Source organism: Nerophis lumbriciformis, linkage group LG09, assembly GCF_033978685.3.
Source record: "Nerophis lumbriciformis linkage group LG09, RoL_Nlum_v2.1, whole genome shotgun sequence".
NCBI lineage: Eukaryota > Metazoa > Chordata > Actinopteri > Syngnathiformes > Syngnathidae > Nerophis > Nerophis lumbriciformis.
The window spans coordinates 39,878,782-40,022,960 of record NC_084556.2 but is presented as its reverse complement, the minus strand read 5'-3'; the positions used below and the strand labels follow the sequence as shown (position 1 = coordinate 40,022,960).

Below are 144,179 nucleotides of genomic sequence, written 5' to 3'. Positions count from 1 at the left end.
CAAGACAATGCCAAGCCACATGTTACATCAACGTGGCTTCATAGTAAAAGAGTGCGGGTACTAGACTGGCCTGCCTGTAGTCCAGACCTGTCTCCCATTGAAAATGTGTGGCGCATTATGAAGCCTAAAATACCACAACGGAGACCCCCGGACTGTTGAACAACTTAAGCTGTACATCAAGCAAGAATGGGGAATAATTCCACCTGAGAAGCTTAAAAAATGTGTCTCCTCAGTTCCCAAACGTTTACTGAATGTTGTTAAAAGGAAAGGCCATGTAACACAGTGGTGAACATGCCCTTTCCCAACTACTTTGGCACGTGTTGCAGCCATGAAATTCTAAGTTAATTATGATTTGCAAAAAAAAAATAAAGTTTATGAGTCTGAACATCAAATATATTGTCTTTGTAGTGCATTCAATTGAATATGGGTTGAAAAGGATTTGCAAATCATTGTATTCCGTTTATATTTACATCTAACACAATTTCCCAACTCATATGGAAACAGGGTTTGTAGCTGTGTTTCTTGAACAGAGTTCGTAAATAGAAAACTTTACAATCTCTATAAGAAACAATGAATAATGGGTTCCAGCTTTGACAAAAGTCCATATTCTAATAAAAATGTGTACACTATGAGCACAATATAAAGTGCTATACAGTACTATATATTCCACAAACATAACAAGGGGGTAATGGATCAACTTTTTGCATAATAACTGATAAACACTTACAAGATGTGGCTTAAAAGCCCTCTAAAACAACTTTGAAACCCTCCAACGTTTTATATACACACTGCAAGTATAAATATAATGTAGCAACAGACACGTTCATAACAATATGTAATATGTACAATATTTACCGTATTTTAATCATTTTAAGCAATACCTAAACTTCTTTCCTCTGCGCATTTATTATCGTTTCGGCATTTCCGACTTCCGGCAGCAAACGTGTATGTGTTCTAACCATGTCAGACTTGATAACAGATGACAAAGACAACTATTTTTGGACAAAAGAAAATCCACAACCTTTTCTTTTTGAACCTGAATATACGGAGGATGAACCGTTGCTTCTAGAAGCGAGCACAAAGAAAAGATTGAAACGTTGGAGCAGACGGGAGCCAAGAGAGTGAGGTCGCTGTGATTTGGTCTCGCTACAAATGTGAAACTTGGAGCAAAGCTATGCCAAAATAAATGGTGTGCTTACTCAAATCAACTGGAAACGTCTCCGGCCAGCTGGACCAAACGGACAACTGTTCATCGTGTTGGTCAATATATTGATCATGATCCATGTAGCACATAACCATACAAACTACAGTACATACACTGTCAAGCTAGCTGAAATGTGAGCTACTCAGTGGCCTAGTGGTTAGAGTGTCCGCCCTGAGATCGGTAGGTTGTGAGTTCAAATCCCGGCCGAGTCATACCAAAGACTATAAAAATGGGACCCATTACCTCCCTGCTTGGCACTCAGCATCAAGGGTTGGAATTGGGGGTTAAATCACCAAAATGATTCCCGGGCGCGGCCGCCGCTGCTGCCCACTGCTCCCCACTGCTCCCCTCACCTCCCAGGGGGTGATCAAGGGTGATGGGTCAAATGCAGAGAATAATCTCGCCACACCTAGTGTGTGTGTGACAATCATTGGTACTTTAACTTTTTAACTTTAATACTTTACAGATACTGTTATATGATTGTTCATGTTTTTTTAGCCAGTACAGATGTGTTTCCTATTGCATTGTGCTGTGCATTACAAACTCAAAAGCCTTATCTCTTGCCGTAGCTAGCTTATGATGTGTTACAACGCTAGCAAAACAGTTCCTCAGTGTTCGCTCTTACACAAATTAATAATAATAATAATATTATATTTTATTTGTAAAAAAGCACTTTACATTGAGTAAACAACCTCACTCAACACTGTATTAAAAATAAAATTAAAATTAAAAGATAATAAAAATAAATGAAAATAAAAACTAGAACAGCCTAATAGCTAGAACTAGTATGCAAATATCTAAAAAAATGGCTTTTTTTAAAAAGAAGGGTTTTTAAGCCTTTTTTAAAAGCATCCACAGTCTGTGGTGCCCTCAGGTGGTCAGGGAGAGTGTTCCACAGACTGGGAGCAGCGACTTAATGTTGTTACAGCTTGGTAATGATACAGGTTACGGAACGTAAATGAAGTATTGTTGGCGTATTTTAGATGCATATTCAAATTGATTCAGAGGCGAAATTGATTTCTCTCATTTGCTGCATTGCTAGCCACCTAGAACAAGCTGATTATTACAAATTAGAATGCAAAAAAAAACAAAAAACACCTTTTGTCTTCTTGTCTCTCATGAGGATTGTAAGTGATAGGCAAAATTCCAAAAAAACAAGTGCAGTTCCCCTTTAAAAGCCAGGGGGCCACAATGATTAGGAATAAAAAATGTAAACATTTCTTTACCTTGTCTGTTAATTCTTGGCATACAGCGGAGAAGAAGAGTGAGAGGCAGTATCAATGCTGTGGATACTTCCTGAATGTTTCAAACCACCATCGCTTGTCCATTGCTTTCTTTGACTCATAATGAGCAAGCACAACTAGAAAACATATCTGTAAAAATGCTAAAAAAAACTATTTAACTATATAATAATTGTCCATTGCTTTCTTTGACTCATAATGAGCAAGCACAACTAGAAAACATATCTGTAAAAATGCTAAAAAAAACTATTTAACTATATAATAAGCACATAAAAGTAGCACAGGAGCAAATCACAGCAGTGCTGTGCTTACTGAATGAGCACCGGGGATCGATCAGTTTGTCTACGATGGATGTGCTGCCAGGCACAAAATGGCTACGCTGCAAGGCAAGCAATGAGACGAGATTCGAACAACAAAGCAGATTTTTATTTGGCCTGTGGTTCAGAAATTTAAACGTTTGTACAATGAGAGGTTCGAAAATGGAGGTTCATTTGTTCTAGAAAAATAATGTTCAGTTTTGTTCAGATAATTAGGTTTTTGTTGGAACTTTAGAACAGAGTACAAACGAAAATGGAGGTACCACTGGAATAGGGGAGGGGTGTCACAATTCATTTTTAACTATTCTATATATTTATTTGGCTCACCAAGAAGCCCCCTCGAAAACGAGAATGCATCTCGAGGGGCAAAGAACAATACAACACATTTCATATACTTTACATCCTCGTCGTAACTTTTCAGAAGAGGGGAACGTAATAATTAAGTTAAAGTACCAATGATTGTCACACACACACTAGGTGTGGCGAAATTATTCTCTGCATTTGGCCCATCACCCTTGAGCACCCCCTGGGAGTTAAGGGGAGTAGTGAGCAGCAGCGGTGGCCGCGCCCGGGAATAATTTTTGGTGATTTAACCCCCAATTCCAACCCTTGATGCTGAGTGGGAGGTAATGGATCCCATTATTATAGTCTTTGGTATGACTCGGCCAGGGTTTGAACTCATGACCTCCCGATCTCATGGCAGACACTCTAACCACTAGCCACTGAGTCCATGACTGACTATACACCTTAGGGCCGGCCCCATTATTACTGAAGGCTAATCCTAAATAATGGCTTGTGGTCATTTGTGTCCTCCTTCAATGTTTTATTTTTATTTTTTCTATTCAACCTCTGCCCTTAAAGGCCTACTGAAACCCACTACTACCGACCACGCAGTCTGATAGTTTATACATCAATGATGAAATCTTAACATTGCAACACATGCCAATACGGTCGGGTTAGCTTACTAAAGTGCAATTTTAAATTTTGCGCGAAATATCCTAATGAAAACGTCTCGGTATGATTGCGCGTGACGTCACGGATTGTAGAGGACATTTTGGGACAGCATGGTGGCCAGCTATTAAGTCGTCTGTTTTCATCGCAAAATTCCACAGTGTTCTGAACATCTGTGTTGGTAAATCTTTTGCAATTTGTTCAATGAACAATGGAGACAGCAAAGAAGAAAGCTGTAGGTGGGAAGCGGTGTATTGCGGCCGACTTAAGCAACACAAACACGGCCGGTGTTTCATTGTTTACATTCCCGAAAGATGACAGTCAAGCTTTACCATTGGCCTGTGGAGAACTGGGACAACAGAGACTCTTACCAGGAGGACTTTGAGTTGGATGCGCAGACACGGTACTGTGAGTACGCATGCAGCTGCGGCTTCCAAACATTTGATCGCTTGCCCGTACGTGCGTGCCGCTATGTGCATGTCACGTACGTAACTTTGGGGAAATATATGTGCTGTATGAACTTTGGGGAGGTGAACGGTACTTTGGGCTGTGGGATTGAGTGTGTTGTGCAAGTGTTTGAGTTGTATTGGCGGGTTATATGGACGGGAGGGGGGAGGTGTTTGTTATGCGGGATTAATTTGTGGCATATTAAATATAAGCCTGGTTGTGTTGTGGCTAATAGAGTGTATATATGTCTTGTGTTTATTTACTGTTTTAGTCATTCCCAGCTGAATATCAGGTCCCACCCGCCTCTCACAGCATCTTCCCTATCTGAATCGCTCCCACTGCCCTCTAGTCCTTCACTCTCACTTTCCTCATCCACAAATCTTTCATCCTCGCTCAAATTAATGGGGAAATCGTCGCTTTCTCGGTCCGAATCGCTCTCGCTGCTGGTGGCCATGATTGTAAACAATGTGCAGATGTGAGGAGCTCCACAACCTGTGACGTCACGCTACTCGTCTGCTACTTCCGGTACAGGCAAGGCTTTTTTATCAGCGACCAAAAGTTGCGAACTTTATCGTCGATGTTCTCTACTAAATCCTTTCAGCAAAAATATGGCAATATCGCAAAATGATCAAGTATGACACGTAGAATGGACCTGCTATCCCCGTTTAAATAAGAAAATCGCATTTCAGTAGGCCTTTAAGCACTTGGGTCACGTGTTACCCTCAACATTCCACTCTCAATAAAACAAAATGACCAAAACGTTTTCTCTACCAGGCATTGATTTTCCCTCCAAGAAATCATTTGCAACAAACCTGACCTTCAAGGGATCCATATTTATAGAAAACACGCTTCTTCTTCCTGGTTGATGCAATTAAATCCCTGCTGTGGTGTGTCAGCACCATGCTGCCCTCTAGTGTTCAGTATTGGCACTGGCTTACTCCTCCCTGCACCCAAACAGGTCAATAAAACAAGCTTCATCTTGTTTCATTTACTGGCGCAAACCTTTCAACAATAACATATATAAAACAGTGAAAAAAAAGAAAAAAGAATTACATTCAAATGAACAGAGAAGTGAAGAGGAAACAAGACGCAGCAAGTCCACCTGGTGACGACTGTCAGGGACAAGCAAGACTGTTTATTATACTAGACTCTGCATATTTGTTTGTAACTATCTGTATAGTACATGCATATCCTCTGGGGTGTGCACAATCATGCATGATGTCATTGTGCGTGTGTGTGTGTGTGTGTGTGTGTGTGTGTGTGTGTGTGTGTGTGTGTGTGTGTGTGTGTGTGTGTGTGTGTGTGTGTGTGTGTGTGTGTGTGTGTGTGTGTGTGTGTGTGTGTTTGTAGAACATCAGCAGGAAGCAAGGGTCACTCATTCCCATATATCACGCAACTTGGACACCGCTTTGCTTCTTGGCATCATTTCTTTCATATCTGCTCGTTTTCTTTTTCATCCGGGTGACTGCCAAAGGTGCCGAGGAGGCAGAATTATAGGTGTCTCAGAAAAAGATGCATCACTGACGCACTCCACTGACACGGAGGACTGAGCTCACTTCTCAGGTGACTCACGGAGTCCACATGTAACAGATGAACCCTTCTGAGCGTGGCATTGTAATCTAAACTGCCAAAAAACATGGAAATAAAAGGTTATCAATTGATTAAGATTTGATATGGAGCACTTTGACCCCCATAGGCTGGTTATGTCAGTGTTTTTCAACCACTGTGCCGCGGCACACTATTGTGCCGTGAGATACAGTCTGGTGTGCCGTGGGAGATTATCTAATTTCACCTATTTGGGTTAAAAATATTTTTTGCAAACCAGTAATTATAATCTGCAAATTATGTGGTGTTGTTGAGTGTCGGTGCTGTCTAGAGATCGGCAGAGTAACCGTGTAATACTCTTCCATATCAGTAGCCGATAGCTAATTGCTTTGTAAATGTCGGAAACAGCGGGAGGCAGCGTGCAGGTAAAAAGGTGTCTATTGCTTAAACCAAAAATAAACAAAAAGTTAGTGCCCATTGGCATTGAAAAAGACATTGAAGCTTAGGGAAGGCTATGCAGAACAAAACTAAAACTTAACTGGCTACAAAGTAAACTAAAACAGAATGCTGGACGACAGCAAAGACTTACTGTGGAGCAAAGATGGCGTCCACAATGTACATCCGAACATGACATGACAATCAACAAAGTCCCCACAAAGAAGGATTAAAAACAACTGAAATATTCTTGATTGCTAAAACAAAGTAGCTGTGGGAAATATCGCTCAAAGGAAGACATGAAACTGCTCCAGGAAAATACCCCCAAAAAAGAAAAAGCCACCAAAATAGGAGGGCAAGACAAGAAGTAAAACACTACACACAGGAAAACAGCAAAAAACTCAAAATAAGTCACGGCGTGATGTGACATCTCGTGACAGTACACCTACTTTCAGACAAGAGCTATAATAATGCATGGTTGGTTATGGTTTGAAGTCATATCCAACTTTTTACTGTCAACTGAGTTCCGTTTATTAACGATTTCTGCTGGTGGTGTGCCTCCGGATTTTTTCAACACAAAAAATGTCCATTGGTTCAAAAAAGGTTGAAAAACATTGGGTTATGTGTCCATGAAACAATTAGTCCTATCCTTTTTTAAAACACTCTTAATCTAATCACCTCTCCTGGACTAGCCCCCAATCTGATAGCTGCCGCTGTCTCGTGTAGACAAATAACATGCAACAATTACAAAAGTAGTAAAAAACGAAGGGTAGTGGTGACTATGTAAAATAAAGATTATTCTATTACCGTATTTTCCGGACCATAGGGCGCACCGGATCATAAGGGGCACTGCCGATGAATGGTCTATTTTTTATCTTTTTTCATATAAAAATCGCACTGGATTATAGAGCGCATTAAAGGAGTCTTATTATTATTTTTTTTTTCTAAATTGAAAACACTTCCTTGTGGTCTACATAACATGTAATGGTGGTTCTTTGGTCAAAATGTTGCATAGATGATGCTTTACAGATCAACCCCGGCGGTGCTGCCCGACTGCCCTGCGGGAGTCCCCCTCCTGTGTTTTACTCCACCCTTATCTTTTTTATTAATTGTATTTATTTATTTTTATTTATTTTATATATATATATATATATATATATATATATATATATATATATATATATATATATATATATATATATATATATATTTTTTTTTTTTAAATGATCTATATATATGTGTGTATATGGGTCCGCGTGTATGTGTGTGTGTGTGTACGTTTGTGTATATGTATGGTGAAATCTGTGTGTATGTATGTAGGTACACATGTATGTGTCGCTGCCCCGGTGTGCATTGCTGATCGCGGCGCCGGGTCTGCTGAGGTGCCGTGGCATGCCGGCTGTGGGCACGGGGCTGGGCCCTTATGGCTTTTTGCCGGATGGGATGGGTGGTGGGCGGGGGGCCTGGACGTGCGGGAAGGGCTGCGGGGTTTGGTGGCGTTGGGCACTGTTGGCGACCAGGCCTCTTGTTTATTTTTATTTTTATTTTACTTTATTTAAAGGGTTTATTTTTATTTATTTATTTATTTTGTGTATGTACTGTATGTTTATGTGTATATGTGTGCATATGTATATGTGTGTGGGTGTATTAATATGTATATATGTGTGTGTGTGTGTGTGTGTGTGTGTGTGTGTGTGTGTGTGTGTGTGTGTGTGTGTGTGTGTGTGTGTGTGTGTGTGTGTGTGTACGTGTATATGTATATGCATGTGGCGGTGGTGTGTTTGTGCGGGTTTGGGTTGGGGTGGTGGCGTCTTTTGATGGGGGGGGTGTTGGTGTCTCTTGTTTGCGTGTTGGCATTTTGGCTGACTGGCTTTGATTTGATTGGGTGGTACTGGCTGTCTGGGGGTATTGTGGCTGCTGTTTCTGCTGCCGTTTGTTTGTGGTGTGGGCGCCCGTGGCTGCTGGGTCTGGTGCAGGGGTGTGGCTGATGTTGTGACTGGTGGCAGCGCGCGCACGTGGTGGTTGTCGGGGCTGACGAACTGTGTATATGTATGTATATGTGTGTGTATGTGTATGTATGTATGTACAGGTAAGAGCCAGTAAATTAGAATATTTTGAAAAACTTGATTTATTTCAGTAATTGCATTCAAAAGGTGTAACTTGTACATTATATTTATTCATTGCACACAGACTGATGCATTCAAATGTTTATTTCATTTAATTTTGATGATTTGAAGTGGCAACAAATGAAAATCCAAAATTCCGTGTGTCACAAAATTAGAATATTGTGTAAGGGTTAAATTTTGAAGACACCTGGTGCCACAAACTAATCAGCTGATTAACTCAAAACACCTGCATAGGGCTTTAAATGGTCTCTCAGTCCAGTTCTGAAGCCTACACAAACATGGGGAAGACTTCAGATTTGACAGCTGTCCAAAAGGCAACCATCGACACATTGCACAAGGAGGGAAAGACACAAAAGGTTATTGCTGAAGAGGCTGGCTGTTCTCAGAGCTCTCTGTCCAAACACATTAATGGAGAGGCAAAGGGAAGGAAAAACTGTGGTCAGAAAAAGTGTACAAGCGATAGGGATCACCGCGCCCTGGTCAAGATTGTGAAAAAAAAACCATTCAAAAATGTGGGGGAGATTCAGGAGTGGAGTCAGTGCTTCAAGATCCACCACCAAGAGACGCTTGAAAGACATGGGTTTCAACTGCCGCATACCTCGTGTCAAGCCACTGTTGACCAAGAAACAGCGCGAAAAGCGTCTCACCTGGGCTAAGGAAAAAAAGAGCTGGACTGCTGCTGAGTGGTCCAAAGTCATGTTTTCTGACGAAAGCAAATTTTGCATTTCCTTTGGAAATCGAGGTCCCAGAGTCTGGAGGAAGACAGGAGAGGCACAGGATCCACGTTGCCTGAAGTCTAGTGTAAAGTTTCCACCATCAGTGATGGTTTGGGGTGCCATGTCATCTGCTGGTGTCGGTCCACTCTGTTTCCTGAGATCCAGGGTCAACGCAGCCGTCTACCAGCAAGTTTTAGAGCACTTCATGCTTCCTGCTGCTGACCTGCTCTATGGAGATGGAGATTTCAAGTTCCAACAGGACTTGGCGCCTGCACACAGCGCAAAATCTACCCGTGCCTGGTTTACGGACCATGGTATTTCTGTTCTAAATTGGCCCGCCAACTCCCCTGACCTTAGCCCCATAGAAAATCTGTGGGGTATTGTGAAAAGGAAGATGCAGAATGCCAGACCCAAAAACGCAGAAGAGTTGAAGGCCACTATCAGAGCAACCTGGGCTCTCATAACACCTGAGCAGTGCCAGAAACTCATCGACTCCATGCCACGCCGCATTAACGCAGTAATTGAGGCAAAAGGAGCTCCAACCAAGTATTGAGTATTGTACATGCTCATATTTTTCATTTTCATACTTTTCAGTTGGCCAACATTTCTAAAAATCCCTTTTTTGTATTAGCCTTACACAATATTCAAATTTTGTGACACACGGAATTTTGGATTTTCATTTGTTGCCACTTCAAATCATCAAAATTAAATGAAATAAACATTTGAATGCATCAGTCTGTGTGCAATGAATAAATATAATGTACAAGTTACACCTTTTGAATGCAATTACTGAAATAAATCAAGTTTTTCAAAATATTCTAATTTACTGGCTTTTACCTGTATATATATATATATGTGTATGTGTACATATGTCTATGTATGTGTATGTATATGTATATATGTGTATGTGTGTGTATGTGTACATGTATATGTGTGTGTATGTGTACATGTATATGTGTATGTGTATGTATATGTACTGTATATATATGTATGTATCTCCTGATGATTGAGGGAACCCCTCATGAAACAGGCCTGTAGAGATGAAGTAGTCTTGTGATTTTTTTCCCACACATACATATTGCGCTCTACTACGGTATCGAGCACTATTTTTTGGATAACCTTATTAAGACATATATGTATGTATGTATGTATATTTCTGGGGGTACGCTCTGGGCCTGCCTGTCAGGCGGGGGTCGACGCCTCAGGCTACTGCATCCGGTGTGTCTGGAGCTCCTGGGTCCCACCGTCCATCCCTTCCGGGTGCCCGTCTTGGTTGGGGCCTGCTGGGTCTAGTCCCTGCGTCTATTGTGGTAGCTTGGTGCTGCAAGGTATTCCGAGGTGCTGCGAGTCGGCCAGTTGCTGGGGTAGTGACCTTGTCTGTCAGCATGTCTGTGATCTTCTTTTAATTCTTTTTTTTATTTTTTATTTATTTATTTATTTTTTAATATATTTTATAAATATTATTTTTTAATGTTCCCCTCCCTCAGGGGGGAAACTCGGCGGGGCGGTTGCTGGTTGTTCCATCTCCATCGTTGGGGTCCCTGCGGGTGGGGTGGGTGATTCCCGTGGCCCCGTGCCGGGTGGTCCTGCGGCGGCCGATTTGGGTGGGGTGGCCGGGGGCTGGCCTCGCCACACTCTCCGGGGGTGGAGGGTGGGCTCGTGGGGGTCCGGTTGCGGGGAGTCTCTGGGTCCCTCGGGCGAGGCGTCTCGTCTTTCTGCCACTGTGGGGTGTGGTCTCTCGCTGGCTTGGGGTCTGGCTGTCCCCTGCTTTTCTCGTGGCCTGTCCTCTGCCGGGTGCGTCTGTCTGCGGCCTGCTGCTGGCCCTTGTGGGCGGTGCGGTGGGCCGGGCTCTGGGGTTCCTGTCGCTGGCCGGCTTGGCTGCGTGGGGGCGGTGGTCCCTGGTTCCCTGGGCACTACACCTACTGTTTGTGGGTTGGGCTCTCGGGGGGCTGGGGCCGTGCTCTGGCTCCCACGCACTCTGGGAGGCGAATATATTCTACATACAAATTCACATATGCTCACATACATACATACATACATACATAGGTACCTACGCTCCCACATACATACACAAATACAGTACATATTTACATACTTAAAGTTCGTACATCCACACGCACATTCAATATACAAACATACACATACACATACTGTACATATACACTCACTGTACAAACACATATACACATACTGTACATATACATTCACTGTACAAACACATACTGTATACACATTCTGTACATATACAAGTACATATGCATACGTACACTCATGCACATAATCACGTTTCATCAAACATATATTAACGTTGTTGCCTTAGGGTAAACTGGGTATAACACATGGCACACGGACAAAGCTTAACCTATTGTTACTATAACAATCTACAAGGTTAATGTAGGTTGCTTCTCTTTCTCCCCCTCCATTTTTCTGCATTTTTTCGTATCTCAAGTTATCATTACGTATATGTATTGTTGCATTTGAACAACTGTATTGTTGATAATAAAGGTAAAGAATTGGTATTGTTCATTATCAATAGCGCTATTTCTATTGGTATTTGTATTGCTCCATCTGTAGTGTAATAATGCTCATTGTCATTTTTGTATTTTTTATTTTTGCTAACTGCTTATTTGCTATCACTTTTACCATCATATTTGTACATGTCGTATTTGCTGATGTTGCTCTATTTTTGTTGTTGTGTTTGCTGTTGTTGTTTTTGTCTCTCTGTCTAATCCCCCTCTTGTCCCCACAATTTCCCCCTCTGTCTTCTTTTTTTTCTCTTTCTATCCCCTCCTGCTCCGGCCCGCTGCACCAAATGATAATATAAATACATTTAATAAAGTCAAATACAAATAAGGCAACAAGAGAAGTATCCCACACTTCTCTTTTGTAAAGTAAATCTGAACAGTCGACATGGGCATCTACATCAACTATATGATTTGCCTAAGAAGCTGGACAGGACAAAAAAAACAAAAAAATACCAGATCATCTTCAAGCCGCTTTCTGACAGTCGCTTCTGGATGCGCCGTTTTGTGGGCGGTCTTATTTACGTGGCTCACCTTCGACAGCGTCTTCTCCCCATCATCTTTGTTGTAGCGGTGTAGCGTGCAAGGACGGGAGTGGAAGAAGTGTCAAAATATGGAGCTAACTGTTTTAATGACATTCAGACTTTACTTAAATCAATAACGGAGCAGCATCACCTCTTCCGGAAACAACAACACCGGAAATGTGTCCTGTGAAAAAACGTCCGACCAGAGCTCTCTAATAACTAAAGTTCCTTGGGTGAATAATGTAAACTCACTATACCGGTATGTTTTATCACTTTCATGGGAGTTTACTGACAGATATAAGTCAGAACTTTACACTACTTTATATTAGAAATGGCAACAGCGGATGCTGAATGTCACATAACAAGAAGATTCAGTATTTATGCAGATCCCAAATACAGATCAGCAGGTACCAGAAGGTAAGGAAAGTTGCTTTTGCATAATATTGCAAAGCAAAACGCCAGATAATGTCTTACCTTATACACACACCATAATAATACTCATATGTTGAAGCAAAGTACAATCCATCAAGCGGTGCGGATTCATAGCTTACCAAAGTCGTAATAAAACATTTTGATAGACTTTTGAGTGCCGTGTGTAATGTTCTATATTTTCAATGGAAAACATAAAATGTTGGTGTTGCCATCATAGTGCAGTCTACACGTATCTCTTATGTTTAACTGCCATGTACTGGTCACAGTTATCATTACACCATGTACCAAATAAAATGGCAACCAAAACCAGAACTATTACGTACATTAGGCGCACCGGGTTATCAGGCGCACTGTTGAGTTTTGAGGAAAAAAAAAAGATTTTAAGTCTGCCGTATAGTCCGGAAAATACAGTAACTGACAAAGGTGTGTGTGTGGAACTGTCCATTTGTCTTTCTGACACGTGCTAAATCACATGGCGCGTGCTAAACAATTATATTTTGCATATTAATGAAGACAGAGAGGCAAAATGGATTGCACTTCTGATCACTCAGATACAATCCACTTCGCACATGTTTAGTTGATCAGCTTTTGCGTGTGCTATCAAGTTTGCACGTGTTTTTGTACCCGCAAACCTTGAGTAAATCAGGTGCAAAATGTTCAAAGGTAGTGAGCTAATGTTAACAAAAGTGGGTCCAGCTGGAGGACAGGAGTGTATCCTTAAACTTTAGGTCAATCCGTCCTCGGGAGTACATCGATCCACTCGTCTTGTCCACTGCAATCTGTCTGGGCCTGAGTCTTTGCCTGTTTCCATCAACTGTTTCTGTCTTTCAAGCGATTAACTCTTATTCTTCTCCATTTGAGTGATCTTCCTTCCTCCAGGAGTTGGGCTTGGCCCCTTAGTTCCAGTGAAAAGGAACTTTGAATGCTCCAGGATGCCAAAACATTTTGGACAATTCCATGCTCCCAACCTTGTGGGAACAGTTTGAAGCGGGCCCCTTCCTTTTCCAACATGACAGAGTCTGGTGTGGATGAACTTGACTGGCCTGCACAGAGTCCTGACCTGAACCCGATAGAACACCTTTGGGATGAATTAGAACGGAGACTGAGAGCCAGGCCTTCTCCACCAACATCAGTGTGTGACCTCACCAATGTGCTTTTGGAAGAATGGTGGAAAATTCTTATTATAAACACACTCCGCAACCTTGTGGACAGCCTTCCCAGGAGAGTTGAAGCTGTAATAGCTGCAAAGGGTGCACCGACATCATATTGAACCCTATGGGTTAGGAATGGGATGGCACTTCAAGTTCATATGTGAGTCAAGGCAGGTGGCCGAATACTTTTAGCAATATAGTGTATGTCCTTGTGTTGCCATTTTAAAGACCTGTATTTCCTTTTTTCTTTAGTCCTGCTTAATAGTTGTTTTTAGGTTGTTCATTGAGCTTTACATTTGTTGCTGTATGTAAGAATGTCACCACTGAAGTGGCAGCTCTGTGATCTTTTATGTCCTCCTTTGTGTTCTTCAACGTTTTACTCTTGTATTCCTGCGTTTAAACCCCTTTGGGACCGTGCAACGAGGTGTGGCACTTTCGTGACTTTAGTGCTACTTTTAATACTTTTTGGTGGACTTTGTGAACAAAAGTCTATCCTAATGTCCTAAATATGCAGTTGTGTTGGAATTTCCTGTATGGAGGCTACTGTTTCATCCTGCATCCTGGCAATCTTTTTGAACTCTTCAACTCCTGGTGAAGTATGTAAACGGACAAATACGTGTGCTCAAGATGGAAGCAGAGTGTTGTCATAATTCACTGCAGATGAAGAACATCACGTCTGTCTTGATCTGTTTCTGCTTATCCTGTGTTTTGTTCTCCATGAGGGATGAGGGCTCTAATGCAGGGGATCCTGAGTAACCTTCGACATCCATTCCTTGGCACTATGGTCGCTCAGAGTAGTAACCGTAGCAACAGGCTGCAGGACAGAACGGTTTAGGAGATATTTTGTTTCTCCAGCCATAAGACTGTACAACAGATCTGTCTGAACTATACATGTGCACTTTATTACTGTTGTCGGTATTTTTGAGTAATAAGTATGTATTATTGTTGTTGGTATAAATGGATGTGTTATGCTACTGAACACCTGAATTTCCCCTGTGGGGGTTTAATGAAGTATTTGTATATCTGTCTATCTATCCATGTGTTCCTTTGTGTCCTAAGTTGTTGCTGTATTTGTTTATTTGAAGGACAATGTGAGGTTACATTAAAAAGATGGCTGCACTATATTCAGCACCATGCTAACTTCCATCTGTAGTCCTTTTATGGCACATTTAGCATTCACAATTAAAATTAAACAAGATTAAAAATACAAAACAAAATTGAAATTACATAATGAAAACCAATTTATAGAGAAAGTGCAAGTTACAAATCAGTGTGCTGTCAAGTATCAGTATTTTAGCAGCATCATTTAAAGTGCAGAAGTATATAAAGTGCAACAATAGTAGCCATCAGATGGTACCCACAAGGGTATCGTCCAACAACTAGAATTAAAGGCCTACTGAAATGCGATTTTCTTATTTAAACGGGGATAGCAGGTCCATTCTATGTGTCATACTTGATCATTTCGCGATATTGCCATATTTTTGCTGAAAGGATTTAGTAGAGAACATCGACGATAAAGTTCTCAACTTTTGGTCGCTGATAAAAAAGCCTTGCCTGTACCAGAAGTAGCAGACGATATGTGCGTGACGTCACAGGTTGTGGAGCTCCTCACATCTGCACATTGTTTACAATCATGGCCACCAGCAGCGAGAGCGATTCGGACTGAGAAAGTGATGATTTCCCCATTAATTTGAGCGAGGATGAAAGATTTGTGGATGAGGAAAGTGAGAGTGAAGGACTAGAGGGCAGTGGGAGCGATTCAGATAGGGAAGATGCTGTGAGAGGCGGGTGGGACCTGCTATTCAGCTGGGAATGACTAAAACAGTAAATAAACACAAGACATATATATACTCTATTAGCCACAACACAACCAGGCTTATATTAAATATGCCACAAATTAATCCAGCATAACAAACACCTCCCCCCTCCCGTCCATATAACCCGCCAATACAACTCAAACACCTGCACAACACACTCAATCCCACAGCCCAAAGTACTGTTCACCTCCCCAAAGTTCATACAGCACATATATTTCCCCAAAGTCCCCAAAGTTACGTACGTGACATGCACATAGCGGCACGCACGTACGGGCAAGCGATCAAATGTTTGGAACCTGCAGCTGCATGCGTACTCACGGTACCGCGTCTGTGTATCCAACTCAAAGTCCTCCTGGTAAGAGTCTCTGTTGTCCCAGTTCTCCACAGGCCAATGGTAAAGCTTGACTGTCATCTTTCGGGAATGTAAACAATGAAACACCGGCTGTGTTATCCGGCAAAACAGTCAGGGGGTGCATTCTACGGCGGGGGTGCGTTATCCGGCACAACACCTGCCGCAATACACGGCTTCTCACCTACAGCTTTCTTCTTTGCTGTCTCCATTGTTCATTGAACAAATTGCAAAAGATTCACCAACACAGATGTCCAGAATACTGTGGAATTTTGCGATGAAAACAGACGACTTAATAGCTGTCCCAAAATGTCCTCCACAATCCGTGACGTCACGCGCTGACGTCATCATACCGAGACGTTTGCAGCAGGATATTTCACGGGAATTTTAAAATTGCACTTTAGTAAGCTAACCCGGCCGTATTGGCATGTGTTGCAATGTTAAGATTTCATCATTGATATATAAACTATCAGACTGCGTGGTCGGTAGTAGTGGGTTTCAGTAGGCCTTTAAGGTTTTAGAATGGCCTTCCCAAAGTCCTGACTTAAACGTGTGGACAATGCTGAAGAAACAAGTCCATGTCAGAAAACCAACAAATTTAATTGAACTGCACCAATTTTGTCAAGAGGAGTGTTCAAAAATTCAACCAGAAGCTTGCCAGAAACTTGTGGATGGCTACCAAAAGCGCCTTATTGCAGTGAAACTTGCCAAGGGACATGTAACCAAATTTTAAACATGCTGTATGTATACTTTTGACCCAGCATATTTGGTCACATTTTCAGTAAACCCAAAATAAATTCATAAAAGAACCAAACTTCATGAATGTATTTTGTGACCAACAAGTATGTGCTCCAATCACTCTATCACAAAAAAATAAGAGTTGTAGAAATTATTGGAAACTCAAGACAGCCATGACATTATGTTCTTTACAAGTCTATGTAAACTTTTGATCGCGACTGTAAGAAATAATTTAAACTCTCAGAAGTGTTTCTTTGATGATAGTATTGTATATTTGTGTAAAGCTAATATTTACATGTTTTGTTATACATTTCAGTATGATTGAGTCACATAGCTTATACATTTGTCATTGTGTGTATTTCAGTTTTGCAAGTAAAGTGCAAGACAAGAGTAAAGATAAAAGCAAGAGCAACAACAATAAAGAGCCTAAAGGGATTCATCTGCTTTGGAACTTTATTGGAACGTATTAGATTGTTATTTGTCTGCCAAGCTGTATAACCACAAAACATATAGTGAGAGCAGAACAATACATATACATTAAATACATTTTTTAAAAATGCAAAGTGCGATGTGGCGAGGGACGACTGTAGTTCAACACGTGTTATCAGATGTGGAGCTGAAAATAGACATGCGAGTTGTTTTTGAGAGTTGCAACGAGCAAATGGCATAAACAAACCTAATGGAAAGTGAGCAGACATCAACTTGCAATGCGACAAATGAGGACTGCCAAGAAAGGAGGAGAAAGAGGAGGAGAAAGAGACATGTTGTCACTGCCACACTCGTCTCGCGTTGGTGAGTCAAAGTTGTCCCGTGACTCATGTCTGCTAAACCACGGGCGATGTTCACACCGCACGTATTCTCTTCTTTCCGACTCCCCATTCATCTCTTTGTCCAAAATTCCCTTTTTCCTTCCTGCCTGTTAATTGTTGTTGTCCTCAACCAGCACGCCTGCCGTACTTCTCCTCAGGCCAAGTCTTTCAAGCACCGTCTTCAGGGCCCTCCTTGCGACCTCCAGGATGTGTTAAAAAAAAAAAACTCCCACACCCATTTTGTACCTGCGGGCCAGTGCAGCTCCGACAGGGGATTTCACCGCACTGATGACGGCCTTCCTTCCTGAACCCACATAAATCTGTCGATGAACTCCATCCTTTATATTAAAAGCTGCTTTTCAGCAAGCTCCGAAAGCAAGCTGTTGTTGACTAGCATGAGCCAGTCGGGTTCCGGTTCTAATGATAAGGATAATAATTTCATCGACCAATAAAACAGTCCCTGCAGAATTTCTCTTTTTGTGTGTGTGATAGTTGCAGCCTAAAATGGCTGAATTAGCAGCAGATTTTCCAGAAAGTTGCAATGTCTTGAGTTTTTTTTCAATAACATTGATTTGGCTTGTGATTTTATGAATTTGTTATCAATGTTTAAAGTTTTCCTTGTAATCCTAACCTCAAAAAGAACAGAATATCAACAAAAAACTTTAGCTAATGTATTGATGTTTTTCCTGTTTTATACTACACATCAGTGACGTGCAGTCACTAGAGGCAGGTGAGGCGGGGCCTCACCTGCCATCATGGAAAGAAAAAAAATGTAAAAAGAAAAAAATATATATTAAATTGTTAAATGTATCCAGTGATTATACTATAAAGTTATTTTCCATTTAACTTCACCAGTTTTAGATTATTTTTATTCAAAATCGCTGAATTTTCACATTTGCCGTTCAAATACTGAGAAGAGACGGTGCGGTGAACAGCAGCTAGTCGAGGCACGTCACTCAGTGCCTCAACATGGACGGACTCGGCTAACTGCTGGCCTGCTGTGCAGTGAGACCGTATTGCTATATGAATTATATTATACATTTCCATAGTTTAGTTAGCTGAGGTATATAATGTACAGTGTATTTTGTCAACAACTGTATGTGTGTAACGTATTTCTTGTGCTGAGCGATCATAAAACGGCTGCAAAAGACGCACTGCCTGAGGCTCGCTTCCTGCAAATTAGTGTACCGTATTTTCCAAACTTTTTTCTTCAAAACTCGACAGTGCGCCTTATAACCCGGTGCGCGTAATGTACGGAATAATTCTGGTTTTGCTAACCGACCTCGAAGCAATTTTATTTGGTAGATGATATAATGATAAGTGTGACCAGTAGATGGCAGTCAAACATAAGAGATACGTGATAAGAGGTATGATGGCAATATGACTCAACATTGTATAGGTTCCATTGAAAATATAAAAACATTAGCACTCAAAAATCTATCAAAATGTTTTAGTACGACTTTGGTAACCGCTTGATGTGTTTCAATATACGAGTATTATTATGGTGCGTGTATAAGGTAAGACATATTATCTGGCGTTTTGTTTGGCAATATTATGCAAAAGCAACTTTTCTTACCTTCTGGTACTTGCTGATCTGCATTTGGGATCTGCATAAATCCTGAAAAATTGCGCGTGTCCGCCTTTGTAGACCGTGCCGACACCATAGTCGATAAGCTTCTTCTTTTTCTCTATCTTCTTGTTATGTGACATTCATCCTCCGCTGTTGTCATTTCTAATATAAAGTAGTGTAAAGTTCTTACTTATATCTGTCAGTAAACTCACCATGAAAGCGCTAAAACATACCGGTGTAGTGAGTTTACATTATTCACCCAAGAAATATTAGTTATTAGAGAGTTCCGGTCGGACGGTTTTTCAGTTGTTGTTTCTTGATGAGGAGATGCTGCTCTGTTATTGATTTAAGTCAAGTCTGAATGTCATTAAAACAGTTAGCTCCATTTTTTGACACTTCTTCCACTCCCGTCCTTGCACGCTACACCACTACAACAAAGATGGCGGGGAGAAGACGCTGCCGAAGGTGAGCACGTAAATAAAACCACCCACAAAACGGCGCATCCGGAAGCGACTGTCAGAAAGTGGCACGAAGATGATCTGTAAAACATCATCTATGCAACATTTTGACCAAAGAACCACCATTACATGTTATGTAGACCACAAGGAAGTGTTTTACATTTAGAAAAAAATAATAATAATTTGACCTATATACGCCTTATATATGAAAAAAGATCGAAAATAGACCATTCATCGGCAGTGCGCCTTATAATCCGGTGCGCCCTATAGTCCGGAAAATACGCTACTATTTTAATTAATTATAACTAAACATATTAGAAAATAACTATAATTACAGAAAGAAACCCCGCCAAATGCTTCCTTTTTGTCATCCACAAGTTGCAGATATTCTCAGTGTATGTTTTACACTTAATTTGTTTGTCCATCCTAAACATTCATTTATGGTCCAACACATTTGACCCCGCATGTCAAGAGCAATAAGTGAACTGTTCAGAGCACATTTTTGGGGGAAAATGAGAGACAGTGAGAGATCATCACACTTCAACAACTCTAACATGAATATGCTGCCTCTTTGCTCGGTCAGACGTGCAAAATAAAATGTTTTCCTAATTGCCTTACCCTAGATAAATAAATGTTAAATAACTATATAAATACATGTAAACTAGAGGATGTCAGTGTGTTGCTACATGTTTGTATCCTACATTACCCAGAAGGCTAAGCATTGTAGACAGGAACAGGAAATAGGTCTGAGCTCTGTTCTTTAAGTGGCTTCAGTCGTGCGTAAAGAGAGAAGGGCCAACTAAACAACAGGCGCCATCTTTGCTACCAAGGACATGCGCGGCTGTGCCCGGATGCATGCCATTGCTGTTGTTTTGATGTTAGTTTTTCTGGCAAAATAAACCAAAATATGTATGAATATAGCTCTAATTATAGTCCAGCTCATAAACTTACAATAAAACATGCTTTTATTCCGTGAAAGTATAATTTTTCCGCCTTATTTGATGTCCTTGAGCAAGACACTTCACCCTTGCTCCTGATGGCTGCTGGTTAGCGCCTTGCATGGCAGCTCCCGCCATCAGTGTGTGAATGTGTGTGTGAATAGGTGAATGTGGAAATAGAGTCAAAGCGCTTTGAGTACCTTGAAGGTAGAAAAGCGCTATACAAGTATAACCCATTTACCATTTACATACCGGTTTAATAAACGTTTAAAAATACATTTAACAACCAAAAAAAAAAAGTATTACCCTCATTTCGCCAAAAATTGTATTAGCTTTGGACCAACAAAACCTGTGACTTTGGTGTAAAGTATGTCAACTGTGGTGGCTGTCTCTAATGTATTTGTAATCACTTTTTGTATTATTCTGACTATCTTTCTTTTTTGTAACATGCAAAGTGAATAAGTGTACTTTTGTAGTTATTTGCCAATGTTTCTACACAATAACTCAGATATGGTAACACTGGCGAGCAGTAGAGAATATGGAGTGATTTTTGGTCCAGAACATATTTTGCTTTATTCATTATTGACGTATTTACTGCGACTTTATGTTGCATATTCTGATAAGATTTTAAGTTCACTTTCTCACCAATAATATACCCCAAAATGTGGTTTATTTCACTCGTTCAATGTCCGTCTTTTTGTATTTGTGTTTGACTTTCTCTTCTGCTGCTACCAAAGAGCGTTGTTTTAGTTTCACTAAGATTCAAAGAGTCTGTTTTTGTCAAACCATCTCTTCAATTTGTTTATTTCTTCTGGTATTATTTGTATTAGCTCCTGTGTGTTCTCTCCTGGACAAAATGCAGACGTTGCGTCATGTGTTTACCTGGCACAAGACGCTGTAATCGGTGGCTCTCTCGGTGTTATTCGAGAACCTTCTCTTCCCATACTTGTCTCCTTTCCGGGTTGTGGGGAAAGCCATGTACAAGTTTTCCACAACTCTGGCGGGTGGAGCAGCCCCGTGCTGCACAACATGGCATATTTACACGGCAAAAACCAACAAGGAAGCGCTGCAAACACATAGCATCAGCTCAAAGTTGGTTGATTGATTGATTGATTGAAACTTTTATTAGTAGATTGCACAGTGAAGTACATATTCCGTACAATTGACCACTAAATGGTAACACCCGAATAAGTTTTTCAACTTGTTTAAGACGGGGTCCACTTAAATTGATTCATGATACAGATATATACTATTTTCATAATACAGTCATCACACAGTATATAAATTTAATTATTTACATTATTTACAATCCAGGGTGTGGGATATGGAGGGGGGGGGGGGGGGCTAAGTTTGGTTGGTATCAACACTTCAGTCATCAACAATTGCATCATCAGAGAAAGTGACATTGAAACAGTGTAGGTCTGACTTGGTAGGATATGTACAGCAAGTATTGGACACAGAGAGAGAGATCAGAAATTATAAGAAAAAGTGACTACATTTGATTGTTTACATTTGATTATTTACAATCCGAAGAGGCATTATGTGAAAGGGAGGGTGTTAGTTTAGGGTTGAAGTTGCCTGGAGGTGTTCTTTTAGTGCAGTTTTGAAGGAGAATAGAGATGCCCTTTCTTTTACACCTGTTGGGAGCGCATTCCATATTGATGTGGCATAGAAAGAGAATGAGTTAAGACCTTTGTTAGATCGGAATCTGGGTTTAACGTAGTTAGTGGAGCTCCCCCTGGTGTTGTGGTTATGGCGGTCATTAAGGAAGTACCGGTAGTTTGACATGCACTTCGGTATCAGGGAGGTGTAGCGGATTTTATAGACTAGGCTCAGTGCAAGTTGTTTTACTCTGTCCTCCACCCTGAGCCAGCCCACTTTGGAGAAGTGGGTAGGAGTGAGGTGTGATCTGGGGTGGAGGTCTAGAAGTAATCTGACTAGCTTGTTCTGGGATGTTTGGAGTTTAGATTTGAGGGTTTTGGAGGTGCTAGGGTACCAGGAGGTGCATGCGTAATCGAAAAAGGGTTGAACGAGAGTTCCCGCCAGAATCTTCATGGTGCTTTTGCTGACCAGAGAGGAGATTCTATAGAGAAATCTCGTTCGTTGGTTGACCTTTTTGATTACCTTGGTTGCCATTTTATCACAGGAAAGATTAGCCTCTAGAATGGAACCTAGGTAGGTAACAGTCATGGCGCTCTGTAGTCGTGTGAGTGCCTTTTGACCAATCATTGAGGAGATCACCTGAAACCAAGTTGGTCATATTCTCTTTATACACAACTCTGAGTGGCAGTTAGTGAGCTTATTTACTGAGCAATGTCAAATGAGGTTTGTACATAGTTTTTTTTCCACAAAATATCAATACACAGGTAATGATATTGATATTTTTTAATGATATTCTGGTAAGAAATGTTATTTCTCATCAAACCACACTGATCCCAAGACATGCCTTCCCCAAAATGGTAAGGTAGCTCATCTCCAAAAGCTTATTTATTTACATTAAGCATCATTATAAAGCAATTTAACAATTCTAACGCTTTAATAAGGTTATAACTGTTACAACACACCCTGGTGGACTAGTGGTTAGGATTCGGCGCTCTCAGGTTCGATTCCCGGTCAGGGAACTAATTTTTCCTCTCTGGGGGGAGAGGGGGTAATAGGATGTCAGCAATAACAATACTGAAATAAACTGCAACGAAAAACAGTGCAATACATTTTCATAACATGGTCACTACTGCCTAGTTTCTCTTGTTATATTCTTATTTTTACTGTTATACTTTTATTCTTATTGTTGCTTTTTATTTTTATTCTTATTGTTATATTTTCTATTTTATTTCTATTTATACCCCCATTATTTACTTTTTAAATTTGATCTCAATTATGTACACTGCTGCTGGAATTTTAATTTTCCTGAGGGAACTCTGCTGAAGGAATCAATAAAGTACTATCTATCTAACCCATTTTATTTAATTTTCCTGAGGGAACTCTGCTGAAGGAATCAATAAAGTACTATCTATCTAACCCAACTGTTCTTACTATATTCTTATCAATCATTTCTTACAAAACAAGCTACAACCATTTTTGGGTGGTTTTCATATGCTCTGCTTGCCCCAAAATGGCAGTTTATCTGTAAACTAGCTCCTTTCCAAAGGCCATTAAAGTTCATTTTACAGTAATTTGATAACTTAATAGGGTGTCAAGTATTACAATTCAACTGTTTGTACTATATTTCTTCAGTAAATTCATATAAAACAATCTAAGAAAATATCACAATCAGGTTTTTAGCCTTAAAGTTCCTATGGAAATAGCAAAAAATGACGTGACACTTAACAATTGCCACTGTATTCAATGAATGTATGCTCTTTGTTCAACTCGGTACATTTGTGCTACACAAAAAAGTGTTAAGTTGTGGTAATTTTAACACTCCCTGATCTACCCCTTGTTAATTGTTATATTATTGTTCTCTTACTCACAGGTAAGCTATTATTCTTATAAAAAATATTGATAGCACATGACGTCGCAGAAGTTATGCTGTAATAAATTGATGGAACGTGTGTGTGGACCAATCTGCTTCCATCCACACTTCTTAATCTTTACTCTGCATTTACTTAATCTGCTGTTTAAAGATAGCTTAGCAGTTATCTTAGCCCGCTCCTGGCTTGCTCTCCTTGTATAACATTCATAGTCTTGTCCTCCAGTGATAATGGTACTTGACAATAATACTCAAGATACTTAGCAATACAGTTTATTTGCAGTAATAGAAGTGGTTGTTATTAACTTAGGGGAGCAATTGTCACTGTGTACAGAGACACAATTAGCTGCTACATGCTTGTCAGCCGTGGGGCTAAAATAAATACTTTGTCAACCCATACTTGCCAACTTTGAGACCTCCGATTTCGGGGGGTGGGGGGGCGTGGTTAAGTATATTTACAGCTAGAATTCACCAAGTCAAGTATTTCATATATATATATATATATATATATATATATATATATATATATGCAAAATACGATAAGGGTATCGCAACTGGCTCACCTTTACAGGTACTCGCCGCTGCACCATCTGTGAGTCTGTGGCCTCGCTCTCTTCATCTCTCCTTCCATCAAGGCACCGGCGGGACTCTGCATGGCAGGGACGTCCTCCTCCCTGAGCCAAGACTAAGCTTGACCGCATACCTCAACTAGACATGAGTTGGTTGGCATCAGCAGGTTCTCAAATGGGCACCCCCCGTCATCAACGTTTCGTCGAATTAAGCCCATGACGCTTCGGAGGGGCTCGACGGCAGATCCAGCGTCCTGGATCTACCCCTGCCGAATGCCACCCAACTCTATGTCCCTAGTCCTTCAGTAGGTCGGCTCTGCCACCGCACCTTTCTTTGTATCCAAATCCAGCGTGATGCTTCCTCTGCCCTTTTAGTGGTGTTGGCTACCAGCCGCTTCCTAGCCAGCCCCTCGATCCCTAGCAGTCCGAGGGCTCTCCAGAGCGACCGCCCCGCAAAACCTCTACAGCCGACCTCCACCGGTAGGTTCCAGGCTTTCCATCCATTTTGCTGGCTCTCGAGGATGAGGGTTTGGTACTTCCTGAGCTTACGTTCGTACGCCTCCTCCATCCTCTCTTCCCAAGGTACTGTCAGCTCGATAAGCACCACCTGTTTGGTTCCTCTAGACCACAGAACAATATCAGGTCTCAGGGTAGTGTGGGCTATCTCCTCTGGGAATTTGAGCTGCTTCTTCAGGTCGGCCCGCATCTCCCAGTCGTTTGCCGTGGCCAGGACTCCTTTGTTCCTCCCTCCTGCTGCTGCGCTTTCACCTGCCCTGAGGAAGTGGATGAAGCAAGGCCCATTAGAGAGGTGCCTTGTCTTCTTCCTGGCCTGCTCAACACCCTCTGCCAGCTGAGCAAGGATCTGGTCATGACGCCACCGGAACTTGCCATCTGCTAAACTTGAGTGACAAGAGGAGAGGACATGCTCCAGGTTAGCTATCTTTCCGCAGAGTGTGCAGCTGGGGCTCTCTACCATTCCCCAAGTATGGAGGTTTGATGGGGTGGGCAGGACATCATATGTAGAACACAGCAGGAACTTGATCCGGTGGCCTTCCATGCTCTAGATGTCCTGCCAGGTTAGAGATCTGTCTTTTACACTCTCCCATCTAGTCCAGCTGCCTTGTTTTTTCATGGCTACTGCCTTGACATACCGGCTTTCCTCCTCAGCCTTTCGGACCTCCCTCTGCACCAAGCCTCGCCGCTCCTTTGGGTCAGCTTTGTTCCATCTTGTTCTGGATCAGCAACCCAGACCAAGTCTTCCCTGGGCTACTGATCCCACAATGTCCGCGTGATTCAGTCGATCCTCCGCTTCCCTCAGTGCTTTGCTGGCTGACCACTTTCTGCCTGACCTGACGACAATACCTGCCTGCCGTACTCGCTCGTCTTTGCTGTCTCGTAGCATCATGGCCTGGCGTGTTTTTGTCACCTTGTACTCCTCCACCACTGATGTTATTGGCAGCTGTAGCTTGCTTCCTGTGCTGTACAGTCCAATGGAACAGAAGCTTCTTGGGACACCCAGCCATCTCCTCAAGTAGGTGTTGAACTTCCTCTCCAGACTCTCAACTGTGGATACAGGTACCTCATAAACCAGGAGTGGCCAGAGCCACTCCTGGTTTATTCTTATATATATATATATATATATATATATATATATATATATATATATATATATATATATATATATATAAGAAATACTTGACTTTCAGTGAAATCTAGCTATATATATATATATATATATATATATATATATATATATATATATATATATATATATATATATATATATATATATATAAATAAGATAAATACTTGAATTTCAGTGTTCATTTATTTACACATATACACACACATAACACTCATCTACTCATTGTTGAGTTAAGGGTTGAATTGTCCATCCTTGTTCTATTCTCTGTCACTGTTTTTCTAACCATGCCGAACACCCTCTCTGACGATGCATTCTGCTTCGTCTCCTTGTTGTGTGCACAGTTGTGCACTGAACTCTCTAAAAGCCGTAGCTGTTATTGTCACATATGCATGTACAGTAGATGGCAGTATTGTCCTGTTTAAGAGTGTCACAGCATTGCTGTTTACGGCAGACAAACTGCTTTACGGTAGACGAAAACGTGACTGCTGTTGTTGTGTGTTGTTGCCGCGCTGGGAGGACGTTAATGAAACTGCCTAACAATAAACCCACATAAGAAACCAAGAACTTGCCCTCGATCATTCTACAGTTATTACGTGATTGGGCAGGCACGCTGTTTATATTGTGGAAAAGTGGACGTGAAAACAGGCTGTCCTCACTCAGGTGCGCATGGAGCTGGAGGGGGCGTGGCCTCCAGCTCCGCCTGAATTTCGGGAGATTTTCGGGAGAACTTTGTCGCGGGAGGTTTTCGGGAGATGCGCTGAATTTCGGGAGTCTCCCGGAAAATCCGGGAGAGTTGGCAAGTATGTGTCAACCACAGGGAATTGTGGTTTTTGATCCGAATTAACAGGTGTTAATCGGCAATCTACTATTTCACAACATTTGTGGCCGATTGATTGGCACATCACTAGCGAACATGCATAACAGGGTTTATTTTTCCCCAAACATTTTTAACCAAAGAAATGGACATGGATGTTGTTTTTCAGGAGGTTACAGTGTAACACATAAAATACATTTGTGATGTTTTTAATTTTTGTATTTATTCATGTAAAATAATACTAATTTATGCCAAAATATCTGCTTTTACCTATTTGTCACATTGTTAAAAATATAAATATTGTGTTGATATTCTTACACTGTCGAAAGCACTCAACATAAATACACTGAAAAATGTACAGTTAGTTCATGTAATCTGTATCAGTACCGATCATGGATGATCGGTATTGGAATCCACTCCATAAAACCCTGATCGGAGGATTCCTAATGTTCACAAATGTCCACTGCAAAGGATGCTGACTCTCATCATTTTACTTCCAATGGTAAGGTGAAATAATCAATTATTTGCATTTAAAAATAACAGATTGACTTTTTAAGTTGTGACTATGTTTTCATTATTCCATGTGCAGATAAATATTTGACTTTCTGCCGCTCACAAACACAAGAGTGGACTCGTGAGGACCCCTGTTATATGCCATGCGTGGATGGTTTGAGGCTACCAACCTGAGACAGTAATGTAACACACACACACACACACACACACTCACACACTTCAATGCTCGTACACATGTAGGCGCCACTTTAGTGATGGAAGGAAGTCATGAAACGCAAATAGCCGTATAGTTTTTGAATATTTAATTTGGAAGTTAAGAAAATGACGACAAACATACAAACAGTCACAACTTGTATGACAAAAGAGGAAATAAATACATTAGAGAAATGTGTGCATTACGTAACAGTGTAGCACATACAGTCAGTACTTATGCAGCACTCAGTGATAAAAAATAACAGCTTTTGCACAGTAACCAGTAAATGACAATGCAACCATTTTGTGTGAATGATCTAAAATACAGCGGAACATTCTTTAAGAGCATTCAGCAGCTCATCATTGCACTCTTATTCAAATTGGCTGACAATTTATGCCAACTATGATCTGGATTGTAATACTGATCCATCGCCAGAAACCAAAATTGTCCCTGAGATAATTCCACAGATCAACGACATTCATAGTTGGGTTTCTGAGCCCAAAGAGAGGTTGTGTTCCTGCTCCTGCATGTAGTTCACCTGCCAGGGAAGTCCCAAAGCTGCAGATGGCTCCACAAAAGTGTCGATGTAACCCTGAGTGCAGGAGCCCCATAATCCAGGCTGGTACCCCAACCCGTCACCCACCTGAGAGAACCGCAGGGGGCTTGGTGGATGTTCGCGAGAGCTGCCGCAATGGCCTCGTGAAGCATAAAGCTGTCCTTCTGTGGGATAACAGGGGTAGTGTGGTGACGGGGGGCACGAGGAGACACTGGTATCTACGTAGACGTGAGGCTCCGTGGGGCACCTGTACACGTGAGGCCCCTGCTGCGGTTGCTGGGAGATGGACGCGTGCCAGGGAGCATAATTTTGATGCTCCAGACGAGGGATGGTCACCCTAGTCTGCTCCAGTCGTGAGGCTGCCATTGGTGCCATCCCCGCCGATGACCTGTTACATTCCCGATGGGTGCAAGGTTTGCTGGCTGGGTTAGTGCTCAGGAACACAGAGAGAGCTGAGATCCGATTGATGGCCCTCTGCAGCGTGGCGATCTTTGAGAGCCGTTTGCCGCTAAGGTCATGGTTCAAGGCGACCCGAAGAGCATTGAAGGCTTGGTTATAGTCCATAATGCGTTTCCTCTCACGGACATTGGCTGCCATACGTCGAGCTTTGGAGCGAACCGGCCGATTGCGCTTCTTGGTCAGGTCCTCCTCCGGGTCGCTCGGGCTGCCAGTAGAGCTCTCGCTGTCCTGGAACGACACCTTGGGACTTCCCTCGCTCTCACCTTGGCCTAGAGCACCGAGCTCCAGCTCTTCCTCCGAAAACTCGGATTCTGCAACGCTGCTGCAGCTCATTGTGTCAAAGACGCGGATAGTCCAGGGAGGTCAGAAATAGAACCCTGCAGCTCTGTGGGGCTGTCGGTGTTTGCTGCTTTGCCGACAGCCCAGCTTTTCTCATCCCTGCTCCTCCGGCGATTGCTTGTACCTGAGGACAGGTTGGCCCGCTTTTTAAAACTCCTGAAGTCACATGGTACAGTCACCTGTAATGAATGGTGCACTCTCTCCCTCTCCAGGTTTATGAGTGCCCTCCAGCCAAATGGCACTGTCACCTCCTCCTCCCCCTCTGACTCTCTCTCACATCCCTACAAGTTGCAACACTTTATGTCGGCACACAAAACAAAACATGCATCATATTTGGGAAATGTAAATCCAAGTTTCAGGAATGGGTGCTCTTAAAAGTCCTTACAGCAATTACAAGTGGCTTATTTGAGAATTAGCACTGGCCATCTCTTCATCCGTTTTGTGTACTAAAATTGATGATACAAATCTTACAAAAAGCATCCGTCAATCAATATGCCTTCTCTGGTGTTGTCTTCATGTTCATTAATCCTTTTCATCCTGTAATTTGATTAAATCGCATGACATGTGCCGGACTCCCTGTCACAGGCCCTTCACCCGCATCACCTTTGTGACCTGGCACAGGCATATTCGGACTTCTTTTGTTCTGTCATTGTTTCACAATCCTTCATCCAGACATGAAATTGTCATCTTCGTTAATCACAGCTGTACTCTTTGGGCACATTTTGGGGAACGTTTGGTGCCACCACGACCTTCAGGAATTTGTCCGTTTTTTCGGGGTGAGATGGCCTTTCTGGGGGAGCTCCAAGACCATGGACTTCTAGATTTACCAATCGTTTGACCCCAATACCTTTTGAGTCTATTTGGCTGTAAAAGTGCTCTAGAAAGTCTGAGTCCCATTGTAAAAGTGCTTCCAAAAAACCTTGCGGGAAATGATGCCCCAGTGTTTTTTGGAAAGAAGGGCACAATACGAGTTCTTTGGGGAAAAGTGGAGGGTTGACAGGTATGAGTGTCTCTATGTGGCTTAAGCATTCATTCTTCAATATGAGTGACATATCACAAATGGTCTTCATGACAAATTGCACGGTTGTCTTTTGAACACTTTTCCTATTTTCTCAGGTCTGAGAATCTTCTTATCTACCCTAGGTTAGATTTGTTTTGCAATTAAGGGTCTCAGGAGTGGCGATTCTCCACTCTATCTTTCTCTCTGTCTCTCTCAGCTCAGGTTTAAGGGCCATGTAATTTAGAGTAGCTTCCCTGGAAACCATCCTCATAAATCAAGCTTGGGCAGCACCTCAGGACAAGAGCAGAGCAAAGCCTCCACTTCAAAGCGAGAGGAAAAAAACAAGGCCAAATACTTTACAATTAGAACCTGCAATTGCTGCTGGCTGAGGCTATCTGTCTTCCTGGATGTGTTGCTCGTGAACGTGGTTCCATTTTTAAACATTCAGGCTGGTGATAGACTGTAGGGCTTAGCATTGTTTGATGACGACTTGTTTTGGTGAATGAAATTGAAATTGAACCAAATACCTGCAAAAAACACCTTTAGTCTAAGAAGGGATGGGCATTTAAACCAATAAACATGACACATCTGTAATTTTAAAATGTTACCAAATTCTTAAACTGTGGCAGAACAGATATTCAAAAAACGGTAAGCTCCAGAAACTACGGTTAGGCATCGAGCATTGATAGGAACTTGGTGTTAAATTCTGATTTCCCCGAAATATTCCACATTTTTTAAGTTGATTCCTATTTTCAATGCTCAGTTTGCCGACCGAAGTAAAACGCTATCACAGAGGCGGCTGAGCAGCTAACTATCTGTGGAGCCACTCCCCTAAGTTAATAATCGTCTCTTGCATCAATTGAACTATACATTTCCTACTCAGTGGCCTAGTGGTTAGAGTGTCCGCCCTGAGATCAGTAGGTTGTGAGTTCAAACCCCGACCGAGTCATAACAAAGACTATAAAAATGGGACCCATTACCTCCCTGCTTGGCACTCAGCATCAAGGGTTGAAATTGGGGGTTAAATCACCAAAAATGATTTCTGGGCGCGGCACCACTGCTGTCCACTTCTCCCCTCACCTCCCAGAGGGTGATCAAGGGGATGGGTCAAATGCAGAGGACACATTTCACCACACCTGGTGTGTGTGTGTGACAATCATTGGTACTTTAACTTTAACTTTAAGACTTCAAAAATTCTTTATTGTCAATTTTTCCATTAATGCAAGACGTCTTACACGCATTATTAGTTATTGCGTACTATTGACTTTTTTTTGCTAAAAGAGAATAAGGAACTAGTCTAAAAATGGTGCTGCTATTTTAGATTGCCATGCAGCTGTTATGATCCGCTGCCCGGATCATATTTTTTGTTTACGTTTTCAAGATACTTGTGTTTTTGGTTAGTTTTGGACTCCTTGAGTACCTGTTTTGTACACCTGAGTTTGTTGCCATGGCTGCTTATTATTTTCACCTGCCGCGTTTGTTCCCGACACGCACCTGTTTGTCATCACTGACATTATTATTTAAGCCTGTCCTCCCTGTCATTCGTTCTTGCTTCGTAGTTTGTTTTCATGCAACAGTTGACGACTTTTGTTCTGGCTCTGTACCTGTTAGCTTCCACGCTAAACTCCTTTTTTACCTTCTAGCTCCCATGCTAGCTCTTTTAGTTTTTGCCTTATGTGCTATGAGCACCCTTTTCTTTGTTTCAGTATAATTTATTCCGGTAAATAAATCATTTCTTTTACCTTCACGCTGTGTCCGAAGTCCGTTGCATCCTGGGAGAACGAAACCCCGCATCACCATGTGCCCCGGTCGTCACAGCAGCACCATGAATGAATTGTGGAAAATTAAAGTTAATACATGTGATTGGTATTGGCCGATTTCAAATTGGGATCGGAATTGGCGGCCCAAAAACCAATCCCCTCCGGATGATTCTTTATTTATTTTTGGTCCCCCCAAACTGACACAGGTGGCTAGCAGCTGACTGTGTATGCTAATAATCATCACCTACAATGCGGTAAATAAACTACATTTCTTACAACTACAATTATCACTGGAGGACGAGGCTTAACATGTTACTCACTGAGCTTTGTCCCAATTTTCCTCCTTCCAACCAAAGTCAGCAAACGCCTGATTGTCTTATGTCTCTTAAGATGATCTTTTAAGATTGTTTTGTAATCTGAGGTGTGATAAGAGCTCATTTGTCTCGATAACTGGCTCCAATTTTTTAAAATAGGTAAGCACAAAATGTATTAATTTGTTGGAACTGTGTAGCAGAATTTCCAAGGTCGCGGTTCTGTAAGGAACAAACTGCAAAATATAAAGCCTCTGTGTAAATAACTAATGATGTATTCAAATGAAAAATAAAAACTGCAAAATGTTGTATTTATCCAGTATGTAAAAATAACTTAGATGAAAATAAATGAATAAATAAATAAATTATTTAATCATTCTTTTTTATGAACGTACAAGGATGCAGACAAGTGCAGTACTAAGCTGAGTTAGCAAACAAATATGATGATTTAATACCAACAAAAATATAAGCACATGCCTTGGTAAGCAACAAAAGGTGGAGCTCAAAGCTTGGAGTGTGAACATGCAAAAATATAAAATAAAAAGTGTAGCAAAATGTTTAAAAGACTGCAAACAGGGAAGAAAAGTGGCAACAAAAAGTCAAAGTTTTTATTTATATAGTGCTTAATCACAAGTGTCTCAAAGGGCTGCACAAGCCACAACATCCTCGGCTCAGATCCCACATCTGAGCGTGTGCAAGGCTAAACAAAGTAACAACAAAGAAGCAAAACAATTTACAAACCAAAACTTGAATGCCAGCACAGGCGAGGAGCAAGAAGCCAGGAATTAAACAAATCCAGGCATGTACACCAACATTTTAGGGGGCAGGTGCCATTAAAAAAGGGTGCCCATAGTTCGGGATGGGTGCCGGATTCAGTACTTTTTTTAGGCACACAACTGAACTGACACTCCCACACACTATTCACATAAAAAAATAAATGGTGTTTACTAAACTTTGTGCAAGTGTGTTTGGAGCGCTGGGTTTAAAGATACAATGGTGTGCCAGTCATCAGTGGTTTCTTTTTTTTTTTTTTTTTTTTCTTTTTTTTTTTTAGTTTAGACCAGTGGTCCCCAACCTTTTTGTAACTGCGGACTGGTCAACGCTTGAAAATTTGTCCCACGGATCGGGTGGGTGGGTGTTGGGTTTTTTTTTGTCATAAACAAATACAATCATGTGTGCTTACGGACTGTATCCCTGCAGACTGTATTGATATATATTGATATATAATGTAGGAACCAGAATATTAACAACAGAAAGAAACAAACCTTTTGTGCGAATGGGTGTGAATGAGGAGGGAGGTTTTTTGGGTTGGTGCACTAATTGTAAGTGTATCTTGTGTTTTTTATGTTGATTTAATAAAAAAATAAAATAAATAAATAAATAAAAAATAAATATTTTTTTATTTGTATTTTTTATTTCTTGTGTGGCCCGGTACCAATCGATCCGGTACCAGGCCACGGCCCGGTGGTTGGGGACCACTGGTTTAGACAAAATAAGCATGACAGTCCGTGAATGTGTTTTATGTGGACAGATATTTTTTTAACTATATTTGTGCTATTGCACTTTTTTAACACTGGTGTGGAGGAAATTTTGCATTTTTTTGTGTATTATTTTGTCACGGTTTGGTGAGCGTTGCTTGCAGCGTGACCGCAAAGATGCAGAGAATGGCAGGTCGAAATGCTGATTGATCCAGCATCAAGAGGCAGGTGACACTGGACTATAATCCCTCTTTATTAGCAATCAGGGACAGGTGTGTCCACTGATCGCCAATCAAGAGCCAGTGAGGGAAATAGTGCAAAGAGGCAGGAATAAAGTCACAGCGTGACAACATACAAAACAGGAAGTAGAAACTAGAAATAAGAGCGCTGGATAGGAACTAAAACACCAAACACAGGAAAACACAAACATGACCAAACTGACAACAGCAAGCCTGACATCTTCTTTTTTTTAATATATATTTGCGTTTTTGTTTGTCCTTGCTTGAGGTGTTCTATTTTACGACAGTCTGAGAGGACGCTATTTTCCAGTTTGCGCTGAAGTGTTTCTCATATTCGTATTCTCCCATCTACGCTAACCCTGTGTAAGTTGCCATGATACCTTTTTTTTCTTGGCTGCGTGGCAATTAAGCAACATGAAGTTTCATCAAAACTTGTGAATATCTTTTAAATCCATAAATCCAGCTAAATCCAGGCAATGCTTGTCACATGAACATGTGTCGCCACGGTAATGTACAGTGCACCCAGAAAGTATTCACAGGGCTTCACTTATTCCAAATGTTGTTATGTTACAGCCTTATTCCAAAATTCTATAATGACAATGTAAAAAGCTTTTTTCAAATTTTTTGTAACCCTTATGTGATGTTCATATTGTTGTTACTCAGCCAGCGTTTATGGGTCTGATGGACCCATTGCATTTTGTGGCTTTTAATGCCTCACAATCGAACACTTGTATGTTAAAATACTGAACAGATGTTTATTGAGTAACAACAATATGAACGTTGCACGGAAAATTTATTTGCCAGTTTCTGCATCCCACAGGGATTCTTCTTTTTTGTTTTTGCACCTGTGGTTCCCACACAAGGTTGCAACATTGTTTGTCAACACTGTCTGCTCTCATTTTCTCGCACATTTGACCCTCTGATGTTCTGTGTACCAACAGTCTGTCCTCCTCCTGTGTGTGTGTGTGCGTGTGTGTGTGCGTGTGCGTGTGCGTGTGCGTGTGTGTGTGTGTGTGTGTGTGTGTGTGTGTGTGTGTGTGTGTGTGGTACACTGAACATCAATTTCCACACAGTGTTGACAAACATTGTTTGTCAACACTGTCTGCTCTCATTTTCTTGCACATTTGACCATCTGATGTTCTGTGTACCAACAGTCTGTCCTCCTCCTTTGTGTGTGTGTGTGTGTGTGTGTGTGTGTGTGTGTGTGTGTGTGTGTGTGTGTGTGTGTGTGTGTGTGTGTGTGTGTGTGTGTGTGTGTGTGTGTGTGTGTGTGTGTGTGTGTGTGTGTGTGTGTGTGCGTGTGTGTGTGTGTGTGGTACACTGAACATCAATTTCCACAAAGTACTTAATAATGACTAGTTAAGAGCCAATATGTTACTAATTTGCATGTTAATAAGCAACTAATTAATGGTGAATATGTTCCCCATACTAAAGTGTTACCATGTTTTTTTACTGGTGCACAAAATGAACCGTGCATGAACATCACCTTGTTCAAACAACAAAACCAGCACAGTGCCTGAACTCACAACAAATTACACACCTGCAAACCAGTCAGCTGTTGCCGTATCCGTAATACGCCGATAGGGAAAAGTTTTTATTTACACGATGAGTCGGGTGTGTCTTGACCTCCACTGAACCCCTGAGGCCGACTCACCGAACCCCTAGGGTTCGACCGAACCCAGGTTAAGAACCACTGATCTAAGACATCCAACACAAATTTAGGAACACATTTTCAGGTGAGTTGAGTTCATTAAAAGTTTGACTGCACATAACCATTACTATCTGTTCCCAAACAACACACAAGTCTTTTTTTTTTGTCAAGAAATAGATAGATGCTGTTTTTTTTTTTACTCAAGGCAGAGAAAATTATTACCATTATAGGGGTGGGCCAAAGAAAAGGCAAACCAATTAAATACCTACAGTAGGGTGCGGGGGAAACCTAGAGGTAGATGACAGATAGTTAATAGTAATGGACCCTTATTGGTCCATTTGTACACTCTCAGTTACATTAACATTAATATTACACATGTGGGCCTATAGATATAAATGCCGTTCAATGTAGCTTTGATGTGGCAAGTTACTTTTGCTGTGTGGCTTGTAGTGTAGCTTGCTACAATTCTCTGGGGATAGCTTCATCTATAGCCGAGCTACATTTAATCGAGAGTAACTTGTAGCAAGCTTACTACATTTTCCAAGTAGCTTGCCCATCACTGAATTAGGACCCATGATTCTTCCATGTGTCGTGAGTAGTGAGAAGAAGGAAACAGAGGGTGAGGTACTGTGCTATGGGATATAGCCGCTGAGATGGCTGTGGACGCTGTCTTAACATAGTGATTGTTGAACGACCATCTTCTCATCATCTGGGCAATAGCTACAATATATTTTTTACACACGCAAAAATATCGAAATCCAGACGGTTTTTAACTTCAGCCTGGATGTCGGTATACAGGGGAAAATTCAGTGAGTGTTCCGCAGAATCGGGAAGAGTTGCATGAGTCACAGGGGCAAGCGTTTCCCATCATGCCTTGTTGCCTTTACAATAATCACTTTTGACTGTGTTATCATGCATCTTTAATGTTTTATTTTGTGTTGGTTTTAGTTTGGTACAATCAAATTATTGCTACTGTCTGTGGTAATCTGACTGATTAGTGCAATGCATCCTGTTAATACCACTGTGGCTTCCAGAGGCAATTGTTATACAAAAAGGACCCGATTTACTAAAGCTTTGCGTGTAGAACCCGTTCAGTGACCTTGTGGTTAGAGTGACTGGAAGGTCGTGAGTTCAAACCCCAGTCGAGTCATACCAAAGACGATAAAAATGGGACCCATTGCCTCCCTGCTTGGCACTCAGCATCAAGGGTTGGAACTGGGGGTTGAATCACCAAAATGATTCCCGAGCGCGGCCACCGCTGCTGCTCACTGCTCCCCTCACCTCCCAGATGGGTGAACATAGGGATGGGTCAAATGCAATAGGATCATTTCACCACACCTAGTGTGTGTGTGACTATTGTTGGGACTTGAACTTTTAACTTTAACTTACTAAAACTCGTGCAAACTTGCGCAGAGGATTGTGTCTCTTAAGTGAGCAAAATAAAGAAACACAATCCATTTAGCATGTTTTTCTTAATGAATATGCAGACTATATGCAGATCATCACAACAGCCACAATACTGAGAGGTTGGGGGGGTGGGGTTGCGTGGGCGGGGGTTGGGGGGTGGGTTGAGGTGCAGGCAGCATACATACCCCTTCGAGCTTTTCTGGATGAAATTAAATTATTTTTTCCAATCATTTTGGAACTTGCAAGCGTATTTCTTCTTCTTACTCGTCGTCGCCATGTCTCATCTTCGTTCTTCCGCTTCGTCTCCTTCTTGTTGTGTGGGCAGTTGTGCACTGAGCTCCAAAAGCCGTAGATGTTATTGTAGCGTCCCGGAAGAGTTACTGCTGCAAGGGATTCTGGGTATTTGTTCTGTTGTGTTTATGTTGTGTTACGGTGCGGATGTTCTCCCGAAATGTGTTTGGCATTCTTGTTTGGTGTGGGTTCACAGTGTGGCGCATATTAGTAACAGTGTTAAAGTTGTTAATACAGCCACCGTCAGTGTGACATGTATGGCTGTTGACCAAGTATGCCTTGCGTTATCATTAAACCAGTTAAAAGATCATACAACGTGTCAGCATTTCTTGACATCTTCAAGCAAAGACCATTGTTAAACCCGTCCAACGCTACATTATTTGGTGACTGGGCCGGTACGCTGTTTATATGGAGGAAAAGCGGACGCCTGGACAGCATGCGGCTGTTAAGGGGTGAAGGTTTCAGGTGAGAGAGGACGTTAAAGGCAGTGCCTTTAAGGCACGCCCCCAATATTGTTGTACGGGTGGAAATCGGGAGAATGGTTGCCCCGGGAGATTTTCGGGAGGGGCACTGAAATTCGGGAGTCTCCCGGGAAAATCGGGAGGGTTGGCAAGTATGAGTATGGCAAGTTCTTATGGTATGTGTAAATGACAAAAGGCAGATCCGCCCCTCCAGTTAATGCCTTCATTCCTGAATGTTCAGGACGACGACCAGAAGCTCTCCTTTGCTAATGTCGTAATTCCGTTCTGCAGGGGTCAAGCGACGTGAGAAGAAAGTGCAGAGGTGCAGCCTCTGGTCCATGGAAGAGCGCTGGGAAAGGACGGCCTCCACACCCGTGTTAGAGGCATGCACCTCAACAAAAAATTGTGGAGAACGGTCAGGATAACCAAGTACAGGGACTGAGGTAAATCATTTATTGAGAGTCAAAAAGCAGAACTTGCCTCAGATGTCCAGACAAACAGGACTTTATTGGATGTCAGCTTAGTCAGCGGTTCCAAGACTCGACTAAAATGACGAATAAAACGAGGGTAGAAATTGCCGAATCCCAGGAACCTTTGAAAGTGCTTCCTTGATATGGGAGTAGGCCAGTTGACCACCGCTTTGATCTTTGCTGGATCAGGTCTAAGTTGACTCTTCAAAATGAATCCCAAAAAAGGGTTGGATGCCGAATGAAACCAACACTTCTCGGCTTTAAAAAAAACAACTAAAAACGATACTTTAGTAACCATTAAAGGACTAATTGGACCTCCTGGACATGTTCGAACACTGATGATCAGGTCAATGCATAAGTCAGTGCAAAGATGAGTGAGGAGATTCCGAATGATGGTGAAATTCAATTAAAAAAACAAAAAAATAATGGTTCATTAGATAGCACTGTTTTTGAGCAAAATACATCATGTGCTTTCAGGTAAGACGTTTTTTTTAAATGTTGTATGGCATTCTGACGATAACATTTGTGTCAATATAATGGGGTATTTTCTAAAGATAATATAAATTATTTACAGAAGTTATTTTTTTGATTAATCGCAATAATTTAAAATGCAAAAAGAAACATTTTTGACAGAGTTAGTTTTATGTTCCCCTATGATCCATTGAGGTTGAAGTCATGTCCACACCTTTTGATTAACCCCCGCATACCTCTTCAAAGTAAAAGAGTTTGAAATGTCCGACTAATGCCCCTCAGTTCCGAGGAGAGCGCAGCCTTTACCGCATGCTGTGGATTTATGGCTTTACAAACAGTTAAGATTTATTGCAGTGTTGTAAAGACGGTGCAGACGACAGACTTTGACTCTCCGTCCGTTCATTCTTGACAGCTGACAAGACACCAGTAATTATCAGCCGCCGCGAATAAATCACAGCATTTTATCACGCGGCTCCTTCTTGCCCTTGATGGAATAAGCATTTTCAAGCTTGTCCAACATCCACTGAAGCTAGGATTTGTAAATCTCCTGCTCAAGCCCCCATAATGACCGGTTGTTAGCTGCTTCTTATTAGAGGTCTGTGTGCCAAAGCGGGACAGATATTTGCAAAGAGGTAGTTAGGGCTAATAAGCGAGTAAAGTCCGGGTTCACTAACCTTGGCTTTGTGCTGGTATGTTAATGCATGTTTTTTGCTTCTGCAAGGAATTTCTACGCCTCAAATAAAATCCAATGGTCCCAAAGGTGTTTGTGGTTATCTCAGCTTCGTAACCAACTGATCAATTTATATTGTTCCAATTGATGTCAGTTGTTTCATTTGCCTTACGCCAATCATAGGGTTAGGCAGGAACGTGCACACATAGGGCCCTATGGGTGCTTGAGCCCCTGCCCTTTTTTGTCTCGTCTTAAAAAGTGCCCTCTGCCTGTGTGTGTGTGTGTTTTTTTGGGGTTTTTTTTTCTTTGAACGACATTAATACATTCCTGTCAGGGATGTAAAAAAAAACAAAAAACAAAAAAAACAGCGGTACAAAAACTCCACGTTTTCTTGTAATACCGGGTTTTTTGAGCCTGCCGCTTCCGCCAGAGAGAGAGAGGGCGAGTGAGTGAGTAAGTGAGAGGAGAGAGAGAGAGAGAGCCAACTGCGCCCCCGTGGAGACGTGACAGTGGAGCAACTTGAACCTGTGAGTTATGGTCTAGTCGCCGTCCACTTATTCAGCATCTAATATGGGTAATATTTCATAAAAAAACTGTATTTTTCTATTATTCAATGTGTCAGCTTCTGTTTTTGCCGGACGTCGGAGCGCGGCGCATCAATTGAGCACGGCACATCAATCCGCACAGAGCAGAGCGGATCGTGCGGGACAGGAAGTAGTGTACAAAATACAAAATAAAACACCGGGTTAATTTTCAAAATAAAATGCACGGTGTTTACGGCGGATCACGTTTCTCTCACAGTAGAGGTTTAAATATAAAGTTTATTGTGACTTTGCTATTACTGTGGGGGTTAACAAAATAATAATAATAATGATAATAATAACAATAATAATAACTATTATTATTATTAATAGTAATAATAATTTCAGCATTCTGGGGATATAAGATGTAGGTTATCTGTTAGGAATATTACCATCTGTATTTAAACTTGATTCATGTTGATTATGCCTGCAGCACAATGCCAAAAAAAAAAAGGATACAGAAGAGGAAGGAGAAGGAGCGCCAGGAAGCAGCTAAGGGTAGCAGACCTCTTAATGCATGGCTAAAACCAAGTACTGGCACCAGAATTCAAGAAAGACCACAGACCTCAGAAAGTGTCACACCTGAGATGTTGCACTGTTCAATGTTCAATATTAAAGTGCTTATCTTTAACAATAAATAGCCTAATAATAAACCAGTGTTATGTTGTTTTTCATGTCTTCCAAGCCTATGATCATGTGAATTAACTCTTTATGACAATAATTTGTTGACACAAAAGAAATGTCAATCACTTTTACCTACAAAGGACACACAGCTAAGTAGTTAGCTTCCTATTAGCAAATTTAATTTTACATTAATTTCCATATTGTGTAAAGGACCAAAAAAAAATGTCCTGCCCTTTTCTGACTTTGAGCCCCTGCCCCTCTATAATCATGTGCACGTCCCTGGGGTTAGGGTTAGGGTTAGGGTTAGGGTTAGGGTTTCCTCAGTCATTTCCATTTGTAGGAGTTTAATTGCAGCTGGATGCACCTGTACATAAACTTTACAAACATATTACTATGCACCTGTACATAAAGTTTACCAACATGGTGTTATGCAGGGCCGGCCCGTGGCATAGGCCGTATAGGCAAATGCTAAGGGCGCCGTCCATCAGGGGGCGCCACGCCAGTGCCACAAATGTTGGAGAAAAAAAAAAAAAAAAGTTGGTACTATTATTTCTAAATACAAAAAATAATCCCACGTTAATTAAAATGCAAATTAAAGCCTATTTAATAGAAATATTATTTGTTACAACATTACATTACAATGGATGTCGAGTGGGTCTGACATAATATTGTGAGAGTCCAGTCCATAGTGGATCCAACATAATAGTAAGAGTCCAGTCCATAGTGGGGCCAGCAGGACACCATCCCGAGCGGAGACGGGTCAGCAGCGCAGAGATGTTCCCAGCCGATGCACAGGCGAGCGGTCCACCCCGGGTCCCGACTCTGGACAGCCAGCACTTCATCCATGGCCACCGGACCTGTGCCCCCCCCCCCCCCCCCCCCTCAAGGAAAAGGGGAGCAGAGGAGAAAAGAAAAGAAACGGCAGATCAACTGGTCTAACAGGGGGGCTATTTAAAGGCTAGAGTATACAAATGAGTTTTAAGATGGGACTTAAATGCTTCTACTGAGGTGGCATCTCTAATTGTTACCGGGAGGGCATTCCATAGTACTGGAGCCCGAATAGAAAACGCTCCATAGCCCGCAGACTTTTTTTGGGCTCTGGGAATCACTAATAAGCCGGAGTTCTTTGAACGCAGATTTCTTGCCGGGACATATGGTACAATGCAATCGACAAGATAGGACGGAGCTAGACCGTGTAGTATTTTATACGTAAGTAGTAAAACCTTAAAGTCACATCTTAAGTGCACAGGAAGCCAGTGCAGGTGAGCCAGTATAGGCGTAATATGATCAAACTTTCTTGTTCTTGTCAAAAGTCTAGCAGCCGCATTTTGTACCAACTGTAATTTTTTAATGCTAGACATAGGGAGACCCGAAAATAATACGTTACAGTAGTCGAGACGAGACGTAACGAACGCATGAATAATGATCTCAGCGTCGCTAGTGGATAAAATAGAACGAATTTTAGCGATATTACGGAGATGAAAGAAGGCCGTTTTAGTAACACTCTTAATGTGTGATTCAAACGAGAGAGTTGGGTCGAAGATAATACCCAGATTCTTTACTGATTCACCTTGTGTAATTGTTTGGTTGTCAAATGTTAAGGTGGTATTATTAAATAAATGTCGGTGTTTAGCAGGACCGATAATCAGCATTTCCGTTTTCTTGGCGTTGAGTTGCAAGAAGTTAGCGGACATCCATTGTTTAATTTCATTAAGACACGCCTCCAGCTGACTACAATCCGGCGTGTTGGTCAGCTTTAGGGGCATGTAGAGTTGGGTGTCATCAGCATAACAGTGAAAGCTAACACCGTATTTGCGTATGATGTCGCCTAGCGGCAGCATGTAAATACTTAAGAGTGCAGGGCCAAGAACCGAACCCTGAGGAACTCCGCACGTTACCTTAACATAGTCCGAGGTCACATTATTATGGGAGACGCATTGCATCCTGTCAGTAAGATAAGAGTTAAACCACGACAAAGCTAAGTCTGACATACCAATACGTGTTTTGATACGCTCTAATAAAATATTATGATCGACGGTATCGAAAGCAGCGCTAAGATCAAGAAGCAGCAACATAGATGACGCATCAGAATCCATCGTTAGCAGTAGATCATTAGTCATTTTTGCGAGGGCTGTCTCCGTAGAGTGATTTGCCCTGAAACCGGATTGAAAAGGTTCACAGAGATTGTTAGACACTAAGTGTTCATTTAGCTGCTGTGCGACAATTTTTTCGAGGATTTTCGAAATAAAGGGAAGGTGGGACACCGGTCGGTAGTTTACCATGAGGTCAGGATCAAGGTTAGGTCTTTTGAGCAGAGGATGAATAACCGCTTTCTTGAATGCTAGGGGAACAGTGCCAGAGGAAAGTGATAAGTTTATAATATTTAGCACTGATGGACCTAATAATACAAAAAGCTCCTTGATAAGTTTCCCAGGAAGTGGGTCAAGTAAACATGTTGTTTGTTTTATCCCACTTACACGCTGTAATAGTTCCTCTAATGTTATTTCATCAAAAAGAGAGAGACTATTTTGTATTGCAGTATCCGTCGTAGATACAGTTGTATCTGTGTTCATAGAACCCAGTTGTAGCTGGGATGCGTTATCTTTAATCTCCTTTCTAATGAGTTCAATTTTCTTAGCGATGCTACTGTACTAAACAAAAATTTAGGGTCGTTTTTGTTGAGGCGGATGAGATTTGAGTAATATTTAGCTTTAGCTAAGGTAAGCATGCGTTTATACGATATTAAACTATCACTCCATGCTTGATGGAAAACCTCAAGCTTGGTCGCGCGCCATTTGCGTTCCAACTTTCTACATGATAATTTATGAGCTCTGGTTTCCTCTGTAAACCATGGGGTGCGCCTTTTAGGGGCCCTTTTTTGTTTTAGCGGTGCTATACTATCAATGGTTTTGCGCAGGGCATTGTCAAAGTTGTTAGTGAGGTTATCAATAGAGCCGACATAATTTGGGAATGGTGCCATTACCGAAGGCAGTAGGTCAGCAAGAGTCATCGTTGTAGCGGCATTAATGTTGCGGCTGCTATAGCAGTTATTATTATTATTATTAGTTTGTTGACAATGAGTCAGAACTTCGAATTTTATAAGGTAATGATCGGACATTACTTTAGTATACGGGAGTACCATAACTTTGGAGGTGGTGACACCCCTGACCAGCACTAGATCTATCGTATTGCCGTTGCGATGCGTAGGTTCATTTATTATTTGTGTAAGACCACAGCTATCAATTATAGTCTGGAGCGCCACGCACTGAGGGTCCGATGGGTTATTCATATGGATATTAAAGTCCCCCATTATGATTATATTGTCTCCGTGCGTCACTAGATCAGCAACGAACTCTGAGAATTCATTAATAAAGTCCGAGTAGGGCCCTGGGGGGCGGTAGATAACAGCCATATCGAGAGGCAGCGGTGCGACAGACCTCATAGTAAGCACCTCAAACGATTTGTATTTATTATTTAGGTTAGGGGTAAGGTTAAAGTTTTCATTGTATATTAGTGCGACCCCCCACCCCTTTTAAGGGGACGGGCAATATGCGCATTCGTATAGTTAGGAGGAGATGCCTCATTTAGCGCAAAAAATTCGTCTGGTTTGAGCCAGGTTTCGCTAAGACCAATGACGTTAAGATTGTTGTCTCTAATGACCTCATTAACTAATAACGTTTTGGGAGACAATGATCTTATGTTTAAAAAGCCCATATTATAAGTATTGGGCTGTTTTGACGAGTTTTTGTTTAAATTATCCGTAGTAGCAATATTAATAATGTTGCGTTTATTATACGTAGTGCACTTTAAATAGTTTCGACCATATCTAGGAATTGATACGACGGGAATTTTCAGATTGTTTGCTTGATGCTGCGATCGACTGAACGCATCATGATTTGCCACCTCAGTAGAATGCATATCTACCCTTGACACATTCACAACAGAAAACACATTATGTGAGTTGTGTGTTATTCTAAGAAAATTGCTATGCGTACAGGAATTATCCAGCCTGGTGCTGGCTAGTTCTAGCTTAACTGACTCCTCACCCGTACTAGCAGGCTCTGTAATTGCCTGTGACCGGGCTTGCTCTAGTGTAGTTAGTCAAATGTGACTTAAACAGTAGTCTATATTCTTAGACAGGATGATGGCGCCTTCCTGGTTAGGGTGAAGGCCGTCCCTCATCAGCAAGCCTGGTTTGCCCCAGAAAGAGGGCCAATTATCAATAAACGTTAGTCCCTGTTGTCTACAGAAGCTAGCCAGCCACTTGTTAAGCGAGACTAATCTGCTATATCTCTCATCATTGCCTCTCGCAGGCAGGGGGCCAGAGACAATTACTCGATGCCTGGACATCTTTCTAGCGAGATCACAAGTCCTGGCTATGTTTCTCTTTGTAATCTCTGACTGTCTCATTCTAGTGTCATTGGAGCCAACGTGTACAACTATATTCGCATAACTAGTGGTGCGATTAGCCTGTCGTACGTGTTTACTAGGCCTGTTGCGAGTTAGCTCCCTAAGATTAGCCTCAATGTCAGGTGCTCGGGCCCCCGGGATGCACTTAATTGTGGCTGGTTTGCTAAGCTTTATGTTTCGGGTGATGGAGTCCCCTATGACTAAGGTGTGGTGCCCGGTAGACTGGGGTGTAGGACTAGCTAAAGAGCTAAATCTATTATGCGTCTCAACCGGTACACCGTAGCTTGTAGGCCGCTTAGGACTACTACAGGCTGGGCTAGTTAGCTCGCTACAGCTAACGCTAGCAGATGTGTCCGCAGCATCTAAAGTTACGAGATTACTCTGCTCTAACTGGCGGACACGGCCCTCTAGCAGAGCCAGCCTCTCCGTGAGTAAGGTGCAAGACGCGCAGGAAGCCATACTCACGGTGTTTTCTGTCACCGAGTGAAGTTCCTGCTGTCTTCCGAGAAGTCCTGGTCACGGTGTGCAGGAGTAGACTCCTTCTGACCGGCGCCCGGCGACGCCTTTCTCCGCGCTAGCTTCGTTAGCTTAGCAGCTAGCTGCTAGCTAGCTGCGGGAGGGGTGGTGAGACAGAGATCGGGTGATTTGCAAGTTAAATAGTACTACTAAATATGTTGAGAAAGTAATAAAGAAAGCTGCAGAACAATTTAAAAGCACACAAATAGAACGATACTTAGCTTTTTCGAAACAGCGAGCAGTCAGCGAGCAGTCAGCGAGCAGTCACGCACGGTGATTAGCTAATGTTTGCCCTGCAGGTAATAGTCACTTTTCCACCCCTTTATATATTAGGTATAGTTGTAAGCAGAGGTGGGTAGAGTAGCCAGAAATTGTAATCAAGTAAGAGTACTGTTACTTTAGAGATTTATTACTCAAGTAAAAGTAAGGAGTAGTCACCCAAATATTTACTTGAGTAAAAGTAAAAAGTATGTTGTGAAAAAACTACTCAAGTACTGAGTAACTGATGAGTAACATACACACACACACATACATATATATATATATATATATATATATATATATATATATATATATATATATATATATATATATATATATATATATATATATATATATATATACATACATATACATTAATGTATACAGTATATAATTTATATGTATTTATTTTGCTGTTTTTGTTTACATGTTAAAGATGTTTTAATGAATATACATGCATGTTTAACATATAGATTCCTTTCTTTCATGCAGACTAGAATATAAGTTGGTGTATTACCTGATTCTGATGACTTGCGTTGATTGTAATCAGACAGTAGTGATGATAACGTCCACGTTTTCAAATGGAGGAGAAGAAAAGTTCCTCCTTTCTGTCTAATACCACATGAAAGTGGTTGGTTTTTGGCACCTTATTTGTCCAGCTTCCATATTCGTTTTTATACACTTTACAAGAAATATATTGGCGTCAAACTCCGTAGCTTGCTAGCTTGTTTGCGCTGGCTTTCGGAGACCCTTGTTTTGAAAGCGCAGGCGCGATGGAGCGGCACTTTTATTGTGAAGACAGGAACGTCCTCATGTGCGGTCAGTCTTGAGGCTTTGACGGGATGTACGGTTGAAATAAAAAAAGTATATTTTTTCCTTCACACTTTTTATTGATTGATTGGAACTTTTATGATACACAGTACAGTACATATTCCGTACAATTGACCACTAAATGGTAACACCCCAATAAGTTTTTCAACTTGTTTAAGTCAGGTCATGTGACCACCTGGCTCTGTTTGATTGGTCCAACGTCACCAGTGACTGCATCTGATTGGTGGAACGAAGTGAAACGTCACCAGTAAGGCAGGCACTTTGAAGGTCTGTCTGACAGACCAAAACAAACAAAGCGTGCATTAACAGATCGATAAAAATTAGTAGCGAGTAGCGAGCTGAATGTAGATAAAAGTAGCGGAGTAAAAGTAGCGTTCCTTCTCTATAAATATACTTAAGTAAAAGTAAAAGTATGTTGCATTAAAACTACTCTTAGAAGTACAATTTATTCCAAAAGTTACTCAAGTAAATGTAACGGAGTAAATGTAGCGCGTTACTACCCACCTCTGGTTGTAAGTAAAAAAAAAAGGTCAAAGACAAAGCTATTCGGTTTCTTGTGAGTATATACACTTCACTGCCGATGTGGGGGGGCGCCACCTAAAATCTTGCTTAGGGCGCCAGATTGGTTAGGGCCGGGCCTGGTGTTATGCACCTGTACTGTACTTAAAGTTTACAAACATATTACTATGCACCTATACATGAAGCACATTGACATGCACCTATATATAAAGTATATACATACCGGTATTACTATGCACCTGTACATAAAGTTTACAAACATATTGCTATGCACCTGTGATGTACTCAAAGTTTACAAACATATTGCTATGCACCTGTACATAAAGTGTGTGCGCATATTACAATGCACCTGTACATAAAGTTTACTAATATATTTACTATGCACCTATACATAAAGCATATACTGTACACATTAACATGCACCTATATATAAAGTATATACATATTACTATGCACCTTTACATAAATTATAGACATATATTACTGTACTCAAAGTTTACAAACATATTACTATTCACCTGTACATAAAGTGTATGCGCATATTACAATGCACCTGTACATAAAGTTTACTTATATATTTACTATGCACCTGCACTTAAAGTTTACAGACATATTACTATGCACCTGCAAATAAAGTACACAAACACAATACTATGCACCTGTGCATAACGTATACAAACTAGAGCTGTCAAATAATTAATTTATTTAATTGAATTAATCACATTTTGGGAATTTGGATAAATCACAGATGATTATTCGCTTGCATAGTTGAAATTTTCTCAAGAAAAGACCCCATTATTTGTACGTAAATGCAATTTTATTGTCAGAATGTCATACTTGCCAACCTTGACACCTCCGATTTCGGGAGGTGGGGGGTTGAGGGGAGGCGGGGGGCGTGGTTGGGGCGGGGCGGGTGCGTGGTTGGGGGCGTGGTTAAGAGGGGAGGAGTATATTTAGTGAATTTAGCTAGTGAATTCTAGCTATATATATATATTTATTTTATTATATATATAACTAAGAGAAATACTTGAATTTCAGTGTTCATTTATTTACACATATACACACACATAACACTCATCTACTCATTGTTGAGTTAAGGGTTGAATTGTCCATCCTTGTTCTATTCTCCGTCACTATTTTTCTAACCATGCTGAACACCCTCTCTGATGATGCATTCTGCTTCATCTCCTTGTTGTGTGCGCAGTTGTGCACTGCACTCTTTAAAAGCCGTAGATGTTATTGTCACTTATGCATGTACATTAGATGGCAGTATTGTGCTGTTTAAGAGTGTCACAACATTGCTGTTTACGGCAGACGAACTGCTTTACGGTAGACGAAAACGTGACTGCTGTTGTTGTGTGTTGTTACCGCGCTGGGAGGACGTTAATGAAACTGCCTAACAATAAACCCACATAAGAAACCAAGAACTCACCCTCGATCATTCTACAGTTATAACGTGATTGGGCAGGCACGCTGTTTATATTGTGGGAAAGCGGACGTGAAAACAGGCTGTCGACATGTCACTCAGGTCCGCCGGAATTTCGGGAGATTTTCGGGAGAAAATTTGTCCTGGGAGGTTTTCGGGAGAGGCGCTGAATTTCGGGAGTCTCCCGGAAAATCCGGGAGGGTTGGCAAGTATGGAATGTCATCCAGGAGCGTTTTTTTTTTTTACTTTTTACTTGAATGCATGTCATGTATTTGCACACAACCTTGTAACAGTTTTGTCTAAAGTTCTTTCAGGCTGTATTTTGGAGTAAAATATGCCAGCGAGCACACTAGTCAGATTCTCTTCACTCATTTTTGTACCGACATAAACATTGATCTAATCACTAACCGTATAGCGGTTAAGGTAAAAGAGTTTGTACAATCAAAATAAATTGCATGATTAATCTCAGTGTGTTTGTGATTAATGCCATATTTTTCTGTGATTAATCACATGAGTTAACTTGTTTATCTTAACAGCTCTAATACAAATATATTACTATGCACCTGTTTATAAAAGTTACCAACTTATTACTTTACACCTCTACATAAAGTTTAAAGCCCCACTTTTTGAGAAGAACTGAGGTAACATAACATGAAATTTAGATTGTTATTGTTACTGCTTTATCAAGTAAGATGGCATAAAAGCTCAACAGAAATTAAAGACTGTAGGTAGGCAGGAAGTCAAAAGGGGCCTTTTTTAAATTTTTATTGCTAACAGTCGATCCAACATCAAAACATGTCAATAGGGATGTCCGATAATGGCTTTTTGCCGATATCCGATATTCCGATATTGTCCAACTCTTTAATTACCGATACCGATATCAACCAATACCGATATATACAGTCGTGGAATTAACACATTATTATGCCTAATTTGGACAACCAGGTATGGTGAAGATAAGGTACTTTTTTTTAAAATTCATAAAATAAAATAAGATAAATAAATTAAAAACATTTTCTTGAAGAAAGTAAAACAATATAAAAACAGTTACATAGAAACTAGTAATTAATGAAAATGAGTCAAATTAACTGTTAAAGGTTAGTACTATTAGTGGACCAGCAGCACGCACAATCATGTGTGCTTACGGACTGTATCCCTTGCAGACTGTATTGATATATATTGATATATAATGTAGGAACCAGAATATTAATAACAGAAAGAAACAACCCTTTTGTGTGAATGAGTGTGAATGAGTGTAAATGGGGGAGGGTTGTGTTTTGGGTTGGTGCACTAATTGTAAGTGTATCTTGTGTTTTTTATGTTGATTTAATTTAAAGAAAAAAAAAAAAAACGATACCGATAATTAAAAAAACGATACCAATAATTTCCGATATTACATTTTAAAGCATTTATCGGCCGACAGGCCGATATTACCGGACATCTCTACATGTCAATACTTTTTTTCAAACCAATCACACACTTTTCCGGAATCATAAAAAAGCGCTACATCTGGTATACATTAAGAAAAAAAAAAAGTCTTACATTACGATCATGCTTTGTCAAAGATGTTTTGTAATGTTATTCTGTGATGTTTGCACCTAAATAAATGCTAGTACATCAGTTGAGGAATATGTGTTCTGGGGGTGGGGGGTCCTCAATTACAGAATGATTAGCAGGCTGAATACAATTTTTTTTTTTTAAATAAATGTGAAGGTTAAAACATTTTCATGCAGAGATATGAATACCATTAACTTGTACAAAATGTAATGTACAGTATATCAGAAACATTTATTCAGGCAGAAATATCACAGATGTTACTAAACATCTTTGACAATCAAAGCATGATCGTAACAACGGGGGGAACGGCGTGGCGCGGCCAGCAATCTGAGGATTCCTGGTTCAATCCCCACCTACCAACCTTGTCACGTCCGTTGTGTCGTGGTTAGGGCCTTGCATGGCAGCTCCCGCCATCAGTGTATGAATGTGTGTGTGAATGGGTGAATGTGGAAATAGTGTCCAAGCGCTTTGAGTACCTTAAAGGTAGAAAAGCGCTATACAAGTATAACCCATTTACCATAACAATCAACATTTCGTGTCATTAACAGTGTTGGGTTGGTTACTGAAAAGCAGTAACTAGTTACAGTTACTAGTTATTTCATTTCAAAAGTAACTCAGTTACTAACTCAGTTACTTACACCAAAAAGTAATGCGTTACTGTGAAAAGTAACTATTTAGTTACTTCTTTTTTCCCCCTTTTTTTAAAGCTCCAATTAATGCCCTTTTAGCCTTCATTTCAGTACTGTTATTGCACTGGAGAATAATACAATCTGTTGATCAACTTGACATGCATTTGCATCACTCAACTCTGCTAAGCCATGTGGTCTACATACAACACACAAAGACAAAGATATGTTACAAAGGCCAATTTGTTTCTGGCCAGAACAAATTGACAAAACTATTTTAAATAGCTGCAACATAACATACATAAGTAACAAACAGCATAATAACAGCATAGATGTAAACCAAGAAAGGCACACACTACATACACAAAGTCTAACCAGGCATTTTCTTCCTCAAGTAATTCTTATACAAAATCATGTCTGAAACCCAGAACACTACACATTTCCCCAGTTTTAGTTTAGAGATAAGGAAAGATTGGCCTGGCCCACTAGGATCCCTCTTTATGTTTGTGAACTTTATAGTCTATACATTTAGAGTGATGTGATAATCAAACACTCTAGAAGTCTAGAATGAAAGAGTATATAAGAGAATTGACAGCAACGTTCCCTCTCAGGAGCGCGCATGTGCAATTGCGCACTGCTCAAGCGTCCTCTGCGCACGGCAAATCTATGCCATGCACAAAATCAAATAAAAAAATAAGCGCATAACAATTTTCGACACGACACGGACACGACAGAGAAAACCGTTTTCGTCATCATTGTTCAAATATTGTAACGTCTGTCGAGACGCTTTGAGGACATGAATTCCATCCATCACTTTACTGAGCAAAACTCTTTACTGTCGGCCATAAACACATCACCAAAACATTAGTAAAAAAAAATGATATCTAGCAAAACTGGTCATTTTCTGCAGTACAAACCAGACCAAAAGCAACTTTGTTATATCAACAGCAGCCGCTCGCTCTCTCACGTGCGCCAACACTTGCACATATGGCACTTAGCCAGTGATGCGTTTACAGCCACACAAAAAGTCGGACAACTCCAACACCACACATAAAGTGTCATTCCAGGTCGTTACACTATAATTTACCAATCAAATGTGTGCTTATTCTAGTGTCATTTATTAGGAATCTTAATTTATAAATATTAATCATTAAATGCTGTTAGTATATTAAATAAATACTAATAAAAATATATTTTTTACAAACAGGAAGTTGCAGGAATGTACACATGATCCCCTGCTTACATCTCATTGTGCAACATGTGAATGTTTTAATGGGAACTAAATGCAATGTCTGAAAGGGGTACAAATTATTTCCAAAGCAGGACCTCCACCCAGACAAACAATACAAGTACACAGTTCATGAAAAACAATATTTTTTGTTATTGTCATTATAAGTGGGCCTAAACACTTATATTAGAAATGGAAATGACTGCTGTCATTTGATTCTAATAATAAGAGAATGTTGTCTGTCTATCTGTGTTGGCCCTGTGATGAGGTGGGGACTTGTCCAGGGTGTACCCTGCCTTCCGCCCGAATGCAGCTGAGATACGCTCCAGCGACCCCGAAAGGGACAAGCGGTAGAAAATGGATGGATGGATGGAGATGTAAGTTGTTATTTAGTGAGGTTTGGGACAGGTGTGCTGCTGGTGTAGCCACAGTGTGCACGTCTAAAGTTGCTCACATGGACTCCACTCAATGCTCAGGGACTTTTTGCATTTGCTCACACATGAACAATTAGAGGGAACATTGATTGACAGAGTGTGTACCTTCAGCGGTGAATGGTGGTGGTGGTGGTGGTGGAGGTGAAGTGGCATCAGAGTCTCTGTCTCTCTTTACTAGCTTCGTCGAAGCATGTTGCTATGTAGCTTGTTTCAGCAGATTTGAATTGCTGTTTTGGGCAGTAGATGGCATCTTTGATCCAAAGCACAATTTACATTTAACTAAAATGTTATTTTCTTTGTGCTTGACAAAAGAAAAGTAGTGAAAATATCTCCATGTTAGCAAACTCGACTTCTGGCTCCGCCATGATCAGACACGCCCCCCCCCCCCCCCCTCGCTCCCCACACTCACACTCAGACACACCCACACAGAGCGTATGTCTCTCTCTCTTCTCCGTAACGCGTTAGTCCCAACACTGGTCATTGATGTGTGAAACGGGAAGTTCTAAACATGAAAGTGTAGCTCCTCCTCTAAATGCAAGTGCTCCTAAAGCAGGAATACAAATTCTGTATTTCTACAAAATATTTTCTACAAATGTTTTTAATTGTCATTAAATTGTGTTTGCCCTTTTTGTATTGAGCTGTTTAAAAGTGTTTAATTTTTAAGACACATTTTATGAAAGCTAATTAATAGTCCATTTGTGGTGTTAAAACTTTAACGTTTTCTGTCTAGGGTTCACTTATCAATGAGGAAAAATAATATCTGCGATTATCGCTTTTAATTTTGAATTAACTATTACAATGCGACTAATCGTGATTCAACATATTAATTGTTTGATAGCCCTAATATAAATTATGCACCGCTGCATAAAGTTACAGACAGTCCATACATCCGCTTCTTGTCCCACCCCTGATAAAGTGCACCCAATCGTGTGTCAGTCAGCCTTTACAGAATGAGCTGATGAGTGACTAATGAGATGTTTTCGTTCCAGTTAGGTCATACATGTAAACTGGTTGCCATGGAGACAAAAACATTGCACTAATGTTTGGGTCAGTGACAGTCCTGTAGTCTCTAATTTACCCGAAAATTTAACATTAATATAACCTCTCTCTGTGATTTATGGCCTTCTGTGAAACACGCTGATGATGTTGTAACACTTTCCCACCCTGCCTTTAAAGCCTGCATGAAAATATGAATCACTTTGTTTTTGGAAACATTTATTGGGAGCAGATGAGCGTTTTTCCTGGATTATTTGCATCGACGTAGAAAATAATCCTTCTTGGAGGCAGAGGCGTACGTTCTTGGGACATTCCTTCCAAAGAGAAGTTAGTCATTACGCTGGGTGCTTATTAAAGGGTCGGTGGAAGCGTCGGAACATGTGGTCAAGGTTAACTGTCTGTCGGCTGGTTCCCACACGGGATTTGCGGCGCTGCCCCCTGACTGCACAGGCGCTGACCATGCATCACAGCCCTGCTCGTAAGGCTGATAAATTTACAACTCTCTCTTGCAAGGGTGTGTGCGTGTATGTGTGTGTGAGAAGTCCCTATAATTTAGACGCAGGATTAAACAACAATAATAATTGTCATTGATAATGACAACATTTTTTAAAATCGTAATTTGTATCTTTTATGCATCAATCCTATTCATTATAATTGTTTGTCATTCGTATATGTCACTGTTGTTATTATTGTGTATTTCATGGTAAGTCGAGGTATGACTAATTTTCATATGAATGTCCAAATAATAAATAAAATCTGTATCGGTGTATTATTTTGTATTGTCAACTCTAAAAGTGATAAAACACAATAATGTAATATTGATGTACCGTGTTTTACGGACCATAGGGCGCACCGGATTATGAGGCGCATTAAAGGAGTCATACTATTTTTTTTTTTTTCTAAATGTAAAACACTTCCTTGTGGTCTACATAACATGTAATGGTGGTTCTTTGGTCAAAATGTTGCAATAGATGATGTTTTACAGATCATCTTCAAGTCGCTTTCTGACAGTCGCTTCCGGATGCGCCGTTTTGTGGGCGGTCTCATTTACGTGGCTCACCTTCGGCAGCGTCTTCTCCCCGTCATCTTTGTTGTAGCGGTGTAGCGTGCAAGGACGGTAGTGGAAGAAGTGTCAAAATATGGAGCTGTTTTAATGACATTCAGTCTTTACTTAAATCCATAACGGAGCAGCATCTCCTCATCCGGAAACAACAACAAGGCCGGAATAACTAATAAATACTATACTAAAGTTCCTTGGGTGAATAATGTAAACTCACTATACCGGTATGTTTTAGTGCTTTCATGGTGAGTTTACTGACAGATATAAGTAAGAACTTTACACTACATTATATTAGAAATGACAACAGCGGAGGATGAATGTCACATAACAAGAAGATAGAGGAAAAGAAGAAGCTTATCAACTACGGCGTCGGCATGGAATACAAAGGCGGACGTGTGCAATTTTTCAGGATTTATGCAGATCCCAAATACAGATCAGCAGGTACCAGAAGGTAAGAAAAGTTGCTTTTGCATAATAATACAAAACAAAATGCCAGATATGTCTTACCTTATACACACACCATAATAATACTCGTATGTTTAATGCGCCGGCCGACAATCCATCAAACATTTTGATAGATTTTTGAGTGCCATGTGTAATGTTCTGTATTTTCAATGGAACATATAAAATGTTGGTGTTGTTTACTTGAGTCATATTGCCACCATAGTGCTGCCTACACGTATCTCTTATGTTTGACTGCCATCTCCTGGTCACACTTATCATTACACCATGTACCAAATAAAATTGCTTCGAGGGCGGTAAGCAAAACCAGAATTATTCCGTACATCCAAAAAATAATGTAAGTAACAGGACTGTGTTAAGATTTTATAACCCCCAGTCAGTTGAAATATCACCACAACAAAAATGAACAAGTGAGCTTATTTTTAGCTTTTATGGCCTGTAGAGGATGTGATTGATACCACTTCCTGTGCACGAGGTTCCTGAGCCGAAAATGACTCAGTAGAGTAACAGGACTGAAAGTAACAGGAGTGAGTTTTAGCATAAAATTAGAGATATATTAAACATAACCGCATGATATTTGTGCTAACGAGCACATTACAGTGATTCAACAACAACAAAATTCTACAAACAAATAACATTATACAAATATTGAGGTAGCAGGACTGTGCTGAGATTTAAAAACGGTAATATTTTAAATATGATGGAAAAATATAAATGAGTTGACTTACTTTTGTTCTTCTCATGGCCTGCAGAGGATGTAAACAACGCAACTTCCTATGCAATATGTGATTTGTGGTATATTCAGTAATGTGTGAGGGTAACACTACTGAGTGAAAAACCAAGGAACACAGATAAAGTGTTATGGTTTATGGTGAGACTTTGTTTCAAAGATGCATACAACGACCACATTATACATCACAATTTCCAGTGTGATTTTGAACTTATCTGTTTGGAGACAAAATAAACTTAAGTATAGTTGGTAAAATGAGTAATACAAATACGTTGAAAATATGTTTTAAACATATCTTTAACATTTATGAATGATTGAAATGACAGGGACAAGCGGTAGAAAATGGATAGATGGATGGGCATTTATTTTTTTCTAGTGTTCCAAATTGTCATTTTGAGTTGTATTTATCTGCGATGAGGTGGCGACTTGTCCAGGGTGTACCCCGCCTACCGCCCGAATCCAGCACCTCCCGCGACCCCAAAAGGGACAAGTGGTAGAAAATGGATGGATGGATGGATGGATTTGTATTCATTACCCCTACCAGTAGGTCATGTGATCCTTATGGTTTGTCAATTAGTTAAAAAGTTGTGTGATTTAATGTGTTCTATGACTTCAAATTATCTTATAATAAAATATTCAGGCTGCGTCATGAAAAGTGACAAAATACTGAACGACAGGTTGGTTGACTACGTTGAATTAAATCATATTTTGTCAGTAATCGATCGATGCATGCAGGACAAAAAACCCTCAAATTTACTGTATGGAAAAGTCAAACATTGTACTATACAGTATGTATATATTCACTCATTTACAATACTATTTAGTATGTATATTAAATTGTTTTAATTATTTAAATAGTTATATTTTACTCCGTTTAACTTATTATGACTTATATTTTTTTTATTTTAATAATTTGTTTTAATTTACTATAATTACTTTTGAATTATTATGTGCATAATGTAAAGGTAAAGCGCCCATTTAATTGTTTATCATTATTTGGTCTTTGTTGTCATCTAGTGGATAACAGGCATAACTACAATGCAGTGCAACAGACTACTTGACTTAGTTGGGTATAATGTGTGTACATATATAAATTAATGCATTGTTTTCCTCCTACATATATCACAGTTCATATATTTTACAGTGGCATCAATTGCAAATAAAATAATTTTCCCTCCACATACTGACAATACTCCATTCTCGTAGTTAACTAATGTTGATAACTCGATATCCTTCAAGTTCAAATCTATTTCTATTCCAGCATCATTCCAGGTTTTCTGAAATCATGATTACGGTTTTGAAAGTTTTGTTGGATTGGCTTGAAAATTATTTGATAATGTTGGCTTCTACTGTTTAAAAAAACACTTGATTTTTTCTTGTCAGGTTTTTTGTTTTTGTTTTTGTTTTTTAAAGAAGCAACTCATTCTGTTGATGTAGATGCCCATATCTACTGTAGAGAATTTCTTAACAAAAGAGAAGTGTGGGATACTTTTTTGGTTTCCTTATTTGTTTATGACTTTATTAAATAGATATATTTGGTGTTTGGTGCAGCCAGACCGCAGCAAGAGGGGATAGAAAGAAAAAGAAAAAAAAGAGAGGGGGGATTGTGGGGAAAAAAGGGGGATAAGACAGAGAGACGACAACAACAAAAAACAATACAACATCAGCAAATACCATCTATACAAATGTGATACCAAAAATGATAGCAAAGAAGCAGTTAGTGAAGAAGACAGTAATAACCAACAAATAGTAATAACCATTAATAAACATTATTACACTACAAATGGAGCAATAAAAATACCAATATGAATGATACTATTGATAAAGAATAATAATAATGACTTCTGTTATCAATATTACAATCGATCCAAATTCAACAATACATATATGTAATGATAACTTGAATTACAAAGAAAGCAGATAAGAAGGAGGGGGAAGAGGAGTGGGCACCATTAACCTTATACAGTGTTATGGTAAAAATAGGTTAAACTTTACCAGTGTGTCATGCTTCAACCCAGTTTCCCCGAGTGTGTGTATGTATACGTTCTTGTTTATGAACAGTAGCTGTGTCCCAATTCAGGGTCTGCATCCTTCGAAGGGCGAATTTGAAGGCCGCTTACGTCACAACGCTGCGCAAAGGCTGTCCCAATTAATTTAAATTTGAAGGTTCCTCCAAATGCAGCCGACGAATGCGTCCTCCTTTTCCCTGTATTCAGAGGATGCACCGCGACGATCCTTCGTGGCCTCCCATATCCCAAGATGCTTTGCGCGCCTTTGTTCAACCCGAATCTTTTTGACGATGGCGGCAAATACAAGCAGCGGCATCGGCAGCGAATACACTTTCAAATGTAAATATCATGCGCAGGCTAGACTGTCCTATTTAACAACGGATGACGCATCCTTTGGAGGTGCCTCCGAAGGTCCAGCCTTCTGAGGCTGCGTAGGCCAGGTCCTCCGAAGTATGCAGACCCTGAATTGGGACACAGCTAGTATGTGTGCATGTATGTTTGTACAGTGAATTGTGCATGTATTTACCGTGTAAGTGTGCATGTATGTATTTATGTACGTATGTATTTATGTAACGAAGCATGCGCTAATTATTTTGCGAAACGAGTTTGACCCAGCGGTAATACGAGGCTTGCGGATAATATATACTCGGCGGCAATTCAAGGAAATATGGTATGTATGCGGATGGAGACTAATGATGCGAATAAAATTGGGGGACATCAGGGGCAAGGTGGGTCCCTCCCATGCCAAGCTCCTCCAAACCCTAAGTGTCCAACATGCAGTTCAAATTGAGAGATGGACAAGCCAGGGGGACTGGAGCCCTGTAGAGGCATCCTCGTCATGATCCTTCAAAGTCCTCCTATAGGTGTGTGTCCTGTAAGTAGGAGGAACGGGAAGCCCACACACAGGCCCCAGAGCACCACTAGCCCATGCAGGAGGACCCTGCAGGCGCCCCGAGGAAAGCAGAATGTTTTATCATCAAGTTTATTATAACTGAGTGTTTTTCCTCCCGCGGTCTTCTCTTTATTTCAGTAGATTGCATCATCATTTTTTTGTGTGTTGTCGCTTACCAGTTTTTCGGGACACAAGCTGTCTCTTGGCCAGTTGTTATGCTTTATGTGGAATCTTCAGCGCTTTAAGACAAAGCTGAAGTCCAAAAATAATTTGTCAGAAAAATGTAAGTTTTTTTACAAACCCCGTTTCCATATGAGTTGGGAAATTGTGTTAGATGTAAATATAAACGGAATACAATGATTTGCAAATCACTTTCAACCCATATTCAGTTGAATATGCTACAAAGACAACATATTTGATGTTCAAACTGATAAACTTTTTTTTTTGCAAATAATCATTAACTTTAGAATTTGATGCCAGCAACACGTGACAAAGAAGTTGGGAAAGGTGGCAATAAATACTGATAAAGTTGAGGAATGCTCATCAAACACTTATTTGGAACATCCCACAGGTGAACAGGCAAATTGGGAACAGGTGGGTGCCATGATTGGGTATAAAAGTAGATTCCATGAAATGCTCAGTCATTCACAAACAAGGATGGGGCGAGGGTCACCACTTTGTCAACAAATGCGTGAGCAAATTGTTGAACAGTTTAAGAAAAACCTTTCTCAACCAGCTATTGCAAGGAATTTAGGGATTTCAACATCTACGGTCCGTAATATCATCAAAGGGTTCAGAGAATCTTGAGAAATCACTGCACGTAAACAGCGAAGCCCGTGACCTTCGATCCCTCAGGCTGTACTGCATCAACAAGCGACATCAGTGTGTAAAGGATATCACCAAATGGGCTCAGGAACGCTTCAGAAACCCACTGTCAGTAACTACAGTTGGTCGCTACATCTGTAAGTGCAAGTTAAAACTCTCCTTTACAAGGCGAAAAACGTTTATCAACAACACCCAGAAACGCCGTCGGCTTCGCTGGGCCTGAACTCATCTAAGATGGACTGATACAAAGTGGAAAAGTGTTCTGTGGTCTGACGAGTCCACATTTCAAATTGTTTTTGAAAACTGTGGACGTCGTGTCCTCCGGACCAAAGAGGAAAAGAACCATCTGGATTGTTATAGGCGCAAAGTTGAAAAGCCAGCATCTGTGATGGTATGGGGGTGAATTAGTGCCCAAGACATGGGCAACTTACACATCTGTGAAGGCGCCATTAATGCTGAAAGGTACATACAGATTTTGGAGCAACATATGTTGCCATCCAAGCAACGTTACCATGGACGCCCCTGCTTATTTCAGCAAGACAATGCCAAGCCACGTGTTACATCAACGTGGCTTCATAGTAAAAGAGTGCGGGTACTAGACTGGCCTGCCTGTAGTCCAGACCTGTCTCCCATTGAAAATGTGTGGCGCATTCTGAAGCCTAAAATACCACAACGGAGACCCCCGGACTGTTGAACAACTTAAGCTGTACATCAAGCAAGAATGGGAAAGAATTCCACCTGAGAAGCTTAAAAAATGTGTCTCCTCAGTTCCCAAACGTTTACTGAGTGTTGTTAAAAGGAAAGGCCATGTAACACAGTGGTGAACATGCCCTTTCCCAACTACTTTGGCACGTGTTGCAGCCATGAAATTCTAAGTTAATTATTATTTGCAAAAAAAAAAAAAGTTTATGAGTTTGAACATCAAATATCTTGTCTTTGTAGTGCATTCAATTGAATATGGGTTGAAAAGAATTTGCAAATCATTGTATTCCATTTATATTTACATCTAACACAATTTCCCAACTCAAATGGAAACAGGGTTTGTAGTTTTTTTTTAAACATGTCCTGTCCAGCTGCTCAGGCAAATCATATTGTTGATGTAGACGCCTATATTTGCTGTAGAGACTTTCTTTACAAAAGATAATTGTGCAATACTTCTCTTGTTGCCTCATTTGTATTTGATTTTATTAAATGGATTTGTTTATTGTTAGGCGCAGCCGGACCGGAGAGAAAGAGCAAAAAAATAAAAGGGGCAAATTGCAGGGACAAGAGGGGGATAAGAGAGAGAGAGAGAGAGAGAGAGAGAGAGAGAGAGAGAGAGAGATAGAGAGAGAGAGAGAGAGAGAGAGAGAGAGAGAGAGAGAGAGAGAGAGAGAGAGAGAGACAGAGAGAGACATCGACAACAAAAACAACAACATCATCAAAAAATACGATATGCCAAATGTAAGTTGGCCACAAAAGGTCCCAAATTATGTGGGCTCTATCGATAAGCTCATTAACAAATTTAAAGATGCCCTGCGCAATGCCATTGATAGAATAGCGCCGCTAAAAAAGGCCCCTAAGAGGCGTACCGCCTGGTACACAGAAGAAACCAGAGGTCTTAAAATATCATGTAGAAATCTGGAACGCAAATGGCGTGAAACTAAATTTGAGGTTTTCTATCAAGCATGAAGTGATAGTTTAATAATTTATAAACACTAGCTAAAACTAATTATTACTCCAATCTCATCTGCCTCAATAAAAACAATCCTAAATATTTTTAACACTGGCATCGCTAACCCAACAAGGGACCTCTCCTAGTCGCTCCACCAACTCGGCTGATGACTTTATGCAATTCTTTACTAAAAAAACAATGTTGCTCAATTGAAAGGAGATTAAAGATAACGCGTCCCAGGTCCAACTGGGTTCTATTAACATAGATACGAATGTATGTACTACGGATAATGCTCTCTAAAATAATCTCTCTCTTTTTGAAGAAATAACATTAGGAGAAACTCCTCTGACTCATAAATGAGAAAAAACAAACATGTTTACTTGACCCACTTCCTGCGAAACTTATCAACATCAAACATTAACCTATCACAGTACCAGTACTGTTCCCCGAGCATTCAAAACAGCTCTTATTCATCCCCTGCTCAAAAGACTTAACCTCTATTATGACCTCTTGCTAAACTACCGGCCAGTGTTGCACCTCCCACTTTATCTCTAAAATCCTTGAAAAAAACTGTTACACAACAGCTAAATAAACATTTAGCGTCTAACAATCTCTGTGAAACCCTTTCGGTCTGGTTTTAGGGCAAATCACTCTACTGCAACAGCACTCGCTAAAGTGAATAATGATTTGTTGTTAACTATGGATGCTGATGTGAAGAGGTGGGTAGTAACGCACTACATTTGCTCCGTTACATCTACTTGAGTAACTTTTGGGATAAATTGTACTTCTAAGAGTAGTTTTAATGTAACAAACTTTTACTTTTACTTGAGTATATTTATAGAGAAGAAACGCTACTACGCGTGGACATCGGGGGCGGTACCTCTGGATTGGCAGACCGGGGTGGTGGCACTGGTTCCTCTCTTTAAGAAGGGGAACCGGAGGGTGTGTTCTAACTATCGTGGGATCACACTCCTCAGCCTTCCCGGTAAGGTCTATTCAGGTGTACTGGAGAGGAGGCTACGCCGGATAGTCGAACCTCGGATTCAGGAGGAACAGTGTGGTTTTCGTCCTGGTCGTGGAACTGTGGACCAGCTCTGTACTCTCGGCAGGGTCCTTGAGGGTGCATGGGAGTTTGCCCAACCAGTCTACATGTGCTTTGTGGACTTGGAGAAGGCATTCGACCGTGTCCCTCGGGAAGTCCTGTGGGGAGTGCTCAGAGAGTATGGAGTATCGGACTGTCTGATTTTGGCGGTCCGCTCCCTGTATGATCAGTGTCAGAGCTTGGTCCGCATTGCCGGCAGTAAGTCGGACACGTTTCCAGTGAGGGTTGGACTCCGCCAAGGCTGCCCTTTGTCACCGATTCTGTTCATAACTTTTATGGACAGAATTTCTAGGTGCAGTCAAGGCGTTGAGGGGATCCGGTTTGGTGGCTGCAGGATTAGGTCTCTGCTTTTTGCAGATGATGTGGTCCTGATGGCTTCATCTGGCCAGGATCTTCAGCTCTCGCTGGATCGGTTCGCAGCCGAGTGTGAAGCGACTGGGATGAGAATCAGCACCTCCAAGTCCGAGTCCATGGTTCTCGCCCGGAAAAGGGTGGAGTGCCATCTCCGGGTTGGGGAGGAGACCCTGTCCCAAGTGGAGGAGTTCCAGTACCTCGTAGTCTTGTTCACGAGTGAGGGAAGAGTGGATCGTGAGATCGACAGGCGGATTGGTAAGGCGTCTTCAGTAATGCGGACGCTGTATCGATCCGTTGTGATGAAGAAGGAGCTGAGCCGGAAGGCAAAGCTCTCAATTTACCGGTCGATCTACGTTCCCATCCTCACCTATGGTCATGAGCTTTGGGTTATGACCGAAAGGACAAGATCACGGATACAAGCGGCCGAAATGAGTTTCCTCCGCCGGGTGGCGGGGCTCTCCCTTAGAGATAGGGTGAGAAGCTCTGTCATCCGCGGGGAGCTCAAAGTAAAGCCGCTGCTCCTCCACATCGAGAGGAGCCAGATGAGGTGGTTCGGGCATCTGGTCAGGATGCCACCCGATCGCTTCCCTCGGGAGGTGTTTAGGGCACGTCTGACCGGTAGGAGGCCACGGGGAAGACCCAGGACACGTTGGGAAGACTATGTCTCCCGGCTGGCCTGGGAACGCCTCGGAATCCCCCGGGAAGAGCTGGACGAAGTGGCTGGGGAGAGGGAAGTCTGGGCTTCCCTGCTTAGGCTGCTGCCCCCGCGACCCGACCTCGGATAAGCGGAAGAAGATGGATAGATGGATGGAGAAACGCTACTTTTACTCCGCACCATTTATCTACATTCAGCTCGCTACTCGCTACTGATTTTTATCGATCTGTTAATGCACGCTTTGTTTGTTTGTTTTGGTTTGTCAGACAGACCTTCAAAGTAGGATATATCGCATGCCTGCATTTCACCAATCAAATACAGTCACTGGTGACGTTTGACTCCGTTCCACCAATCAAACAGAGCCAGGCGGTCACGTGATTAACTGCACATAAAGTTTCAGCGGCAAACAACAACAATAATGACAGAGACAACAACGAACGCAAACACTCCTGGCCTCACATAAAATCGATGTTCACTCTTCAGACAACCAAAAAAATGAGTTATGTAATGCGTTATCATATGTGTCTCCCCAAACAAGTGGACATTTCAGCTTACTGTAACTCAACGTCAAATTTGAGGACTCACATCGCGGTAAGTAACGTTAGTAGATATTTTGGCTGTCAACGTAGGCTGATGTTAGCTTCCCTGCTATGAATCACTGTCAAATGTACATCGTGTGGGGACATTGATTAACGCACTGCAGCCTCATAGACAGACAGACAGAGACACACACACACAGTCGCACGCACACACACACGCATGCATACAAACACCAATCAGAAGTGCACAGTGTGTTCCCAGGTGCAGCCCACACCTATCAGTTTATGGTTTGCGTAAAGGCTAACTTGTTTTTTGTTTTTTTTTTGGAATCGCTGCCTACTGAGCCTATGGTGTTGTTAAGTTATTGTGGCTCAATTTGCCTTAATCTTTTTTATTTTAATGTATTATTATGTAATATATATTATTGTTTTAGTTCCTGGCTGTGAATTTGTTCATTGCTATTTTTATGTTTTTGTGCATTATTTGTTGCCGTCATCATTAATCGAGCAGGTTACTCATCAGTTACTCAGTACTTGAGTAGTTTTTTCACAACATACTTTTTACTTTTACTCAAGTAAATATTTGGATGACTACTCCTTACTTTTACTTGAGTAATAAATCTCTAAAGTAACAGTACTCTTACTTGAGTACAATTTCTGGCTACTCTACCCACCTCTGCTGATGTGTCATCTGTGTTGCTGCTGCTTGATCTCAGCGCTGCTTTGGACACCACAATACCCACACACATACTTCTCCAAACAGAGAGGAAAAGCTGTTCTCATTAGTAGGAAGGTTACTTTTACACTCCATAACTCCATTACAGACATAGAGGGCAGATACATAATTCTTAATATTTCTGTTGATGGGATAGATTGGTGTAGTGTCAACATTTATGGTCCAAATGATGACGTCCAAATTTTTACACACTTTCTTCTCTTCACTCTGCACTCACTCAAACTCGTCCTTGATTCTAGGAGGGGACCTCTACTTAGTATTTAATCCAAATAGAGATCGGTCCAGCGTGACTGGAAGTCACCGTGAATCTCAGTCAATGGGAATACTTAAGAAATATATGAACGATTATGGTATTTGCGATGCCTGGCATTCTTATCACCCCACTCTTTGGTAATACACTTATTTGTCACCAGTTCACCACTTGTTCTCTCACATTGACTACTTTTTAACAAGTAGCTCAATTTTATTTGACATCTCGAACTTTCACATCCACCCTATCATCATCAGTGACCATACACCTGTCTCACTCTCCCCACTACCAAAACTATCACTGCACCTACAAAACAATGGAGACTTAATTCATCATCACTAAAGAACCCAGACTTTGTAGACCGATTTTTATTTTTTATTTTAATGACCAACCAGAAACAACGGCGTGTGTTCCGTCAGAGACTGTGAAAGTAGTAATGCAAGGAAAAATATATTTCCTATTCATCATACAAGAAGAAAGGAACATTTATTAGAGCAGGAAGTTGAAAATTTCATCAAACTATTAGAAATAGCTTCCGCTAACTCAAAAATCGAACACATTTTGAACAAATTGATAAAACTCAAATTAGACTTAAGAGAAATAATTGAAAAGAAAAGTAAATTTCTGCTGCAGATGTTACGCTTAGAGAAGTTTGAACATGACAATAAACCAAGCAAACATTTGGCTAACCAACTTAAAATTAAGCAAAAAGCTCTATACTATCCATTAAGGATTCAGCTGGGAACATTATACACATTCCTGAGAAATGTAACTTTATCTTTAGAGTCTTTAACAGAAACACATAAACACCCCAGACTGACCCACATCTTTCAGATATTGAGAATTTCTTAATAATATAGACTTACCCCTCTTAAATACAAGGCAGGTATCATATTTAGATCTTGCTATTTCAGTATCTGAAATGTATGATGCTCTTCAACAGATGCCAAACAATAAAGCACCAGGGCCTGATGGGTTCCCTGTGGAGTTCTACAAAACATTCTGGTGACTGCTAGCTATAATATTTACAAAAATGGCTTTAGAGATTAAAGAAAACTAATTTCTTCCTCCAAATATGAAATCTGCTATAATCAGTCTCTTGCTAAAACCTGATAAAGACCCAACACTTTCCTCCAGTTACCGGCCAATCTCCCTGATTAATGCTGATCTTATACAGTAATTATCTGCAATGTATTAGCTCAGGGATTAGAAAAAGTCACTCCATATATAGTACATCCTGAGCAATCCGGTTTCATCAAACGGAGACAAAGGTCCAACAATGTTTGCCAATGTGATAGACTATTCTGTTACTCATAATCTAAAAACTGCTCTTGTTTCATTAGATGCTGAAAAGGTGTTTGATAGAGTGATTTGGAATGTTCTTCTAGCTACTCTACAAAAAAATTTGGATTCGGAGACTTATTTTTAACATAGATCAAAGTTCGATATAGTTTTCCCACAGTATTCGGTTAGAACTAACAGCTAAAGGTTTCATTTTATGGGGGGCACGAGGCAAGATTGTCCATTTAATTTATTGAACCTCTTGCAACCACAATTCGACAGCATGCACATATTAAAGGCATCCATACTGCAACCGTTCATCATAAAATAAGCCTTTATGCTGATTATATATTACTTTTCCAACAAAATCCACATGCTTCTCTTCAAGACACAATCTCACTCATTGATAATTTCAGTTCTATTTCAGATTACTCCATCAACTGGTCCAACTCTACTGTGTTACTTATTAACTTTGACTTTCAGAGCACCTCATCCATTCCACTGCACAAAGGGGACTTTTAATACCTGGGTATCAATATTTCTTCCACCTTGTCAGATCTGAATGGCTTGAATTACTATCTAATCTTAAAATCAATTGAGGATGATCTGGCACGTTGGAAGACACTGCTCATCTCACTTATGAGAAGGCTTTATTCTACCATGAAAATGATGGTCTTGCCTAGGGTTAATTATCTTTTTTCAATGATGGAGCTGTTTGTAATATTAGGATAGTTAACCCATCACATACCTCTGGTACTGTTCCCTGAGCATTCAGAACAGCTGTTATTCATCCTCTGCTCAAAAGACTTAACCTCTATTATGACCTCTTGCTAAACTACCGGTCGGTGTCACAGCTCCCCTTTAGCTCTAAAATCCTTGAAAAAACTATTGCACAGCAGCTAAATGAACACTTAGCGTCTAACTATCTCTGTGAAACCTTTTCAGTCTGGTATAGGAAAAACCACTCTACTGAGACAGCACTCGCTAAAGTGGCTGATTATTTGTAGTTAACTGTGGATGCTGATGCGTCATCTGTGTTGCTGCTGCTTGATCTCATCGCTGATTTCGATACCATCGATCATAACAATCTATTAGAATGTATCAAAACAGGTATCGGTATATCACATTTAGTCCCTTCTATGCTGCCGCTAAGCAATGTCCTACGCAAACACGGTGTTAGCTTTCACTGTTATGCTGATGACACCCAACTCTACATGCCCCTAAGGCTGACCAACACACCAGATTGTATTCACCTGGAGGCGTGTCTTGTTGAAATTAACCCTTGTGTGGTGTTCGGGTCTGTGGGACCCGTTTTTGATTTTTATTAAAAGAAAAATGATACAATTAATTAATTTTTCAAACTGAGACTCACTGACTTTGGCTCATTTTCTGTGAAGAACATATATCAGAATACATATTTAATGACCACACACCATACACCCCACCTACACATTTCTATTACATATAAGATGTCCGGGTCCACTAGACCGGGGCACACACACACACATACACACACACAGCAGGCCTAGACAGGGGGAGGACAGAGTGTAGGTACACAGAACATCAGAGTGTCAAATGTGCGAGAAAATGAGAGCAGACAGTGTTGACAAACAATGTTGCAACCTTGTGTGGGAACCGCAGGTGCAGAAATACAAAAGAGGAATCCCTGTGGGATGCAGAAACTGGCAGATACATTTCCATGCAACGTTCATATTGTTGTTACTCAGCCAGTGTTTGTTGGTCTTAGACTTAGACTTAGACTAACTTTTTATTGTCATTCAAATTTGAACTTTACAGGACAGATAAGAACGAAATGTTGTTGCATTAGCTCATGGTAGTGCAGGATAAAAAAGCAATAAGGTGCAGATATAAATAAATAGATTACTGTACAGATAAATAAATTGCACTTTTGCATATGCATCCAGTTTTATGGATGTATGTTATATTGTCTTTATATTCCAGCGAGTTAATCCATTTTTGGGGGGAATTGAGGGGATTATTATGATGCGTTCAAGAGTCTTACGGCCTGAGGGAAGAAGATGTTACAGAACCTGGAGGTTCTGCTGCGGAGGCTGCGGACCTCTTTCTAGAGTCCAGCAGTGAAAACAGTCCTTGGTGGGGGTAGGAGGAGTCTTTGCAGATTTTCTGAGCCCTGGTCAGGCAGCGGCTTTTTGCAATCTCCTGGATAGGAGGAAGAGGAGTCCTGATGATCTTTTCCGCCGTCCTCACCACTCTGTGCAGAAACTTCCAGTCTGAGGCACTGCAGGCTCCAGTCCAGACAGAGATGCAGTTGGTCAGTAGGCTCTCTATAGTGCCTCTGTAGAAAGTGGTGAGAATGGGGGGAGCGAGCTGTGCTCTTTTCATCCGACGCAAAAAGTGCATGTGCTGCTGAGCTCTTTTTACAAGAGTTCCGGTGTGTAGGGACCAGGTCATATTGTCAGTTATCTGCACCCCCAGGAACTTGGTGCTGCTTACCATCTCCACTGCTGTGCCGTTGAAGAAGAGTGGAGTGTGGCTGGACTGGTGCTTCCTGAAGTCGACGATGATCTCCTTGGTCTTGTCGACGTTCAGGACCAGGTTGTTGGTTGTGCACCAGTCAACCAGATGTTTCACCTCTTCCCTGTAGTCGATGTCGTTGTTGTCACGGATGAGGCCCACTACTGTTGTGTACTTCACAATGTGGTTAGTAGTGGACCTGGCACAGCAGTCATGGGTCATCAATGTAAACGGTAGTGGACTCGGACGCAGCCCTGGGGGGAGCCGGTGCTCAGGGAGATGGCACTGGAGGTGTTGTCGCCCACTCTCACTGACTGTGGTCTGTCTGTGAGGAAGTCAAGCAGCCAGTTGCAAAGGGGGTACTGAATCCAAGGGGGGCCAGTTTGCTCACCAAGTGCTGCGGGATGATGGTGTTGAATGCCGAGCTGAAGTCCAGAAACAACATCCGCACGTGTGTGTCCTTTCCTTCCAGATGTTCTTAGCTCAGGTGGAGTGCAGAGGAGATGGCGTCCTCTGTGGAGCGGTTAGGGCGATAAGCAAACTGGTATGGGTCGAATGTGGGGGGTAAGTCTGGAGACAATGTATTCCTTTACCAGCCTCTCGAAGCACTTCATTACAGATGTTTTTTGGGATGAGGTAAACATCTGTTCAGTATTTTAACATAAAAGTGTTTGATTGTGAGGCACTAAAAGCCACAAAATGCAACGGGTCCATCAGACCCACAGACACAATAACAACAATATGAACACCACACAAGGATTAAATGATGGATGTCCAGAAACTTTTTATATCTTAAAGCTAAGAAAATGGAAATGTTGATTTGCTGGACACCGGCACTTATTTAATAATACCACCTTAACATTCAACAATAAAGCAATTATACAAAGCGACTCTGTTAAATGTCAGCATTATCTTCTACCCAACTCTCTTGTTTGAGTCACACATTAAGAGTGTTACTAAAACAGCCTTCTTTCATATCTGTAATATCGCTAAAATATGTCACATTTTGTCCACCACCGACGCTGAGATCATCATTCATGCATTCGTTACGTCTCGTCTCGATTACTGTAACATATTATTTTCGGGTCTCCCTATGTCTAGCACAGTGGTTCTTAACCTGGGTTCGATCGAACCCTAGGGGTTCGGTGAGTCGGCCTCAGGGTTTCGGCGCAGCCTGCGCCGCGGAGGTCAAGACACACCCGACTCATCGTGTAAATAAAAACTTCTCCCTATCGGCGTATTATGGATACCCCCAAACAATGTTCCCTCTAATTTTCCATCTGATTTGCAGGTGTGTAATTTGTTGTGAGTTCATGCACTGTGTTGGTTTTGTTCTTTGAACAAGGTGATGTTAATGCACAGTTCATTTTGTGCACCAGTAAAAAAAACATATAACTTTGTCTTGAAGTTGAAAAAAAAAAAAAAAATTATTTCACTGAAGAAAGGTTCGGCGAAGGCGCGTAAGAAAGAGGTGGGGTTCGGTACCTCCAACAAGGTTAAAAACCACTGGTCTAGCATTAAAAGATTACAGTTGGTACAAAATACGGATGCTGTAATTTTGACAAGAACAAGAAAGTTTGATCATATTACGCCTATACTGGCTCACCTGCACTGGCTTCCTGTGCACTTAAGATGTGACTTTGAGGTTTTATTACTTGCGTATAAAATACTAAACGGTCTAGCTCTATCTTATCTTGCGGATTGTTTAGTACCATATGTCCCGGCTAAAAATCTGCGTTCTAAGATCTCCGGCTTATTAGTGATTCCCAGAGCCCAAAAAAAGTCTGCAGGCTATAGAGCATTTTATATTCAGGCTCCAGTACTCTGGAATGGTAACTGTTACAAATGGTACCTCAATAGAAGCATTTAAGTCACATCTTAAAACTCGTTGATATACTTTAGCTTTTAAACAGGCCCCTTTTTAGAGCAGTTGATCTGCCGTCTCTCTTTTCGGGTCTGCCCCCCTTTCCTGCTCGGAGAGGTTATCAGGTGGTCAGGGATCAGTTTCCACAGAGGAGGCCCGAGCTGTTCCAAGTCGGACCCGTAGTGGACCGCTCCTATATGCATCAGTTGGTGAAGTCTCTGCCCTGCCGACTTGTCTACATGCAGGCGGATCCCCTGCTGGTCTCCCACATTATGAACTGAACCAACTCAGCATCCCAACATCTGCGGTCCCTCCCAAGTGTTGGGGTTGAGTGTTTTTCTTGCCCAGATGTGGGTAAAGATCCGAGGATGTCGTTGTGGTTTGTGAAGCCCTTTGAGGCACATTTTGATTGATTCATTGGTTTTGTCAAGCGCTCGTTCTAATCACTTATTTACAAAACAAAAAATGCACTACTTCAAGTGATGCCTTTTATTTACACTTAAACTGTATACAGGTTGCTTTTGATGTTTTATTAGCACTTCATGGTTGTTGTTTTTTATTGTTTTTGGGTCCAGCTTTAAAATGCAGTGCATGAAAGAAGAAAAAGCATATAGCACCTTCAATAATGCCAAGAGTCAAACAGCAACCAAAAACCGTTCATGCATTTTTCAAAATACTTAAGTTGTTGTGGCGTTGATAGTTCTACTCAGTCTGGTTCAAATCGAGGGCAAATCGTACGACTCCGCTGCTTCTCCGAGGTTTGGTTCTGTCCAGCAATGGTTGTGGTTCTCCTCCAGCAGCACCCTGGGGATGGTGATGACCAGGTCGGACAAGCTCTTCCTTAGCATCTCTAGGAGGCAGCACATGGTGTCAAGAAGGAGAAAGACAGTAAAAACAATACAATTTTTCGACAATAGAGTTGGAATAATAAGAAATTAAAGTCCATCCATCCATCCATTTTCTACCGCTTGTCCCAAGTCATGGTATAAAAAGAAAATGATGCGGTTTTACAAAAAAGATGTGCAATATTACACAATTAAAGTCATAATACGAAGAGAAAATGTCAAAATTTTACGAGAATCAAATTGGAATATTACGAAATTTAATTCATATTAGGAGGAGTAAACATAGCATTTTTACGAGATTAAAGTGGGATTATTACGAAATTAAAATCATAATACCAAGAGAAAAAAATAGCAATTTTACGAGAATAAAGTTGGAATACTACAAATATAAAGTTACTAGACCAAAAGAAAATGTCACAATTTTATGAGAATAAAGTTGGAATATTACAAAGTTAAAGTCAAAATATGAAGAGAAAAAGTCACAATTTTAAAATAATTAAATTGGAATATTATTGTTTTTTTTTTTTTTTAACAAAATTAATTCATAATATAAGGGAACATCGCAAATTTACGGGATTAAAGTTGAAATTTTACAAAATAAAAGTCATAATACCATGAGAAAATGTCGCAATTTTACGAGGTTACATTTGGAATATTACAAAATAAAGTCACAATATGAAAAGAAAACGTCAGTTTTTACGAGAACAAACTTGGAATATTATGGATTTAATGTAATAATATGAAGAGAAAACATAATTTTACCAGAATTACATTGGAATGTTATAAAAGTAAAGTCATTAAATGATGAGAAAACATCGCAATTTCAAAAAATGTATAATATGAAGATAAAAAATAATTTTTTTACGAGAATTAAATTTGAATATTACAAAATAAAAGTCATCATATGATCAGAAAATGTAGCATTAAATTGAAAACAAATTAAATAAATAAATACGAGCAGAAAGTTTAAATTTGGAAAACGTAACAAATTTAAGAAAATAAGTTTATAGTAATAATACATGTCACTGATTAGTTGACGCAGAGGTGTTTGTTTTACTTAAAATATATCAAACTTACTAACATATCAACATAGGTTGGTTTACAAAATATATGACAGACATATTAGTATGCAGCCCTGAAGTTAAGTTTCAGGTTTAGGAATAAAAAAGCAATCAAACAAGTTTGATCTGATTGATGTTGAAATGTAGCAGGTGTAAAGGTGAGGTGTGTTCTAAAAGTGAAAGTAACAATGCCATGCAGTGCAACGTAAAAACTCTACTTCTGATTGCATTTAGGTTATATTTGAATGTTGAAATACAAAGATCTCTAACATGCCTTGACGTACTTACCCCTGTTGACCTCCGTCATACTCGATAAATGACTATATATATTTGATTGATTTTTGATTTCAGTGCACTTGAGCTTGGATTGCAGGTCCAACAAAAAACAGTCATGCTTGGCAAACAGATTTGACACTGTGGAAACAGGTCAAAAACTGACAGCTGTACAAAATACAGTGGATATACAAAGAACCGCCTTATTTATTTTTTTACATAAAAAATAGTTGTAAATAGTTATAAACTGTTTATACAGTCAAACCTCAGTTTTTGTATCCCCAAATTGTCGTGTTGTTTGTTTTTTTATCTGAAAATGTATGCATTGGTTTTGTTTACCCTCTTGTTTATCGCACGATCAAGCACTTAACAAACTGTTTACTGTTTTCCCGTGGAATAAGTTTACTATTCTACTTATTATAATTATTATCTATAAAATGTGTTCAGTCTCAATATATTTGGCTGTTTGGAAGACATTTATCGGAATGACATGTTTTCTTATCGGAAAAATATCTTTGGTTTTCCCACGATTTGTTTTTTTGTCGGATTTTTGGAGCATATTACTTACGAAAAATAAGGTTTGACTGTGTGTAGTTGACATTTGTTTTAATAATATATACAGTTTAAAATTGAAACAAAGAAATATGTAAATATGAATTTAAAAATATATTACATTTCAATCAGTGAACAAATATAAACAACAATAATATTGACTCAACACTTCTTTTCAACACATTTTGTATTCTATTAACATGGCTCTGCTTGATTTGGCTGTAATAAAGATATTAAAAACAAGTATGTCACACTGTCAGTTGATCTATTTATTTTTACATCCAGGTGAAATGTATCTTCATAGTTTTTATTTTATTAGCTGTATTTTTAATTTCATTACTAAAAAACTTTTGTTTACTTTATATATCCACTGTCGGGACGTGAATTCATGAGTATGTAAAAAAAAAAAAAAAAAATCAGATCATACGTGACTTCAGTTCTTCCCATGTGGATTATTTAGCATGCAATTATATATTGTTAACCCATAAAAAGCCATTAGAGTATTTTACACGCGTTCAAATGTGTCCTCTACTGCTCGGAAACTGTCATGTGACAGTCATGTGACTACTGTATTGTCATACATACGATGAATATTGTATAAGTACGATTATTTCAAAATTGACCCCTTCAATACATGGCAATACATCTTTCTTTTTCTTTTTTTTTACCAGAGTAGAAGATGGTACTGACAACTTCAAATCGGGTATACAGTCGTGGTCAAAAGTTTACATACACTTGTAAAGAACATAATGTCATGGCTGTCTTGAGTTTCCAATCATTTCTACAACTCTTATTTTTTTGTGATAGAGAGATTGGAGCACATACTTGTTGGTCACAAAAAACATTCATGAAGTTTGGTTCTTTTATGAATTTATTATGGGTCTACTGAAAATGTGACCAAAAGTATACATACAGCAATACTTGGTTACATGTCCCTTGGCAAAATTCACTGCAATAAGACGCTTTTGGTAGGCATCCACAAGCTTCTGGTTGAATTTTTGACCAATCCTCTTGACAAAATTGACATGGACTTGTTTCTTCAGCATTGTTCACATGTTCTCATTGGAGTTTAAGTCAGGACTTTGGGAAGGCCATTCTAAAACCTCAATTCTAGCCTGATTTAGCCATTCCTTTACCACTTTTGACATGTGTTTGGGCTCATTGTCCTGTTGGAACACCCAACTGCGCCCAAGACCCAACCTCCGGGCTGATGATTTTAGGTTATCCTGAAGAATTTGGAGGTAATCCTCCTTTATCATTGTCCCAATTACTCTCTGTAAAGCACCAGTTCCATTGGCAGCAAAACAGGCCCAGAGAATAATACTACCACCACCATGCTTGACTGTCGGTATGGTGTCCCTGGGATTAAAGGCCTCAACTTTCGTCCAGATGGTCTTATCTTTGTCCATGTGATCAGCAGCAAACTTTAGACGAGCCTTAAGGTGTCGCTTCTGGAGTAAGGGCTTCCTTCTTGCATGGTAGCCTCTCAGTCCAAGGGGATGCAAAACACGCTTGACTGTGGACACTGACATCTGTGTTCCAGCAGCTTCCAATTCATTGCAGACCTGCTTTTTGGTGATTCTCAGTTGACTCTTTATTATCCTAACCAATTTTCTCTCAGCAGCAGGTGATAGCTTGTGTTTTCTTCCTGATCGTGGCAGTGACAAAACTGTGCAATGAACTTTATACTTACGAACAATTGTCTGCACAGTTGCTCTTGGGACCTTAAGCTGCTTTGAAATGGCTCCAAGTGACTTTTCTGACTTGTTCAAGTCAATGATTCGTTTTTTCAGATCTGTGCTGAGTTCCTTTGACTTTCCCATTGTCGCGTTTGTAACCAAGTCTTATGACTGCATCTCATGAGCCCTATTTAAATGGGCTTAGAGAAGTCAACAGGTGTCGTCAATCATAATCACTCACATGAAGTTAAGAGGCCATGCCATGAAGCTAATTTGATTTGATTGTAACTTTTCTACATCACCAAAATTGATCGCGTATGTTGCGGTATGTATACTTTTGACCCAGCAGATTTGGTCACATTTTCAGTAGACCCATAATAAATTCATAAAAGAACCAAACTTGTTTTATGTGACAAACAAGTATGTGCTCCAATCACTCTATCACAAAAAAAATAAGAGTTGTAGAAATGATTGGAAACTCAAGACAGCCATGACATTGTTCTTTACAAGTGTATGTAAACTTTTGACCACGACTGTATATGGATATCCGATCATTTTAAGCTTATGGTATATATATTTTGTCTTTTCCTTTCGACTGCAGCAACATTGATACCAGGATATGGCTTCCCAAAAATGAAAGTGTATCAGGTAAACTCTGATTATGGTGTTAGTTTATTTCGGACATGCACACATTTACAATATGATTCATAACGGTTACAATTTCTCATTACAGCATGTCTGAAAATTAGTAGAAAGAAGCAGAGCTAATTTAAATATATCCCTTTTCGTTTCATAGCAATTTCTCACACATTTGTTTGTACTCAATCTCTAAAACAGTGAATAATTAATTAAGTAAGTAAATAAATTAACATATACATTAGTGGGGGGGGGGGGTAAATATCAAAGCTGATTTTTAAAACCGTTTAACGATTCCAATGCGTTAAAATGTAACTGTTCTTACTATATTTCTTCAATGAATTATTATAACTCAAGCTACACGACATTTGGTGTGGTTGTAATGTCACCATACAGCTGCCCCAAAATGGTGGGTGGGGTAAGATAGCTCATTTCCAAAAGCTATTCTTATTCCGTTAACGCTAATTTTAAAGTCATTAAACAATTCTAATGCTTTAATAGGGTGTTCAAAATGTCAACTGTTCTTACTATATTTCTGAATTTAATTATAACTCAAGCTACAGGACATTTGGTGTGGTTGTATTGTCACCATACAGCTGTCCCAAAATGGTGGGTGAGGTAAGTTAGCTCATTTCCAAAAGCGATTATTTTTCCGTTAACACTAATTTTAAAGTCATTAAACAACTCTAATGCTTTAATAGGGTGTTCAAAAGTTCCACTGTTCTTACTATATTCCTTCAATGAATTCATATAAAACAAGCCACAAAACATTGTGAAAGTGGTGACCTTATACTGTAATTGTCCCAAAATGATGGCATGTCCATAAACTAGCTCATTTCCAAAAGCTTACTTTTTTACCAATTATAATGCTTTATTATGATTTACAATTTCTTCACAACATTTTGAATTTGTTGTCATGTGACTATTTAGCTGCCCCAACATGCCAGTGTCAATAAGCTAGTTCAATTCCAAAATCTTATTTTTATTATTATTATTATTATTTTTTTACAATTAAAGCTCATTTTAAATACATTTAGAAATGGGGTGTCAGCTATTATGATTAAACCGTGCCATGTCTTCTCTTAACTCTTATAAAATAAGCCACAAAACATTTGGGAGTGGTCATCATGTGACTGGTTAGCTGCCCTACAATGCTAGTGTGTAAGTAAGCTTTTTTTCTTACATTAAAGCTAATTTCAAATCAATTTAACAAATTTGAATGCTTTTATAGGGTATTGAATATTAAAATAAAACTATTCTTACTATATTTCTTCACTCGACTGTTATAAAACAAGCTACACAACATTTTGGGGTGGTTGTCGTGTGACTACATACAGGGAGTTGCCCCAAAATTGCTGTGTCATTAAGCTAGCTCAAAAAAAGAAAAAAGAAAGCTAGCTAATTTCCAAAGGCTTATTGTTGTTACTAAAGCTCATTTTAAAGCTGTTAAACAATTCTAATGCTTAAATAGGTTGTCAGCTATTATAATTTGACTGTTCTTACGATATTCCTTCAATGAATTCATATAAAACAAGCCACAAAACATTTTGAAAGTGGTGACTTTACACTGTAATTGTCCCAAAATGGTGGTATGTCAATAAATACATTTCCAAAAGCTTAATTAATTTTTTACCAATTGTAATGCTTTATTATAATTTGTAATAACATTTTTGTTACTATATTTTATACACAACATTTTGTAGCTGCCCCAAAATGCCAGTGTCAATAAGCTAGCTCAATTCCAAAAGCGTATGTTTTTTTTGTTTTTTTACAATTAAAGCTAATTTGAAATATATTTAAGAATTGTTCCGCTCTAATAGGGTGTCAGCTATTATGATTAAACGGAGCCACAAAAAAATCATATAACTGGTTAGCTCTCCTAAAATGGTAGTGTGTAAGTAAGCTAGTTATTTTTTTTTACATTAAAGCTAATTTCAAATCAATTGAACAAATCTAATGCTTTAATAAGGTATTGAATATTACAATAAAACTATTGTTACTATATGTCTTCACTCGATTGTTATAAAACAAGCTACAAAACATTGTGTGACTATTTACAGGCAGTTGCCCCAAGCTAAAAAAAAAAAATCTAATTTCCAAAGGCTTATTTTTGTTATTAAAGCAAATTTTGAAGGCGTTAAACAATTCTAACACTTAAATAGGGTGTCAACTATTACAATTTGACTGTTCTTACAATATTTCTTCAATCAATTCTTATGAAATTAGCTAAGAAAATATCGCTATCAGGCTGTTAGCCTTAAATATCATGTGGTTTGGTCAAAATTGCAAAAACGCCAATAGAACACTTACTAAATTTCACAGTTTCAATTATTGTCAATAAATAATCTATAAATAATAAATTATCTAGTCAATAAATAATCTTTGTTCAATTCAAAGTACATGTGTGCTACACAATGGTGTCAAATTGAGTTGTTTTTAAACATAGAAAAACATGTATCATGAACAATATGAAACATCTTTGACATGAATGACTTGTATTTAAAAAGAAAGGTATATCAGCCATCATTTTTGGACTGGACTCTCACAATATTATGCTAGATCCACTCGCCCAGGGGTGGGGGGTCCCACATGTGCGGTCCCCTCCAAGGTTTCTCATTGTTATCCCATTGGGTTGAGTTTTTTCTTGCCCTGATGTGGGATCTGAGCCGAGGATGTCGTTGTGGATTGTGCAGCCCTTTGAGACACTCGTGATTTAGGGCTATATAAGTAAACATTGATTGATTGATTGATTTGTACTTGAAATGGCTTCTTATGGGTTAACGGTGCATTCAGTTAAACCTGAGGGTTCCATCATGTCAGGAAGCTAACATGCAAGCACTCCTCATTCCACCACTCTGATGTCCATATGGAAGAGAAATACGAAGACTGTGGTAAAGTGTAGTCGGGGTGGATGGCCATTTAAAAAAATATATATTTTCAATCCAAACTCCATGGGCATGAATGAGAATGAGCGGCATTTGTTCACGTCCTGTGTCTTCTACGTGTTTCTTTGAGGGTTACCTGGGATCAGGCAGCGCGCAGCCCCACAGGTGTTGCTTTAGGGTCTGCACCCAGCCAATATCACGGATTGGCTGGCAGAGTTGTACGTAGTGGTGTTGTTTTAGCACAACCCTTTGAATGAATCACAATGTCACTCATTAGCATACGACAGCTTGGGCACAAAATACGCAGCATGAGAAAGCACAAAGACAGCACCGTCCCCCCCTCCCCCGGTGAACATTCAGTAGTCGTACGTCACAGTCGGACAAACACATGACATCCACGTCTGAAATGAGTTTGCAGACACTCCTGGAATATATTACAACAGTGGTGTCCAAAGTGCGGCGCAAGGGCTACGGGGTGACCTGCAGCATGGATTTGAATGACCTGCTTCACATTCTAAAAAACAAAAAAAAACAACCAACACTTTAGCATAGCATAACATGTATGTGTTGGCGTACAGCGCATAAAAGGGTCATATTTTTAAAATGATATTGGAACCCAAGTGGGGCACTATAATACATGTTTTTCAAAAAAATACTCCATAAATACCAACTTTTGTACAAGATACATCTGCTTACTTCTCCACTCGGCCAAAACGCTCAGATTCAGCACTCTACTTCGTTGCCATTATTTTGCAGTCGAAGTCAATGTAAAAAGGTAGGGTCGCTTTAAAATAGTTGACTGTTACGTGTGGGTCGCAGCTTACTGCGCGGACGACTCCGGACAGGACTTGCGGGTAGGAACATCATTTAATCTTGAACAAATCAAAGAGGTACACAAAACAGAAAACAAACCGACGGAACAAGGTGCCGATCACACTTGAAGCTAGACACTTAGCATGGGTTAGGAGACAAGCAAAACTTACGTAACAGGAGCGTGACGCAAACAAAGAAGCCAGACCGACTGACTGGCAAAGGCAGGCTTAAATAATGTCTCTTGATTAGCAACAGGTGAGCGTCCAGAACACAAGAGGCAGGTGAAAATAATATGTAGTCATGGTAACAACTCAGTTGTTATCATGACTGCAACAAGGTGCACAAACAGGAACTAAAGGAGTCCAAAACTAACAGAAAACACAAAACATGATCCGGACCACGTATCATGACAGTTGACTATTCAATTGGGAAGAATCTAATTTGACTGTCAAATCGTCGGACATTGAACTCAACTTTGTTTATCTGTGAGTTTTAATAAAAACGTGCAAGTGAGATTAGTTTATCAGTAGGTATTCCCGTTATCTGTGCTTTTGCCAGAATAAATAAAGCATACGTGCTAACATCCAAAAAATAAGTTTTTTGTAATTAAAATCTAACCAATTAGATTTGACTAGTAAAAAACATCTCTCGTGAACTTACTAGCTTATAAAAAAATAAAAATGTTTTGTAATCATCAAGTAACGGCTCAAATTAGACTGTAAAAATACTTAGTCAACGATAGCTCTAGTGCTATTGCTAGCATAAATGTAGCATACAAAAAGCATGAAATTCTACTCGGAATTATGCGCTGAAAACCAAGTTGTTTAATATACCAAAACCGGGACACAGTTTTTTAATTGAAAAGCACATTCTACAGCAAGTTGGACGTGTATATAGTTCATATTTTCCGGCCTATAAGGCGCACTTAAAATCATTTTTTTCCCCTCAAAACTTGACAGTGCGCCTAATGTAAGGAATACGTTTGTTTGAGCTCACCCACCTCAAAGCTATTTTATTTGGTACATGGTGTAATGATAAATGTGACCAGTAGATGGCAGTCACACATAAGAGATAAATGTAGCTATGATGGGGCTCAAGTAAACAACACCAACATTTTAAATGTCCATCCATCCATTCATCCATTTTCTACCGCTTATTCCCTTCGGGGTCGCGGGGGGTGCTGGAGCCTATCTCAGCTGCATTCGGCCGGAAGGCGGGGTACACCCTGGACAAGTCGCCGCCTCGCATTTTAAATGTTCCATTGAAAATATAGAACATTACACACGGCGCTCAAAAATCTATCAAAAATGTTTTAGTCATACTTGCCAACCCTCCCGATTTTCCCAGGAGACTCCCGAATTTCAGTGCCCCTCCCGAAAATCTCCCGATTTCCAGTCGGACAACTATATTGGTGGCGTGCCTTAAAGGCACTGCCTTTAGCGTCGTCTCTCACCTGAAAAGGAGACTATTATATATGTCTCCGTTATTCATAGGTTTATCTATAACCCATAAAGTAGGCAGGCACGGAGCTATTGCTCAGCGTGTGTTTATTCCAGCTGGCACGTTAATACTGTAGCGGCTGGCTACGGGATGTTAGCCAATGACTGTGGCTGGGGGGCGGGACTTCCGGGAGAGATAGGGAAGTGACGTTGTTAATAGGAAGTGGGTGTTCGAGTTTTGCCGGGAAAAGGGATAGACACACATTGGAGCTGTTGTGTGGTTGAATTACATCTTGTGCAATAAAGACACGACGAACAAGGAAGTCGTATGAGCCTACATTCCTGGGATTATGCCATTACTCAAATGGCAGAACAAAAGCTACTCAAATAGTGAAAGGTAAGTGTTATTTTTTTTTAAAGCAGCAAGTACAGTACAGTTAGTAGAACAACTCTGTTTTCATTACAGTTTACTGTACTATATATATATATATATATATATATATATATATATATATATATATATATATATATATATATATATAAATAAAATAAATACTTTAATTTCAGTGAATCCTAGCTATAAATATACTCCTCCCCCTTAACCCCGCCCCCCGGCACCGCCCCCCACCCCCACCCCCCCATTCACCCGAATTCGGAGGTCTCAAGGTTGGCAAGTATGGTTTTAGTACGACTTTGTACAATCCACCGCTTGATAGATTGTACTGTAATTCAACAAACGTATTATTATTATGGTGTTTGTTTAAGGTAAGACATTATCTGGCGTTTTGTTTCGCAATATTATGCAAAAGCAACTATTCTTACCATCGACCGACAGACGATTCTGGATGTGGATAGATCGGGCCCTTATAGGCTGAAAGATGCGGGTACTTTCGACCTCCTCGCTAGCATGGGGATTCTTCGCCGGCTACATCCAGCGGCCTCTAAAGCAGCGGAGTTAAGTGCCAGCGTGGACCGTCAACGGAAGACACGTAAGCGGTGTGAGCGGAAGCAGAAGCGGGGATGCCGAGCGGGGCTAACAACAAAGCGAAAGGCTAATCCTCAAAGAAGCGCTAGTCCGGGTGAGAAGTTAGTTAAAATAGAACTAGCCAGCGCCAGGCTGGATAATACCTGCACACATAGCAACTATTTTACAACAATACAACTCAAAAAATGTTTTTTCTGTGTCAGAAGAAGACATGCACTCTACTGAGGTGGCAAGTTATGATGCGTTCGGTTTATCACAACTTCAAGCAAACAATCGGAAAATTCCCGTCATATCAATTCCTAGATATGGTCGAAATAATTTAAAGTGCACTACACATAATAAACACAACATTATTAATATTGCTACTACGGATCATTTCAACAAAAACTCCTCAAAACAGCCCACTACCTATAATATGGGCTTCTTAAACATAAGATCATTATCTTCCAAAACGTTATTAGTTAATGAGGTCATTAGAGACAATAATCTTGACGTTATTGGTCTAGCCGAGACCTGGCTCAAACCAGACGATTTCTTTGCGCTGGGTGAGGCGTCTCCTCCTGGCTATGCGGGAGCGCATATTGCCCGTCCCATTAAAAGGGGTGGGGGAGTTGCACTCATACACAATAAAAACTTTAATCTTACCCCGAACCTAAATAATAAATATAACTCGTTTGAGATGCTTACTATGAGGTTTGTCGCACCGCTGCCTCTCCACCTGGCTGTTATCTACCGCCCCCCAGGACCCAATTCGGACTTCATCAGTGAATTTTCAGAGTTCGTTGCTGATTTAGTGACGCATGCCGACAATATAATCATAATGGGGGACTTTAATATCCATATGAATACCCCATCGGACCCTCAGTGCATGGTGCTCCAGACTATAATTGATAGCTGTGGTCTTACACAAATAATAAATGAACCTACGCATCGCAACGGAAATACGATAGATCTAGTGCTGGTCAGGGGTGTCACCACCTCCAAAGTTACGATACTCCCGTATACTAAAGTAATGTCCGATCATTACCTTATAAAATTTGAAGTTCTGACTCATTGTCAACAAACTAATAATAATAACTACTGTAGCAGCCGCAACATTAATGCTGCCACAACGATGACTCTTGCTGGCCTACTGCCTTCGGTAATGGCACCATTCCCAAATTATGTCGGCTCTATTAATAACCTCACTAACAACTTTAACGACGCCCTGCGCGACACCATTGATAGTATAGCACCGCTAAAGCTTAAAAGAGCCCCTAAAAGGCGCACCCCATGGTTTACAGAAGAAACTAGAGCCCATAAATTATCATGTAGAAAGCTGGAACGCAAATGGCGCGCTACTAAACTTGAGGTTTTCCATCAAGCATGGAGTGATAGTTTAATAACTTATAAACACATGCTTACCCTAGCTAAAGCTAAATATTACTCAAATCTCATCCACCTCAACAAAAATGATCCGAAATTTTTGTTTAGTACAGTAGCATTGCTAACCCAACAAGGGACTCCTCCCAATAGCTCCACCCACTCAGCAGATGATTTTATGAATTTCTTTAATAAGAAAATTGAACTCATTAGAAAGGAGATTAAAGACAATGCATCGCAGCTACAACTGGGTTCTATTAACACAGATACGACTGTATCTACAAAGGATACCGCCCTCCAAAATAGTTTCTCTCTCTTTGATGAAATAACACTAGAGGAATTGTTAAGATGTGTCAATGGGACAAAACAAACAACATGTCTACTTGACCCATTTCCTGGGAAACTTATTAAGGAGCTTTTTGTATTATTAGGTCCATCAGTGCTAAATATTATAAACTTATCACTTTCCTCTGGCACTGTTCCACTAGCATTCAAAAAAGCGGTTATTCATCCTTTGCTCAAAAGACCTAACCTCGATCCTGACCTCATGGTAAACTACCGGCCGGTGTCCCACCTTCCGTTTATCTCGAAAATCCTCGAAAAAATTGTCGCACAGCAGCTAAATGAACACTTAATGTCTAACAATCTCTGTGAACCTTTTCAATCCGGTTTCAGGGCAAATCACTCTACGGAGACAGCCCTCGCAAAAATGACTAATGATCTACTGCTAACGATGGATTCTGATGCGTCATCTATGTTGCTGCTTCTTGATCTTAGCGCTGCTTTCGATACCGTCGATCATAACATTTTATTAGAGCGTATCAAAACACGTATTGGTATGTCAGACTTAGCTTTGTCGTGGTTTAACTCTTATCTTACTGACAGGATGCAGTGCGTCTCCCATAACAATGTGACCTCGGACTATGTTAAGGTAACGTGCGGAGTCCCCCAAGGTTCGGTTCTTGGCCCTGCACTCTTTAGTATTTACATGTTGCCGCTAGGCGACATCATACGCAAATACGGTGTTAGCTTTCATTGCTATGCTGATGACACCCAACTCTACATGCCCCTAAAGCTGACCAACACGCCGGATTGTAGTCAGCTGGAGGCGTGTCTTAATGAAATTAAACAATGGATGTCCGCTAACTTCTTGCAACTCAACACTAAGAAAACGGAAATGCTGATTATCGGTCCTGCTAAACACCGACATTTATCTGATAATACCACCTTAACATTTGACAACCAAACAATTACACAAAGAGACTCAGTAAAGAATCTGGGTATTATCTTCGACCCAACTCTCTCCTTTGAGTCACACATTAAGAGTGTTACTAAAACGGCCTTCTTTCATCTCCGTAATATCGCTAAAATTTGTTCCATTTTGTCCACTAGCGACGCTGAGATCATTATTCATGCGTTCGTTACGTCTCGTCTCGATTACTGTAACATATTATTTTCGGGTCTCCCTATGTCTAGCATTAAAAGATTACAGTTGGTACAAAATGCGGCTGCTAGACTTTTGACAAGAACAAGAAAGTTTGATCATATTACGCCTATACTGGCTCACCTGCACTGGCTTCCTGTGCACTTAAGATGCGACTTTAAGGTTTTACTACTTACGTATAAAATACTACACGGTCTAGCTCCAGCCTATCTTGCCGATTGTATTGTACCATATGTCCCGGCAAGAAATCTGCGTTCAAAGAACTCCGGCTTATTAGTGATTCCCAGAGCCCAAAAAAAGTCTGCGGGCTGTAGAGCGTTTTCTATTCGGGCTCCAGCACTATGGAATGCCCTCCCGGTAACAGTTAGAGATGCTACCTCAGTAGAAACATTTAAGTCCCATCTCAAAACTCATTTGTATACTCTAGCCTTTGAATAGCCCCCCTTTTTTTAGACCACTTGATCTGCCGTTTCTTTTCTTTTCTCCTCTGCTCCCCCCTATCCCTTGTGGAAGGGGAGACACACAGATCCGGTGGCCATGGATGGGGTGCTGGCTGTCCGGGGTCGGGACCCGGGGTGGACCGCTCGCCTGTATATCGGTTGGGAACATCTCTGCGCTACTGACCCGTCTCCGCTCGGGATGGTTTCCTGCTGACCCCACTGTGGACTGGACTCTTACTGTTATGCTGGATCCACTATGGACTGGACTCTCACAATATTATGTTAGACCCACTCGACATCCATTACATTCGGTCTCCCTAGAGGGGGGGGGTGTTACCCACATATGCGGTCCTCTCCAAGGTTTCTCATAGTCATTCACATCGACGTCCCACTGGGGTGAGTTTTTCCTTGCCCTTATGTGGGCTATACCGAGGATGTCGTTGTGGCTTGTGCAGCCCTTTGAGACACTTATGATTTAGGGCTATATAAATAAACATTGATTGATTGATTGATTGATTGATCTGTATTTGGGATCTGCATAAATCCTGCAAAAATGTGCACGTCAGCGCCGACGCCGTAGTCGATAAGCTTCTTCTTTTTCCTCGATCTTCTTTTTATGTGAAATTCATCCTCCGCTGTTGCCATTTCTAATATAAAGTAGTGTAAAGTTCTTACTTATATCTGTCACTAAACTCGCCATGAAAGCGCTAAAACATACCGGTGTAGTGGGTTTACATTATTCACCCAAAGAACTTTAGTTATTAGCGTTCCGGTCGGACGATTTTTCACGGGACACATTTCCGGTGTGGTTGTTTCCGGATGAGGAGATGCTGCTCCGTTATTGATTTAAGTCAAGTCTGAATGTCATTAAAACAGTTAGCTCCATCTTTTGACACTTCTTCCACTGCCGTCCTTGCACGCTACAACAAAGATGGCGGGGAGAAGACGCTGCCGAAGTTGAACCACGTAAATAAGACCGCCCACAAAACGGCGCATCCGGAAGCGACTGTCAGAAAGCGGCTTAAAGATGATCTGTGAAACATAATCTATGCAGAGAACCACCATTGCATGTTATGTAGACCATTCATGGGTAGTGCGCCCTATAATCCGGTGCACCCTATGGTCCGGAAAATACGGTATTTACAAAAATATTACCAGGACATGTGGTCTTATAACTCCTTTTAAGCACTGTACATTGATTTTGCATTTTGTATGTACATAATGTAGACTTGAATGTTTCTGCATTTGGACACCCCTGCCTTGGAGACATGATGTAATATATTGTGGTATATTGTTCTGGCATGAAGGCAACATGCAGCTGACAGAGAATGCCAGAGTTCATGCTAGATTGCGGTGCAATCTTACATAAGAATAGAAAGAAAGTTCTCTTCCATGTGGATATAAGTTTTTGATCTCACAAAAACAAAGATGGGACAGAGGGAATTCTGACAGACACCTGCAACCACTCATCTTCCACTTTGAGAGCAATAAGTCAGGAGACACCTTTTGTGTGCTTTTTTTGGCCCGTTTATTTGTGTCTTTATATATGAGCAAGCATAAACAATACGTCACAGTCAATTCTAGAGGTTTTTTTTGTTTTTTGTTTTTTGCCAAGACATAACTTTCTATCCTTCTTTGAGTTAGATCACAAAGATAGCACCGTGTGTGTGTGGCATACCAAGGACTGTTTACATGAAGTGGCCCCACCCCCAATGTCACGTGACAAAGCGACCCTCACCCAAACGCTGCAAAATGCTAATTAGTCCGGCGCTCGGCTCTGATTGGACATTTATGGACATGTAGAGGGTGATGGTTGCACACAGAAAAAGGGGATGTTGTGTGTGCGTGTGTGTGTGTGTGTGTGTGTGTGTGTGTGTGTGTGTGTGTGTGTGTGTGTGTGTGTGTGTGTGTGTGTGTGTGGCACAAACGGATTCAATCTAAAACAGCATTATCCTAGTTTGAACCAAAAGAAGAAATGTGGGCATACACAGTAAACTCATGATATACAGTAGAACCCCGTACGCCAACTTAATGTGAAGAGACGCATCTCCCACCCACGTGTCAGTGGATTTGGACTTGGATCCTCCCGAGCTGTTTTAAAACTTGTAATTACCATACTTTGGGTTTTGCTATGCATATTTTGTATTGTATTTTAAGCAGCTCATTAGCACTTTGTTATTCTATTTTTACATGCTGTTAAAGATAAAGTTAAAGTACCAATGATTGTCACACACACACTAGGTGTGGCGAAATTATTCTCTGCATTTGACCCATCACCCTTCATCACCCCCTGGGAGGTGAGGGGAGCAGTGGGCAGCAGCGGTGGCCGCGCCCGGGAATCATTTTTGGTGATTTAACCCCCAATTCCAACCCTTAATGCTGAGTGCCAAGCAGGGAGGTAATGGGTCCCATTTTTATAGTCTTTGGTATGACTCGGCCGGGGTTTGAATTTACAACCTACCGATCTCAGGGCGGACACTCTAACCACTAGGCCACTATTACTGGTGTCCTATTTACGGCGTACGGCGTTGCTGCTACTGGAACCTTCATTTTCCACACGCACGAGGGATCAATAAAGTTAGATCTACCGTAATTTCCGGACTATAAGCCACAATTTTTTCCCCACACTTTGAATGGTTGAAACGATGCTGTGGCTAGTTAAAGTTTTTTTTTTTTACAGGGTTCACAAACGTCATGCTGCCAAGAAATTCAGCCTCATCACATCAGACCAATGAAATTGACGGACGGGTCGTGGCGGACCAATTATATTGTTCACATTTAATCAAACGCACCACACAATCATTCAGTTAGCCATTTAGCGTGTTGTGGACTCACCCTCATCCCGGCGAAGACACGACGAAATGCACACAATTCAAATTGAAGGCGATCGACCTGGCTATTGAAAAAGGAATTCAAGCCGATGCTTGGAACACAAATCCACGATCACCAACGGGTTTCGAAAGGTCTGACTGCTGCATGTTGAAAAAGAGGCATACGGCACAAGCTTAGAGGCAACTTTTTCTTGAGACCAAAGTCACAGTGAAAACAAGGCTGCTGGGTGAGGAGGAAACGAAAACAGCACTCAATGGCTTTTTTGGTAAGCTGTCTGTCGTGTTACAGCCTATAGACGTGTGCAGCCAACATAGGTACAATATAGAATTGGTCCAAAAAACTAAGCGGGTGCGGCTTATATTTAGGTGCGCTTTATAGTCCGGAAACGGTAACCTAATCTATTCAACACCAGTGTAGTTCCTCAGTTCTGGCCATTGCTCTGTAATTCCGTCTGAATGATTTGGTGGTCATTCAACCTTTGGAGTTGTTCCGTGAAGGTTTTGGATGGACTAATAGCAGGAGAACGCATTCAATGTTCTGCAACAAGGGCATTGAGTCTGAGGTTTGTTTTACAAAGTGTAGTTTGTCTGTAAAGCGTTTGAGGTACGTTACTCTGAGTACTTGGATCAGGCATTGTAGTTCGAAAAAATTAAAGTTGCATTACAGCCGTTGAGCGAGAGATCAACTCTAACGGCTAGAACAGCTGGGTTTTGGTCCGTACGTCAATCGAGGTGGATGACTAGATATGGCAGTTAAGGCCTCCCCAGTCCACTGAACGTCTGTAGTTGCTCCACCATATCTGCTATCAAAACTTTTGAGGTAGGTAAAGGAACTGACCATGTCCAGCTTTTCATTCCCGACCGTGATTTTTGCCGCACACATAATTCGCCATTTTCCTGTTTATTCATAACATGACTTGGTCCGTCATCTGCCGGAAGCGAGGTTGTGTTGGTTTTCTCAGCAGAATCTAAATTGGTTAATCCATTTTGCTGAGTCCATCTGATACCCAAATGTGGGTGTGATATTCCATGGCTCAGGTCAAAGTCAACAGCGAGGAGAAAATTACGATATATACAATAGAGAAGTACTATTTATTATACAATATGCATTTTTATGTCGTATTACAATACACATTGTAATATCGGACAGCACGTGTTGAATACTAAACCATTAAAAACATAAAAAAGCCACATGACTGTCAAGGTAAAGGTTTTCATGATGGTTTAATCAGCAACTGCAATGCTGTATGTTTGACGTTCAAGGTTCTACTGTACATGCAGCTGTCAGTTTAGGATCATGTGCTTAGTAGTGAAAGATGGCTCTAATATAAGATAACATTGGCTCGGCGCATCTAAGCGTGGTAACAATTATTTAAAACAGACACAACGTTACAAAACGACATCATGTTCCCTTCTCTATCCAACACATGGAAAATGGAGGTCAAAGCTTTACATTTGCGACCTGCTCTGCTTCATTGATACCTCATACACATTTTGTACACAACAAATACCAGCTTTCACTTGCCAGACAAAGATAACTCAGCTTTCAAACACACTACTCAACGTACTAGCTTATAAATCTAATTCTAACAAGAACTATTAGAAAAACCTTAAAAATGTACTGTAGACAAGTGTGTGCCTTTCCAAATCATGTTTAATGAACGGACTTTACCAGAGGTGAACAAAAAAAAAAAATAGCTGCAGCACGGTCATTCCCCTGAATCGGTGCCATTTGTGGATAAAGTGCTGGATAAAACTAACTGTAAAATATATCTTATTATTGAAGAACAGCACTTTTTTTAAAATACATTTTGCCTGTCATTCACAATCCTTATGTAAGACAAGAACACTTATGTTTTTCTTTTTGTTTATGCATTCCAAGTATTAAATACATATGATCAAAAGTCCGCTTACAATAGAGCTTAAGGGAGTCGCTCTATTCTGCCTATAAAGCACTTAAAAAAACATCTAAATACCTCCATTATGGTTTCATATATTTGACGTAAGTGAAGTGAAGTGAATTATATTTATATAGCGCTTTTCTCTAGTGACTCAAAGCGCTTTTACATAGTGAAACCCAATATCTAAGATACATTTAAACCAGTGTGGGTGGCACTGGGAGCAGGTGGGTAAAGTGTCTTGCCCAAGGACACAACGGCAGTGACTAGGATGGCGGAAGCGGGGATCGAACCTGCAACCCTCAAGTTGCTGGCACGGCCACTCTACCAACCGAGCTATATATATGTAATGTAGTATCAGGCATATACTGTATATAATATATATAATAATTCATCTAAAAAACATCACAAAGTTCGCTTTTTTCTTCGACAAATTCATTGATTACTATTCATCGCAGACTTCATGAGAGCCAACAAACATATTAAGACATCACCTATTGCACAATGTCTGCTGTCATTAGGATGCTGACTGATAGACTCTTTTTCCCTTTCAGATGAAGAATGACTCACAATCCTCACAAATAAAAGGGGAATGGAACCAATCGACTTTCCGTGTCTTTCTAGCCATTACCGTGTCTACATTGGCGGTCAAAGTGTACCAACTTGTTGGATCACGTCCTCATCTTCCTACTATCCACGTGAGAGGCATCATCTATGATCTAGATTAATAAATAATAAACTTCAACGAGCTTTGACGCGAGAACGCAGTGATGTCAACATAGCAGCATAATAATAATAATAATAATAATAATAATAGATTGTATTTGTAAAAAGCGCTTTATATTGAGTAAACAACCTCAAAGTGCTACAATGTATAAAAAATAAATAAAATAAAAAATAAAAAGATAATTGAAAAAATAAGCTAGTGATCACAGTGATGCTGTAAATAATTTGTCTGCATTAACGCTTATAATAATAATATCACTGATACTTGGTTAATATTCAAGTCATGAAATGTAAATGGAGTACTGTTGGCGGTTTTTGGAGGGTTATTTAGAGGGCTTTATGGGCGGAATAGAGGACCTCCCACTGGCTCAATTGTAAGCAATTTTTTATTTGTGTTTATTTACGAGTTAGAATGCATTTAAAAAATATATAAATCTGTCGTCTCGTCTTTCATAATCACTATGAACAATAGGCAAAGTTCCAAAAAGAATGCAGTTCCCTTTTAAGCAAAGAGACCTTTACATTGGTCTGATTACACATTTAATTAATACAATTTTAAAGGTTTACTTAACCTGCCTTAATCACTGCAAAAACACTTGCGCTGTCTGTCTCCACTTCCTAAAAATAGACTTTACGATGAAATAAAATCATATGGCATATTTTTTTTAGATATCTTTGTTAATCCTAATCACAAACATACTTTAAGTGTATTGTCTTAAATAAAACAAAACAAAACTCGAACAAGTTAAGACTAGGAGTTCCCCGGTCCAAAATTGATATCGGATATTGATCCAATATAATGATCGGATTATATCAGCTGGCATCTAAAATATCCGGTACAAGACGTACCGCAGCGTGTTTACTTGTGCATAGCTGGACAGCCAGTTAACATTGAAATGTCCTCCAATAAGCACACAAAGTTGGTATTTTCTAGTATTTTAGTCAAATCATTTACAAGAGGTAAATATGGTAGTCTAGTAGGAACTAGCAGCTACACAACAGCTTAGCATACAATAGCACAGAAGCTAAACCTATGAAATAAGTGTCCTTTATTGAACAATATTGCAGTCTAAAACACCAATATATAAATGTAAATAAATAAATATAAATAATTTAAGTCCATTCCAAACGGTCAATAATAAATAGGTTAGTGTTTTTCATACCTAGCATTGTTCTTCTGTAGGACTAATTTCACTTTGTCTAAAATTCCACACTACAAAATAATAGAAGTATGTATGATTCTTGCTGATATCACATTGGATCAATATCGGTATTAGCCAATACTAAAGGCTACAGTATCAAAAGTTGTATCAAGACACACCTAGTTTAAATTCACACGTTAGTGTCGTTTCTGGGTTTTCATTCAGTCCTGTTAGCCAGGCACCATAACCCCTCTGAAAACTTTGGAATATTCCACAAGTCACATGGTCCGCAAGTAGTTGAGTCATTCACATCCTCTGCCGGCCATAGGAAGGCCAAAAGTAAGTTCAGTCTTTATTTTGTATACCTACTATGCTGAAAACTCACTCTGTTACTTTCAGTCCTGTTACCCAAATGAGTCATCTTTAGTTTAGGAATTGCATACACAAAGTAAATCGAGTTGCCTTAGATGGACCAATGCACATTTCGAGTCATGGACATTTAGATATATTTTGAGCGAGTTAAAAGTAGAAAATGGCACCGATTCAGTGGATTTTGACTATGACAAAGGTTGTGAATACTTATGTACATGTGATTTCTGTTTGCACACATATAAACATTTTGTGTAAAAATGTTGGTTAAAAAAATGAATGGAATCTACTTCTGCAATCAGACTGTAACGTAACACGTGAAAAAAGTTATGTGGTCATCTATAAGGTAAAGCACAGCTCTGAAGCATGGAGCAGCCTCATAAAATGTCAACTTTCTTTCCTTGGCATTTTAATCCCACCGGTTATGCTCACCACGGCCTGCGTGCATACCAGAAAATCCGAAAAGAGAGATCAGCCTCGCTAATAATGTCACTGCGTTTGCGGCCACAGAGACTGAAAGCGACTGAATATACTCTTCCCTTTTATAACCTGTGAAGATGTAATTCTAATTTTAAATGGACCTCTAAGGGAATATTTATAGCATATAAGCATGAGTTATGTGTGATGCATCATCAGTTAACAGTGACCCAGATTGTCTGCTGGCACTAAATTGGGTTACAAAGTAGCACTGAAGTAAGTCAAACAACCACAGTATGAATGAGGGAATTGCAAAAACAACCAAGAGTAAATACAAATAATTGTTACAGTGTCAAAGAGGAACACAGCCAGAGGTAAAGCATGAAGAGATCAACAGCAGCAAAGATGATAACCAAGGCTGAGAGATGCAAGACAGATATCACTTTTTTTTTTATCAAAGATTTGTCATCATCTTCAAGTATTTTATCATTACTTTAGTTTCAAATAATCCCTTCAATCTTAAGAAAGACATATCTTTGATAAACCTGATACAAGTCACCCGTGTTTGGTCGGGCTCATGCAACAGCAGCCATTGCATTGGCGAGCCGGCGGCCCGTCGCCCTGGCAACCAGGGGATGGAGGCGAGCAGAGTAGGAGTGACAACATATAACAGGAAAGAGGAAGAATACACTCAAGCCCACTCTTTACAGTGATTCGACAACAGATCAATGTCCTAACTTCTTTTTTTAATGGTACAAAAAAGAGGAGGCAAGGGAGTGGCCAATGTGAGCGAAGCAGAAGAAAGATGACTTAAGTGAAAGCAGAAGATAAATTTTGCAGCCTCTGTGTTAATTTCATCCCACCAACAAAAGATTATAAGTAGTGCTAAATGATTTTTACTCTTTTGCCTCAGCCAGTTTGTTGTTCATCTCTTTACTTTTCTCCTTGTCGCCCACCGCAGGACGGTTCACGGGCTGGTTCTCCAAAGTCGTCGCCTTGGAGCCTCTCGGCGCGGTGCTCTGCTTATCTTTGGCTTTCCTCACTGGCCTGACCTGGCCGGCTGCCGCAGGCTTTTTGGCTTTAGAGCGAGGGGCACTATACCTGTCCACCTGAGGACGTTGGACATCAGACACAAAATGCCTCAGTTTAAGGTCTGTTCATTTCTACAACTGTGTTTTGGGATAAACAATTTGCCCTGAAAGATACTGTGTGAATGCTGAGAGATCTAAAGATATTGATGGGAAGTAGAATATTCACGGTGTGAATCCTGACACAAGTACTCAGTATAATGTTAGTCAGTAACACTCATACTCCGCGCAATAATTGGCTCATTCAAACCTAAAAGCCCCCTAAAATCCGGCCAAAACATCTGGTCTTATGGTTTATGGGGTAAGTTTATTTCGAACAAGCATACAGTTACAATATGATGCATCACATATTTCCAGTTTCTCGTTATAATACGCCTGAAATCTAGTAGGAAGAAGCAGAGCTTATTTAATCCTACCCCTTTTTACATTTCATTGCAATTACTAACACATTTGTTCACTTCCTGTACCTGATTTGTTCTTCCTTTTTTCAATTTGTACACAATTTAAATCCATAAATGATAAACACTGTAATGAAGTTCTCAATAATTATTTAAATAAATTGTAATTTACATAGAGATTAATAAAATTATGTCATTTTTTTATTAAGTTTAAAATTTGTATCAGGATTCTTCTTCTTTGTACTTCCATAATTTAATTCCACATTCTAATATGCTCTTAAGTGTTGTACGTGCATACAAATGTTTTGAATTCAATTTTTCTCTAAAGTTATATTTCTCCTCTTTTGTTGAGAAAAATTGTTGTACATTCTTGGGTAGCAGGTTATAGTTTGCTTTGTACATAATTTTAGTTACTTGCAAATGCACCAAGTCATTGAATTTCAATATTTTTGATTCAATAAATAAAGGGTTTGAGTGTTGTCTATATCCAACATTATGTATTATTCTGACTTCCTTTGTAACACAGTTAGTGGATGCAGTGTACTTTTGTCGTTATTTCCCCATATTTCTACACAATAACTCAGATATGGTAACACTAGCGAGCAGCAGAGAATATGGAGTGATTCTTGGTCAAGATCATATTTTGCTGTATTCATTATTGACGTGTGTCTTGCTATTTTATGTTTTGTTTTGTTTTACATGAGATTTCCAGTTCATTGTATCATCTATTATTAAACTTAAAAATGTATTTATTTTACTCTGTCAGTCAATGTCTTCTCCATTTATTTGTGTTTGACTTTCTCTGCCCGAATAGCATTATTTAAATTTTACTGTTTTGATTCTGTTTTTGTCAAACCATCTCTTTAATTTGTTTATTTCTTCTGTTATTTGTATTAGCTTTTATGATTTTTCTCCTGAACAAATAATACTAACTTTAAGTCTTTTGTAACTTTACAGATGTTTATATAGACTTTGAACAATGTTGGTCCCAGTAGTGATCCGAGGGGTCAACGCAAGATATATTTAACACTGTAGATGTATTGCTTCCTGTTGGTTAAGTAGCGTCCTATGCAGTTCAACACCAGCCCTTTTATACTATATCATTATAATGTAATAATTATGATTAATTGTGTCTAATGCTTTTGTTAGATCCATAAACAGTGCAGCTGCACACCATCTTTTGCATTGGTAATCTCTTCCGTTATTTCGATTAATGCCATCGATGTTGAGATGTTGGCTCTGTATCCGTATTGGTTCTCCGTGAGTGTTTCACTTACATTCATGAATTTGTCCAATCTGTTATTGAACAATTTTCCAATAATTTCCTAAAATTGTGGAAGTAAGAAAACTAGTGTATAGTTTGTAAACTGATGTTTGTATCCAGTCTTTTGCAACTTTTGCTATTTTCATTTTCTTTGGAAATTTTCTTGTTTGAAAACAATAGGTTGCTTAGTCGCCAGCATTAGCTTATAGCTACAAATGGACATAACTTTGTTTTTCCAAACATTGGAAGGAAGAAAGTGAGTGTGAAGGACAATACGGTACGTATCCCGATACTTGAGTCATGATACGATAAGGTAATGCGATATTGTAACATGCCGATATATTGTGATACATTACATTACATATTTTACGTCGTTCAATGATTAATTTAAAATGCAGTAGAAAATAAAAGAACGGAACGGAACCCCGCAATAATCGAGGGAACACTGTATTGCATTTGTACAAAGAGTGGATCAATTTCCTTGCCACTTAAATATCAAAAAATGTTCTCCACTTCTTAACGCAACACTAACCCCTAACAGCGAAGGAGTCATACCACGACACATTGCACAGCGCAGCTGGTATTTTTTTTCCCACCTCTGATAAATAGAAGTGGATGTATTAAAGAAAGAAATCATCAAAAACATGACGTCACGTGAAGTCGACTTGGTGAAGAAGTTGGAGCGTAGCACGGCTAATGTGCACCATACTGAAGCAGAATGAGTCGATAACGCCAGCGAAAAACTTGAAAATAATATGTAAAGGGTGCACATTTATCCATGAAACAATGGAGAATAAAATTTCCAATTAATTTTAATGGTCGATGTTGATTTGAGATAAGAGTGTTTGAGTTACAAAAACTGATTCAGCTTGTAAGATGAGGTACTACTGTACTGTTACACCCCTCCTATGATCAAGTTCAGGGTGCTGTTTGCAACTTCCTCACAGTTACATTTTACAAAGCAAAAAATATAAAGAACACTACCAGCTAGCTTATGTTAGCATTAGTGTGTGTGTGTGTGTGTGACTATCAGTGGTACTTTAACTTTAACTTAACATTAGTGGTTGAACTGAACACATTTGTTTGACAATTGTCTTTAATTTTCACAATTACAAAGTTTATGTAATTAAATGTTTTATTGGCTCGAATAAAATGTGATTACAGCGGGATTACGGCGGTCACTCACCCGGTCTCGTCAACACATACGCGCAGCGAGCGCGTGCACACATGCAAGAGCAGTCCAAGAGAAGCAACAAACAATTTGCAGTCATGTTGTTGTTATGATAGAATATATATTCAATGACAGCTAACGCTAGCTATCCAAATTGCTACTATTAGCTAACAACACTTAAAGCTAAGGCGCGTGCATGTTTTACATACGAATGTAATTAAGTCATTACGTACGAGAAGCCGTAAGAGAGGGGGATGTACTTCGTAAAATACATTGGAAAGTTGGTGCCCTCTAAGCATCTGTGGAACTGTTGCAAACAGCCCCTTTTATTATTAGCTACTTGAAGAAATGGAAGGGAAAAATGAGGGTGCAATATTTGGTAGCAGCCAGCAGAGAGCACTAATGACTCCATTTCGTGCAGTCAAGGATATGTATATTAATCCCCAACCTGGCACCACTTTATAACGCTTACGAAGCATTTTAGCCCTCAATTATTTTTCATTTTGAATTTTTAATCTATCTTCTCTCAGCATTCACGGGCAATTTCTGACAGTATCAGATTATTCCTTAGTGGGCCCTAGCATACCAGCTCTGTGTGAAACACACCTCAAACAAAGTCCATGCTCACCTGTTTGGTGTAGTCAAAGTATGGCTCGCTGTACAAACTGCGTATCTTCCTCCTTTCCAGGGCCTTGTTGTCAGTGGGCAGCACCGGGGCTTGTCCCTTGAACGTCGCACTATAGCTGGTCTCCAGCCTGGTTTTCTCATCAGGAGGCAGGTACTGAGACTTAGCTCGTATCATCTTTGCAGGCTTTACATCTCTGTAAGCCTTAAATTCCGTTCTGTGGAAAGAAGAAAAAATGGCATCATCATAACATTAAATAAAAGCTATATATTTATGTGTATCCAATTGAGGGTAATAAGTATTTGACCCCCAACTAGTCAACAAACCAGTGAGTTATGTGTCCCTAAAGCACACAAATTAATTGTGTCTCTTCAGAAAAGTATTCATAATCTCTACTCATTAAAGTTTTCCCTCATTTATCGCAGCTGTTTGGTTCCAGGCTTTGACTGGGGTGAACACATTTTTGCAAAGTAAGATTATTGATAAATTGAATATTTTCATAGTAAGAGCGTACAATAACTGTTTAAATCTTCTAAATAGGTTTTTTTAACATAATTATAGCCATCAAAACATGAAATAACACCCATGTAGTCACTTTTACACTCGCTTCACGCAATAGTAGCCTTGAGTGGGTTCTACTGTAAATTATAGTACCCGCTGGTAGGGATGTGTATCGACTCCGGTAATTTTGTGCCATGTTAAGGGTTGCGCATGATGTCACGCCTGGTCGCCGACTCAGTTGGCTCTTCACGCTTCGGCATTTAGCAATCACTCCAGGAGCACTGAGAGCGGACTCAGTCAAATTACCTCTAGGTAATGTTGCAACAATGCTAACAAAAACATTGACCCAAAAAAGCACCAATGGCTCCACTTTTCCAAAAATGTGTTGGCTTGATGCTAATATACATTGGCTTTGCTATTGACATGCTACTGATTAGCATTAGCGATTTCACCCTGTGATTTCAATACCTCCAAAAGTGTTATGTGTTATTGAAAATTACAACTTCAACTATAAACTATACACTACTGCCATTTAACAACTTGGACTTGCAACTGTGATTGCAACTTAATGTCATACTTGCAAATGAGAGCGATAAAACAACTGGACATCAGTTATCATAATCAGCTCATTTTTAAATGTTGCAATAAAATTAGGTTTTATAATATCAAAAACAATTAATATTAAATAACACACACAAAAATAGCAACAATTGGTACTGTTGCAAACAGGTACTGATTCCCAGGTATCAGGAATTGGTACCATATCAGTTCAAACGTGAACGGTATCCATCCCTGATCATCATTCACCTTCTCTGCCTTTGGCAGACTGCGCATCAGCAAGTGTTATCCGTCTCAATAAATTTCTGTCTTTGACAGCAGTGTTCAGCGACATCAGTTTTTGTTCAGTCCATTAACAGATGTTGTCTCGCCAGCGTTTTGGTTGTTTTCCTCTGCTTCTTCTTCCTTCTATCATTTTTTTGAGGCAGATTTTGTTTATACCTAGAGTAGAGTGTTTGGTGTGACCGTAGAGCAGGGGTGCTCATTACGTCGATCGCGAGCTACAGGTCGATCGCGGAGGGTGTGTCAGTCGATCACCAGCCAGGCATTAAAAAAATAGTCCTAAAAATGAGCGATCATAAATCTTCACTATGACGTCACTTTCGTCACTTGATTGACATTCACGGCACCCGAGGGTCTTCTGAGATGACGCCGGCTGCTGCCAGCTCATTAAAATTACCGACTGGAAGGCGAGAAACACTTTATTTCAACAGACTGTGGCGCCGTACCTGTCGTCAAAACTCCAAAGACCGACTGCACAATTGCACAATAAAAGCTCAAAATAAGAGTCTCAGAAAGCTGGCGTGCACAAGCTAGCAAGCGACGGAGTTTGCCGACAATGTATTTCTTGTAAAGTGTATACAAAGGAGTACGGAAGCTGGACAAATAAGATGCCAAAAACCAACCACTTTCACGTGGTATTGGACAGCAAAGAGGACTTTTTTTCTCCTCCATTCGAAAATGCGGACCTTATCAGCACCACTGTCTGATTCCTATCAATGCAAGTCATCAGAATCAGGTAATACACCAACTTATATTCTTGTCTTCATGAAAGAAATGAATCTATATGTGTTAAACATGCTTGTATTATCTTTAAACACCTTTAACTTATTAACAATATTAACTATGTGTTAAACATGCTTGTATTATCATTAAACACCTTTAACTTGTTAACAATATTAACTATATGTGTTAAACATGCTTGTACTATCTTTAAACACCTTTAAGTTGTTAACAATATTAACTATATCTGTTAAACATGCTTGTATTATCTTTAACCACCTTTAAGTTGTTAACAATATTAACTATATGTGTTAAACATGCTTGTATTATCTTTAACCACCTTTAAGTTGTTAACAATATTAACTATATGTGTTAAACATGCTTGTATTATCTTTAAACACCTTTAAGTTGTTAACAATATTAACTATATGTGTTAAACATGCTTGTATTATCTTTAACCACCTTTAACTTATTACCAATATTAACTATATGTGTTAAACATGCTTGCATTATCTTTAAACATCTTTAACTTGTTAACAATATTAACTATATGTATTAAACATTCTTGTATTATCATTAAACACCTTTAATTTATTAACAATATTAGCTATGTGTTAAACATGCTTGTATTATCATTAAACACCTTTAACTTGTTAACAATATTAACTATATGTGTTAAACATGCTTGCATTATCTTTAAACACCTTTAACTTGTTAACAATATTAACTATATGTATTAAACATACTTGTATTATCATTAAACACCTTTATTTTTTTAACAATATTAACTATATGTGTTAAACATGCTTGTATTATCATTAAACACTTTTAACTTGTTAACAAAAACATATATTTCATAAATAAGTCAATATAAATTATATATATGAATGAGGTAGATCCCCACGACTTGATCAATTGAAAAGTAGCTCGCCTGCAGAAAAAGTGTGAGCACCCCTGCCGTAGAGCTTCAAGACTTTGGATTTATTTGTGGGTGTAATGGGAATTAACTTTGTTATATGAAGAGGGTCTTTAATTCGCATATTAAAGTCAGATAGTCTTTCGTTTGTCATGAATCTCATCATCTGATTTTGGAAAACGACTCTTTTTAGCAATGATTTCAAGGTCCAATTAAATCCATAGAGTTACAGGTATCACGTGTTAAAGATATTTGATTTTAGATTATATGATATCCTTTGTGACGTTAGTGCTGCTTTATTCTTATTAAAAGCTGCTTCTAGGCCAATTGGATGCTGGACGGTGACCAGTCTGTAGAAAAATCCAGTTGCTTGAGAGATTTGATGGTGATAAATGGTGAGATGAAGGTTTGTGTTGATTTTATCAGTTGTCATGCACTTGGTTTTGGAGACATTCATTTTCAGGCTTACTTCGGCAGCATAGTTAGCTAGAAGATGAAGGAATGTTCGTAGTTTGTGACGTGCGTTACTGATGACGGCAATGTATTCTGCCTAGATCAGGTTAGAAAGAGTGTGGACACCGATCGAGAAGCCAGATGGGCATTCATTTTTAATTTGAAGTATAAATGCTGCAATGACGATGCAGAATAGGATAGCAGAAAAAACAACACCTTGTTTAACTCCTTTTGTGATCTTCCAGTATTTGTTTTAAATAATGATTTTGAGTTTCCATTTGATTGTTTTAAGAGGTGTATGTATTTTTTGTTGATTGATGTTTTAGCAGGCTCCATGGGCAGAAAGGTTTCATGCTATCAAAGGCTTTTGTAAAGTCAATGAAAGTAATATGCATGGGATTGTTAAATTATATGGACATTTTTTTATTATTTGTTGCAGAACTAATATTTGCTTAATGGTTCCTCTGCCTGGTTGGTAAGCAGCTTTGGTTCGGGTTGCAATAATACTAACAAAGAGTTTGTAGACGTGGCTTAGTAAGCTTATTGGGTGATAATTGCTACAGTCTAGTCTGCCACCTTTAAGTACATAACAACAATGAGAGTTTTTTTGAAAAGTTGTGGTATTTTCCCTGTTGTTAGGTTGCAGTTGAATGGGTTATGTAGTGCGTGGATGAGATGCTCACCACCAGTTTTCATGTTCTCAGAGTAAATATTATCTAGCCCTGGGCTTTTTCCATTTGTCAGGTTGTTGATGGCAGAGGGTATCTCTCTTTTTAAGATTGGCTAAATTTCAACAGAATTGGAGTCTCCAATAACCCACCAACCCTCTGACGCCATATGTTCTACTTTTTTGATGAAAATATTGTGATTAATTGTGTAATTTTTTTTTTTTAATTTTCCCGAGGGAACTCTCCTGAAGGAATCAATAAAGTACTATCTATCTATCTAAATGCTTTAGTTAGATCTATAAACACTGCCGCTGCACACTGTTTACCATCTATCCATCCATCCATTTTCTACCGCTTCTTCCCTTTGGGGTTGCGGAGGGCGCTGGAGCCTATCTCAGCTACATTCGGGCGGAAGGCGGGGTACACCCTGGACAAGTCGCCACCTCATCACAGGGCCTGTTTACCATCTATTGCATTAGTAATGTCCTATTTTATTTCGATTAAAGCCATCGAAGTTGAAATATTAGCTCTGTATCCATATTGGTTCTCAGCGAGTATTCTATATTTGTTTATGAAACGCTCCAATCTGTTATTGAACAGTTTTTCAATGATTTGGGAAAATTGTGGCAGTGATGAAACAGGTCTGTAATTGGTAAATTGGTGTTTGTCTCCAGTCTTATAAATTGGCACAACTTTATCTTTTTTAATTTTGTTTGGGAATTTGCCCGTTTGAAATGATAGGTTACTAATATACATTAATGGTCCTGAGATCTCTTCAATAACCCTTTTTATTGTTTCCATGTCAATTCTATTACTATCGATTGAAGTCTTATATTTGCATTTTTTCACGATTTTAACTATTTCTTCTTGTGTCATTTTCGTGAGGAACATTGAGTTGGGATTTATATCTATGGTGTCATTGAAGTCCTCAGTTGAAACTGGGTCTGGAGCCCTTTCTTCCAATTTGGTCCAATATTTACAAAGTAATTATTGAAGCTTTCAACTATTTCCTTCATGTTGTCATTATTTATATTTCCGTCTAAGAAGTATTGGGGGTAATCCCTCTTAGTGCCATTTTTAATAATGCTATTGAGGACGCCCCATGTTGCTCTCTCATTGTTTCTGTTCCTGTCTAATAATTGACTGTAATATTATTTTCTACATGTTTGTAGTATGTTAGCTTGTTTTTTTAAAATTGTTTAACTTATTTTCTGCCTGTGTAGTTCTTTGTGTTATACATTTTCTATATAATGTATTGTTCTTATTACAAATACTTTTTAGACCTTTTGTCATCCAAGTTTGATTGCTCTTTCTCTGTTTTCAACTGAGTTGTCTCCATAGACAATGTTTGTCATGAAGAATTATGAACGTGTTTACCATATGCTTCATCGACATTATTTTCATTGTACACATTGCCCCAGTTTTGCTTTTCCAGCTCATTTTTGAAAGCAATCATACTCTTCTTTGTGCTTAGTTTTCGAAATGTATTTTTGTCGTCTATGTTCCTGTTTTTGTAGTTTCCATCATATATTGCGAAAACTGGCAGATGATACCAATGTCGGTTATAAGTAGATCACCTGTAGTGTTATCAACAAAATCATTGGTAAAATATTATTTTACAAAAACTTGGTCAACTTGACAGTCACAGCTAAGTTTAGCTGTATGTATTACAATACTGTATTGTCATCGGTGGTCACTCGAACGAGTATGACGATCCTCCTGGTAGGGGTGTATCCCTTTATGGAGGATCCCTGTGCGTGAATTTGTTTTACGTGGGGAGACTGGTGCACAGACAGTCACCACACGATCCTTGACAGAATATGTATTGTAATACATAGAATACATACATACAATTAACCTAGCACTTAGTTTAGGCCAACAATATGCAGAATATGCTTTTAAAAAGTGGAGCCTCAATATTTGAAGCGCAATGTGGCGAGGGAAAAAAACATGCCTGTCACACAAACTTCTCCAGTAGACACAATCACAACACAACTGCTAACAACAGTAAAGGTTTCAGGTTATTGTGTGAATAAAGGAAAGTGCTACATTAGGCAGCAATGCAAATAGCAACAGTCAATTCTTGGCTTGTGTCCTGCTAACTCATTACAACAAAATGTACTTTCATGAGTGGGAAAAATCAATACAAGGCACCTACTGTATGAGAGAGTTAGATACTCTGTGGTTCTTTCTACTTATAGCCAAGACGTCTAGCTGTCCGAATAGCTAAACATGCTACACTACACATTGAGGAAGATATGCTAACCGCTTACTGCAAGCTAGAGCTATTGAATGTAAACAAAGGTGTGTGGATTAATACAAATATATCCAGTAACAATACCAACTAGTATAGCATTCGGTCGATACCACAGTGGTCGGATCGATAGGATTTACTTCAAAAAAAATATTTTGGCCTTTTTGTCATTGTTTACAAACTCAGGATATAAGTCCCAAGATACAGGCCAAAAACCACAAGATTTCAGTCAGAACCAGTCATAGAAATGAATCGGAAAAAAAATGTATGTATTTTGTTACACCTCCATCCTGAGTTTTGTCTGATTATAATTGTCATCAAAGTATAATAATTTTAGTTTGTACACTGTATAATTTACACATTAACAACATCTTTATTGATATTGGCATTATTTTTCTAAATCAGTGGACTCTAAAATAGAGAAAAGATAAGATGGTGGCTTAGATTCTCCATTGCCAAAGCAGTACCCTGACTCGCCACACTGGCAAAAGTTTGGGGGGGCCAATCGTATACTTGCCAAACCCTCACGGATTTTCTGGGAGACTCCCGAAATTCAGCGCTTCTCCCGAAAACCTCCCGGGACAAATTTTCGCCCGAAAATCTCCCGAAATTCAGGCGGACCTGAGTGACGTTTTGACAGCCTGTTTTTACGTCCGCTTTCCCACAATATAAACAGCGTGCCTGCCCAATCACGTTATAACTGTAGAATGGTCGAGGGCGAGTTCTTAGTTTCTTATGTGGGTTTATTGTTAGGCAGTTTCATTAACGTCCTCCCAGCGCGGCAACAACACACAACAACAGCAGTCACGTTTTCGTCTACCGTAAAGCAGTTCATCTGCCGTAAACGACAATGTTGTGACTCTCTTAAACAATCTAGTGTACATACATATGTGACATTAACATCCAGGGCTTTTAGAGAGTGCAGCGCACAACTGCGCACACAACAAGGAGACGAAGCAGAATGCATCATCAGAGAGGGTGTTCAGCATGGTTAGAAAAATAGTGACAGAGAATAGAACAAGGATGGACAATTCAACCCTTAACTCAACAATGAGTAGATGAGTGTTATGTGTGTGTATATATGTAAATAAATGAACACTGAAATTCAAGTATTTCTCTTATTTATATATATATATATATATATATATATATATATATATATATATATATATATATATATATATATATATATATATATAGCTAGAATTCACTGAAGGTCAAGTATTTCTTATATATGTGTGTATATATATATATATATATATATATATATATATGAAATACTTGACTTGGTGAATTCTAGCTGTAAATATACTCCTCCCCTCGTAAAAACAGCCATACTGCTGATGTGGGTTGCAATTGAAACATTTCTATCAATCAAAATGATAGTCTCAATTTGAAAAATGCGCATGTATTACAAAAATGTAATAGTGATAATTTTGTAGAAATGTCACTGCAAAAACGGGTAACTCCAAACAATGTTTCTTTGCAAAAACAGACTAATCATATATGGTACCAGCCTGGCTCTAAAAGTTTGTGAAAACAGATCCGTTTTTTCAGAGGAATGCTTATTCCATCACTGTAATGAATTAGTTTCACCCAAACAAACACCTTTTTGGGTGATCCCTGGACAAGGGTGTCTGGGGTTTACATTGACAGCTGCATCACAAGACCACAACAGCAGAGTAAACACACGATTCAGTTCGTCATTCGAGAGAGTAGTGACTACACACAAATCCTGTACATTAATTTAGTTACAATCACACTAGAAGCGACCAAGTTGTTATTGTTTTTATTATATTGTTGCTTTTTATTTTTATTCTTATTGTTATATTTTCTATTTTATTTCCATTTTTCCCCCCATTATTGACTTTTTACTTTTTAAATTCATTCTCAATTATGTACACTGCTGCTGGAATTTACATTTTCCTGAGGGAACTCTCCTGAAGTAATCAATATAGTACTATCTATCTATCTATCTATATATCAAATATGAGCGCTGATATTGGATGACGTCATCAAATTTCGATGCACTGATTAGTCATGATGGATTTGTCTGTAATAATATGACATCAGTGACACCCCTACCCGGAGGGTGACCAACAGACCCGTCAACAAGCAAACATTTTAACCCATGAACACGCCTGCATGCCTCGCCCCTCTCTCTTCAGCATGTCATCCCGCTGATCTCGACACCGTGGCCCCACCCCCGGAGTACGGTTGCACACTTCACCCGCTCGTCGTGCAAACGCACATGGCATGATGTGCACAATAATCATTGAGCTGCAACAATACATTAAGGCTGGTTGTTGCAACATTTTCTAGCATCCAACATCAAACAACTCAACCACAACCAGCATTGCTTGCCTGTCACAGGAAGCTAAAAAGCCAAACACTAGAGTCCGTGAACATTTCTCCAAAGTACGGATTGTGTGTTGATTTATTGTGCATATAAAAGTAAACATCGACATGTGCAAAGGCAATAATACATGATAAAACAATGCGGCAGATTAAAAAGGACTTCCTCGTTCATCCCCTGTTAATCAAACACAAAAAATATAACAAATATACAGTATACAGTCGTGGTCAAAAGTTTACATACACTTGTTAAGAACAATGTTATGGCCGTCTTGAGTTTCCAATCATTTCTACAACTCTTATTTTTTTGTGATAGAGTGATTGGAGCACATACTTGTTGGTCACAAAAAACATTCATGAAGTGTGGTTCTTTTATGAATTTATTATGAGTCTACTGAAAGTGTGACCAATTCTGATGGGTCAAAAGTATACATACAGCAATGTTAATATTTGGTTATATGCCCCTTGGCAAGTTTCATTGCAATAAGGCGCTTTTGGTAGCCATCCACAAGCTTTTGGCAAGCTTCTGGTTGAATTTTTGACCACTCTTCTTGACAAAATTGGTGCAGTTCAGTTACATTTGTTGGTTTTCTGACATGGACTTGTTTCTTCAGCATTGTCCACACTTTTAAGTCAGGACTTTGGGAAGGCCATTCTAAAACCGTAACCCTAGCCTGATTTGACGTGTTCTTGGGGTCATTGTCCTGTTGGAACACCCAACTGCGCCCAAGACCCAACCTCCGGGCTGATGATTTTAGGTTGTCCCGAAGAATTTGGAGGTAATCCTCCTTCTTTTTCATTGTCCCATTTACTCCCTGTAAAGCACCAGTTCCATTGGCAGCAAAACAGGTCCAGAACATTATACTACCACCACAGTAGGCATGATATTCCTGGGATTAAAGGCCTCACCTCTTCTCCTCCAAACATATTGCTGGGTATTGTGGCCAAACAGCAACATTTTTGTTTCATTTGACATCACATGGACAAAGATAAGATCTTCTGGAGGGAAATTCTGTGGTCAGATGCACATACATTAGTACACGTAAATGTACATAACTTAAAAAATATCTCTCTCTATGAAAATGAAAAAATAGAGATAAGGGCATTATGTAATGAGAAAAAGCTGACACGTTGATACTATTAATGAACAAAAACACAAATATGTGTCTTTAAATATATGGATAACATTTATCTATAGCCTTTTTGTTAGATATTAAAATTTACATGATGCCGTCACATTCACACCCCATCACAACACTGTATTACCAAACCTAATGAATATACATGATTAGTGATTGGGATTTCAATATTGATAGATAAATCTTAATTATTATTTTGACACTAATCATGCCGCCCTATGTATAAGACTAGATCTCATCTATGAACACAATGTTTATCTATCTGGGCAAAAAGTGCAGTTACGTTTTATGTCCATTAGGTGCCGTCTTGCAAAATGTTCACACTTATTTTGATTTGTTTATGTTTTTATTTTGTTTCTGCCATATTACTTTGTTTATAATGCTTGTGTTGCTTTCATATGCACATACATTTTTCTACTTGAGGTACATACATACATTTTGAATGTGTTGTTTGTGTTTTTTTAAATACATTTTGGTTAAAAGATTTCAGTAGAGGTAGTTTTTGAAAATTTTGAGCAAATTTAAAAATACCGCGATACTAATTATAATAATGATGATGTTGGTCATAATAACCCTGATAAAAAAATGTTCATACCGTGTGTGTGTGTGTGTGTGTGTGTGTGTGTGCGTGTGTGTGTGTGTGTGTGTGTGTGTATATACTGTATATATAAATATATACACATTGATTTATATTTTTTTGTTTTTAAACGACAAAGCTTTGTGTTGTCTTTAATGGCTGATGTCAACATTTTGGGGGTTTTCTCGCTGTGCTTCTTGCTTTTTGTGAATGTTTGAATGACAAACGAGTCACAGACCACAGACGGCCTCTGTGCTGCATTTTGGGCCCCTCAGCTGTAGAAGCTAACTGTTTATGGCCACTATAGTTTTAGTACTGCATTATATTTGTGTATCCTTTGTTCACATATGGGACAGGAGTCACACTGTTGTCTCACGGCAGCGCCGGAAGTAGTAAAATCAGCAGTTCACCTGGCTGTTTTTTCGTGTTTGATTAAGAGAGAATGAACGAGGAAGTCCTTCTTTAGCAGCCGTCTTGTTTTATCATGTATTACTGCCTTTGCTCATGTCAGTGTTTACTTTTGTATGCACAATAAATCAACACAAAATCCGTACTTTGGAGCAATGTTCACGGACACTTGTATTTGACTTTTTAGCATCCCGTGACAGGCGAGCGATGATGGTCTTGGCTGAAGGAAGAGTTGTTTGATGTTGGATGCTAGAAAATGATGCAACACCCAGCATTAATGCGTTGTTGCAGCTCAGTGATTTTTGTGCACGTCAAGCCATGCGCGTTTGCGAGACGATCAGGCGAAGTGTGCGGCGGTACTACGGGTGGTGGGATGAGAGGCTGAGGGCAGAGAACCAGAGGCGTGCGGACGTGTTCAGGGGTTAAAATGCGTGCAGGTTGACGGGTCTGTTGGTCACTCTGTGGGTGGTGGTGTCACTGATATCATATTACCGTATTTTTCGGACTATAAGTCGACATTTTTTTCATAGTTTGGCCGTGGGTTCGACATATACTCCGGAGCGACTTATGTGTGAAATTATTAACACATTATTGTAAAATATCAAATAATATTATTTATCTCATTCGCGTGAGCGACGAAGAAAATGTCCGCAATCGTCACTCACACGCCAACCAATAAGAATTCGGCGGGGGCGAGTCATGGCAGAAGTGCATTGTGGGCCATGATATGCTAACTGCTATATTCTATACGCTACTGCAGGAGCTATTAAAATGGATCACATCAACATTCGCGGTAACTTATAAAAACTGAGAAGGACTGAACTAAAATGGCACCGAAAAGGAAATCATATACTGCAGATTACAAGCTGGACGTAGTGAAATATGCTGCAGAGAACAGCAATCGGGCAGCAGAAAGAAAGGACGCTAGCGAGGAAAAAGATTTCATGGGATTTAGCGATCGGGAGTGACAGTTTGTTTGGTAAACGTATAGCATGTTCTATATGTTATAGTTATTTGAATGACTCTTGCCATGATGTGTTGCGTTAACATACCAGGCACGTTCTCAGTTGGTTATTTATGCCTCATATGGCGTACACTTATTCAGCCTGTTGTTCATTATTCTTTATTTATTTTAAATTGCCTTTCAAATGTCTATTCTTGGTGTTGGATTTTATCAAATAAATTTCCCCCAAAAATGCGACTTATACTCCAATGCGACGTATATATGTTTTTTTCCTTCTTTATTGTGCATTTTCGGCCGGTGCGACGTATACTCCGGAGCGACTTATAGTCCGAAAAATACGGTAATAAAAAAAAAATTTTAATATTTTTGCTATCAACCGGTAGAGTCTTAAAAATCGACTGGTCGATTAAGATCGACAGGTTGGCGACCCCTGACTTAGGGTAACAGGACTGAGTGAAATTCCCCGGCACACAACTATTAACTAAATTGTTTGGTTAAATCAGGGGTGCTCATTACGTCGATCGCGAGCTACCGGTCGATCTCGGAGGGTGTGTCAGTCGATCACCAGCCAGGCATTAAAAAAATAGTCCTAAAAATGAGCGATTATAAATCTTCACTATGACGTCACTTTCGTCACTTGATTGACATTCACGGCACCCGAGGGTCTTCTGAGATGACACTGGCTGCTGCCAGCTCATTAAAATTACCGACTGGATTCCAATCAATGCAAGTCATCACAATCAGGTAATACACCAACTTATATTCTTGTCTTCATGAAAGAAAGGAATCTATATGTGTTAAACATGCCTGTATTATCTTTAAACACCTTAACTTGTTAACAATATTAACTATATGTGTTAAACATGCTTGCATTATCTTTAAACACCTTTAACTTATTAACAATATTAACTATATGTGTTAAACATGCTTGTATTATCATTAAACACCTTTAACTTGTTAACAATATTAACTATATGTGTTAAACATGCTTGTATTATCTTTAAACACCTTTAACTTATTAATAATATTAACTATATGTATTAAACATGCTTGTATTATCATTAAACACCTTTAACTTGTTAACAATATTAACTATATGTGTTAAACATGCTTGTATTATCTTTAACCACCTTTAACTTGTTAACAATATTAACTATATGTATTAAACATGCTTGCATTATCTTTAAACACCTTTAACTTGTTAACAATATTAACTATATGTATTAAACATACTTGTATTATCATTAAACACCTTTAATTTATTAACAATATTAACTACATGTATTAAACATTCTTGTATTATCATTAAACACCTTTAATGTATTAACAATATTAACTATGTGTTAAACATGATTGCATTATCATTAAACACCTTTAATTTATTAACAATATTAACTATATGTGTTAAACATGCTTGCATTATCATTAAACACCTTTAACTTATTAACAAAAACATATATTTCATAAATAAGTAAATATAAATTATATATATGAATGAGGTAGATCCCCACGACTTGATCAATTGAAAAGTAGCTCGCCTGCAGAAAAAGTGTGAGCACCCCTGGGTTAAATATACCTAATGTATAGTTAGGATAACACTAATACGATTACAAAAATAAAATCTATACGGTAATTAAAATATATTTTGTGGTCAAGTTTGATTTTAGAAAGCAGGGACAGGCCACATGTTTTTTCCCAGTCTTCAGGGTAGTTTAAATTAATTAATGTTAACTCACTTTTTATTGTACATTTTCTAATTTTATTTCCAGGAGCGAATAAAACGGAATTGGTGGAGAAGCTGTAATGTTAAGTAAATTGTTTGTGGCACAAAGGCTGGTGATGGGGACATGTCAGTTGAAAAAGCAGTACGAAAGCAGTGGTGCGCCGGAAGGATGGAAATTACAACACAGAGCGATTACATAACAGGACTTAGGCTCGCTTTCAGGGCTGGGATGGACCAAGAAGCCACAGTGTAAATACATGTAATACAATGGCATCCCGGGACAACAGTGTAAAGCAATGGGATGACACCACAGGGTATGTGACTTTGTATGTGAATGTGTGTGTGTATGTGAGAGAGACCAAGTGTGTGCAAAGAAAGTCCACGCTTACAATATATCATACAGTAGGAGCTATTCATGGTGATTGTAACAATAATTCCTATGTCTCGTAGGTCTGCATGTATTGTACTGAAAAAAATATCCATTCAGCAAAGTAAATAAAAGATTACGACACTACACCCAAACAGTTTTCGTTTTTTTTGTCAAACCTTTTGGAACAGATTACTTACAAAAACCGAGGTGTCACTGAATTCTCGGACATGAACAAATATTTAAAATAATTTCCCTCTCACTTGTGTTTAGAGTTGTGAGATGATTTTGCGATGAGTCACTGCAACAGAAGCTTGTCCTTTCTTGCTTTGTGACTAAAGCTGCTGACCCGCTGTGATAGCGCGCTGGACGTGCAAAGAAAAGTTTCTTCATTGCAAGCAAACACTGACACGAGTGGTAATGCGCAAAGACTTAGCATGGAGCTCTGCTCCAATGTGGCACAATCTGGACCACTCTTCCAGGAAGAGTCAAGAGGAAAAACTAATCTCTTAATACACACGTATCTCAGCTAGAGACAGGTGATATGGTCTATATATATATATATATATATATATATATATATATATATATATATATATATATATATATATATATATATATATATATATATATATATATATATTTATTTATTAGGGGTGTGGGAAAAAATCGATTTGAATTCTAATCGCGATTCTCACGTTGTGTGATTCAGAATCGATTCTCATTTTTTTTAAATCGATTTTTTTTTTTTGGAATTATTAAAAAAATAGATATATATTTTTATTGTATTTATTTTTTTAAATTAATCAATCCAACAAAACAATGCAGAGCAATACCATAACAATGCAATCCAATTCCAAAACCAAACCCGACCCAGCAACACTCAGAACTGCAATAAACAGAGCAATTGAGGAGACACAAACACGACACAGAACAAACCAAAAGTAGTGAAACAAAAATGAATATTATCAACAACAGTATCAATATTAGTAACAATTTCAACATAGCAGTGATTAAAAATCCCTCATTGACATTATCATTAGACATTTATTAAAAAATAAATTAAAAAAAAGGAACAATAGTGTCACAGTGGCTTACACTTGCATCACATCTCATAAGCTTGACAACACACTGTGTTCAATATTTTCACAAAGATAAAATAAGTCATATTTTTGGTTAATTTAATAGTTAAAACAAATTTACATTATTGTAATCAGTTGATAAAACATTGTCCTTTACAATTATGAAAGCTTTTTACAAAAATCTACTACTCTGCTTGCATGTCAGCAGACTGGGGTGGATCCTGCTGAAATCCTATGTATTGAATGAATAGAGAATCGTTTTGAATCGGGAAAAAATCGTTTTTGAATCGAATCGTGGCCCCAAGAATCGATATTGAATCGAATCGTAGTATATACAGGTAAAAGCCAGTAAATTAGAATATTTTGAAAAACTTGATTTATTTCAGTAATTGCATTCAAAAGGTGTAACTTGTACATTATATTTATTCATTGCACACAGACTGATGCATTCAAATGTTTATTTCATTTAATTTTGACTGCTCAGGTGTTATGAGAGCCCAGGTTGCTCTGATAGTGGCCTTCAACTCTTCTGCGTTTTTGGGTCTGGCATTCTGCATCTTCCTTTTCACAATACCCCACAGATTTTCTATGGGGCTAAGGTCAGGGGAGTTGGCGGGCCAATTTAGAACAGAAATACCATGGTCCGTAAACCAGGCACGGGTAGATTTTGCGCTGTGTGCAGGCGCCAAGTCCTGTTGGAACTTGAAATCTCCATCTCCATAGAGCAGGTCAGCAGCAGGAAGCATGAAGTGCTCTAAAACTTGCTGGTAGACGGCTGTGTTGACCCTGGATCTCAGGAAACAGAGTGGACCGACACCAGCAAATGACATGGCACCCCAAACCATCACCCAACCATGCAAATTTTGCATTTCCTTTGGAAATCGAGGTCCCAGAGTCTGGAGGAAGACAGGAGAGGCACAGGATCCACGTTGCCTGAAGTCTAGTGTAAAGTTTCCACCATCAGTGATGGTTTGGGGTGCCATGTCATCTGCTGGTGTCGGTCCACTCTGTTTCCTGAGATCCAGGGTCAACGCAGCCGTCTACCAGCAAGTTTTAGAGCACTTCATGCTTCCTGCTGCTGACCTGCTCTATGGAGATGGAGATTCCAAGTTCCAACAGGACTTGGCGCCTGCACACAGCGCAAAATCTACCCGTGCCTGGTTTACGGACCATGGTATTTCTGTTCTAAATTGGCCCGCCAACTCCCCTGACCTTAGCCCCATAGAAAATCTGTGGGGTATTGTGAAAAGGAAGATGCAGAATGCCAGACCCAAAAACGCAGAAGAGTTGAAGGCCACTATCAGAGCAACCTGGGCTCTCATAACACCTGAGCAGTGCCAGAAACTCATCGACTCCATGCCACGCCGCATTAACGCAGTAATTGAGGCAAAAGGAGCTCCAACCAAGTATTGAGTATTGTACATGCTCATATTTTTCATTTTCATACTTTTCAGTTGGCCAACATTTCTAAAAATCCCTTTTTTGTATTAGTCTTAAGTAATATTCTAATTTTGTGACACACGGAATTTTGGATTTTCATTTGTTGCCACTTCAAATCATCAAAATTAAATGAAATAAACATTTGAATGCATCAGTCTGTGTGCAGTGAATAAATATAATGTACAAGTTACACCTTTTGAATGCAATTACTGAAATAAATCAAGTTTTTCAAAATATTCTAATTTACTGGCTTTTACCTGTATATATACTGCAGTGACGTGCGGTCACTGGAGGCAGGTGAGGCGGGGCCTCACCTGCCATCATGGAAAGAAAAAAAATGTAGAAAGAAAAAAAAAAAATTAAATTGTTATATGTATTCAGTGATTATACTATAAAGTTATTTTCCATTTAACTTCACCAGTTTTAGATTATTTTTATTCAAAATCGCTGAATTTTCACATTTTCCGTTCAAATACTGAGAAGAGACGGTGCGGTGTTCAGCAGCCAGTTGAGGCACGTCACTCAGTTGTGCCTCAACATGTATTGCGGACTCGGCTAACTGCTGGCCTGCTGTGCAGTGAGACCGTATTGCTATATGAATTATATTATACATTTCCATAGTTTAGTTAGCTGAGGTATATAATGTACAGTGTATTTTGTCAACAACTGTATGTGTGTAAAGTATTTCTTGTGCTGAGCAATCATAAAACTGCTGCGAAGACGCACTGTGTGAGGCTCGCAGTAATCCCGCCTCCTGGTGCCGGTTAATGCACCCCCGCCGTAGAATGCACCCCCCGACGGGAGCGCCACACCAACCAAAGCCCACACCCAAACCCTCCACGTGCAAGACCTGAATCCACCCAAAAAAAGTCACTTAACAAGAAGCCAAAAAGTGCAAAATCAACAATGCTCGCGCCGGAGGAGCCGTGAACGACTGCAGGGACAAAACATTAGGTACACCTGCAGACTGCAGCACGGATTTCATATTTCATTCATTCATTTACAACTCCTCCAACACGAACACCACTGTTCCCGCACTTATAAGTAAAGGTAAGACCATAATAACGTTTTTTTAATTAAATGTGCTTTTTTGTGTGCTACAGTTTGTATGTGTAAAGTTAAAGTTTAGTTAAAGTACCAATGATTGTCACACACACACTAGGTGTGGTGAAATTTGTCCTCTGCATTTGACCCATCAAATGATCACACCCTGGGAGGTGAGGGGAGCAGTGGGCAGCAGCGGTGCCGCGCCCGGGAATAATTTTTGGTGATTCAACCCCCAATTCCAACCCTTGATGCTGAGTGCCAAGCAGGGAAGAATGTTGGTATGAGCTTTTAAACATAACCCGTTAATTGCTGCCAATCAAATGGTGAATAAGATACTCTTTAGGGTTCATATGTTTGTAAATCTGACTGTGATGAAGTCAGTGCCTCACCAGCCATGAACCTCACCGCACGTCACTGATATACTGTGTGTGTATATATATATATATATATATATACTGTATATATATATATATATATATATATATATATATATTATGTATAGATGTATATACATATATTTATATATGAACGTGTATTTTATATACGATTTTGTTTGCATTGCAGTTTTGGGAATGCAGTATAATTGATAACTTTGCTTCAGCATGTGATTATTAGGGCTGAAACGACGCGTCGACGTAGTCGACGTCATCGGTTACGTAAATACGTCGAGGACGTTTTTGTTCGTCGACGCGTCGCATATTGACGTCACACTACCGTCATGGCGGAGCGCAAAGCAGACGATGCGAGCGGTGCGAGCGAGGGGAAAAAAGCACGCCAAAAGTCGTCAAAAGTGTGGGAGTATTTCAATAAACGGCCTAAGAAGAAACGCTACTATTACTCCGCTACTTTTATCTACATTCAGCTCGCTACTCGCTACTAATTTTTATCGATCTGTTAATGCACGCTTTGTTTGTTTTGGTCTGTCAGACAGACCTTCATAGTGCCTGCCTTACTGGTGACGTTTCACTTCGTTCCACCAATCAGATGCAGTCACTGGTGACGTTGGACCAATCAAACAGAGCCAGGGGTCACATGACCTGACTGGCTCCGAGCTAACTTCGGGTGTTACCATTTAGTGGTCAATTGTACGGAATATGCACTGTACTGTGCAATCTACTAATAAAAGTTCCAATCAATCAATCAAAAGTGTGAAGGAAAAAAGACCCTTTTTTTATTTCAACCGTAAAGACTGACTGCACAGTTCCTGTCTTCACAATAAAAGTCCCGCTCCATCGCGCCTGCGCTTTCAAAATAAGAGTCTCCGAAAGCCAGCGCAAACAAGCTAGCAAGCTACGGAGTTTGCCGCCAATGTATTTCTTGTAAAGGGTATAAAAACGAATATGGAAGGTGGACAAATAAGATGCCAAATAACAACCACTTTCATGTGGTATTAGACAGAAAGGAGGAACTTTTTTTCTCCTCCATTTGAAAACGTGGACGTTACCAGCACTACTTCCTGATTACAATCAATGCAAGTCATCAGAATCAGGTAATACACCAACTTATATTCTTGTCTTCATGAAAGAAAGGAATCTATATGTTAAACATGCATGTATATTCATTAAAACACCTTTAACATGTAAACAAAAACGGCAAAATAAATAAATATAAATTATATACTGTATATATCAATGTATGTATATATATATATATGTGTGTGTGTGTGTGTGTGTGTGTGTGTGTGTGTGTGTGTGTGTGTGTGTGTGTGTATATATACACATATATATATATATATATATATATATATGTGTGTGTGTGTGTATATATACACATATATATATATATATATATATATATATATATATATATATATATATAGACAGAGCGACTCCAAAACCAACAAAGGATGTAACTGTCGAAAGAAACCTGATTGCCCTCTCAACGGGGGGTGCTTACAAACATCAGTTGTCTACCAATCTAAGGTAATACGCAAGGACATTAACACATCCGACACATATGTAGGATTAACCGAGGGAGAATTCAAAACCAGATGGAACAATCACAAGGCTTCTTTCAGGAACAAAAACCTGCGAAATACCACAGAACTCAGCAAACACATTTGGGACCTCAAAGACAATAATGTTGAATATTCAATAACATGGCAAATTCTTGCATCCAGCACACCTTACAATAGTGGCAATAAAAGATGCAACCTATGCTTGAAAGAGAAACTGTTTATTATTTACCGTCCAGACCTGTCATCCCTCAACAAGCGCAGCGAAATTGTAACAACATGCCGCCATAGACGGAAACACCTCCTAGGTAACACATGAGCCAATCACCACGCCCCTAGGCCAGCCTGTACCCACCCACTCTGTGCCCTATATAAACCATGGTATGCGAATGCTCCCATTAAAATCTCCTGATGATTGAGGGTACCCCCCCTCATGAAACAGTTACATCCTTTGTTGGTTTTGGAGTCGCTCTGTCTATATATATATATATATATATATATATATATATATATATATATATATATATATATATATATATATATATATATATATATATATATAGACAGAGCGACTCCAAAACCAACAAAGTTACATCCTTTGTTGGTTTTGGAGTCGCTCTGTCTATATATATATATATATATATATATATATATATATATATATATATATATATATATATATATATATATATATACCCACCCACTCTGTGCCCTATATAAACCATGGTATGCGAATGCTCCCATTAAAATCTCCTGATGATTGAAGGTACCCCCCCTCATGAAACAGGCCTGTAGAGATGAAATAGTCTTGTGATTTTTTTCCCACACATACATATATATATATATATATATATATATATATATATATATATATATATATATATATATATATATATATATATATATATATATATATATATATATATATATATGATATGTGTGTGTATGTTACTCAGTACTTGAGTAGTTTTTTCACAACATACTTTTTACTTTTACTCAAGTAAATATTTCGGTGACTACTCCTTACTTTTACTTGAGTAATAAATCTCTAAAGTAACAGTACTCTTACTTGAGTACAATTTCTGGCTACTCTACCCACCTCTGCTAATAATGTTGTTGTATGCACACTGTGTCGAGCGGAAATGGCCTATCATAGCAACACAACGGCAGCGTTCTTGCCATCACCATCAACTAGTCAATCGTCCGCGTGAGTATACGTTGTCATCATTACACAAAAACATGAATGTGTCATTTGTATCTGCGTTGTAAATTCATAAACTAAAGCACCGTTTCGCTCTGAGAGGAGCGTTTGGCGTGCCTGTTCAGTGTTTACAAAGATGCGCTCCTCTTTAACGCTAACGTTAATTAGTTGTGCAAATACCTTTTACAACATTAACAATTACGTATACTATGTACAAACGAACAATTAACTTTCACTTTAATCATACTATCATTGTTGTGTTATTAAGCAAAATAAGCAAAAGTTTTACTTTTGTTGAAATGTTTACACTGTTGTTACAGAATATTTCGTTTTGCACTTTTTTGTATTGGATGTTTATCTTTATTTTTGCACGTTTTAGCAAATAAGCAATACTTTTACTTTTGTTGAAATGTTTACACTGTTGTTACAGAATATTTCCGTTTTGCACTTTTTTGAATTGGATGTTTATCTTTATTTTTGCACATTTTAAAGCAAAATAAGCAATACTTTTACTTTTGAAATGCTTATACGATTGCAGAATATTAAGATTTGCACTGGATGTTTACTTTTATATTTGCACATTAAAAGCAAATAAGCTACTTTTAATTTTGTTAAATGTTTACATTGTTACAGAATATTTTGTCATGTTGTTGTCAATGTTGACTGAGTGGCCATACTTTTTTTTTTGTAAATAAAAGCCATGCCTTTTGAAAAAACTGGCCTACATTTATTTTTTCATCTTCATTTTAAATAAAAAAAATAATCGGTAAAAGGAAAAATAATCTATAGATTAATCGAAAAAATAATCTATAGATTAACCGATTAATCGAAAAAATAATCTATAGATTAATCGATAGAAAAATAATCGTTAGCTGCAGCCTTAGTGATTATACAGTATTTGTCAGTACTGCTAATACTCAACTGGTGTTGGACATTGATAAAACAGCTTCTCTTACAATTTTTGTTCTTGGTGTGTCAGCGACCATTGAGCCTGGCTTAGAGTCAATCAATACTCTCCTTCCTTTGGGATCGGCTGGCCTCGTCTCACTCTCAAAGCATCTCTGCTGTTCTCTCACTGGCTAACAAACAGTATGCTATCTGTGACTCTTGTGGTCGTAAAAAATATGAATAATTTGTAACAAAGATGGTCTATTATACACCTCATTTAAATGTAGATACATTTCCTCAATTAGGTGTAAACACAACTGCTAAAATCAGATTAGATTGGTTACATAAAACAGCTTTGGTAGTATCCATTGAGATTTTGGGATTATGTTTTGATATGGCAACATTTTCACATAGGCGGCTGACAAGAGAGCAGAAAATCAAAGCAGTTGTCCAGACAAATCATTTGGGAAAAGAGAGGATCTCATAGTTTCTTGTGTTCCGACCTATTTCTCTGCTTGAGTAGAACGTGTGCTTTCTACTGTGTCAGTGGAAACATAAAGCTATGAAGATCATTTTCAAAATCCAACAATAACCAGTCACTTCTACACTCTTGTGAAAATGCTAACAAACTCGTCCAGAGGACAGAAGAGGACTGTAAGGGCATAGGGAGCAGACAATTAAAGGGATTTGGGCAGAGTTGCTTGCAATAAAAGATGCTTCATGATTAGGGATGGGTACCAACTTTGGTACTTTTTTAGGCACCAAACAAATCCCGCTTGTACTACCAGGTATCAATTAATGCAAACGGTGCCATATTTCAGCACCGTTGTTGCTGGTGACGTCACGTTCGGTTTCAGACTTAACAGCGGATCAAACAATCACTCAAGCAGCACTTAAAGCTGGTTGAGCCCAACTGCTTCTAGGTAATGTTACAATATGCCATACGACCACAAATATGCCAAATAGAAAATGCTCGGAAGTAAAGTATTTTAGTTTGATGCTAATTGACATTGGATTTTACAATATACACATGCTTCATGATTATTTCAACACCTCCACATTTGGTAATGAGACATATACAACTAAAATGCATGTTACAATCAAACATAAAGTGTATAATAAGTAAAATACTTACAGAACAAACACTTTGACTACAGACATTCAGCTGCATGACAAAGACTACTTCCTAGCTTAGCAACACACCATAGCCTATATACTACTGCCATCTAATGTCTTAGAATTGCACTGCATATAGTATACCTACTATAGGACAAATGTTCAGGAAGTTTAAGTTTCTGGAACTTTTATTTCCTGGAACTATAGGTTGTTTTAGAAGTGTGTGGTTTGTGTTTCCACCGTATTTCACAGTTTAGGGTAGTTCATACAAATCAGTCTGATGACGTATGATTTAATATATTTCTACATTGATGTTATGTAAATAAACAGACACAATTTGGTCAGATTTTTTGACTGAAGTATTAGTAATTGAAATAAAAATCAATAATATACAAAACGCTAGGACTTAAAAACAAAGTTCATCATATTGTTCATAAAAAGTCAGGCTTTTGTCCACAGTGTCTAACAATCAGAATGTCATCCCATTGGTAAATGATGAATTCATGAGGGTCAGGCAAGTAGTTATAGTCTATTTCAGAAGTAAATAACACTACAAAAATAATAAATGTCAGTGTGTATCCCACGCCGACAACACGAACACATCAGATTGAGCGCTAGCCTGTTAGCATTAGCATACGGTTCACTCGGGTTGAGACTAATAACACAAATGGCATGTCACTGACTACATTTACATGTAACAAAGTAAATAGTGAATAGTTGATATGGTTTACCTTTGTTCCACTCTTGTACTGCCTCCTTTATTTCATAGTATCCAACAAAGTCTCAGAGTATTAAGCAACTGAGGTTGCCGCATTGAGTCTCGCTTAATAGTTTGTATTCCTCTATAAATACATTTAAAAGTGTGCATCCACTTATCATGGCTTCGCTTATTGAAATGAAGTTTGTAAAAAATAATAAACAGCGTTAATCTGCATGCTAGTTTAAACATCATGGCTGTTCCATTGTGTATTAGAAATACACCATAAATAAGAAATGAACAAGTTGTCTCGCATTCTGTAATGGCAATTGTGTGTTCGAAAAAGACGTTTTAGGAACGCCTCAACTGTGTTCAACCAATCAGTGGCCGACAGCACAGCCCGGCCTCTCTAAGTTTCCAGGAACTTTCCAAAAGTCCCAAATCGCTTGAGGAACTAAAAACAGATCCTGAGGAACTAAATCTACCCGGGTAGTTTTTAGCGGAAACAGAGGAGGAACTTTATTTATCCGGGTAAATGGGAAAGTTCCTGAAAAAATTCCTGCGGTGGAAAAAGGCGTAATATAATACTTGCAAATGAGATTTGGAAAGAAAAATCACCATAATCAGCTAATTTTCAAATGTTACAAAAAAAATCTATTTCATTATTAAACAATTAACATTTATTAAGACACAAAAAGGTACCAAAATTGGAAACGTTGAGTAACGGTATCAATTCCCAGCTACTGGGACTTGGTATTGTATCAGTTCAAATGTGCAAGGCCCCCATCCCTATTCACAATGATATGATAATACAAATACAGGGGTACCCCTTTACTTCAGGCTTTGTAGAATTTGGATTTCAACAAAAATATTCACAGAACGTTTGCCCTGCTTTTTTTTTTAAACCATTAAGCCCTCGTTAATGGCTCTTAATTGGTTAACTTTGTAATCAATTAATTTCCACAAAGTAGGATATAAATTTTATATTTTCATAGGTAGAGCATAAAAAACTGTTTAAGACCTTCATCTAGTCTTGCTGGATCTAATCAAATAGTGCTTATACACTCACAAAATATCATTTAATCAAGCTTTACTTTTAAAATAAATAAATAGGCACACAATATACTTATAGTCGCAGAAGAAACATTAAATATTAAGAGCCATAATAGTTTTATTTGAGTGTTTAAATATGTTTAACTTCTTCCGTTTTAATTTTTAAGGGGTTTAGATTGTTTTTAATGATAAAAGCAAAAAAAGCTTTGGCCTTCTGGTTTATATGACGGCACATTGGTTCACTTCCTGTGTCATATTCCTTTGTGTACAGATCGATCACTCTGTGGTACAGTAAGAGTGCACAGCCAGTAGGTTCAATGTAGACAATTGTTTATCTTGGTTGCTTAGACAGTAATGGGTTTACGTAAGTTTAGATTGGGATATGTCCTTTTTTAATAGTTAATGTTTCTATTCTCTTGTATTCATGTTTGCCTTTAAGATAGCGAGCCAGCTATTACCGCCATTACTAATTGAGCAGTATAACTGGTCTGTGAGTTTACAAAAGTGCTGTTATTAATTATGGTTTTATAATCATTTTAATTTAAAACAATAGCAGTAATCGCTGCAACATCCCTATATGGTAGACATTTTTATGTCACAATGGGATATATATCACAATAACACACAGCACTTGATACCGTTGTACAATATATGACTCAAGTGTGTCCCTTTCTTGAAGTCAGCAAACCTGCTTCACCTTCACATATGAAACGTGCTGCTTCTATGATATTTTTCCATGTTTGCCCTGTTGGGAAACGCAGATCTAACACATTTTTATGTCGCAATGGGATATATATCACAATATCACAAAGCACTTGATACCGGTCGGTGTACAATATATGACTCAAGTGTGTCCCTTTCTGAAGTCAACAAACCTGCTTCACCTTCACATATGAAACGTGCTGCTTCTATGATATTTTTCCATGGTTGCCCTGTTGGGAAACGCAGATTTGACACTGACAGAGTCGGCTTTGTCTGTGTGTTAAAAAAAGAACAAAGGCTGTGCCTCTGTTCTCACTCTGGTGACTTACTATCTATAAGCACCTTAGCTTGCTAAAATCCAAAGCAGTTACTAGCCCTTTTGATCTGTACCTCTTACTGGAATAGGACTTTCTGTAATCCCAAAATATCACAACAGTTTAGTTTGGGACTGTAGATTGACTTGGCTGGTTTTAGTTGCTCTTATCCCAGAGTTCTATTCCTACTTTATTTTACCAAAGTGTTATTTCATGCCCTCTCTTTGATTTGACTCACCTAATAGTTTTGACCTGTTCTTATACCTACCCGGTGCCTTGTCTTCCAATTAGTTTCTAGCCAACTATGCCTAAGAAGGATTCAGCTCCGAGTTTGGGTTCCAGTTAGGGCTGGGCGATAGGGTCTTTTTTTAATATCTTGATATTTTTAGGCCATATCACGATATACGATATATAATCGCGATATTTTGCCTTAGCCCTGAATGAACACTTGATGCATATAATCACACCAGTATGATGATTTTATGTGTCTACATTAAAACATTCTTGTTCATACTGCATTAATATATGCTCATTTTAAACGTTCATTCAGAGAGAGAAATCACAACTTAGTCAATTTACTAAAACTGTATTTATTAAACAGTTATTAAGCAGTGGCACAAACATTCATGTCATTTCAAAACAGAACGTGCAAGATTGTCAGAGACATTTTAAAACAAGCTATTAGTGCACTTTTGTGCATGATGTCCTCAAGATGACAAATCAAAACAACACTAAATTAAATTGCACTTTTTGTACAGAACGCCACTACAATAGTTTAAAACAAATAAAGTGCACTTCTGTGCATGATGTCACACAAGATATTTCAATAAGTGTCAAATCAAAATTAGCTGTATAATAGACAATCAAATAGTGTATGTCCTTCGCTATGTGGTATGTTCCGGCGGACGTTATCTTCTTATGTCGTGGACTATTTTTTTCATACGGTGTTGATGTGGAAATGGTTGCCTCTGCATTTTGTTGGTGTGGCACCGAACGGAGATGTTGACATGCGGAGTAAGCACTCTTCATTCTAGAGCGGGTGACTTTTCAAATGATGCTACATATTAGCAGTAATGCTACTTTTTGTAGAAACGCTTTTACCCCACACTTGACAAATTACGGTTGTCTGTTCGACATATTCCCACTTGAAGCCAAACCACCGCCAGACAATGAACCCCGTGCTGTTTTTCTTGGGAATTAATTCTTCCTTCATTTGTTACCAGATTTGCACCTTCTTTCTCTCTTATTACCACTCGCATCACAGCTAACTTTAGCCATTCTGCTACCTCTCTGCTCAACGAGGGCATATACGTATGTGACGTCTGTAAGAAGGTGCGCTTGTTTAAGTCTCTGTGAGAAGGAGAGACTAGAAAGAGTGAGAAGAGCCTGTAGTATAATACCTGCAGCTAAAAGCAACTGCGTGAGAACATATACTCGAATATCACGATATAGTCATTTTCTATATCGCACAGAGACAAACCCGCAATATATCGAGTATATCGATATATCGCCCAGCTCTAGTTCCAGTATTACCAGTTGTATGAGTCGAACCTCTAAATTGTAATACTCTAAAAGTTGTAATATTCAACCAAAATTATTGTTAAAAAATAAGCCTCAAATGTCAAAGAATATGGGATTACTCGAACATACATGCTGAAGCATTCCCTGCTTATGCTGCTGCCCCCGCGACCCGACCTCAGATAAGCGGAAGAAGATGGATGGATGGATGGATGGACATGCTGAAGCAACAAAACAAAAACTAAAGATGTGTTCTGAGGACTTACAACACCTGGTAAAAAATTATGGAATCATCAGTCATGGAGGATGTTTACTCTGTTGTTAAAAAGATGACACAAAACTATGTACCGTATTTTCCAGACCATAGGGCGCACTGGATTATAAGGCGCATTGCCGATGAATGGTCTATTTTTAAACTATTTTCATATATTAGGCGCACCGGATTATAGGGCGCATTAAAGGAGTCATATTATTATTAGGACTGGGCAAGTTAATGCGTTAATTTCGAGTTAACCCATCAATCTATTAACGCCGACAATTATTTTATCGCGCATTTGCGTATGTTGTTTACATGCTTTTATTTTGTTAACGCCTGTTGCTGGCTCCTGCAGAAAAGGAAAGAGAACGCGGAAGAAAACAAAACAAGCATGGAGAAGAAGGGTAACTCAACAGAACTTTTACAGGGTCATTTTCATTATAAAGTACTTCCAGGCGGCGAATTTGACAGAAGCAAAGTCGTTTGTAGCCACTGCCAAGCTGAATTTTCTTATCACAGGAGTACTTCCAGTCTAAAATATCACCTTAACGCGAAACACACTGTTCGATGCGAGCAAACCATTCAACAAAGCAGAAAGTGGAGCCAGGCTTCGGCAGACTACGTTAAATGCAGCGTCCGGGAGAAGTATAGATAAACGAGAGCAAGAGAAGCTAACAAATACCATAGCGAAGTGGATAGTTACAGACTGTAGTCCCATTAGTGTTGTGGAAGACGCCGGCCTGAGAAACATTGTGCGAATCGCAACAAGTGACAGCACGTATGAGCCGCCATCAAGACGCACCATCGCACGAAGAATACACGAGTTGTATGAAAAGGAGAGGACTGTAAAAGTGACAACTTTACAACGTGAGCGTCACCTCTCTCTAATAGGGACATTTGGTACTGAATATAGACTGGTTATGCTGCTTCATGATGACCGTAAAACTTTTCTGTTGTTACCTCAGAAATTGCCTGTAGAATGGTTGTGATTGTGGCTCAGGACTTTGTTTTATTTTTCATAAAGAACAGTATAACATTAATGCCCAGGTAGTGGCAATAAGCTTTAATTTTGTATTTGCTTTGATAACATTGTTGAAGCTGAGGCTGAAGATTTACAAATATTTTGTTTAACTGCTAACTGTTTAAAAATGCTGTTAAAAGTGTGTTTGCACAGTAAATGTTATGGCACTTTAATTCATAGGGCAGTACATTTAAAATTAATGGCCGTCAAGTTCTAAGAATGAACAAACTGCACCGAGTTGAGTGAGATTCTCTGAAGGAACTCCATTATTAACATGGACTTTACAATCGAGTCCTCTGTAAAGGAAATCCCAGCAGTGAAGTGTTTTGTGCTTCACCCTTTCTTTTCTTTCTCCCTGATAAAAGAAAATGTTTCTACTGTTTGGATGTTATGATTGTGGCTCAGGGATTTGTATGTAGATTATATTTATTTTCCATAACAAACAGGATAACTTAAATACCCTGGCAGTGGCAATAAACTTGAATGTTTGTATTGACATTTTTTGAGTTGATTTTCATAAAATATGCTATTTAACTGCTACTGTTTAACAAGTACTGATTTAAATTGTGTTTGCACAACAAATGTTTTGGCGCTTTTGTTCATATGGGAGAATATTCCAATAAAGGTGCACTACACACAACTTTTGAATTCACTATTGGGTTTTGCGTATACAATGCAGTTAATCGTGATTAATCGGAGAAATAGTGCGATTAATTATGATTAAAATTTTAAATCGTTGCCCAGCCCTAATTTGTTTTGTTTTTTTCTAAATTGAAAACACTTCCTTGTGGTCTACATAACATGTAATGGTGGTTCTTTGGTCAAAATGTTGCATAGATGATGTTTTACAGATGTTTTACAGATTTCCAAGCTGCTTTCTGACAGTCGCTTCCGGATGCGTCGTTTTGTGTGCGGTTTTATTTATGTGCTCACCTTCAACAGCGTCTTCTCCCCGTCATCTTTGTTGTAGCGGTGCAGCGTGCAAGGATGGCAGTGGAAGAAGTGTCAAAAGATGGCGCTAACTGTTTTAATGACATTCAGACTTTACTTAAATCAATAACGGAGCAGCATCTCCTCACAGGAAATGTGTCCCGTGAAAAAACGTCCGACCGGAACTCTAATAACTAAAGTTCCTTGGGTGAATAATTTAAACTCACTACACCGGTATGTTTTAGCGCTTTCATGGCGAGTTTACTGACAGATATAAATAAGAACTTTAGACTACTTTATATTACAAATGGCAACAGCGGAGGATTAATGTCACATAACAAGAAGATAAAGGAAAAAGAAGAAGCTTATTGACTCACGGACACGCGCAATTTTTCAGGACTTCTACAAATCTAAAATGCAGATCAGCAGGTACCAGAAGGTTAGAAAAGTTGCCTTTGCATAATATTGCGAAACAAATCGCCAGATAATATGTCTTACCTTATACACACACCATAATAATACTCGTATGTTTAATGTGCCGACAATTATTCGAGCGGTGCGGCTTCATAGCGTACCAAAGTCATAGTAAAACATTTTGATTTATTTTTGAGTGCCGTGTGTAATGTTCTATATTTTCAATGGAACATTTAAAATGTTGGTGTTGTTTACTTGAGACATATTGTAATCATAGCGCTGTCTACACGTATCTCTTATGTTTGACTTCCATCTACTGGTCACACTTATCATTACACAATGTACCAAATAAAATACAAACCCCGTTTCCATATGAGTTGGGAAATTGTGTTAGATGTAAATATAAACGGAATACAATGATTTGCAAATATATTCAGTTAAATATGCTACAAAGACAACATATTTGATGTTCAAACTGATAAACATATTTTTTCTGCAAATAATCATTAACTTTAGAATTTGATGCCAGCAACACGTAACAAAGAAGTTGGGAAAGGTGGCAATAAATACTGATAAAGTTGAGGAATGCTCATTAAACACTTATTTAGAACATCCCACAGGTGAACAGGCAAATTGGGAACAGGTGGGTGCCATGATTGGGTATAAAAGTAGATTCCATGAAATGCTCAGTCATCCACAAACAAGGATGGGGCGAGGGTCACCACTTTGTCAACAAATGTGTGAGCAAATTGTTGAACAGTTTAAGAAAAACCTTTCTCAACCAGCTATTGCAAGGAATTTAGGGATTTCACCATCTACGGTCCGTAATATCATCAAAGGGTTCAGAGAATCTGGAGAAATCACTGCACGTAAGCAGCTAAGCCTGTGACCTTCGATCCCTCAGGCTGTACTGCATCAACAAGCGACATCAGTGTGTAAAGGATATCACCACATGGGCTCAGGAACACTTCAGAAACCCACTGTCAGTAACTACAGTTGGTCGCTACATCTGTAAGTGCAAGTTAAAACTCTCCTATGCAAGGCGAAAACCGTTTATCAACAACACCCAGAAACGCCGTCGGCTTCGCTGGGCCTGAGCTCATCTAAGATGGACTGATACAAAGTGGAAAAGTGTTCTGTGGTCTGACGAGTCCACATTTCAAATAGTTTTTGGAAACTGTGGACGTCGTGTCCTCCGGACCAAAGAGGAAAAGAACCATCCGGATTGTTATAGGCGCAAAGTTGAAAAGCCAGCATCTGTGATGGTATGGGGGTGTATTAGTGCCCAAGACATGGGTAACTTACACATCTGTGAAGGCGCCATTAATGCTGAAAGGTACATACAGGTTTTGGAGCAACATGTGTTGCCATCCAAGCAACGTTACCATGGACGCCCCTGCTTATTTCAGAAAGACAATGCCAAGCCACGTGTTACAACAGCGTGGCTTCATAGTAAAAGAGTGCAGGTACTAGACTGGCCTGCTTGTAGTCCAGACCTGTCTCCCATTGAAAATGTGTGGCGTATTCTGAAGCCTAAAATACCACAACGGAGACCCCCGGACTGTTGAACAACTTAAGCTGTACATCAAGCAAGAATGGGAAAGAATTCCACCTGAGAAGCTTAAAAAATGTGTCTCCTCAGTTCCCAAACGTTTACTGAGTGTTGTTAAAAGGAAAGGCCATGTAACACAGTGGTGAACATGCCCTTTCCCAACTACTTTGGCACGTGTTGCAGCCATGAAATTCAAAGTGAATTATTATTTGCAAAAAAAAAATAAAGTTTATGAGTTTGAACATCAAATATCTTGTCTTTGTAGTGCATTCAGTTGAATATGGGTTGAAAAGGATTTGCAAATCATTGTATTCCGTTTATATTTACATCTAACACAATTTCCCAACTCATATGGAAACGGAGTTTGTAGCTTTGAGGTGAGTAAACTCAACCAAACGTATTCCGTACATTAGGCGCACCAGGTTATAAGGCACACTGTCGAATTTTGAGAAAAAAAAAAGATTTTAAGTGCGCCTTATAGTCCGAAAAATACGGTAGTTATTTCAAATGGCAATTTTCTTGTTTTAAGAAACACCTAAAATAAATCAAGAAAACAAATTGTTGTGGACAGTTTTTGCAAATGTATTTAAAAAAAAAAAAAATTACACGTACATTAGTGTTGACAGCATTTGCTCAATACTTTGTTGATGCACTTTTGGCAGCAATTACAGCCTCAAGTCTTTTTGAATACAATGCCACAAGCTCGGCCCACCTATTTTTGGGCAGTTAATACCCTACTACAGTAGCTTTATAGACTATAAACTATATGCAGACACTATCTACAGTATCTACAGGCTACAGATACAGCTCTTTAATAAATTGACAAGCAGCAGGGCCAAAGCAGCAGATGACCACTGAGGTCATACTCAATGCCAAGAATAGATGAGGTTAGCAATGTCAGTGAATTTTGTCCCTGGAAATAAAACTGTCATTTATTTAACGTTAAATTGGAATTCATTCACCGATTACTCAGGCAAAAGAACATTGTGCTTGCGTTGATTTATGCTAATTCTAATTAATATAGAAATAGTTATTTGAACATATGGTACCTAGAACATGTTTGAAGCTGAAAGAAAGCAGTGATTATCTTGTATAATTGCTTTTTCAACACAAGTAAAACTGATGTAGTTTCATCACGTGTGATTTGTGCCCACCAACCACACTATTAACCCACAGTCGACCTGTTTTAAGGCTCCACTTGCAGAACAAAACAGATGGAAGCGTGTTGTGCCATGTGGAGGGGCAGTACCCTGGGCTGCACCCTGCAGACTGCTTCACAGCACACACACACACACACACACACAAACATTTACCAGCTCCGATACAAGAAAAACGACCGCAGTCTCACGACTATATATGCTACGTGAGCACAGCCTGTAGGTTAAATGTGCACAATTTAATATTTTAGTTGCTCAGACAGTAATGTGTTTATGTAGTGTCTTAAAGTGGAAAGACGTTAAAGTGTCGGTCGGTGAGTTTATCAAAGTGATCAATCCCGGTTTCTCCATCGTTTTAATTCCATCCATTTGCTACCGCTTGTCCCTTTCAAAACGACGATATTAACCTAACCGTCAGAAGTTTTGCCGTGGTTATAATTATTACTATTAATCCTTACATCTATATCAGGGGTATCAAATGTACGGCTCGAGGGCCGGATCAGGCCTGCGAACAAGTTTTTATCCGGCCCGCGGGATGAGTTTGCTAAGTATAAAAATTAAACTGAAATTTTTAAATGAAAGAAGCAGCTTTTCTAAATGTGTCCACTGGATGTCGCAATAGCACGTCTTTGTATCTTTGTAGATGAAGCTACATATGTACAAAATAAACCACATGATGTTAGTCCATCAGTCGAGGAAAATTATCAAACTACATAAATAAAAACTGTAATTTGATTTTGATCAAATGTTTTTATCTTGATAGATTGAAGATTAACACCAATGAGTTGACTAATGAACATTATCACATAATGTATTCAGCAAATATAAATAACGACAAATAAAGATAAAATACTGTTAACCGCAACATGTAAGTGTAAAAAAAACAAAACATGATTTGTACAATTTCAGAATGTGCTTGTTCTATTTTTAAACAAAGAAAACAATCTGAAGTTGTCTTTATTTTTAAGTTATCGTGTCGTGATTTTACCAGTCTGGCCCATGTGGGATTAGATTTTTCTCCATGTGGCCCCCGATTTAAAATTAATTTGACACCCCTGATCTATATTATTTACAAACTCAGGAAAAAAGCCAATAGTATTTTTTCTTTTGTTTAGTTATTTTGGTCTACTGGCTTTATTATAAATGATTAATGATTTGATTATCAATGATTAATTGATATTGATACACCACCATCCTGTGTTTTTGTCTGATTACATTTGTGGTTGAAAAATTATATCATTTAATGATCTTGAAAATTTGAACTATCAGTATCAGCCTCGATATGGCCAATACTGCCTATGTAACTACTTGGTATTGTATCAATACCCAAATTTGTAGTATCGTCCAAAACTAATATAAAGTGTCCGACAGCAGAAAAATAGAGTGCTTCGGATTTTTTGCTAAAGTATCCCACAATGCATTGCCAGTAGCCATATGGGTAGGCATTGTTCACTGAGTCATTGTTTACAATAGCGCCACATGTGATATTTCCAAACTATTCAGTGGAAAATACCATTGCACCGGTTTTGAAACGATGTAGAAATACTGTGAATCATTAGATAAGAAGTCCCTTTGTCATTACAAGGAGACAACAGCCATAATTAGATGTGAGAATCCTTACCTCAAGTCTGTGTGGAGTAGAGATCATGACATCTTCTCGGATGTTTCATACCCGGACTTGGTGTATTACTTAATGTTTTAATCCAGTTCATTTTACACCTTGAAGTAGGGCTACACGATTTTGAGAGAAAACGTAATTACGATGTTTTTTTTTCGCGATTGCAATTCGATTTGCAATTTTTATATTTTATACATAAAAATGCATAAAACTGCAAAAATAAGTGAAGGAAGACATGTTACTTTTAGACTGTCAATCAATATTTCTTGTCTCAAGTGTCATGATCCGTGGTCCGGATCATGTTTTGTTTAGTTATGTTCTGTTTTGGACTTATTTAGTTCTGTCTGCGCTTCCTTGTTTGTTTTTGTCACCATGGCGACTCATTAGTTTCACCTGTCATTTGTTGTTTGGATCACACCTGTCATTAATTAGAGACTACTATTTAAGCCTGCTTTTTCCGGTCACTCGGTGTGGCTTCATTGTTTGCTTCACGCTAATGTCACGTAAGTTTTGCTTGTTCCATGTCCTAGTCTATGCTAAGCCTCAGCTTCATGTGTTTTAGGCACGCTTGCCTTTTTGTTGCTTTGCCTGTGTTTTTGGTAATTGGGTGATTTATGTTAATAAATCAAATCCTACCTTTACGCCTTCGTCCGGAGCCGTCCTTTAGCATCTTGGGAGAACAACCGCGCAGCAAGCTGCAACCCGATCGTGACATCAAGGTGACACGCATTTCAACAATATGCAATAATTTATTATAAAAAAAATATTTGGCTTCATGCAGACGGACTCAGAGCTTGATAATCATGATCTAAACCTGAAGAAATAACAGATAAAAACTATAAAGTGTTTACAATGTAATGTGTCACGAGTGGTGCGCATGGTGATGCGGGGGTTTGTTCTCCCAAGATGCAAGGGATGAATCCGGACAGGACTTGCAGGTAATAACTTGATTTAATAATAAAATAACACAAAACTGGTACAAAACAGAAAACAAACCGACAGGAAGAGGTGCCGAACGCACTGGAAGCTAAGGCTAACACTTAGCACAGACTAGGGAATTTAGCTGAGTCTAGAATCAAGAACAAACTTACGTGGCAGTCGCGTGATGCAAAAACAAAGAAAGCAGAACGAGTGATGAACAACGGTGGGCTTAAATAGCGTCTGTGATTACAACAGGTGCGCGTCAGAAACACAAGCGGCAGGTGGAATTAATATGTAACTATGGTAACCAACTCAAAGGTGCACAGACAGGAACAAAATGAGTCCAAGACTAACAGAAAACACACGTGACCCGAAAACCCAAACAGAAATATGATCCGGGCAGCAGATCATAACAGTACCCCCCCCTTAAGGGACAGATTCCAGATGTCCCCTTGAAAAACTAAAACCCACCAACTACACAACAGTTCAAGAGTCAAGGGAGGGCGGAGGGAGGTCTTGGCGGAGGGTTGCCAGGCCACGTGTCCCCGAATCCACCGGGGACGAGTCAGGTGGCGGCGGCGAATGGAACGCCGCTGCCGCAGGCGAGGCAGACGACCACGGAAAGGCCACATTCGTGGCTGACGAGGTGGGCGGCACTGCCGCAGGCGAGGCGGACAACCACGGAAAGGCCACATTCGTGGCTGACGAGGTGGGCGGGAGTGACGCCAGAACTTCAGCAGTCTTTGAGTCTTACGCCCAATTCGTGGGCGTACAAGAATTAACCCCTGAGAGGGCTGCATGCCGGTGTCTGATGGCTGTTTGCGCAGCTGGCCAGCCCGAGGTCGTGGAGGCAACAACGCTGGCGACGAGGAAGGAGCAGACGTCGGCGTGGAAGCGGCAGGCATCGTCATCGAGGTAGGCGAGGCCGCAGCAGGAGTCGACGTCGCCGCCGTGGAAGCAGGAGGAGCAGACGTCGCCGCCGTGGAAGCAGGAGGTGCAGTCGTCGCCGCCGTGGAAGCAGGAGGAGCAGTCGTCGCCGCCGTGGAAGCAGGAGGAGCAGTCGTCGCCGCCGTGGAAGCAGGAGGAGCAGTCGTCGCCGCCGTGGAAGCAGGAGGAGCAGTCGTGGAAGCAGGAGGAGCAGTCGTCGCCGCCGTGGAAGCAGGAGGAGCAGTCGTCGCCGCCGTGGAAGCAGGAGGAGCAGTCGTCGCCGCCGTGGAAGCAGGAGGAGCAGTCGTCGCCGCCGTGGAAGCAGGAGGAGCAGACGTCGCCGCCGTGGAAGCAGGAGGAGCAGACGTCGCCGCCGTGGAAGCAGGAGGAGCAGACGTCGCCGCCGTGGAAGCAGGAGCAGCAGACGTCTCCGCCGTGGAAGCAGGAACTGGAGCAGGAGCTGGAGCAGGTGTCAGCCGAGGAGCAGGAACTGGAGCAGGTGTCAGCCGAGGAGCAGGAACTGGAGATGATGGCGTCTGCAAGCCCACCGGAGATGATGGTGGCGTCTGCAAGCCCACCGGAGATGATGGTGGCGTCTGCAAGCCCACCGGAGATGATGGTGGCGTCTGCAAGCCCACCGGAGATGATGGTGGCGTCTGCAAGCCCACCGGAGATGATGGTGGCGTCTGCAAGCCCACCGGAGATGATGGTGGCGTCTGCAAGCCCACCGGAGATGATGGTGGCATCTGCAAGCCCACCGGAGATGATGGTGGCGTCTGCAAGCCCACCGGAGATGATGGTGGCGTCTGCAAGCCCACCGGAGATGATGGTGGCGTCTGCAAGCCCACCAGAGATGATGGTGGCGTCTGCAAGCCCACCAGAGATGATGGTGGCGTCTGCAGGACCACCCGGGCTGAGGTTAGCCATGAGCATGGCGGAGGCGGTCTAGCTGGGGGTTGCGGCTTGACATGCCGACGGACTGGTGGTGGAGGACGGGCTGGAGGTTGCTGCCTGGTTGGGTGCATCTGAGTCACCCCACCAGCACAGCTCCCGGCCCCAGCCCCCCCCTCAAGGAGCGGATACCAGACGCGCTCCCTGTGGTCTGGCATCTTCTTTGGGGGTGGGTGGAGAGGGGTAGACTCCTCCCCTCTCAATTGTCCAAAAAGTCCATTTCTGGGAGCATTTGTCACTGGGGGCGAAGCCAAAGTTACTGGAGGCGGGGCTTGAAAAACAGGAGACTGACACTGAAAAAATCTAAATTTAGAAAAAAAATTCTCATAAGGATTACTTCTAGAAACAAAGTCCTTAGTGGGGGGATGACAGAGGGAGTAAACAGAATCTAAAAAAAAATCTTGGTCTCTGACGTCATCACTAGTGGGCGGGATGGCGTCATCACAAGTTTGCAGCATAATGTCAACAGCGCGGGTCTCCCTCTGGCTCACAGCCCAGTTGGAAAATTGTTTGGCACAAACTTCAATGGATTTACCAAACATCAGAGGGGAAGACTGGAATGCTTTTGGCGTGCTGTTGTCCGGAAGAGGAGTCTTCGGGAGCGACGCGTCTTGAAGACGAGGCGAAGACTCCTTGCCGTCCGATGCGGGAGTACGAGGTGCTGCTTTCTTTCTGTCACGAGTGGTGCGCATGGTGATGCGGGGGTTTGTTCTCCCAAGATGCAAGGGACGAATCCGGACAGGACTTGCATGTAATAACTTGATTTAATAATAAAATAACACAAAACTGGTACAAAACAGAAAACAAACCGACAGGAAGAGGTGCCGAACGCACTGGAAGCTAAGGCTAACACTTAGCACAGACTAGGGAATTTAGCTGAGTCTAGAATCAAGAACAAACTTACGTGGCAGTCGCGTGATGCAAAAACAAAGAAAGCAGAACGAGTGATGAACAACGGTGGGCTTAAATAGCGTGTGTGATTACAACAGGTGCGCGTCAGAAACACAAGCGGCAGGTGGAATTAATATGTAACTATGGTAACCAACTCAAAGGTGCACAGACAGGAACAAAATGAGTCCAAGACTAACAGAAAACACACGTGACCCGAAAACCCAAACAGAAATATGATCCGGGCAGCAGATCATAACAGTAATGTACCGTATTTTTCGGACTATAAGTCGCAGTTTTTTTCATAGTTTGGCCGGGCTCCAGTGAGACTTATATATGTTTTTTTCCTTCTTTATTATGCATTTTCGGCAGGTGCGACTTATACTCCAGTGCGACTTATACTCCGAAAAATACGGTAATCATAATATATAGTAATAATGCAAGTTACCATTTAAAAGGATATAAAGTTTTATTTCTCATTAGTGTATAATTATATACCATATTGTTTTGTAATTGGAAGGTAAATAACTTCCGTCCATCCATTTTCTACCGATTGTCCATCTCGGGGTCGGGGAGGGGTGTTATCCTATATAAATGAACAAACAAAAAATAAAATGGACACATTTCTGTAAGCCAAAATTTTACCTAAATAACACCTGGGGATAGGTTGATTGGCAACACTAAATTGGCCCAAGTGTATGAATGTATGAATGTGTTGTCTGTCTATCTGTGTTGGCCCTGCGATGAGGTGGCGACTTGTCCAGGGTGTACCCCGCCTTCCACCCGAGTGCAACTGGGATAGGCTCCAGGACCCCGAGAGGGACAAGTGGTATAAAATGGATGTATGGATAAATATTGAACATCTTTCAGTAGATTTTTTTTTACAGTTGAAAAAATTAGGTCGGACGCTGTCTTTTTGTTCGTTGCCATCACGGCATTTTTACTCCTTCGTCCGTGTTGATGGGCTCATATTGCCCATCCGATTTGAAGCTGAAATATTAACACACTGGGATATTTGGCTATGTAATCATATGTTTTCTCCTAATTTTTGTTACTTTGTGTCACTTTTCACTGTCGAGTCGCGAAGCTCTCTGTACTGTGAGTGTCCCCGCTCGAGTCTCCGCCAAGACAAAGATTGTAAATGACTGAAAAGAGGGGTCACTCTATTCAGTTAATTATACTGTTAAATAATTGCGCTCAGGTACTGAGAGCGATGCACAAAGTAAGACATCTTTCTTCCTATTTGAAGCGAGAGACGAACAAACGCCAACATGTCTGTCACTCAAATGGCGGTGACAGCGGAGAAAGAAAAAAAAACTCAGCCTCTTGCGGTTATTTACCGCACGAGTAAAAAATCATGATGTCGATTCGATTACGATTAATCGTGCAGCCCTACCTGGAAGGACTTTTAAAATTATAAGAGCCTAAAAATCTATGACTGGTTTGTGTGTGGATTGGTTCCTGATGTTTGTGTTTATCTGTATAAACCCAGTGGACATTGTGTTGTCAAGGCGAGAGTCATGCACTCGCAAAAATTATCCGAATCAAGTTTGACACCCTGGATAATCGCGTGTATCAATCTAATGTCCTTTTAGCACACTTGACTGTAAGACAGGATTGGGAGAATGATGTTCTCATGTCGCTTCAGTTTTTTTTTATGTGGAGGCTACAGTCCAGATGAGAGAAACTGTACAGTCTCCATTAGCAATACAACTACTATCAAAATTCTTCAAACAAGCACATACAATTATTGCAAGGTGGCTATATACAAAATTGTGTTAATTACCTGAAATGAAATGATTCGAAAAACACAACGTTGTTCATAGCATGTCACATATGATTGGTTGATTGCTCGCCTTTGCCGTTCACTCTTCTTTTCAGCTGCTTCCCCCATCCAGAAATAATCTTGGGAATGCGATAAAGCTAGTTTTATCTCTCCCACTTGGATTGTGGCAGTTGTCAATTGTACCCGGTGTCACTGGATGAATGATCAGCCACAATGAGCGACTTTACAAAGGAAGCCTACCAATGTGGCCACCAGCAATGCATTGTGGTAAATGTAGAAAAATCCAAAGCCCTCTAAGTGTTTTTTACATTTTAACCGAAGTGTAGATAGAACCATGTTACAACAGAAAGTAAACAGATATTAACAGTAAATTAGCAAGTAGATTATAATAGTTTTGAGAAAATATTACAACTGGAAATGACGCCATATGTTAGTGCAAAGGTCAGCTGCTAAAATAGTAGCATTTGTAACCTGTTTTAAAATGATTCTATTGTCAGTTATATTACAAATTAGGGTTGCACAGTGCCGCGAAACTAATGAAACATATTCGGTATTATACCGCCTCTAAAACGTACCGGTCTAACCCACCCCCCCATCCCCCACCGTCGTCACGTCATGTCATTGCTGGTTTTACGAGCAGAGGAGCATGTTCCGCAGTGCACAATCAAGGAGTACTTACATACCGACACAGTGTGTAGAAAGAAAAAGGAGAGAAGACGCATTTTGGCTTAAAAACTAACGATAAAGGTAAAGTTATAACACTGAAACGCCCTCAGGAAGAGGTGCTTTAAGACATGGCTAGCTAGCTAGCGGCTAAAGTGCACTCGCAGTCGGCAGTGTCTTAGCTACTTCTAAATCACTAATCCTCGCTTCCATGGCGACAAATAAAGTAAGTTTCTTACAAGTATCATCCCTGTAAGACGAGGCATAGCTAAACATGCTTCACTACACACCGTAGCTCACCGGCTTCAAATTGTAAACAAACGCCATTGTGGATCTACACCTAACATCCACTGTAATGATACCAAGTATAGTAGTGTGTCTAGTCGATACTACTATGATTACGTCAATATTTCTTCTTTCGTTTTTTTTTTTTATATTATGTTTATAAACTCAGGAAATATGTCCCTGGACACAAGAGGACTTTGAATATGACCAATGTATGATCCTGTAACTACTTGGTATCAGATTGATACCCAAATGTGTGGTATCATCCAAAAGTAATGTAAAGTATCCAAACAACAGAAGAATAAGTGATTAGTACATTTTAACAGAAGTGTAGATAGAACATGTTAAAAGAGAAAGTAAGCGGATATTAACAGTAAATGAACAAGTAGATTAATCATTAATTTTCTACCACTTGTCCTTAATAATGTTGACAAAATAATAGAATGATAAATGACACAATATGTTACTGCATATGTCAGCAGCTAAATTAGGAGCCTTTGTTTGTTTACTTACTACTAAAAGACAAGTTGTCTTGTACATTGTTCACTATTTTATTTAAGAACAAACTTGCAATAAGAAACATATGTTTAATGTACCCTAAAATTTTGTGTTAAAATAATGACAATAATGCCATTTTTTGTGGTCCCCTTTATTTAGAAATGAACCGAAAAGTATGGAAATACATTTTGGTAGCGGTACCGGTACCAAAATATTGGTATCGGGACAACACTATTACAAATTAAAAATTGTGATATAAACCGTTATGGTGATATAGATTTTAGGCCATATCGCCCACCGCTAATATCTAAGATTAGCGAGCCAAATCACGCTCATTAGCTAACAACACACCAAACTAATGAATGTGTTACCTACGTTTACGTCATTACGTACTGTAGCCATAAAAATGTGAGCGCCATCTAGGCATAATAGCCCTTTCAAACGCCATTGGTGGATCTACACCTAATAATAATAATAATAATAATGGATTAAATTTTAGGGCAGCACGGTGGAAGAGGGGTTAGTGCGTCTGCCTCACAATACGAAGGTCCTGAGTAGTCGTGAGTTCAATCCCGGCCTCGGGATCTTTCTGTGTGGAGTTTGCATGTTCTCCCCGTGACTGCGTGGGTTCCCTCCGGGTACTCCGGCTTTCTCCCACCTCCAAAGACATGCACCTGGGGATAGGTTGATTGGCAACACTAAATTGGCCCTAGTGTGTGAATGTTGTCTGTCTATCTGTGTTGGCCCTGGGATGAGGTGGCGACTTGTCCAGGGTGTACACCGCCTTCCGCCTGATTGTAGCTGAGATAGGCTCCAGGGCCCCCCGCTACCCCGAAGGGAATAAGCGATAGAAAATGAATGGATGGATGGATTACATTTTATATCGCGCTTTTCTATTATTAGATACTCAAAGCGCTCACAGAGAAGTGAGAACCCATCATTCATTCACACCTGGTGGTGGTAAGCTACATTTGTAGCCACAGCTGCCCTGGGGTAGACTGACGGAAGCGAGACTGCCAGTTTGCGCCTACGGCCTCTCCAACCACCACCATTCATCATTCATTCACCAATATGAGCGGCTCCGGGGGCAAGGGTGAAGTGTCCTGCCCAAAGACACAACGGCAGCGATTTGGATGTCAAGAGGCGGTGAGCGAACCTGCAACCCTCAGATTTCTGGCACGGCTGCTCTACCCACTACGCCATACCGCCCCTAACATCCACTGTAATGATACCAAGTACAGTAGCAGTACAGTACAGATCTAGTCGATACTACTATGATTATGTCGATATTTTTTGGCGTCACATCTTCCATTTTTTTCAAATTTATATTATGTTTATATAAAAAATGGAACCCATTGCCTCCCTGCTTGGCACTCAGCATCAAGGGTTGGAATTGGGGGTTAAATCACCAAAAATAATTCCCGGGCGCTGCACCGCTGCTGCTCACTGCTCCCCTCACCTCCCAAGGGGTGAACAAGGGGATGGGTCAAATGCAGAGGACACATTTTGCCACACCTAGTGTGTGTGTGACAATCATTGGTACTTTAACTTTAAACCCAGGAAACATGTCCATGGACACATGAGGACTTTGAATATGACCAGTGTATGATCCTGTAACGACTTGGTATCGGATTGATACCCAAATTTGTGGTATCATCCAAAACTAATGAAAAACATCCAAACAACAGAAGAATAAGTGATTATTACATTTTAACAGAAGTGTAGATAGAACACGTTAAAAGAGAAAGTAAGCAGATATTAACAGTAAATGAACAAGTAGATTAATAATTCATTTTCTACCCCTTGTCCTTAATAATGTTGACAAAATAATAGAATGATAAATGACACAATATGTTACTGCATATGCCAGCAGGTAAATTAGGAGCCGCTGTTTGTTTACTTACTACTAAAAGACAAGTTGTCTAGTATATTCACTATTTTATTTAACGACAAACTTGCAATAAGAAACATATGTTTAATGTACCCGAAGAGTTTTTGTTAAAATAAAGCCAATCATGCCATTTTTTGTGGTCCCCTTTATTTAGAAATTACTAAAAAGTATGGAAATACATTTTGGTAGCAGTACCGGCACCAAAATATTGGTATCGGCACAACACTAGCATAGACTAGAGAGTGTGACTTGGTGATAGAATATTTGTACTCACTTGTAAGAGCTTCCTGATGTGATGTCCTCTTTAATTTGTCTATTTACTGCATCCACCGCCCTGCCTTGTCCTTCCACCTTTACTTTCTTCTCTCCTTCTGCTTTCCTGCTCGACCTCTTGTTCCTCTCCTGGCCCCGGAGGAGTTCCTTCTCCTGGACTTTGTCAGCAACGACGCTCTTCTCCACGCCAATGTCCGCCTGTCTTCCGCCCGGCGTCCGCTGGTCCGCAGCGGGTTTTGGTATCCACGGGTGGTCGTGCCTTTTGGGAATGGGCCAGGCCTTGTAGTCTTTCTGGTACTGGGTCTCGCTGTTGAACGGGATTTCCGGTCCGTGGTACTCGTTCTTGGGTTTGCAGCTCGGCTCCGGTCGAACCTTCCAATGTTTGAAGTCCTCGCGCATGACCGAGCTGCACACGCGCTCCTCCGAGACGCACCTCCTGGGCGCGCGCGAACCGGCGCGGCGCTGTCCACGCGCAGGCTGCGTTTCTATGGCGACGCAGGCCTTGGAGGGAGGCTGCAGCGGAACCGGATGCATCTCCGAGGGGTCCGTGTACTTGCTCAGCACCAACGGGACCGCAATGTCCGCCTTGTCCAGCTGGTTCCAGAAGCGCGACATGCAGCACGCCCTGCTGATGCACGGCCACGCCATGGTGCTTTAACCGCAATCGATACAAAATTGATATATATTTATATATTTATCTATTTTTTAAACAGGAACACGACGTGTTCGGTGCCCAATGGCCAATGTCGTTTCGATTCAAATCAACGGCAAATCAATCGCCGGTTTAAAATGCACATTTTCGACGATTGCACTCTTAAAAACTAACCGTAATTATGTGTTTGCTGCTCGGTCGTCGTCCGTCGTCCTACGGTCAAAACAACACAACACTGCAACGAGAAAGAACCCCGCCTGCTCAGCATCCCGGCTGCTTCTCGGTCAACCAACGCGTCAAGCTAGAGACATTCACGATCTATTTCCTGTTTTCAGCAGATAAGCACGCCAACTCAAAGGCCATTTGTCAAAGAATGATGGAGCTCTTTACCGTCTATTGAAACCTAATTGTATTACTAAGAACTAATTCATAAATAGCAACACCCAATTTGAGGCTCCCAAACGTCATTTTATTTCGAAAAACGACAGTATTACCGGTATGAAGCTGGCAGGATGCTGAACACTTGGAGGGTGATAAATACAGTGCCCTTTACGAGCGATGGGATTTTGGGTTTATTCAAAAGGAGCCGGTTCTTTTGGATCGGCTTCCTAAAAAGAGCCGACCAAATTGTTTTGATTATTTATTTTTGCTTCCATTGATTGAATAACAATAAAAATATGATGTCGTCAAATGTATTCACATTAAAACAGATTACATCAAAAATGAATAGTAAAATACAAAAATGAAGGCCCATCTTTTTTCTTTTTTTTTTTTTAAGTCCAGTAACTGGTTGTGTAAGTTATAAGTACATTTCCAACTATTTTCAGTTAAACAACACAACATTTCACAACAAAATAGAAATGGAAAATCTGCAAAAAGCAGCACTGTTTGCTATTCTTTCATGAAATTTGGCATTCAGAAAAACAACACTTTAGATTCAAATCAACGGCAAATCAATCGGCGGTTTAAAATGCAAATTCTCAACAATTGCACTCTTAAAATACAAAAATTAAGGCCCATCTTTTTTTTTGTTTGTTTTTAAGTCCAGTATCTTAAGTTATAAGTACATTTCCAACCAGAGCCGGCCCAAGGCATAAGCGTACTAAGCGCTTGCTTAGGGCCACGCGGCCACCAGGGGGCCCCCAAAAGCAATTAACAAAAAATTCGTATTTTTTATTTTTTGCATATACGAGTCTGACTGATGATTTCTAAATGATCAAAGATATATTATTGTACAAAAACACAATTTTAGGTCAACAGAGTGCTGCTGCTGATCTAGGCCTAGTGATTCTTCCTGCCTCTCTTTAAATGTAAAGTTGCCTCTGCTGCACCTGTGACGTTTGCCGCCTGCCGTGCAATGCCAGTGCGCACTGGGCATCAAAAGCGCACATAGAGGCAAAACAATGTCACAAAAAAGGACATATCCTTCAGGTGCAGAAAAAAGGAAGAAGAAGAAAGTGGAAGAGGAGAAAAAAATGCCATGATAAAGGTATGTTTGCATGACTTGGTAATAAAAAGTTTATCAAAGAGATTTGTAGCTGTAATTAGCTTTAGCTAGGTGACGTTAGCTAGCTAGCAATATGTTTTTAGCATCAGGTTACTAGTGAGATATGTTGTTTGCACAAATTGTTTGCAGCAAAGCACGGTAATTTATGTGAGTAAAATAAACATTATTTTTTACATCAACTCATAAGTTATGTGAAACTTCCCCAGGAGCATTGTTAGAATACTTTGGAGGCACAGAATCAGCCCAGAGCCAGTCCACATCCTCAGGCTCAACTGTGAGTGATGAATCAGGTGAGGAAAAGACTGTCACCATACAGTATACATTTAATTTCTTAGTATAAACATTACACCTGAAGGGAAATTAATATAGTCAAAGTATCTCATTAATGTGTGCCTGTATATATGTATTTCATCATAGGTCCATCTCCATCCTCTACAGTGCTCTCTCACACACCTCCATCCTCTGTGCCCACTGTCCCCTCTATGTCTGAAACCACAGCTGATTTTATCTAGAAAGTTAACTGCAAAACACCCTTTATAATTGCTCATTGTACTGCAGAACATTCTGAGATTAATAATTATGTCCAACAGTGCAATTTAATGACCTTATATGTCCTTCTTTTTTAGTCATTGTCTTTCTTTGGTCACTTCCTCAGCAACTTCCACCACAACGTCCCCTTCACACCATGGACCATCATCAGCTCCGCCAGTTGACCCAGCTGAGTGGCCTTCTTTCCTCTCAGATTCAGACACGACTGAGCAGGTGATCAGAGGACCACTGTCTATTAAGGAGAACTTTTCATTCCCCAAACGGCATGATGGCTGAAGTTTTCATTATCATTATACCTACAGACAGCTAGTCAATGGGGAACAAGTCAAGCGTAGCTGGCTGACTTATTCAAGAAGTAAAGATGCAGTCTATTGCTTTTGCTGCAAATTATTTTCCAAAAAGTCCTTAAAACTGGAAGCCGAGGGACAGCGGGATTGGGTCAACATAGGTGCACTGCTGAAACAGCATGAAAACAGTGAAGATCATTGGAGCAACATGGTGAAATGGAAGGAATTTGCCTTGCGTCTTTCAAAGGGGAAAACTATTGATAAATGATAAATGATAAATGGGTTATACTTCTATAGCGCTTTTCTACCTTCAAGGTACTCAAAGCGCTTTGACAGTATTTCCACATTCACCCATTTACACACACATTCACACACTGATGGCGGGAGCTGCCATGCAAGGCGCTAACCAGCAGCCATCAGGAGCAAGGGTGAAGTGTCTTGCCCAAGGACACAACGGACGTGACTAGGATGGTAGAAGGTGGGGATTGAACCCCAGTAACCAGCAACCCTCCGATTGCTGGCACGGCCACTCTACCAACTTCGCCACGCCGTGAATTGAAATTGATGAATTTAACTTCAGTAGACTGCGCTCTCTTTGTACAAAGTAAACATTTAATATGAACAATTAACTAAAAATATAAACTAGTAATTATAGACTAATATGTACAAGACTGATGAGACAAGATGACACTTTTACTGTAAATACAAAGCTTTATCACTTGGACTGTTCAACCCCAGGCCACTCTTGTAGCTGAATGTTTTCTACATTTTAAGATTAGGAACCATATGTGGCACTCTGCACATCATTCGTTCATTCATTGGTATTATTTATGTTCTTAACTGGGCCACCCCCATATCTTTATAAATGACATGTCATTTGTAAAGACATGCCAGGCTGACAATAGGATAATGTAAACAACACTGCCAGAGCCGCAATGAGTTTATAGTAGGTGTGTGAATGATCAACAATCAATATTATTGGCAGAAATAGAGGGCCCCAAAATCAAATTTTGCTTAGGGCCCCATGGAGGCTTGGGCCGGCACTGTTTCCAACTATTTTCAGTTAAACAACACAACATTTCACAAAGAATGTCAAAGAATGATGGAGCTCTTTACCGTCTATTGAAACCTAATTGTGTTATTAAGAATTACTTCATAAACAGCAACTCCCAATTTGAGGCTCCCAAACGTCATTTTATTTTGAAAAACGACAGTATTTCCGGTATGAAGCTGGCAGGATGCTGAACACTTGGAGGGTGATAAATAAAGTGCCCTTTACGAGCGGTGGGATTATGGACTTATTCAAAAGGAGCCGGTTCTTTTGGATCGGCTCCCTAAAAAGAGCCGACCAAATTGTTTTGATTATGTATTTATTTTTGCTTCCAATGATTGAATAACAATAAAAATATGATTTCGTCAAATGTATTCACATTAAAACAGATTACATCAAAAATTTATTGTAAAATACAAAAATGAAGGCCCATCTTTTTTTTGTGTGTTTGTTTTTAAGTCCAGTAGCTGGTTGTGTAAGTTATAAGTACATTTCCAATTATTTTCAGTTAAACAACACAACATTTCACAATAAAATAGAAATGGAAAATCTGCAAAAAGCAGCACTATTTGCTATTATTTCATGAAATTTGGCATTCAGAAACACAACACGTTAGATTCAAATCAACGGCAAATCAATCGCCGGTTTAAAATGCAAATTCTCAACAATTGCACTCTTAAAATACAAAAATTAAGGCCCATCTTTTTTGTTATTTGTTTTTAAGTCCAGTATCTGGTTGTGTAAGTTATAAGTACATTTCCAACTATTTTCAGTTAAACAACACAACATTTCACAAAGAATGTCAAAGAATGATGAAGCTCTTTACCATCTATTGAAACCTAATTGTGTTATTAAGAATTACTTCATAAACAGCAACTCCCAATTTGA

The 144,179-nt window shown here is 39.7% G+C and overlaps 3 protein-coding genes across 5 annotated transcripts; all 3 read right to left on the bottom strand.

Moving 5' to 3' along the window:
- Positions 1-27,632: 27,632 nt before the first annotated feature.
- On the bottom strand, positions 27,633-30,745 carry bhlha9 (basic helix-loop-helix family, member a9). The gene has a single exon (XM_061961707.2). The coding sequence runs from the start codon at positions 28,839-28,841 to the stop codon at positions 27,972-27,974; it is 870 nt and encodes a 289-aa protein (XP_061817691.1). The 5' UTR covers positions 28,842-30,745; the 3' UTR covers positions 27,633-27,971.
- A 36,677-nt stretch (positions 30,746-67,422) lies between these two features.
- LOC133607076 (uncharacterized) lies at positions 67,423-68,741 on the bottom strand. Its single transcript, XM_061961536.2, has 2 exons — positions 68,502-68,741; positions 67,423-68,435 (listed from the first exon to the last, which is right to left on the bottom strand). The coding sequence occupies exon 2, from the start codon at positions 68,330-68,332 to the stop codon at positions 67,634-67,636; it is 699 nt and encodes a 232-aa protein (XP_061817520.2). The 5' UTR covers positions 68,333-68,435; positions 68,502-68,741; the 3' UTR covers positions 67,423-67,633.
- A 1,699-nt stretch (positions 68,742-70,440) lies between these two features.
- Positions 70,441-140,175, bottom strand: map6a (microtubule-associated protein 6a). 3 transcript variants are annotated; one of them, XM_061963165.1, is made up of 5 exons: positions 139,247-140,175; positions 96,321-96,534; positions 92,672-92,880; positions 78,042-78,152; positions 70,441-70,824 (listed from the first exon to the last, which is right to left on the bottom strand). In XM_061963165.1, the coding sequence occupies exons 1-5, from the start codon at positions 139,891-139,893 to the stop codon at positions 70,677-70,679; spliced, it is 1,329 nt and encodes a 442-aa protein (XP_061819149.1). In that variant the 5' UTR covers positions 139,894-140,175; the 3' UTR covers positions 70,441-70,676. The 3 variants fall into 3 exon arrangements, 2 of the variants coding, with proteins under 2 accessions (XP_061819149.1, XP_061819150.1); XR_009815483.1 differs by having other exon boundaries at positions 70,796-70,824; positions 92,709-92,880; XM_061963166.1 differs by lacking the exon at positions 78,042-78,152 and having other exon boundaries at positions 92,709-92,880.
- Positions 140,176-144,179: the final 4,004 nt, after the last annotated feature.

Coding starts and splice junctions, on each gene's coding strand:
- bhlha9 (XM_061961707.2), bottom strand. CDS start 28,841: ATGAGCTGCAGCAGCGTTGCAGAATCCGAGTTTTCGGAGGAAGAGCTG.
- LOC133607076 (XM_061961536.2), bottom strand. CDS start 68,332: ATGACCCATGACTGCTGTGCCAGGTCCACTACTAACCACATTGTGAAG.
- map6a (XM_061963165.1), bottom strand. CDS start 139,893: ATGGCGTGGCCGTGCATCAGCAGGGCGTGCTGCATGTCGCGCTTCTGG. Junction 96,535..139,246: donor ACATCAGGAAGCTCTTACAA/GTGAGTACAAAT, acceptor TTCTTTCCACAG/AACGGAATTTAAGGCTTACA. Junction 78,153..92,671: donor AAACTGGCTGAGGCAAAAGA/GTAAAAATCATT, acceptor ATTCATTCAAAG/GGTTGTGCTAAAACAACACC.